This window comes from Eschrichtius robustus, chromosome 8 (assembly GCF_028021215.1).
Source record: "Eschrichtius robustus isolate mEscRob2 chromosome 8, mEscRob2.pri, whole genome shotgun sequence".
Classification (NCBI taxonomy): domain Eukaryota; kingdom Metazoa; phylum Chordata; class Mammalia; order Artiodactyla; family Eschrichtiidae; genus Eschrichtius; species Eschrichtius robustus.
This window is the reverse complement of record NC_090831.1, coordinates 79,857,351-80,001,529: the sequence shown is the minus strand read 5'-3', so window position 1 is coordinate 80,001,529 and position 144,179 is coordinate 79,857,351. Positions and strand designations below refer to the sequence as shown.

Here is a 144,179-nt window from a genome sequence, read left to right as displayed (position 1 = left end):
TGTAATACTCTATAGGTATAGTTCTATATTAGCAGTATATCCATAACATTTCTCAATTTCAATGTTCTTCATCGAAATTCTTTCAAGTGGTTCCATTAAAAGTCCATAATATATCTGTGTCATAATTTACCATTCCTCCGGTGTTTGACATTTTGCTCTTCATGTGCCATTTGAATTTAATTTTTATACCTCATTTAATAGTTTTATAGAAGTAGAAGTTCAATGTACAATTATTGAGTGAGCCGCCAACCCCCTGAAGACAAATGAGGGGAAGTACATAAGTGTTTTCTCTCTCCTTTGTCTCAGCAGACATGCTCAACCTAGCATAGTTTCATGGGTATAATGAAAATTTTTTGAAGATTATACAGGTGTTAATACTTCATTAATAAGGAATAAACACTATAGGAGCCATCTAATGAGGTACTATTCCTCCTTAAAGGATTATTCACTTGCTTGATTTTTTGTCCTAGGTTTATTTATTTTTTCCCATGCTGGTGTTCTGCTAGATTAGCAAAACTAACTTCATCCAGTTTTCTTAGAGTTCTCTCGGTGAAAGACAAGGAAGTCATCTATATTAGTTATCTATTGCTGCATAACTTAGCAGTGTAAAACAGCTATCATTTATTATCTCATACTAGTTTGTGAGAGTCAAGGATCTGGGAGTGGCTTAGCACAGTGGTTCTGAGAGTATCTCCAGAAGGTTGCAGTAAAGGTGTTGGCTGGAGCTGCGTTTACCTCCAGGCTCATCTGTCCAGTCAGAGAATCTGCTTCCAAGCTCACTCACGAGGCTGTTGGCAGCCCTCAGTTCCTCACTGGCTGTCGGCTAGAAGCTTCATCTCCTGGCCAGGAGGACCACTCCGTAGGAATGCTCACCACAGAGCAAGTGATCTGAGGTGGGGAGGGAGAGGGGTAATTTGAGAGCACCCAGACAGAAGCTGCAATCTTTTATAACCTAATCTTGGAGGTGGCATACCATCTTTGCTGTATGCTCTTGGTCACACAGACCAAGGCTGGTACCGTTTGGGAGAGAACTACCTAAGGGTGTGAATGCCAGGAGGCAGAGTCCTTGGGGGCCATCTTGGAGGCTGGCTACCACAGCACCTAACCAATGCTTCCTGTCTCTGCAATCTGCCTATGCCTCATGAAGATCAGTAGAAACAGGGGAATATAATTTCACTTTTAAACAATGAGCTTCCTACTCAGTCACCCTGGGAATTGTAAGCTTACCCATGGTTCACCAAGCCCTTTCTGGTTTGTAGAGGCATATGTTGCTGGGAGTGGAAATTTCCTTGCTCTCTTGGTGGTATTTAATTGGCATTTTGTGCTTATCTGACACCCGGACGTTGTATACAATGTACTGTTGGTATTCGTTATTTTATCGTAGGTCTCTATTTCCCTACTGAAGAAACTAGCTTTATATAACATTCTACCAGCTCTTTACTTATAAGATTACTGGTTTGTTTTTTTTTTAACATTAAATGCTTTTTTTTTTTTTTAATTTTATTTATTTATTTATTTATTTATGGCTGTGTTGGGTCTTCGTTTCTGTGCGAGGGCTTCCTCTAGTTGCGGCAAGTGGGGGACACTCTTCATCACGGTGCGTGGGCCTTTCACTGTCGTGGCCTCTCTTGTTGCGGATCACAGGCTCCAGACGCGCAGGCTCAGTAATTGTGGCTCACGGGCCTAGTTGCTCCGCGGCATGTGGGATCTTCCCAGACCAGGGTTCGAACCCGTGTCCCCTGCATTGGCAGGCAGATTCTCAACCACTGCGCCACCAGGGAAGCCCAAACATTAAATGCTTTTTCTCCCAGAAGTTTTCCACCTTTATTTTAATAATTATGACATGTTTTCATAGAGTCTTTGTTTTACTGTGAGCTCAAATTCACATATTCCAGCATGTTTTAGAAAAGAAACACACATACCATTGTGGACATTGTGGGCATGCAGCTATATAATTCACTCTTAAAGTTTCCTATACCTAAATAAAAGCTTCTATTAGTTAACCTACAATTTAACTTAAAAATCTGTGGATGAGGACTTCCCTGGTGGCGCAGTGGTTAAGAATCCGCCTGCCAATGCAGGGGACACAGGTTCGAGCCCTGGTCCGGGAAGATCCCACATGCCGCGGAGCAACTAAACCTGTGTGCCACAACTACTGAGCCTGCGCTCTAGAGCCTGCGAGCCACAACTACTGAGCCCACATGCCCCAACTACTGAAGCCTGCGCGCCTAGAGCCCGTGCTCCGCAACAAGAGAAGCCACTGCAATGAGAAGCCTGCGCACTGCAACAAAGAGTAGCCCCTGCTCACCGCAAGTAGAGAAAGCCCGCACGCAGCAACGAAGACCCAACGCAGCCATAAATAAATAAATTAATGTTTTAAAAAATCTGTGCATGAAAGGTATTTACAACTAATATTCTACAAAAAGGGATGAGAGATCATGGAAAAGATACTAATACTTTTGCTTTCTCCTTGTGTCATAGGGTAATAGGCATTCTGTTTCTCAATAAAGGATACAAATGCCCAGTAAAGTATATTAACTGTGATGGTAATGGTGTAATCTTAGGTAAGTGCTCTTTACAGTTAAAAAGGAATTATAGATAGAAATCCACATTTTATTTGTTTTATGGCTTAGTTTTCTTTTGCTTACTAGATTTTTGCACAATTCAAGTATTTCTGCACACTGTCCAAGGAAGTACACCCACTGTTGCAGGACTGAGGGGATTCCTTTCTGGGCCGTTACACAAATTGGAGAAATGACGACTTCTGACTTCTTTTCAAACAATAAGCTGTCCTCATTCCGGAGTTCTGTCTCACAGCTAGGAGTGTGCTGCTTTCTGCACTGGGGTGCCGAGTAAGATAGTCCACTCCTCAGAAGCAGCCACACTCATCACTGACTTCTGGCCTTTCTGCCACTCTCCCATTCCTACTTTCCGCAATAACATTACCAACTTCATCACCCCTCTGCTCCACCAAATCCTCCAGCTGGGGGTGCCTGCTTTGGTCTTTTGCCTTGGTCTCCTTCGTCCTCCACATCCAGTCTCAGCAGGCCCCACCATCCTAACCCACCTGAGTCTAACTCGGATCTTCATTCCCTCTTCCCAAAGCCTCCATTGAAATGCAACTGCCTGCAATAGTGTTCTCACCATATAACGTTCCTCTGACTCCAAACTCAGTCTGGCCCCTCATTATGGCACAGCTGACACGGTTTTTGTGTCTTCCTGCCACCACAGCGCTCATGTCCTCACTTACTATGATGGACACACAGCTTGGTGCTGTGTTTCTTGTATGTCCTCTCCTGTAAACTAAACCAGTCTCTTCAAAGCAGGAAACGTTAGGGAATAATGGTGGCCAGGGGCTGTGGCAGACACTTTATATAACACCAGTGATCCTCAACCAGGGGTTGTTTGCCCCCCCCCAGGGGAGAATTGACAACATCTTTGTCAATTCTATGACATTCTATGTCAATTCTATGTCAATTCTATGACATCTATGACATTTTTGACTGTCATAGCAGGAGGGGGTATTACTGGCATCTAGTGGGTAGAGGCAAGGGATGTTATTTAACATCCTACAATGCACGAACAGCACCCACAAGAAGAATTATCCAGCCCCAAATGTCAGTAGTGGCAAGGTTGAGAAACCGTGCTATACACTGTCTTGTTTAGTCCTCACAGAAGCCCCACAAGGATATTATCCTCTTCTTCCAGATAAGGAGGTTTTCCGTTCCTCAGTTTCCTTTTCCAAGAAACTGAGGCTGAGAAGTTTTTGCCCTAGTTTCACCCTGTGGTGGGAGGAGAATTTGCATTCACGTCTTAGAAAAGCTATGGTCTTTTTTCTACTACCTCCTGCCTGGAGCAGGGCTCTCCTGACTGCCAGTCAGGAACAGCTTGGCAGGACTGAGCATGATCTATGGCAATGTTGTTCAAACTGCATGTTCCCATCTATTAGTGGGTTGTACATGAAATTAGTGGTGGTCTGGGACCAGCAAAATAATAATTATCATAATAATAATAAAAATTAGAAAATGTAGTACTGTTTTGTGAAACTTTAATTTCAGGTATGTGTGTGGGTGGGTGTGTATACTTATGCTCATGTGAAATTTGTATCTTACTAAGATTTACCATCAAAATGTTTGAGAAACCTGCTTCATATAGTTGCTGAGTTGTGGGTGTAACCCATTAAGGAATCCTTAGCTGTGATCCCTGAGGATCATGAAGCCAATTTGATCTAATCCATGGAGGATAGGAAGGGAAAGGTAAAGTTGGGTTAATTACATACTGGAGACGCTATCTCCCCAGTAATCATTCGTTCATCAAATATTTACTAAGCACCTGCTCTATGTGGGTTTATTCTAGGTGGTAAAGGTACAGTGGGGAACAAAACAGTTATGCTCTAATAGAGCTTACCTTCTGGTGGGGGAAGGTAGGCAACAGTCAGGTAGACAAAAAGTAGAAATGACCCACCTAGTACAGACTGCAGTCACTTTCAGAGCTGCTATCTTCCTGGGAACTTCCCCCCCAACTCTCCAGTCAGCCATTCCATTCACAAGCTCTACCCTGGTTTCTAGTGATTCCAGTTCCTATCTCCCTTCAGAATCAATGTAGTGATCAGCCTCAGCACACACAGAATTTAGAGACAGGAAAAATTAAAGAAAGAAAAGGGCTGAAAATGAGTGAGAGATCAGATAGTGTAATCCCCAAACCTTATTATTTACTATAGCTTTTAAAATACTGTTAGGATGCTTCAGAATTGCCATCAGGAGATGACAATAAATTGTAGAGCTTTTAGCCCTCTAGTTAAAAATATTATAAATTCAAGCAATTTGTCCTCCCTCCCAATTTGTTTTTTGAAGAGTGGATTTCTTTACAGCTTTTTGGGCATCTATTTCATGCTTATAGATAATGAACAATGGATTCTGTCATAGGAGCAAATGAGCTATGAATTATTGATATGGAGTCAATAAATAATCAGACTAGTGCTTCCTTTGTTGCTGTGATACAGTAACACTGTGTGATATAGATGTACTGTTACAATATGTTAGACATATTTGGAATTTTACAAGATGTGTACATACATGAACTGCATCTGTCTAGGGCTGGAAGTGTCTGGTTTGTGAAGTGAGTTGAACTGTTTTGGTCAAAGGCCGGTAAGGACATTATGAAGAATAAACCTGTAAGTTTAGATGGAAATGGTCTTTAGACTCTGGGAACACGTGGATGTGTGTGGTGCTTGAACAGGTAACTGGTTGAGATTTTATTCACATCTTTGTCAAATGGTTAATAAGAACCAGTTGTGTGTGTGCTAGACAGAGGCTCTAACAGTGACCAGGACACAGTCCCTGTCGCCTAGGAGCTTGTCATAGAAAAACAGGCAAATGAACTAGCAATTACAATACCATGAGAGGTAAGAGGTGTGATGGGGTAGAGACAGGAAGCTCATGGCAAGAAGTCTAACTCATAAATTTCTTTTTAGGGGAAAAATGTAAATTAGTAGGTAGAGGGTAACTGAAGGCAGAAAGAATTTGGTAAGAAATGGAGGAGGTAAGTAAAAGAAGGGAGAGATCACAGAATGGCAGGGCATGTCTAAGTCTACATGAGCATTCGAAGGGGCACTTTGAGTCCTCTAGCCTACCAGTAATTCCAACTTTGTGTTTGGGTATCGTTTTTATGACACTGTTAAAGTGCACACATATTTAAAGGATGAGGAAGGACGGCCAAAGTATTTCCTTAGTTTGCCTAAATACTGTGGAAAAACAGTATTTTTGGAGGACGGGAGTGGGGAATATATAACTCTTTTTAACATAGTAATTAAATTCCACCACAGAAGACAGTGCAAGATTCTTTCCCTCTTTTCCATTTAACAAATACAATTGAATAAAAATACTTTCTTTTGCAAGGAGACTTCCTTTCTTCCTTCTACGGATTTCACGGAAGTCCCCTGCGGCCACTCTGATGTAGCTGCAACATCCACTGCTCCAGCTCCAGCTGTGTCCATATCCTCCCACACAAACCACCTTTCCCCTTTATGGAGAGGGCTGCATCTCATTTAACATGCCTGCAAATATTACTTAGATATGGTTCTGAAAGATAGGAAACAGGATCTGTGGGTTTGCAAAATGCTGCAGAAAAGAACTAAAACAGTAGTCTTGAACCAACTTTTGGTTGTAGAATTATTTGAGAATATGTTCCAATCATGGGCCATTTCCCCAGACACACACACGTGTGCACCCGCCCACCCACACACACACACACACACACACACACACACAGTTTTGCATTAAATTCATGGGGTCTCTGGCATCAGGTTAAAAAGGCCCAGCTTAAAGCACAGGTGTGGATAGTCCCCAGTGGAGGAGACCCGGGGCAGCTGTGGAGGAACCAGTGAAGGCAAGAGGGATCTTGAGAAGTGAGGAGGAGGGACTCAAATAGAAATCTCACGATTTTCCAGACATTGGCCCTGGAAGGTAATAGTGTACAATGATTAAAAAAAAGCTATGCCACGCTGATAATGTAGGGTAAAGATTCTTAACCATTCTTTTAGAGAGAAGGTTTATCCACACACTTAATGCTGTAGAACAGGCATTGGCAAACTACAGCCTTCAGGCCAAATCCGCCCGTTTTTCTGTGACCCAAAAGCAAAGAACGGGTTTTACATTTTTAAATGGTTGGGAAAAGATCAACAGAAGTATTTTATGACTTGTGAAAAATATATGAAATTCAAATTTCAGTGTCAATAAAGCGCTTTATTGGAACACAGCCACCCTCGTTCATCTATGGCTGCTTTCCTGCTACAGTGGCAGAGTTGGTAGTTACCACAGAAATCATATGGCCCACAAAAGCCTGAACTATGTACTATGTGGTCCTTGATAGGCAAAGTTTGCCATCCTCTGCTTTAAATAAAGCTAGTAGGCATCGGAAGACCTAAGCGATGATGTGAATTATTTGGGGCTAATATCAATGAAATAATTATTCTCATAAAAACAGATCATTGCATTTCTTATACACCAGTTGGACTAGAGAGATCTTTCTTACAAAGATCTTTCTCATGTACTCACATTCATATTAATCCTTAGGGAACATATCACTGAAGCTAAGACAATTTAAAATATGCAATAAATCTACATATGAACTATTAATCTAGGGTGATTCCTTATTTAAAATATAGGGGAAAATCAAGGGATATAAAATCAAAGTATAATTTTAGAGTTAACTCACTTCACCTTCTACCCCCGTACTGGAATTGTCTGTTCACTGATTGGTATGGATAGCCATTCTGCCAGACTTCAGTGCAGTCATATTTATTTTAGCATCTCTAGCATCTTTCTATGCTACAAATACAAGTACTATGACAATCACAACTTAAAAAAAAATTCTTCTAAAATTTAGTTGACCACTTTAGTACAAGAATCCTTTCAATGAGCATGAAATGTGACGCCTCTCAGGAAAATTTCAATCAAGGTCTAAGGACTCTTCTATGATTTGCAAATTTCTAGAGCCTTTATCCTAAAGATATTTATTTCTTGTGTTTGAGAATTAAACTCCTGGCTTATTGCTGCATAGGAAGAAATTGGTAATAATAGTTAACTTGACACATTAAGAGAAATTATTCCAAAAATTCACCAGCTTTTTTTAGTACTTTATTGTAGGGTTTTTCTTTGGGTTACTTTAGAAATTGCTTTGCATGTTGATTTTGAAATTTGGTTGGGGGGGGGTGTCAAGGAGAAATCAGTAAAAATCAATCAGTAAACAAACAGTAAAAAATGGGTTATTTTTTAACTTTCTGTTGAAAACCTGCCAAAGTTCAAGAATTGTCAAGCCTACCTCAGCCTTTTCTTTAAAAAAAAAAAAAACTATTGAGATATAATTTATATACCATAAGGTTCACCTGCTTAAATTGTACAATTCAATGGCTTTGAATATATCCAGCTGGAGGCGTGACTCTTAAATGTGGCATATTCTTTCTTTTGGCTGGCTGAACATGGTGTCACAATTGCATGTCTTTTATTCAGTGCTTTATTTTCAGGCCAACCTGATTGGGTATTCTCACCAGTGTTCATCTTAAAATGTAAATGCCAGCAGGAAGAGAAGTATGTCTGTCTGAAATAGACCTGGGTCCAACACCTAGGACAGTACCAAGCAAGAACAGAGCAAATGGACAACACTTATTTCATAATAATTATACCATTTTTAACTGGAACCTGTTTGTTGGAAGGGATGATAGTGATTTCTGTGGTGTGCTCCAAGGACAAAGAACAAGATAAACTCAAAGGGCCGAAACAAAGAGTTACAGGACTCCTATCGCTCTGTCACAATGAGACCACTGCAATGTCCCAGAGCCCTCCCAAGCAGCATGCCTTGCTCCTTTCCCATCCCATATAAAGAAAGGTATTCATCCCACTGGAAACATGCAGACCCTACCCAATCGGCAGGTGACTCACAAGTCCCTTTGTTCCCTGGCTATAAAAACAGACAAGCAACCCATGCTCATCATCGACTTTCCCTGGCTACCAGGAAGGTGGCCCACTGTTCTTGCAGCGACTGTTCTCTTTAATAAACTCTATCTTCCTTACATTCTGCCTTGTGTCTGGAAATTCTTTTCCAACCTGCGCTCAGACCATGACAGTTTCCACCATAGATTTAATTCATCCATGAAAATGAACATGTACTCACAATCTCTAAGTTCTTCTCACTTCTCCTCCTTCCTCTTACTTCTTTCAGGTCAAAATAGAAAAATAGGACGATTTGAGTCCACTTTTCTTGGAATATATATGCTGAATGGGGAATGCATATTACGCTTTAGTTAGACAAATGAGAAGTAATAGAAGGAGAAATTATCAACAGCTTAAAAACACTGATAAGCACAAGGGAGGCCATTACAAATTACGTGGGGGTAAATTAAAGTAGGCTTCATGATTCTGAAAAAAAAAGAGTGAACATTCCCAGATGTATTTTATTAATTCAGGCACTTGACTCACCCAAACTACAGCACTTTAAATTTTAAAATATATAATTTTGCCCTTTCCAGCCTTAATATGAGGTCCGTATACTGAGCTTGCTCTATTTTAGGGATTTACTTTTTTTTTGCCTTTTTAAAATGTATTTATTTTTGGCTGCATTGGGTCTTCGTTGCTGCGTGCGGGCTTTCTCTAGTTGCGGCGAGCGGGGGCTACTCTTCGTTGTGGTGCGCGGGCTTCTCGTTGCGGTGGCTTCTCCTGTTGAGGAGCACTGGCTCTAGGCACGCGGGCTTCAGTAGTTGTGGCGCATGGGCTTCAGCAGTTGTGGCTCGCGGGCTCTAGAGCGTGGGCTCAGAAGTTGTGGTGCACGGGCTTAGTTGCTCCGTGGTGTGTGGGATCTTCCCAGACCAGGGCTTGAACCCATGTCCCCTGCATTGGCAGGTGGATTCTTAACCACTGCGCCACCAGGGAAGTCCCTGCCTTTTTAAAATTAAATTAAATTAAATTTTTTTACTGAAGTATAGTTGATTCACAATGTTGTGCTAATTTCTGCTGTAAAGCAAAGTGACTCAGTTATACACATATATACATTCTTTTTTTATATTCTTTTCCATTATGGTTTATCCCAGGAGATTGGGTATAGTTCCCTATGCTATACAGTAGGACCTTGTGGTTTATCCATTCTAAATGTAATAGTTTGCATCTCCAGGGCTTCCCTGGTGGCGCAGTGGTTGAGGGTCTGCCTGCCAATGCAGGGGACACGGGTTCCAGCCCTGGTCTGGGAGGATCCCACATGCCGGGGAGCGGCTGGGCCCGTGAGCCACAATTACTGAGCCTGCGCGTCTGGAGCCTGTGCTCCGCAACGAGAGGCCACGATAATGGGGGGCCGCGCACCGCGATGAAGAGTGGCCCCCACTTGCCACACCTAGAGAAAGCCCTCGCACAGAAACGAAGACCCAACACAGCCATAAATAAATAAATAAATAAACTCAAAAGTTAAAAAAAGAGTGTGATCACTGGACTTCTTTAAAAAAAAAAAAAAAATAGTTTGCATCTCCTAGCCCAAACTCCCAGTCCATCCCTCTCCCTCCCCTGCCTCCCACTTGGCAACCACAAGTCTGTTCTCTACATCTCTGAGTCTGTTTCTGTTTCATAGATAGGTTCATTTGTGCCATATTTTAGGTTCCACATATAAGTGATATCATATGGTATTTGTCTTTCTCTTTCTGACTTACTTCACTTAGTATGGTAATCTCTAGTTGCATCCATGCATTATTTTTTATGGCTGAGTAGTATTCCATTGTATATATGTACTGCATCTTCTTTATCCATTCATCTGTCAAAGGACATTTAGGTTGCTTCCATGTCTTGGCTATTGTGATTAGTGCTGCTATGAACATAGGGGTGCATGTATCTTTTTGAATTATAATTTTGTCTGGGTATATGCCAGATTGCTGGATCATATGGTAGTTCTATTTTTAGTTTTCTGAGGAACCTCCATACTGTTTTCCATGCTGGCTGCACCAACTTACAGTCCCACCAACAGTGTAGGAGGGTTCCTTTTTCTCCACACCTAGTTTAGGGGTTTACTCTTTTGGCAGATCCACTTTGAGTTTTTGAATGGTAGAAACACTATATTACAAGCCCAAATTTAAATCCAGGGCCCTCTCTCTCTCCATCACTCCCTTCCTCAAATTTATGCCAGGCCCTCTTGTAGGTACTAGGCACACTACAGTGAAAAAAAAAAACAAGTACTTGCTCCCATAGCACTTACATTCTAGAAGGGAGAAAGTAAAAGTTCAGAGTCCTCCTCTGCCCTCAGTTGCATAACACCCACCTGTAGAGAGATCAATATTCTATTTATCTATGATAATATGAGAGAAGTGTAATTTAAGAATCCTCTCCTATTAGGTGTAACGTTCTGGTGCTAGAAGGTTGCTGAGAGTGGCTTTCTCTGGAGAACAACTGAGATTTCAGAGTAAAACTGAGTTTTTCATTGTGTTGCCACTCTGTATAGCAAACTGCAAGAAAGCTACAGCATTCTCTCTGTAAAATTTACAAACACTTAATCCCTTTCAGCACATCAGAGATAAGTTTCTAGTACTTCGAAAGTTTTCCTGGTGTAGAGGAATCAGATATCCATGAAAGCTAAATAAAGAGACCATAGGAGTGAGAAGGTATAATAGGAGCCTCATTGTGACACTGTTTGCTAGAAAGATGAATTCACTTTAAAGTGAGTCCACCTTGGGATCTATCCAAAGGTATTCAGTTTCTGAAATACCGAAAAAGCCTTGTTAAGTGTTAGCCTGGATCCTGAATGTAATATGAATCTTCTTTGGCTTACTAATCTCATTCTCAAATTTCTCCATGCCCATTCTCACCTAGATTTTTCCCCTGGATATCTGCCCCTCGTTTCTCTTCCCACTTGATTCTCTCCTACGGCTCATCAAAATGGCTAAGAGCTTTGAGATACTAGAAGTAACCTTGGAGCTCTAAAAATATAAGTTTAACTTATACAACAACCACTTCAGGACATTGTTTTAGGGTGTTATCAGTATCCAATAAAGGCATCAGGGGAAGAGGTAGGTAGGAGTTGGTGGATACCAATGAGCTTGATCTGTATAGTCACACTGAAATATCACGATAATGAAAAAGGTTGCTATGCAAGGTCACTTAATATTAGTTTCAGTGTCATTATTTTCTCCTTTAAGAAGGTAAAATGAAGGACTTCTGAATAAGGATAAAAGGTTGAATGTATGGTTTTATTTTTAAAAAGTGAGGAATGACGTCACCAAGATGGCAGAATAGGTCATTCCTGACTTTGGTCCCCTTCACGAGAAGAACGACTAACAACTATTCAAGACATCACTGAGAGAATCCTAGAACATAAAAGAGTGAGGCCCCTGCACCAGAGGGCCATGCTGAGAGGTCTCCCTTGAACCTCTAGTTCCTGCAGTGGAAAAAAAGAACCCAGGGAACTAGTGGAAGGAGCTAACCCCTCTAGCCTTGGGTTGCTTTGTGGGACCCCCAACTCTGATTTCACTCCACGAGGAGTGCTCAACCACTGTGAGGCTCAACCACTGGGAATCTGTGATGGAGAAGAGGGAAGGGCTTGCAATAACCAGTGCACAGATCTTGGCAGACCAAGTTCAAACCTGCAGTGCCCAAGTAGTAATCCCAACCAGCAGCTTTGCTCATATGCAGAACCAAGTCTAGGGTGCACTCTGACCAGGGAACTCAGCAGGGTGCAGCTCTGCCTGATTTGGATCCTCAAATGAGGAGTTTTGCTGGCCATAGAGCCTGGTTTGCCCATGCCCAGGCAAAGAGCCTCACGCACTGTGAAGAGAGTCTTTCAGCTGCATCTGACCAGAGGGGCTGGTGACAATTCCCGGAAACTGTGTCCCAGTGCTGTTGGAGCTGAGAGGTGGGGGAGCACAGTCAATTGCCTCCAGAGCAAAAGCCAGTACAGGGAGGGTTCCCATGCTATGAGTAGGCAGGGAGATTAATCTATAGCCAAGGCTAAGGGTAGCTCCTGGCCCCTCCCAACCAGAGAGCTGGTTTGGGAAATTGAGAATAGCCTGGAGCAACCCCTCCCCCTCACACCCAGGAAAGGAAGCTGAGACATAGTCCCACTCGCTGTGGAGAGTGTCTTCTGGCCCCCTGACCAGAAGGGCTGGTGACAACTCCTGGAAGCTGTGTGACCCAGCAGTGCTTGAGCCCAGAGAAGGGCAGGCAGAACAGATAGTTTGCAAAGTAAAGCCAGTGGCCTTGTTCCGCCAGGGAACTTGGGATTTGGGTTGGCTTGAGTTAAGACAACAGACAAAACTCTTCCTCAGCTTTAGAGCTACTTCTCCTGTTGCACTGGGCAGGGAATCTAATTCACAGTCCCACTCATTGCTGAATACAGCCTTCAGCCTGTTTGACCAGGGAACCTAACACAGTTAGCTGCATAGGCCATTCAGCAGCCCTGTGTACTGTGGCACTTGAACAGAAAGCACAGCCTATGGCTTCCCTTGTCTGCAGAACAAAACCAGTGGCCTCACCCAACCAGGGAATTCAGTGCACACTTTGGCCTGATTGAGGTCCCCAAACAATGAGCTGGACCCTATCCTGTTGCCCTGCAAGGGCAAGGAAGCTAATTCATAGCCCATCTACTACTGAATATAGTGCCCAGTCCCAACCATGTAGTAAGCCTGACCAGAGAATCCAGGCAGCCACAGAGCTCATGCTGCAGCATCTCTTGGGTATGGAACCAAGCCAGCAGTCCTATTCAACTGTTCTCACCAGAGACACCCTGCCCCCATCCTCAGAGCTTGAACAGTTGCCTTGCCCCATAACAGACCATAATGGCAGGTCCCACCTGCCGAAGGACATTACCAGCAGGCGTACCCAGAAACCCGTACTGAGCTGACTGGTGTAGAACAGTCTCTGCCAGAGCAAACCGGTAAAGTCTAAAAGAGGAGGCTGATCATGAAAAATTAGGTAAATAGGACACTTCCAAAGAAATCTAATGAAACTCCAATAACTGACCCTGAAGAAATGAAGATCTATGAACTGTAGGACAAATAATTCAGAATATTCCTCTTTTTTTTTTAAAAATTATTTTCTTTTTTTAAAATTTTACTTATTTATTTATTTAATTTATTTATTTATGGGTCTTCATTGCTGCGCGCTGGCTTTCTCTAGTTGCAGCAAGCAGGGGCTACTCTCGTTGCGGTGCACAGGCTTCTCATTGCAGTGGCTTCTCTTGTTGCGGAGCACGGGCTCTAGGTGCGCGGGCTTCAGTAGTTGCGGCACGCGGGCTCAGTAGTTGTGGCCCGCGGGCTCTAGAGCGCAGGCTCTGTAGTTGTGGCGCACAGGCTTAGTTGCTCCGCGGCATGTGGGATCTTCCCGGACCAGGGCTCGAACCCGTGTCCCCTGCATTGGCAGGCGGATTCTTAACCACTGCGCCACCAGGGAAGCCCCAGAATATTCCTCTTAAGAATGTTTAGTGGGGGCTTCCCTGGTGGCACAGTAGTTAAGAATCCGCCTGCCAATGCAGGGGACATGGGTTTGAGCCCTTGTCCGGGAAGATCCCATATGCCATGGAGCAATGCAGCCCGTGCACCACAGCTACTGAGCCTGAGCTCTAGAGCCCGTGGGCCACAACTACTGAGCCTGCATGCCACAACTTCTGAAGCCCGTTTGCCTAGGGCCCGTGCTCCTCAACAAGAGAAGCCACCACAATGAGAAGCCTGCGCACCGCAACGAAGACTAGCCCCTGCTCGCAGCAACTAGAGAAAGCCCACGCACAGCAACGAAGACCCAACGCAGCCAAAAATAAATAAATGAAATAAATTTAAAAAATAGTAAAAATAAAAATAAAAAACTTAAAAAAAAAAGAGTTTAGTGAACTACAAGAAAATACAGAAAACAACATTAGGAAAACAAGGCATGAACAAAACAAGAAGGTGAACCAAGAAATAGCAACCGTAAAACAAACAAACAAAAACAGAAAACAAAAAAACAGAAGTCCTAGAGTTAAAAAATACAGTTACTAAACTGAAGAATTCAATAGAGAGTTTCAAAAGCAGACTCAATCAGGCAGAAGAAAGAATCAGTGACCTTGAGGATAGGACATTAGAACTCACCGAGTCAGAGGAGCAGAAAGAAAAAAGAATGAAAAAGAGTGAAGAAAGGGCTATGGGGATTATGGAACACAATAAGAAGAAACAATATTCACATTATAGGAATTCCAGAAGGAGAAGAGAAAGAGAAGGGGACAGAAAGTATATTTGAAGCAATAATGGCTGAAAACTTCCCCAACCTAGGGAGAAATGGACATTCAGATCCATGAGGCCCAAAGAACCACAAGTAGGTTGAACCTGTATAGGGCTACACCAAGACAGATTGTAATTATCAATAAATTGCCCGAAGTCAGAGATAAAGAAGATGTCCTTCAGATACACAATATAAAAGACATGTGAATTGTAACAGCAATAACCTAAAATGTGAGGGGAAGGAGAAGTAAGAGTGCAAAGCTTATGAATTCTAGTGAAGTTAAGTTTTTATCAGTTTAAAATAGGATGCTATCAGTTTAAGATGTTTTATGTAAGCCTCATGGTAACCACAGGGAAAATCCTGTAGTAATTATCCAAAAGAACACAATAAACAAGTCAAAGCATACTTATACCAAAAGAAATCAAAACATACAAAGAAAGACAACTGGATAAGAAACAAAGAACAGTGGATCTACAAAATGACGATAAATCAATTAATAAAATGGCAATACAGGTTGTCCCTCAGTATCATGGGGGATTGGTTCCAGGACCTACTGCAGATATGAAAATCTGCAGATGCTTAAGTCCCTTTTAAAAATTGGCATGGTATTTGTATATAATGTACACGCATACTCCTGTATACTTTAAATCAGCTCTAGATTACTTAAGACAATGTAAATGCTATGTCAGTAGTTGCAGTCCACTGTCAAGTTTTGCTTTTTGGAAATTTATGGAAAATTTTTTTCCAAATATTTTTGATCCACATTGGTTGAATCTGTGGATGTGGAACCCGTGGATATAGAAGGCTGACTGCAGTAAGTCCTTACATATCAATAATTACTTTAAACATAAATGGATTAAGTTCTCCAATTAAAAGACAGAGAATGGCTGATGTATATTAAAAACAAGATCCAACAATATGCTGCCTATAAGAGACTCCCTTTAGCCTTGAAGACACATGTAGTCTGGGAGTGAAGGGATGCAAAAAGACATTTCAAGCAAATGATAACAAAACAAACAGACAAACAAAAAAACATATACTATACTATACTATACTTATATCAGAAAAAATAGACTTTAAACTAAAAACAGTAAAAAAGAAACAAAGAAGGTCATTATATAATGATAAAGGTGTCAATCCATCAAGAAGATATAACAGTAGTAAATATTTATGTGCCCAACGTTGGAACACATAAATATACGTGAAAACTAACAGAGCTAACAGGAGGAATAAACAGTAGTACAATAATAATTGGGGACTTTAATCCCCACTCTCAACAATGGATAGATCAGAGTATCAATAAGGAAACAGAGGATTCAAATAACATTATAGACCAAATGGACCTAACAGACATATACAGAATGTTTTATCGAACAACAGCAGACTACACATTCTTCTCAAGTGCGCATGAAACATTTTCTAGGATAGACCATACGTTAGGCCACAAAACAAGTCTTACGTAGCAAATTCAAGAAGATTGAAATCATACCAAGTATCTTCTCTGACCACAGTGGCATTAAAATAGAAATCAACTACAAGAGGTAAACTAGAAAATTCACAAATACATAGAAATTAAATAACACTCTTCTGAACAACCAAAGGATCAAAGAAGAAATTAAAGGGGAAATAAAAAGTTTGAGACAGAGAAATGGAAACAGCACATCAGAACAAAATGTGTTGAAGCAAAAGCAGTTCTAAGAGGGAATTTCATAGCAATAAATGCCTGCATTAAGCAGGAAGAAAGATCCCAAATAAACAACCCAACGCTACACCTTAAAGAACTAGAAAAAGAAGAACAAACTGAGTCCAAAGTTAGCAGAAGAAATGAAATTATAAAGATTAGAGCAGAAATAAATAAAATAGAGAACAGAAAAACAGTAAAAAAGATTAACTAAGCTAAGAGTTGTTTCTTTGAGAAGGTAAACATTATTGATAAACCCTTAGCTAGACTAGCCAAGGGAAAAAGAGAAAGAACCCAAGTCAACAAAAGTATAAATGAAAAAGGAGACATTACAAATGATAACACAAAAATTCAAAGGATCATAAGAGGCTACCATAAACAGCTATATGCCAAAAAACTGGAAGACTACCAAGACTGAATCAGGAAGAAATAGAAAATCTGAAAAGACCAATTACTAGTAAGGAGACTGAATCAGTAATCAAAAATGTCTCAACAAAGAAAAGCCCAGGACCAGATGACTTCACTGGTGAATTTTACCAACCATTCAAAGAAGAATTAACACCAATCCTTCTCAAACTCTTCCAAAAAATCTAAGGGGAGGGAGCACTCCCAAACTCATTTTATGAGACCAGCATTATCCTGATACCAAAATCAGAAAAGAACACTATAACACTATTAGAAAAGAAAACTAGAGGCCAATATGCCTGATGAACATTGATGTAAAAATTCTCAATAAAATACTAACAAACTGACTTCAGCAGTATATTAAAAGGATCATTCACCATGATCAAGTGGGATTTATCCCTGGGATGCAAGGATGGTTCAACATATGCAAATTAATTAGTGTGATCCATCACAGTAATGGAGTGAAAGAAAGGAATTATATGATCATCTCAACTGATGCGGAAAAAACATCTGACAAAAATCCAACATTCATTCATGATAAAAACTCTCAACAAATTAGGCATAGAAGGAACATATCTCAAAATAATAAAGGTCATATATGACAAGCCTATAGCTAACATCATACTCAATGGTGCAAGGTGGAAAGAGTTTCCTCTAAGATCAGGAACAACACAAGGGTGCTCACTCTCACCACTCCTATTCAACATAGTACTGGAAGTCCTAGTTAGAGCAATCAGGCAAGAAAAAGGAAATGAAAGGTATCAGAATTAGAGAGGAAGAAGTAAAATTGTCTCTATTTTTTTTAAAAATAAATTTATTTATTTTATTTATTTATTTTTGGCTGCACTGGGTCTTTGTTGCTACGCAAGGGCTTTCTCTAGTTGCGGCGAGCAGGGGCTACTCTTCATTGCGGTGCGTGGGAAGCCCAAAATTGTCTCTATTTGCAGATGACATGATTTCATGTATAGAAAATCTTAAAGACTCGACCAAAAAACTTTAATCAATGAATTCAGTAAAGTTGCAGGATATAAAATTAACATACAAAAATCAGTAGCATTTCTATACACTAACAATGAATTTTCTGAAAAAGAAAGAAATTGATCCCATTTACAAGAGCACCATAAACAATAAAATACCAGGAATAAATTCAACTAAGGAAGTGAGAGATCTCTACTCTGAAAACTACAGGACACTGATGAAAGAAATGGAAGAAGACACAAAGAAATGGAAAGGTATCCTGTGTTCATGAATGAGAGGGTTTAATATTTTTTTAAATTTATTGAAGTATAATTTATATGAAGTATAGTTGAGTTACAATGTTGCATTAATTTCTATTGTACAGCAAAGTGATTCAGTTATATATATTCTTTCTCATATTCTTTTCCATTATGGTTTATCACAGGATATTGAATATAGTTCACTGGGCTATACAGTAGGACCTTGTTGTTTATCCATTTTATGTATAATAGTGTGCATCTGCTGATCCCAAACTCCCAATCCATCCTGTAATACCTGAAACCATAAAACTCCTAGAAGAAGACATAGGAGTAAAGCTCCTTGACATGGTGTTTGTAGTGATTTTTTGGATATAACATCTAAAGCACAAGCAACAAAATAAAAAATAAGTGAGGTTACCTAAAACTAAAACCTTTCTGCACAGCAAAAGAAACCATCAACAAAGTGAAAAGACAACCTATGGAATGAATAAAAATATTTGCAAACTATATATCTGATAAGGGGTTAATATCCAAAATATATAAAGAACTCATAGAACTCAATAGCAAAACCCCACAAATAACCCAATTAAAAACTGGGCAAAGGACCTGAATAGACACTTTGCCAAAGAAGATAATATGAAAGACCAACAGGTACATGAAAAGATGTTTAACATCACTAGTCATTAGGGAAATGCAAATTAAAACCACAATGACCTAGCACCTCACACCTGTTAGAATGGCTATCATCAAAAAGACAAGAGATAACAAAAATACTGTTGTAGATGTGGAGAAAAGAGAACCCATGTGCACTGTTGGTGGGATTGTAAATAGGTGCAGCCACTATGGAAAACAATATGAAGGATACTCAAAAAATTAAAAATAGAACTACAATATGATCCAGCAATTCCATTTCTGGGAATATATCCAAAGGAAACAAAAACACTACACTAACTCAAAAAGTAATCTGGGGGACTTCCCTGGTGGCACAGTGGTTAAGAATCCACCTGCCAATGCAGGGGACATGGGTTCGAGCCCTGGTCTGGGAAGATCCCACATGCCGTGGAGCAACTAAGCCCATGTGCCACAACTACTGAAGCCCTCGCACCTAGAGCCCGTGCTCCGCAACAAGAGAAGCCACCACAATGAGAAGCCCGCGCACCGCAGTGAAGAGTAGCCCCCACTCACCGCAACTAGAGAAAGCCTGCACCCAGCAACGAAGACCCAACACAGCCAAAAAAATAAATAAATAAAATAAAATAAATTTTAAAAAAAAGTAATCTGCATCCCCATAGCAGCATTATTTATAATAGCCAAGATATGGAAACAACTTGTGTCCATTGATGGATGAATGGATAAAGAAGTGGTGATATATATGTGATATCTATATCTATATCTATCTACAGTACACACACACAGAGGAATATTATTTAGCCATTAAAAATGCGGAAGTCCTACCATTTGCAACAATATGGATAGACCTTGAAGGCATTATGCTAAGTGAAATGTCAGATAGAGAAAGACAAATACTGTATGATCTTACGTAAATGTGGAATCTTAAAACACAAAAACAAAAAACTCATAGAAAAAGAAATCAGACTTGTGGTTACCAGAGGTGGAGGGTGGGTGAGGGGGAATCGGAGGAAGGGGGTCAAAAGGTACAAACTTCCAGTTATAAGATAAATAAGTACTAGGGATGTAATGTACAACATGATGGCTATAGCTGACACTGCTGTAGGATATATAGGTTAGTTACTAAGAGAATAAATCTTAAAAATTTCTCATCACAAGGAGAAAAAATTTTTTTCTTCTTTCTTTTCTTTTTATTGTGTCTGTATGAGAAGATGGATTTTAGCTGAACCTATTGTGGTAATCATTTCACAATATATGTAAATCAAACCATCATGCTGCACGCCTTAAACAAGTAATGTATGTTAAGTACTTCTCAATAGAGCTGGAAAAAAAAAAGTGAAAATTCTCTATGCACTCATAGAGCTACAAGAGCAGTTTTAAATATCAGTGTCCTTGTCCTGCTCTCAGGTCAATTTTTCCCCCAATACTTAAATTTAAGTGAAAGGGCAGATTTCAACCTTCATTTGAAAAGTAGAGTTGGTAGGAAGTTCCAGGGTGTTCTAAGACACTGAAAATATTCACATTAGAAGTTTTCTAAAAGGCAAGGACAGAGGGTATTTTAAGAAGGTGTTTTCAAATTGGCTGAAATCCTTTGCATTAGTTATACATTTTGTTTATATAAAATATCCACCTTTTTGGGGCTTCCCTGGTGGCACAGTGGTTGAGAATCTGCCTGCCAATGCAGGGGACACGGGTTTGAGCCCTGGTCTGGGAAGATCCCACATGCCGCAGAGCAACTAGGCCCGTGAGCCACAATTACTGAGCCTGCGCGTTTGGAGCCTGTGCTCCGCAACAAGAGAGGCCGCGATAGTGAGAGGCCCGCGCACCACGATGAAGAGTGGCCCCCGCTTGCCGCAACTAGAGAAAGCCCTCGCACAGAAACGAAGACCCAACACAGCCATAAATAAATAAATAAATAATTTAAAAAAAAAATCCACCTTTTTTCTGGAAAGCACTCTTCCAGTGATTGATCCAATTATATTTCTCCACACATTTGGTTATAGCTGATAGTTCCAGGGAGGGCATCTGACCCAAGCCCAACAGATCTCTTAAAGGATTTTTGAATTGGACGTCAGAGAAAGAAAAACTCATCGTTTCTTTAGAGGCAGATTTGGAGATCTGGGAGGTGTCAGCACTTCTGTTTTTGATTTGCAGAGATCAGTTCCAGAGAAGAGAGCCAATAACCAGAGATGGCAAGTCTTGGGGTTGTGCCAGTCCAGGGTTGCAGTCATCCTGAGGTTTACAGTGGAGATTGGTAATAATATTTATCTGGTCCTTATTAAGTACTGGAGATTCAGCTCTGGGTGTTTTTTATTTAACCTTGAAAATCCCATTAGATAAATACCATCAAGATCATCCTCCTAGTTTTATAGATGCGAATATTGAGGCATAGGGAAGTTAAGTAACTACAATAAATAGCTGAGCTGGGATGCAAACCCATGGGGTCAAACCCCAGAGCCCATGCTCTGAACCACTGTTATTATTATTTTTAAAATAAATTTATTTATTTTTGGCTGCATTATGTCTTCATTGCTGTGCGCAGGCTTTCTCTAGTTGTGTCGAGCAGGGGCTACTCTTCGTTGCAGTGCGTGGGCTTCTCATTGCAGTGGCTTCTGTTGTTGTGGAGCACGGGCTCTAGGCATGCAGGCTTCAGTAGTTGTGGCGCACAGGCTTAGTTGCCCCGCGGCATGTGGGATCTTCCCGGACCAGGGCTCGAACCCATGTCCCCTGCATTGGCAGGTGGATTCTTAACCACTGTGCCACCAGGGAAGTCCTGAACCACTGTTATTTTGTCTCTAGGCCAGCAGTAATTTCCATACGTTGGGCCAAATTATGTAATGTGTTGTAAGCGTACTAAGTAATATACTAATCAAAGGAATACCTCAATATATGTCCAAAGCCACTTTAATATCCTCCCCTTCAAGGTTTCTCCTAGGTTCCCTTTCTCACTAAATGCCATTTTCATCCATCCCAGAAAAAATGAAAACTTGGGAGTCATTCTGGATCCCTTTCTTCCTGACCTCCACATCACCTCATTTTATATCCAAAACCACTTTATTCTACAAGCACATATTGGGGACTTACTATGGACAAAACCCTATCCTCAAACCAGTCCCCTTCTCTTTATTCCCATAGTTAATGCTCTTGTTCATACAACTGACCTTGACGTTCTTCAGCCTTTTTGTGCCCTAGTTTCCTCACCTGTAAAATGGGGTCAATCGTGCCTACTCCAGAAGGCTATTTTGAGGATTAAATGAGATAAAGTATAAATAAGTATTCATCAACTGTTGTTTATTCTAGGAATGAAACAATTCTTATGTATGATCATGGAGATTTTCATACTGTTTGCTTTTACAGTAAAAACATGGGCTGTAATGGGAAAATAAAGATTCCAAATGAACAGTTTCATATTTTTGTATTTTCCAGGTGACATGATTGCCTGCAGAAATCCTTTAACGTAATATAAATTCTTAAAACACACATAAAACCCCACCAAAAATCCCAACAGCCCTAAATCCCCCCTCCTTTTTCGCTATTAGCAGATATGCTGATGATTGTCATGTATCTGAATAGTGCAACACATTTAGAGGAGATAACTACATCCATAAGAAGAATCAAGCTATGAAGATTGGCATCTACTACAATTTCCTTGATTATACCAAATCACCTACTGGAGCTTTAAGTTGTTAAAATTGCTCTCCTTGATCAGTGAATACTCAAAGGTACAAATTCATTTTTTCAACAAAAGATGAAAGGGTATATGTATCATATAGGTTACATACAAATACACATACTATTCATATTCAGCTTCATGTTAGAGATTTTTATCTTTTGCTCGATGCCAATATTTGTCCAGGTATTTGAACACATTTCAGGCCTTTTATGAAAAAGAAAAACTTCAGTTTTATATGTTGGCCAAGTCTTTTTGTAGTGGCATAATGATTATCTTTGATCCATGAGATTAGGGAAACTGATACCTACACATCTACTTCTTCAGAGGCACCGATGTCCATCCTGGGAAACAAAAGTCAGAAACCTTCACAGAAATATTCAACAAAATCTCAGATTAAAGACCTGACTATAAAAATGAAATGAAATGAAGAAAATGAAAATAGAAGAAATTTTAAAAGCCTATCCATGTAACTTCAGAATGGGAGAGGTATTTTCAAACAAGACATGAAATCCAGAAGACATACTGACAAGGGTTGACCACATAAAATTTGGTACGACGAAATGGTTATCATAAATCGTGTCAAAAAACATTGGCAGAAAATATTTGCAACACAAAAAATATTATTACATAAGGAACTGCTACAAATTAAATAATTTGTAAAATTGGCAATTCATTTATAGATGAGGAAATGCAAATAGTAAGCATGAAAAGAATGTTCAACAAAAATATCACAGACAGGCAAATTAAAACAAGATGCCATTGAATTGGCCACAAAATCAGTGTTAGTATTATTAATCTGCAGTACCACTGAGGATATGGGGTAATGACTACTGATGGAAGAGTCGTACACCAGTACAAGATTGACTTCATTAATTTCTGGAAATCCATCTATATCTACTTAAGTTTCACTATACATTATGTAAAAGAATGTTCACCACCTTGCTTCCCTGGAGTCCAGTGGTTAAGAGTCTGTGCTTGCAACGCAAGGGGCACCAGTTCTATCCCTGATCTAAAATCCTTGGAATTAAGATCGCACATGCCCCGTGGCACGGCCAAAAAAATAAAATACCTAGTAATAAATCTAACCAAGGAGATGAAAGACCTGTACTCTGAAAACTATATGCCACTGGAGAAAGAAATTGAAAAGACACAAAGAAATGGATGTTCACCACATTAATCTAACAGCAAAAAACTACAAACAACCTAAGTGTTCATACCCAGCAACTGATTAAGTTGGGGAACCTCCATACAACAGCCTACGGTGTCCCCACTAAAAATAGGTAACACACATTTTTATTACCACATACAAGGCATTGTTTTAAGTGTCTCATATGCTTATATTTCATCTTGATTTACCTCTATTTTATAGATGAGGAAACTGAGGTACAGAGAGGTGAAGTAACTTGTTGAGAGACTGTGCTATACTGGTTTTGAAGATGGAAGGGGCCAGGAACCAAGGTATAGATGGCCTCTAGGAACCAGCCCTAATACCTTGACTTTTTTAATTTTTAGGCCACGCCGCATGGCATACGGGATCTTAGTTCCCCGACCAGGGACCAAACCTACGTTCCCCGCAGTGGAAGTGTGGAGTCAACCACTGGACTGCCAGGGAAGCCCCAATACCTTGACTTTGTATTTTGGACTCCAGAAATAATAAATTTGTTGTTTTAAGCCATTCAAGTTTGTGACAACTTTTTATAGCACCAGTAAGAAACAGATACAACATAAGGGATATTAAAATACATGGACAAGTTTGCAGAAATGCTCTCACTAAGCTAAAATTCAAGGTACAGTCATTAATTTCTGATCTGAACAAAAGGTTCTGTATCATTTACAAACCCACTGTTGAGAGCAGTGCTAGGTCTACAAAAAGACTGATAAACAGCTTAGTATAGATGATTTCCTTTTTTCTGTATAGATTTTGGAAATTAGTAGAAATATATCACAACAGGATCAGTCCTATCAGAATACCTGTTTTTTTTTAGATGGCAGCTTCAACAAACTAGAGTCTGAGTATCAAAATTTCACTTTAATGAAACAAGTTCCTCTTAGGCATCACCTGAAACTTATTTTTTTAAATAATGTATTTATTTTTGGCTGCGTTGGGTCTTCATTGCTGCACGTGGGCTTTCTCTAGTTGCAGTGAGCAGGGGCTACTCTTCGTAGCAGTGCGTGGGCTTCTCATTGCGGTGGCTTCTCTTGTTGAGGAGCACAGGCTCTAGGCACACGGGCTCAGTAGTTGTGGCTCCCCGTTCTACAGTGCAGGCTCAATAGTTGTGGCACACGGGCTTACTTGCTCCGCAGCATGTGGGATCTTCCTGGACCAGGGCCCAAACCCGTGTCCCCTGCGTTGGCAGGCGGATTCTTAACCACTGTGCCACCAGGGAAGTCCCCTGAAACTCATTTTAACAAGAAAACCTTTTTGTGTTAATACATATTCTACTTGAAATTCCTAAACTCAAAGGATCTAAAACAGGTACTCTAATGCCTTAGTGATATCACACTATTTACAAATATGAAGTTAATACAGTGAATGTGTTTCTACTCCCACTATAAAGGTCATCAGATTAAAAAAAAAAGTCTAATCACATAAAGGAATATAAAACTATTTATTGACCACTGTTCACCAGTATTTACAATAAAGTAACCAATATACAGTTGAATAACATTCTGATTACTACAAAGTTATTGTTTTTCCTGGCTTCTGCTGAACCAGTAACCCAAAATACTGAGAAGATTGAGCCTACATGTAAGGAATGGGTTGGGGTAAAGTTTGAAAAAACATGCAGGTCAAGTTTAGATTAGAAAACTTTGTTCACTCATTTATTCCTGCAGATCCTAAACTGCCAACATCTCTAACCATCTGATTAGGTTTCCATTAACAAGTCTGAGACATTCCATGTATCACAGTCTTTCAGTAAATACAGCACACGGATTTCAACTTCTTATAAAGAATGGTTTGCCAAAAGGAAGCTTTAAATGTCCACTTAACTAAGTCTTGCTTGGCTAATTAAAACATACCAGAATTTTTCTATTTTTTCATTTGGGTTGACAGAGATAAAATTTTCCTTTCAGGGGGTTTTACATATAAAACTGCATTTATATGATGGTAGATATGCATGCAGATTCTGATAGGGCTGCTTTAAAAAATTATCCAATTTAATTTGTCTCATTAATTACAAAATTGTTTAATTTGAAAGGTTAAGACTTAAATTTTCAATTTAAGTTGAAGTGATTTCTTATATTGCTCAAAATGATAGAATCCCAGAAACATGGGCTCATCCATGGTTGTGAAAGGCTGTTTTTGTTTTGGTAAATGTGTTTAAACAATAACCAAAAAACCCCCAAACCATTTACATATGTATTTTATGTATACACATACAGAAAACCCAGAATGGTCCTTAGGCATATATGAGTTAAATGCAAATTCTAAATTCTGATTGAGTAATGACTATGGAGATTTTCCCCAACATTTAGAAAAGCTGTTCTCTAATGCAGAGGAAATAATATACCATAGTATCAAATGTTCTTTTCTGCTAAAGGAAGCAACTACAGAAAGCTTTTATTTGTTCAAAGTAACCAGTGCTACAGATGCAAAAAAAAAAAAAACAGAAACAAAACCCCCCAAAAACCCCCCCAAACCCAACAACTTCCCCAATACTACTTCAAAACGAACATATCAAATGTGATTTTCATTAGAATGTAGTTATTTCTTCACACTAATAAATCAAAAGACCAAGACCCAGATTTTATATATATATATAAATATATATAAAAAGCAATGCAAACAATTATTGAGCTTCATCTTCTGGACAAGAATGCCAAGTTAGTCTCTCTTCATAAAAAGCAATTACAATTTGAGGACACTTGGTATTTGCCTCCTTTGCCAGCACCAAGTCCGCCTCATCTGAATCTTTCCTGTTGTGAGGAAAAAAAAAATTCAATTAAAAAGTCTAAACTGTTTTTTGTCAACTGATAACCATTCACTTTAAGGATCATAACTCAATCAAAAGGTATTCAAGTGCTTCAGGGTTATGTGGTTACTTGTGGCTGTGTTCCAATAAAACTTAATTTTCCAAAACAGGCCACAGTTTGCCACTCGTTGCTTTAGCAAAGTAACTAGAATCATCCTTTTAGCAGATAATTACTCTCTACCTAATGATGGTCAACTATTTGTAAAACCTAGGTAGATATGTTTTTTAAAACTTCACAAGTTTTTAAAAAACATTATCTATTCTTACTTTAAAATGTAACAGAAATTACCCACACACTTACCATTTCATGAGAAACATTAATTCTCCACTGCTGTCTGTGGCACCAATTATTCGCTCTGGGTCAAGACCTCTGGCAAAACCTCTTGGTTTATCAGCCTGTTTAAAAGAGGTTAAATGATTATTTACATAAATGTTCCCACACATTTTTTTCAGAGAGCAATCTAACAATATTAACTTCCAATTTGTTTTCATGATATGTAACTTTTAAATAAAAACCTTCTGATGGTGAAACAAATGACCAGAGCAAGAGCCCATATTTAGTACTAAAACACATATTAATTTCCATTAAACTTACAAGCAGAAAAAACAAATCTGGATGTCTAAAATATTCTGAATCATAAAATCAAGAAAGCAGACAAAACTTTCTTCATTCAAAGACACCAAAAGGCAGGAAAAAACCCCAATCTCTTTTTTTCTGGTAATTCTAATCAATTAGTAATTATAAATTCTTGAAAGTCAGTATTTCAAATTACTTCTAGGAATTGTCTAAATTACCCACGTATTTTTTAAAGCACACAGAAACTGTAAACAGCAAAATAATAAAAGCTTTAAAATGAGACTAATCAGTATTGTAATCAATCTGCATTACAGTAAACCTTATAAAATACTTAGTATAAACCAAAACTGTGGTCTGAGGGACTCCCGGGGATGCCTGAGACCTTCTGGAGTATCTGTTTATCTGCAAGATCTCCTCTTTTCATGTACCTGTGACTTTATATTGTCTTTGCAGATCTCCACCAAACAACATAGCACAGCAAATCGAATACAGGACTAATGCCTTATTAAGACAGACACTGACAAGATTTGCAAAAGTGTAAAATGTCACTCTTCTCATTTAAAGTTATTTTTCATGAAAACTTATGAATAACATGTAACAGTCTTCGTCATTCTTAACTGAATATACAAAACTGTATAAGTTTCTACTTTAATTTCTAATGCAGTTAGTACTGATCGTTATAATCCATATAAACAAGTTTTTTGGGATCCTCAATAATTTTCTAGAGTGTAAAGGGGACTTGAGACCAAAAAAGAGAAGTGCTTACATAACAAATCCTTTCTCCCCATGAGACTTTTTACATCATTATCTTGAGCTCTGGAGTCAGACTGCCTAGGTTATAATGATGACTCTAACCTTCACTCGCTGTGTGGCTTTGGGCAAGTTAACCTGTTTGTGATTCAGGTTCATTTTCTATAAAATACATACAATTAATACTATGTTTCATAGGAATTTTAAAGTATATGGAAAGCAAATTAAGTCATTTAGAACACTGCTTGGCACATTAGGAGGGCTCAATACAGGATAACTATTGTTATTAAACAGTGCTTCTGCTGAGCATGTGGTTGACTTCCAATTTACTTACAACTGATTCTTAAGATTGTTACCTTTTTGCCTTGGCTGCTAAAGTGTTCAGAACCAAATTTGTAGCCCACCTCTGTTTCCCTTCTGTAAAAAATGAGGGTAATACCTATGATCTTGACAGAATTGTCATTAAGAGTTAATGGACTGGGACTTCCCTGGTGGTGCAGTGGTTAAGAATCCGCCTGCCGATGCAGGGGAAACGGGTTTGAGCCCTGGGCCAGGAAGATCCCACATGCCTTGGAACAACTAAGCCCGTGCGCCACAACTACTGAGCCTGTGCTCTAGAGCCTATGTGCCACAACTACTGAAGCCCGCGCGCCTAGAGCCCGTGCTCCGCAACAAGAGAAGCCACCGCAATGAGAAGCCCACGCACTGCAATGAAGAGTAGTCCCCACTCGCCGCAACTAGAGAAAAGCCCACATGCAGCAATGAAGACCCAACACAGCCAAAAAAAAAAAAAAAAAGTTAATGGACTGTGAAGTACTTAGCATCTAGTTCAAATGATCAAATTTTAAATCCAAAGTCCTTATCAATAAATCTGTATTGTATGTTTAGTCCCCAAGCCTAGATATAATTCAGACCCAAGACCTTTTCCCAAATTGCCGTGTTAGGCCAAAAGGCAGGGCAAGTATGTTTTAAAGTTGGGGGTAGAAGCAAAGAGTTATGTAATTTGCTCAAAGCCACAAAGAAATCAATGAAGCGAAGATTGGCTCAAAATACACATGCAGTGAATGAACCAATTATCTCATTTTATGCCAATAAAAATTAATAAAAAAATTATTATCCAAGATTATATACTTCAAAATCAAAGTACTGTTTGGCAATACAAGGATCATGTGCCAACGTTTTGGTCACCACCACTCACTAATGATCTATAATCAAAATGTGCTATGTAGATTGTTTTCACTGTATTGTAAGGGATTTTCAATGATCAATTTTGTATTGTTTTTACTTAAGACAGCTGGTCTAGATGAGAGGAAATCGTCTGATCTGAAGTCAAATCCATCAATCTATCCAAAATAACACTAGCACAATTTTAAGTGGTGTAAGCACTTACTAGACATTTACACAATGTAGGGTAAACCATGCCTATCCTTTCTGTCCCAAATATTAAATATTAAGTATTTTAAAAAGGCCTTTTAATGATATTTTTAAAGTACTTGAGTTTTAAAAAGTATTTAAAAAATCAAGTCATCCTTTTACAAAAAGCCAGTTTGCTGGCCAATGTTTTATACGTACAGCATCTCTTTTCTTCTTTGATTTGCTATCATCAGATTCACTGTCAGATAAAGATTTTCTTTTTGTTCCATCTTTTTCTTTACCAGCTTTTTGAGAATTAAGAAATGCTTCAATTAACTCTGGACAATCTAAATTTTCTTCGGGTTCCCAAGTATTGTCTGCACTGTGTTCAGTTAAAAAAAAAAAAAATTCATTCAATTAAACATGGTTCATCACCATCATCCAGATCCATTTAATACATACCTGACAAAAAGCCCTCTGTACTGCAGATATTAATCATTTCCCCCCTCCCCTCACATTCTTTTGAGGGAATCTATACTTCCTTTTGTGTCTACTTTCACAGTCCGTACTAAGTGGGCAATGTTATTACCTCCAAGGTAACTGAACCTGACTCTAGCAGAACAACTGGAACCAATATTTTTCCAAGTTATGCGGACAACTCACTTTAGAATTCCTCTGGAAGAGCCTTTAAAAAAGGTGGATTCCTGGTTCCCACCTCAAATTACTTTATCAGATTGTGCCTAGGGTTGAGGCCTCCAACACTGTGTTTTAAAACACAGCAATTCAGAGGCGCTCTCAAATGTGAGACAGTATTTTCAATTTCTGCTGGGTACTCAAATTGGCAAGTGATATAAAACAGGGGTTGGCAACTCACAAGTCACAATCAGCCTTTTGTATGGCTGGCAAACTGTTTTTTACATTTTTAATCGGTTGGGAAAGAAATGTCACAATAAAAGTCATATGGAATTGAATTTTTGGGCCCATAAACAAAAGCATTATTAGAACACAGCCATGTTCATCTGTTTAATGTATTGCCTATTGCTGCTTTTGTACTACATTCTCAGAGTTGAATAGCTGTGACAGAAGCCCACAAAGCCTAGATTATCTACTATGTGACTCTTAAAGTCTGCCAATCCCTGATATACGGCAGGGATGACCATTTCCATGTGTTTTTCAGAAGGGCTGGAAAGAAAATGAATATCAATTACCAAATGTGAAAGTAAGATCACCCTACACCACTAGTTACAAGATTGCTAACTTTGTGTGCTCTGATCCAAAAAGCCTTTACAGAACTAGACAGAATGAAATTAATCATTTTAGAGATGCTAGGAAAGATGCTTTTAACCTCTAGTTACAACTTGGTCTGTTGATGCCCAGACTCTACTTCTTAGAGATTAGGATACAGTAAACCTAGTGTAGGACCTGAATTATGATGAGCACTTCTGTTTAAGACCCACTAGTATACCTTACATAGCTTCACTATTTTTTAATGTCCTCTGTAGGGAAACCATGTAGATTAGGTATTCAGGTAGTACAGTATCCAACTACATTAAAAAGCAAACTGTACTCTATATTATATAAATTTGACTCTCCAAGGTAATCAACTAGACTCAAATCTGCTAGGTTACCACTGTAGGCAAAAGACATGGCTCTTTTTAAACATACCTCAAACAAGATACCCTGGATTAAAGGTGCTTTTAAATTTAAAGAAACTTACAGAAAATGGATAAAAAGATCTTAGACTAGAAACAAATTTTAAATGTTATTTAAGTACAGTTAAACATATAATAAGGCACTGAGATTTCTTACTCTGTAAATCCCTTCCACTTCAGGAAATACTCCACCTTCCCATTCACTACACGTCGGTCCAGTACTTTTTCTACCACAAATTCTTCAGGTTCTGCCTCTTCGACTTTTTTACTCTTTCCATTCTGTTTCTTCCCCATTTTTTGCTAAAACAAAACAAAAGAGAGATTTAAGAAATGTCTTTTTTGACTTTTTCAGTACATTTTAAAGGCTAGACTACTTATATTATCGTTGCATTTGACACCTAAATTTCCACTTCTATATCCCAGAGCAGATACCTTCTGAAAAGGTAAAAGTTAACAGATAATAAAATAAAGGAATTATTGATTCTGTGGGTTTAGCTCAAAACTATCACCCACCACCCTTCACTGAAATAATACAATCAAAAACGTTCTTTGAAAACACTGTTTTATCTTTTCCTGGTCTTATTTCTATGTAGTCTACAAAACCAAATTTAGTAGAGTTTTCACTTATTTTAACCACAGGACAGCAACAAAGAACTATTAGAAACTATTAGAGGATTATACAAAGGAGAATAACTAGTAGTGACAGGTCTTATTAGTGAACCATAGACCCATTAAAACTACAGCCCCCAAACACTAAGACCCCCTTTCCCAATTGAAACACCGATGTTAAAAGCCTCAACAATTTAAGAGAAAAGATAACTGCAGAACAAAAACATGGTTCAGAACCCTGATATCAATTGCAGGGTCAACCAATGAGACCATAAATAGGTTAAAAAGGACAAGATCATTTCCCCATAATCTCTGTATATAATGTCACTCACCACTTGGAACAAACCTATAATGCTGTCACTTCAAGAGGCCAAAATGCTGGATCATTTTAATTATCTAATGTGAAAAAATCCTTTTTTCTTGGCTTCTCAAGAGAAAGACTCTAAACTGGTAGCCAATGAAACTAACTTACAAGTTCTTAGGTTAGATTTTTTTCTTTTTTTGGGTATAACACTCTTTGAGAGAAGCAGGAGACCAAGCTCAACAGACCAATAACTCAAAACAGATTTGTTATTGAAAATGGATAAACTTTCAAAAAAAAACCCGGAAATGGTTATTAAGAGACTAAGGGGGGAAATCCCACATGTTATGTTCATCTTGGAATCATTTCACCTTAAAACAGGTGCTATTAAAAAAAAAAAAATTAATTGCTCAGTCACTAAAGTCATCCCTCCTAAAGCACGTAAGCAGAAAAATTAACAGCAATGCCTCCAGACTGCAAAAGACATTTAAAAATACGTAATCATTTAGAGGTGTACACACACATATAAGAAATAAAAATCCTCTGACACTTAAATAATGCAGCAAACACCTGATTTTGTTGGATACCATTCACCATGTCAGGTCTTACAACTTTCATTAGTCAAGATACTTGGGTACTGCACCCAGTCAAATAGCCTTCTGCCTCCGTATAGTACAAGGAAGGTAATGATCGTGGTAGTGGAAAGAGTGAAGAAAAACTGGTATAGACCAAAGCTTATCAGACACTGATCCTAAATGAAAAACAAAAAAAGTATCTCCATGAAACTAAGAGGCTAACAGAGTAAACAGGAAAACAAAAATAAACACAGAAAATGAAAGACAAAAAAAATTTGGCAAAAGAAATGAAGTATTTACTACTATGGCACCCATAAACTAGTTTCAAATGCTCATCCTTTTCTTTTTAAAAGAAAATCCACCCACTTTCCCATTTAAATTACAGCACACATTATCTCACAACACTAACAAAATTATTTTAAAATGCAAAGTTAGGTAGGTATCAAACTGTATGCAAAGCGATTTAATTTTAATAGAAGCATCTATTTGCTTTCTGTATCTATACTCATCCTCACAGTCTCAGGGACAGCTATTTCGTTTCCCATCCAATACTTTTGATACTGGTGATTGTAAAGCCAATTTAATTATCTACATTTTGGTTTACTGATTATGAAATTTGAAGGGCAATTCAATCCTGAGGAAGCACAGATTATGCTTTGTGCTTTTTCCATTGATGGATTTGATGGGAATAAATTATGCCACCAGACAGGCTTTATATTTAAATGTTTCTCTGGATGTTTGACTTAAAAGTGCAATCTAATGATGAAACAAATGAAAAATCACCAACGTGCCCTTTATATTGCGAAAGCCAAGGGGAGAATACACAAACCAAAACCATTTTGCTTTATTTAGATGTTAACACTCACCTTTATATAATTCCAATTGTTATTAACGCAATGTGTTAGAATTAAATACTGTGGGAACCATAACTTTGAATTTCGTGATTTTTATGTGAATATTCCAATGGCTATGTTAAAACTCCAAAGTTGACATGGCTGAACACATACATGTCTACAGGTTTACAGAAGTTTTAATGAAGCCTAAGAATGCAAACTGTGGGTTTAAGAAACTGTTGGAGAGAAAAAACTTAATTGCTCAAAAGATCCAGAAAATCTAATTTCCTCTCTTTCCTGGACGTATGTGTGATGTTTTTTCATGTCATGTATTAAAAAAACCGCATTGCAATGACTTAAATTTAAACCCTTCTGTATTTTAGAATAAGCAAGTTTGAAATATGAGTGACCAAAACAATTCGAAATATTCAATGACTTTTGTCTCCATCTAAGTGTGCAAGGTAACCGTTCTTTAAACAGGGCAATGCTGAAAATACTTGCTTTCTCTAGAATTCAGTAGAGTGATTTAGAGAATAGTATGCCAATCAACAAGGGCTTTATTGCTTTGTCCGTGTATGCTTGTAACATTCTTCCAGGTCACATAAATTTTTGTATCTTTATTTCAAGATAAGAATACTTGGTAAAAATTTATTTCGTGCTACTCTCCCAAGATTAGGTTTCTCTAAACGAATCAAGACACTACTAAGCCAAGTCAATAAATATCTCAATGTAGTTATTTCCTTTTTGCTCCTAACTCTCCCCATAATAACAGTGGGGCGAGAAGGGACTGGAAACTATATATGGATGTAAATTTCTCAACCACAGAGATGCAAAGTTATAATTTTTGGAGAAAAAAAGTTTGCGTTAGATCCATAAATATTTTAGGTTGTTGTCATTAACTTACCAATGTAGTTTTATTGGACGCCATTTTTTATTGCAGACTTGAAGAGCTATTACTAGAAAAATACATAACAGTTAAAAAAGTTTGCAAGACACAAAAAAGTAGCTAAACATAAGTTTTGTTTGGATTCCAACCCCCACCTAGGTAACTCACGTTATTAAACATGTATACAAATCCACAGAGAAGCAGTCTTGAGATTCTGCACAAACTAGTGATACATACCTAAGAGTATATCAGTGTTGTAACCAAGTGTACCTAGATAACCTTACCGGGCACGTTAGTACCCGAGAAAGCTTTACAGAGTAAAAAATAGACAGTTTTTTTCTTCCCAATCCAAATCCCACTTATAACTATAGTCACAATTTTTTAAAAAATGGCCAAATAGTTTGGTTCAAAATCAAACGACTGCCCAAACGATCACAATAACCAATTACTGTGAATTTCTCCTCTACACTTAACAGTCCAAAGAGTCGCCTATGTAATGTAATCCCAACCTGGTTTCCTCTTAGCAACCCTCCCTTTCCAATCACTAGTTAAAAAACTAAAGGAAAAAAAAAACCTGAGATGTTCCAGTCCCATTTCGTGCCACTTTTGTAACCAAACCACCTCTTTCTGCACTTTCATCCGCTCCCCTTAAGCCCCTGCCCCACCCGGCTTAACAAGGCCTTAGCGCCCAGCCCCCGCCCCGCCCCCTCCCCCCCACGGGAGCGCGGGCCTCGTGGTCAGCGCATCCGCGGCGAGAAACAAAGGCCGCGGCGCGGGGGCTCAAGGGCACTGCGCCACGGGGCCCGCGCCTCCCCCGACCAGGCGACGGCCACGTAACGGAGCGCCCGCCGCAGCCTCCGGACATCGGGCCGCGCGGAAACGGGAGAATGCACCGCCCTCCCTGGAGGCCCAAGTCGCCGACCGAGGCCGGGAGGGGAAGGAGAGCCCCTCTTCTTGATGCGGGATGGGGGAGGGGAGAAAGAAATGCGCTTTGTCTAGAAATAAGGCAGCTGTCGCCACAGCTTTCAACCTTGGGGAAGAGAGTCTCGTCCCCTAAACCAACTACAGACGCCGGCCCAGCGCCAGGCCCGCCGCGGGGTCTCTTCGCCTCTCCTTTCCTTCCCACCAGCTCCTGATTCAGGGTCGGGCGGGGAAGGGATGGGAAGCGGGGAACTGGGGGGTCTCTGGGGCGCATGTGGTATCTTAAGCAACACCACCGAGTGAAAGCTAGAGAAAAAGAAAGACACCGACTTCACCGCCTCCGAGCTGCTCCGGGTCCCGGGTCTGCAGCGTCTCCGGCCCTGCGCGCCTCAAGCTCCAGCCACATCCGAAGGGGAGGGGGCTGGGGAGCTGCGCGCGGGGCCGCCGCCGGGGGGAGGGGAAGGTGGCACCGCCCACGCCCGGCGGCCGCGAGGGGTGGGGTGGGCGCGCGCCCCGCGGCGGGGAGGGGCCGTGCGCCGCGCAGTGCCCGCCGGGAGCCCGAGGCCGGGAGAGCTAGGGGGAGGGGGCGGTGACAGTGGCGTTTACCGTTCGTGGCGTGGCGCCTGGTGGTCCCCGGAGGGGAGGGAGAGGGAAGCGGGGGGGGGGGGGCGGGTGAGAGCCGTGACCGAAGTCTCCTCGGCGGAGGTTTTTCCTGCTTTGCAGCAGTAGTGGCTGGCGCCAAAACAGGACTCCGCCCACTTCCTTGCCCCTGGGGTTGGGTGTCTCCGAACGCTGGGGGTGGGGGGTGGAAATAAAAACGAGCGTCCCTCTCGACTACCCGCGAGGTCGACCCCAAAAGCGTTGGCCAGGGTTAGGTTGGTAGAGAGTGAAGTGTAATTTTTTGACTAGAAGTCGCTTCGGGTGTTTCCGGAAGGGGCCGAGTCGGTCCTCCGCGCAGGGGAGGAAGGGTGGGGGAGGGAAAACACAGTAGAGAAGGCTACTAAGTTTTAAGACGGAGGTAGGGGGAGATTATCAAAGCGTTGCTGTAAGGACTACCTCCGGGGTTGAGGGGGCTGGACCTCTGGGCTGAAGATTAAGCTCCTCCCAACAGCGTTAATTTCAAAATGCGCGACCGTTTCTCACCTGCCCTGCGCTAAGGGGGCTGGACCCAGTTCCGAGAGTCATATACGCAGAACTCGAGCCTTCCACAATTCACAGAGCCCTTTTACGCAACTGACGTCAAGCACCACTACTGGCCGCAGGGGGGAGGGGCACGTACTTGGCGCAAGGAGGTCGTAGAGCGTTCCCGCCATTGGCGGCGGTTAGGGCGTTTACGCAACGGCCTGACGTAGGGGAGGACGCGTTAGTCGGGGGGAAGGTTCTAGAAAAGCGGCGGCAGCGGCTCTAGCGGCAGTAGCAGCAGCGCCGGGTCCAGAGTGGAGGTTCTCCTAGCGGTGTTGTTTCTCGAGCAGCGGCAGTTCTCACTACAGCGCCAGGACGAGTCCGGTTCGTGTTCGTCCGCGGAGAGCTCTCTCATCTCGCTCGGCTGCGGGAAATCGGGCTGAAGCGACTGAGTCCGCGATGGAGGTAACGGGTTTGAAATCAATGAGTTGTTGGAAAGGGCATGGCGAGGCCGTTGGCGCCTCATTGGAAGTCGGCTATCCGCCTCCGTGGGAGAGCGGCAGCGAAATTGGGCCACTTCAGAAGCGGCTGGTCTCAGGATATTTTTGAAGAGGGGTCGTTAGTGGAGGCCTGATTGTACAGCGCTTTCCCCACCCTCAGTCTCCCGGCGCCATTTCCCTTTGCTGGGGGTGGGGGATGGGGAGCTTCCACATGGCGGACGTAGCCCCACTTTAGTGAAAATGGGGCGCGGAGGCAGGAATTCTTACTGCCTTTTTACAGCACGCTGGTTTGGGGGCCCCGGCGTCTCCGCGCTTGAGCGTTTCGGCGGGCTTCGGGTCCTCGCGAGCGGGACTGCGGAGCTTCCCCTCCCCCCTCCCGGGAACCGGATTTGGCGGCCGCCATTTTCATTTCTCTCCTTTCTCGTAGTGTTTTCCTTTTAACTCTCTAAGTTCAACTAGTTTGACTCTTTTAACAAAGAATAGAAGTGGTTATTTTTTTTTCTGGGGCTATTTTCATGCCGTTTCGAGGTGGACTCCGAGTGTCTTGTGAGCTTGGGTTTTTAAAGTCTTGCGCACCTCATTAGAGGCTCGCTCCCTTCCCCTCGATGAAATGGCGCCATTGCGTTCAGGAGCCGCACCGAAGGGCGGGGGAGGGGGCGGCGTTCTCCAGGGCGGGTTCGCACGGCTTAGGAGGAGGTAAAACCATCTAGGGAGTCGGGCCCGGTTTGAGGCGAGCGGTAGTATGAAGACCACATTTTGTTTTCCAGCCCTTGTTAATTTGAGTAACGGTTTTATCTGGGTCTGCGGTGATTAAAAAGGCAGTTGAATCGTAGGAAACTTTAGAAATGAAGAATCAGATTTAGAGCCATCAGCTTTCTACCGACCATGTGGGAGGCCGTGGGGGAAGGAGGTCTGTGGGGGGCGGTATTCCGGGTCAGAATCCTTTATTTAATTGAAGGATTCTCTTTGAAACGTAGTGTTTGTATTTTAAATATTATTTTTACTGGGAAATTTAATTCTTTACTGGGCAAGACCACAGGTATTTATTAGTGATAAGCTAGAAATTATGATGAAAATGAAATAAAAATGACTTTATAGTTGTACTCTGATAAAACATGGCTCAGTCTTTCAATGCGTGTATTGCTATATACAAAACTTCTAGGCTGGGCCGCTATGTTTTTGAACTTTGTCACTTGCTTTTCTCGTTTATGTTTGCAATCATGGTTGATGATTACATTGATAAACATAAGGTCTCAAGCGAAGGGGGTCTACCTGGGTATTTTCCTTGACCCTAAGCACGCTTATAAAATAACTTTGTTTGTAATCGATAGTGGACAGCGGGTAAGTTTGGAAAATGAGGTAAGTAATGAGTTTTTGCCTTTGTTAGTGATTCGTAAAAGTTGTTGTAGATGTATTTTCTTAATCTATTTAATTTATTTGGGTTTTAAAAGGCCTATTAACTGACAACATTTGGAGTAAGTAAAATTTGCTTCAGAGTCCAAATATCAGTATGCTAAGTAACCTCTATAATTTTTTTTTAAGTGTCTCAGGAGCTAGTTTGATAATTTGTTTTCAAAATTTTCAGAATCCTGAAAAGTTAACTATATAGGGAAAAAACTGAATTGCTTATTGCTGTATTTTCTGAGCTGTTGGGAGAATGTCATGCATGGAGAGAGGAACTTCATAGAACTATGGGTTGAGAGTTGTAATGCTGTTTGATAACAGTTGGTCATGGACATTGTGACTAACTGTCGTTTCTGAATATTCTTAGTTTTTTAACCTAGTCAACTGAAAACAATGACCCAGCCTTCCTTAACTGATAGCCCAAAATACAGAGCTGTTAATGCAACTTATTTGCTTGCTGGTTTCTAAGGATTGAGTTTTCAGCCCAGGCTCTTTTTCTTTTCACATGTGAAAGTTGTTTATGCTGTGTAATTTGCCAGAAGACCACTAAGTTCAACATGGTGAAGTGTAAATTGTAGTACTTTGTAGCTACGGGGTAGTCACAGTGGTCATTTAAATATTTTTATGGTTTTGAAAAGTGAGATGATTACAGTGTCTTACTATGTTTCTGCTTTTACGCTCAGTAACGGTTCAGATTGTTTCTGTGTTGTCTACATGTCAAAAACTAGCTATGTTAAAACTTTTTTAAGTTTTAGACACCGTTAATTATGAAAGTTATTCTGCCTTGGTCAGAAGAGAGGTAAATTTTAAGGATATTTTGGTACATATATTGAATGCTTAAAATTTCCGGTAATGGAGAGTTGATATGTGGGGAGAGAACAATACTGGGTTTTTGAAAATTGCGTTACATTAGAATCACCACCAGAGGGAGCAATGAAGGGAAACTCACTTTTCAAATAACTGAATCCTGAAATAAATGGCAATTCTTGGTTATAAAAAGGCAACAGTTTTTATAATTTGAAAATTTATATTTAAACGGAATATTTAAAAGTTCTCTGTTCTGGGTTATAGGATTGAATGCAGATTTTGATAAGAATCTTAACTTTTCAGTTACCAGGGAGTAGATTTGCTGCTTTTTCTTCAGAAAGTTTTTTTTAAACTAAGTTATGCTAGATTTGTTTAAAATAATTTAATGTGAAGTAAATATAGATCAAGCGTTAATGATTTTGAAATTTGTGTAGTTCAGCTGAGGCAATTTTTTTGGTGTAACACAACTAATGCAGTTTAACATATGGTTTAAATTTGATGTAAGTTTTTTTTTTCCCCCCCCAGAAAACTTTAGAAACTGTTCCTTTGGAGAGGAAAAAGGTACTCTGCCAGCAGGTCACCTCATATTTAAGAATTTAATTTCCTGCATACAAAGAGAAAATGTAAATAAAAATTGAAATGATGTTTTCCTTTGCAGAGAGAAAAGGAACAATTCCGTAAACTCTTTATTGGTGGCTTGAGCTTTGAAACTACAGAAGAAAGTTTGAGGAACTACTATGAGCAATGGGGAAAACTTACAGATTGTGTGGTACGTTAACTGTGGAAGTGCTTAGGGATAGTAGTCCTTCAAGTGTTGGGTTTCTTTGTTTAAAATGAGTGAATCGTGGAGAAAATCACTTTTAAATTCATGTTCATTATTTTAAAATACTGTAAGTGATGAGATTAAATGGTAACATCACTCCTTTGGATTTAAAGGTAATGAGGGATCCTGCAAGCAAAAGATCAAGAGGATTTGGTTTTGTAACTTTTTCATCCATGGCTGAGGTTGATGCTGCCATGGCTGCAAGACCTCATTCAATTGATGGGAGAGTGGTTGAGCCAAAACGTGCTGTTGCAAGAGAGGTGAGCAAATACATAACTTGTTCAAACGGTTTTGAGGAAAATTGCATTTTGCTCTTGCTCAAGATTAGAAAGTGACTTTTAAAAGAACAAAGTTATCTGTATTTAGCCCAAAGTGTTTTTGTTTCTTTAATAGAGCTTCGTTGGGTTTCTGTGCTTTTAATTTCCTAGACTAAGTTGTTTCAAAGACTAGGTTCTTATTCATAAGGTGCTTTAGTATTTGGTCATAGGATAGAAGCCATGTATGTTACTCAGATAGTGTGCATTCGTTCATGTTTGTGGTTTCTTCAGTCAGGATGATTTTTTCTGTTTCAGGAATCTGGAAAGCCAGGGGCTCATGTAACTGTGAAGAAGCTGTTTGTAGGTGGAATTAAAGAAGATACTGAGGAACATCATCTTAGAGATTACTTTGAGGAATATGGAAAAATTGATACCATTGAGATAATTACCGATAGGCAGTCTGGAAAGAAAAGAGGCTTTGGGTTTGTTACTTTTGATGACCATGATCCTGTGGATAAGATTGTGTGTAAGTGTCTATAAGTGCTAGGGGTGTGGCTCTTTCACATTACAAGTTTTGGGTATGTTAACACCTAAAACTTTGTTAAAAAGTAAAGTTTAACTTGTAACTTAGCTAATATTATAGGATGCTGACTTAATGGACTCTGAACTTTTCATTCCAGTGCAGAAATACCATACTATCAATGGTCATAATGCAGAAGTAAGGAAGGCTTTATCTAGACAAGAAATGCAGGAAGTCCAAAGTTCTAGAAGTGGAAGAGGAGGTAACTTCAATTCCATTTTTTTCTTAAGGTTTATTTGTGTAAGTGTTTGTTACTAACCAGGGTACTTATCGTAGGCAACTTTGGTTTTGGAGATTCTCGTGGAGGTGGTGGAAATTTTGGACCAGGACCAGGAAGTAACTTCAGAGGAGGATCTGGTAAGTCCGCCTTCTAAGTTTAGAAGGGTGAATGTGCTTGAAAACTATGAGTGAGTTTTAATTAGAATCTGGGAAATCCAACCTAATTTTTAAAAAGTTATTCTTAAGATCTAATGTAGGTTCTGTCCTGATGGGATATTCTGATTTGGCTAGGCAAGAGGTAACATTTTAAAAGTCCTATAGTTATAGTTAAGGATAAATAATTGCGTAGATCCTTTATGGTTTTCAGTTTCTGGAAAAGTTAAGATAGTGCAGCCATTTTAAATTTATGAGGTATTCCTGAATAGTCGGTGGAAATACTGTAGAGGCTTGTACGTGTAGGTTTGAAGAGGTTTGTGTCTTTGTTTTTTGCTTTGGGCTTTGTATGTAGGTTAATCTGAATAATGTAGTGTGGTGCCAACAGAAAAACTGCCACTGTCCATTGTCATTCCTTTTTATAAATGAATATCTTAAGTGGAGGCTTGCCAAGTCAAGCCCCAAATCAGGCAGTTATCCTGATGATGAAATTGAATCACATACCTTAGCGTATTTTTAACACTAAAATACAGCATAAAATACACAGTAACAGGAGTGTACAGCACAAGGGGAAAGGGTTCCTAATAACTCTTATTTATAGATACTAATAGATAACGTGGAGGAAGGGAGGGTAAGGAATTGAGTGGCATGAACCACAGGAAAATAATCTTTTTTTTTTTTTCTGCCCTTAACAGATGGATATGGAAGTGGTCGTGGATTTGGGGATGGCTATAATGGGTATGGAGGAGGACCTGGAGGTCAGTTTCTTCTACGTGTCTTAAGATTGAATCACACTGTGTGTTGTCCGTTTTTGAGTGTATACATGAAATTTTTCTTAATGTTTTACCTTTTGTAAAGGGATTAGGTGATGATGGTTCAGTTATTTGTATTTTTATTCTGATTTGCATTTTACCTGTTGTAAATTATAAAAGGAAAAATATAGTTGTAGGGGTTTGTGTACTTTTGCGAAATCAGTTGGGTAGATTTTAAATGAGAATTTAAAAATGCCATTTAAAGATGTCCTGTTGTTTTTCAAGCAAGAGAATTGGAGATAGATGTGATATTTTGTATACTGTTTTCCTGAAAAAGTATGGACAAGTGGTTATGAGCAAGATTAACATGTAAGGGGAATGTATATAAGAGCCCTGTGTTGTGTCTTAGCTCTTACCAAGATGAGTCTAGGAGGATAATGTTCCAAAAGTCCCCAAAGGAACTTTTCCAAAACATACACAAGTGTGCTCCTGTATCCAGCTAAGGTGGTGAGCCACTGTTAAATATGAAGTGATATGTTTTGTTGAAATACAGGAAAGAGTGATACTTGCTGACAAATGTCCTAATAGAAAGGAACAAGACATTTAAAACTGATCTAAATAATAGGCCTTATTTCTGGTTTTGCCCTCATTAGGCATGACTTAGGAGTCACATGAGTCTATTTCCAATATTGCTTTGAAATCCAAATATTGATTTGGTTTGAGAAAGATGAGTTTTTGTACTTACTGCAAGCAATCTGAGACTACCAATTTAAGTTTAATTACATGCAAGTTTGCTAATTTCTGGTCCTCCCCCCATTTCTACTCGGGAGAAGGGTGGTGGGCATTTTATTTAAGAGACATGGTAATTCACAAGGAAACATGAGTTGGGAACTTAATCTTTCGGACCAGCAGGAAGATGTGGCTCTTCTACTTTGTTCCATTAGTCTACACATCTTGGTCTGCCCCACCCCACCTACAACCTTGCACAAAATATAAATAGGATTTCAAGATATCTTCCAGAGAATCCATGATGTGTCTTTAGTTTTAGGGGAGACCTGTGGCATTACAGGTATTTCTAAAGGTTTTATCCAGTTGTTGGTGGGTAGGCATTCCCCACCCCCAACCGTTTACCAAGGATGGATATCAGAATCTGCCCTTGAGGATTTTAGAGATTTTGTAGAACGAATATCTTACTTAAAAAATACGTGTTTTGGAAAGCTGGAAGTGGGTGTTCAAATGGCATTGAAAATATTAAGTAATTACTTAAAGGCTTATTTTATAATAGGTGGCAATTTTGGAGGTAGCCCTGGTTATGGAGGAGGAAGAGGAGGATATGGTGGTGGAGGACCTGGATATGGCAACCAGGGTGGGGGCTACGGAGGTGGTTATGACAACTATGGAGGAGGTAATAAATTCACCTGCATCTTTATGTGGGAATTTGGATTGGAATTAATGATTTTCAACACGTGAGATTTTTCATTTCATTGTTGTTGATGGTTGTCTTTTAAAAAAAAATGTAGAATTGTAGGTAGGTGTTTTGCATTTGTTCTGATTTGTTTTTGTGGGAATTTTGTCTTAAGTACTTAGCATGTATTACTGGTTTAATACTTGGTTGTGTTATGGGGTTTATTGTACAGAAATTTCCAAATTTTTTACAGGAAATTATGGAAGTGGAAATTATAATGATTTTGGAAATTATAACCAGCAACCTTCTAACTACGGTCCAATGAAGAGTGGAAACTTTGGTGGTAGCAGAAACATGGGGGGACCATATGGTGGAGGTAATTTATTAGATTTTTCAAATTTGTGATGAAAATATCAGTCTTCTACGACTTTGAAGAAAGATAACTTTCAAGTTTATGCTTGGGTAACACTTCCCATCAAATACACAGTGTTACTGAGAGTAAAATTCTGGGAAAATAAAAATACCACTGGGGGGGATTGTTGTGGTGGAGGTGGGATGTTCAGTGATATGAAATATTTTGGGGTTAGTGAGATGGATTAGATGTTTTCAGTGGAGTTTTTCCCTTTGGCTGATTAAGAAAAAGCTAAATAAAATTGCTGAGCATATTGCAAGTGGTATAAATTTTGTATGACTCTTAGAAAGCTAATTTAGTAAATCTGAACTTTTCGTTCAAATCATTGTTGTTAGTGGGACAGAAACAGATTCCTTATGTTTCTTACGCTGAGTATACTTTCTTAAAACTTCTAAATGATCATGGAAGAGAGCCCTCTAAAGGAGTAACAATAGTAAAATGTTTTCAACTTTAGAGGAAAAAGTTGAAAAATCTGTGAATCTGGATAATTTAATCTTCTGAGTTAACGAGGCTAACTAGAAACAAGTAATGGTCTCTGATCTGCATGTTTTAAGGAGTGTATGGCTGTAAAATAAAATCAGTTGTAGAACTTGGGAAATCAAAATAAGTTTGCTTTCTCTTGTTCCAATAATTCTAGGAAACTATGGTCCAGGAGGCAGTGGAGGAAGTGGGGGTTATGGAGGGAGAAGCAGATATTGAGCTTCTTCCTATTTACCATGGGTAAGTAGCTTTTAAGTTTCACGTTATTAATGTCTTGGGAGACCTAGCTGCCAGGAGTTAAAAGCTTTTTAGGATCATGTTATCTTTCCTTAAAATCTGGTTAGATGGATAATTTCATAACCTATTTTTTTTTTACTCTTTACTTCTGTTGAAACAGGCTTCACTGTATAAATAGGAGAGGATGAGAGCCCAGAGGTAACAGAACAGCTTCAGGTTATCGAAATAACAATGTTAAGGAAACTCTTATCTCAGTCATGCATAAATATGCAGTGATATGGCAGAAGACACCAGAGCAGATGCAGAGAGCCATTTTGTGAATGGATTGGATTATTTAATAACATTACCTTACTGTGGAGGAAGGATTGTAAAAAAAAAAAAAAAAAATGCCTTTGAGACAGTTTCTTAGCTTTTTAATTGTTGTTTCTTTCTAGTGGTCTTTGTAAGAGTGTAGAAGCATTCCTTCTTTGATAATGTTAAATTTGTAAGTTTCAGGTGACATGTGAAACCTTTTTTAAGATTTTTCTCAAAGTTTTGAAAAGCTATTAGCCAGGATCATGGTGTAATAAGACATAACGTTTTTCCTTTAAAAAAAATTTAAGTGCGTGTGTAGAGTTAAGAAGCTGTTGTACATTTATGATTTAATAAAATAATTCTAAAGGAAATTGTGTAATTATAGACTTTTTATTTTAAATAAGTTAAGGAGTGGGTAGTATAATTAAGGTCCATTGCAAAGCTGTTGTTATATTTGTGTAAGATAAATGCTGGTCAGATATAAGTGTGTTGTCTGCAATTCATCAGGATTAAATTATGTAGATAACTTAAGGGATATCTCTGCAAGGAGAAACACCTTTTTAGATCTTTTAGATGCTGCTTCTTCAATGCAAGGAAAGGAAATAACCCCAGCGAGGTACTCTTCAGGGATACAGGTCTAGTACAAGAGAACTCTTGACGGCTACTAAGTTCAGCCAGTCTTAAGAAACTGTGCTGTTTCTACAAAGCTTTAACTACAGTAGTTTATAAGGATGCCAACGAAAGCTGAGGGTGTAGAGCAAAATAGTTCTAAGCTTCAGTTAAACTTCTTTAGGTAAGATCTCATTTACTTTTCCTTTCTTAATTTTCCTCCCCAAAAGATAAACTAATACTCTTCAATGGTCTTTCAGTATAGTGGTTCTCATGTAGTTTAACATAGCTATAAATTGAGTTTAACAATTTATAAACTCAAGAGAATAATTTTATAAACCCTGTTTTCCAATCTGTCATTTACTTAAATTATTTTGGTTGTTTTTTACCCCCTTTTTTTCCTTCTTTCCCATCCCCCTCCCCCTCTATGAAGATTCAGGTGCTTAACATATCATTTTTTTCCCTGCTGGAATTTTAGCATTGATATGAACCATGGACAAGTATATTCTGCTGCCACAAAGACTGTAAAGTGCTTCATTTCAACAGCTGAGGCAAGCCAAGTGATCATTAATAAAGCTTTTCTTGGTTCCTTCAGTGGTGTTGGTAGTGAAATGGTAGGTAAAAGTTAGGCTGCAAGTTGAATAAATCATGAAATTTCCCATCGTTACACCCTTGTGTATTCACATTTCTTGGATCAAGCATTTTGAGTGAACTAGGGATTTTTTTTTATTAAAAATAAAGACGTTTTGTTCTTCTGTTATTTTGATACGGTTCTAGCTTTACATGCTTATCAGGATCAGGCTAAGGAGACGGTAGGGCAAGATGGTTAAATCTACTTTCAGATAATTTATATTTATGAATAAAAGTGTCTACATTATAAATCTTGTATGTATCCAATTCTAAATACTTAGGTTTAAATGTGGTAATTCTTTTCCCAATCCCCTAACCTATAGGAGAGACGTAGGTTGGCTGCTGAAGTTTCATTTCTTAGATGTCATCAGAGATTGATTGCCTGGCTTTATTGCCTTTTCAGGAATGTGATAATCAGGGCATATTCTACTGTATGCACCTGTGAGTCTTCTTTGATCCTAAGACCACCACTGAAATTATTTAGGTTCTTTGGACAAACATGATAAACTTCTTCAGATACTTTTTTTTTCCTTTGGCAGGAAGGTGTCTTGCTGCAGGTAACTAATGAAGAAGTTGTCAACCACAGAATCTTCAAGAAATAAGAAATTCTGTACCATCTGAAAGTAGTTCTTGTTGGTGCCTTCATTTTAAAAAGCACTCTTTAAGATTAAAGGGAAATGTTTTCTGATAAAATAACAGACTTCATTTAGTACAGGTTCTTAATATAAAACAATTACAAATTGAGTATTGTTTGTAACGGAGTAACATCAAATCAGCTAGAGAGAGAAATGTATCGTGTTTTGAATTAGGTTTTGTGAGTAGACAGATTAAAATTCTATTTTAAATATAAAGTTTATTAAAATAAATACTTTTGTATTCAAATACTTGGTGTAATGTTTACACATAAAAATGTGAATCTTGTTCTATGAACATTAAGTTGTCTAAAGGATTGCCATCTGCTAGATTTCTAAAGCAGTTTCACAAAGCAATGCATATTGCCATTTTCCTTTCAATACGGATAGACAAACGAGAAAAGCACTGTGGACGTTATTGGCTGTCCCTAATAAAATGCCATTCTTTATACACTGTATATTCAGCGTTTGAATAATGCTACAGATTTCTGGCTTTGCCTTGTATGTTTAACATTGCTGGTGGTGTTTTTAAAGTCATTACAGATTCTAACCAGCTGAAGTGGTCCAACCAAGTTTAAGTGGCTATGCAAAGGCACTGAGACAAAATCTGTCATTAGTTTCTCAAATGTGAATTAGCTCTGTTTCGTTATACCGTTAGTATCAGGTGGTTGTCTTAAAGGGTTAAACATGGTGGATAAAATTTAATAGCAAGCAGTGAGTTTCTTACTTGGATGTTCACCTGAAATGAAAAACCAGAAAAATAGTAGGGGACAAAGAGTAAAGTTGACTTCTATTTATTTTGGTTTTGATACGAGGTATCTCACAGGTAAGTCAAACTAATGATGGCTAACGGAAGATGAGCTTTGCGTCCATTGTCAGCTATAAATTTGTTTACATTTGGCCGTGGATTTACTAGGAAAAAATAATTCTTAATGTCTTAAAAATGTCTAGCTCTACAAAGAAGTTAACTTTTGAAGAAGATAAATCAAGTTGGTATAATCCAACCCTAAAATACCCAGCGTTTAACACCAGCACAAATAGGGGAAGACATCTGTATTACGTATTAACAGGGCGAAAATGACCTAGCTTATTGAAACATGCAATAGGTAATGTTGAGTATTTTGTGTGTGTGTATGTTGTGTGTTGAGCTGCTAATTTTCTTTTAGAAACTGAGATTTAAGGACCTTTTATTTCTAAAAGGAAATATTTTAGAGTACTGTTATATTTTCACCTCACTGTGTTTGTAGGTCAGCAATTTGGAAGCAGCTTAGCTGTGCGATTTCTAGCTGAAGCTCAGGGTTGTATGTAAGTCAGGGAAAACATGACTGGGGCTGGAATATTTGAATCCAAAATGGCCTACTGACAGGACTGAAGGTTGGTACTGGCTATTTCCTTTACCCATAGTGAAGCAACAAAAGAATCCTCAATACAACCAGTGTTTTTGTAAGTTATCTTGTGATCACAATGTGGGAGGGGAGGGTTTTACTCACATGACCAAAAAGCAAGCGTTATTGGGAGCCTTCTTGGGAGATGGCTCCCATACCTGGAGTGTTTTCCTCTTTGGTAAAAGCTTTTGAAACTGGATCTTCTGTGTGGTTTTCAATATTCCGATTAAGTGCATGAGTACGTTAAAAGTTGGTCTGAAGTGATTCTTAATATTTAAAAGTACTGAGAGGCAATTAAGGGAGGCTTTAAAAGAATCGTGTCTTGGTTCCTTAGTAATGACAATTACTAGTTCAAACGTGTGTGCATATGTGGTGCCTTTGCAGAAGGTAGAAAACATCACTAATCTCAGTATACCCAAAGTGCGTGTGTTCATTGTGGCTTAGTTACATTTTAAATCAGTCTAAAGTTTGGAACAAATATTCTCAGGTGGTATACCCAATGATTTTAATGCTGCTCTGCTATTACTGCAACTAAAGTATTTAAGTGAAAAATATTTAAATTATTAAGCACTAATATGTACTCCATAGGATCACTTTGTTGTTCTGGCAGCTGGGCTGACTTCTGACTGCTCCTGTATTCTAAAGGTCAGTGCTGAACTGGAGCCAGCCTTGAAATGGAACCCATATATCCACATCTTATTGAGCACACGTTGCTTGAAGATTACATGCAATAGTTGTAATTTCCCTGTGAGGATTTCATCATGGCCTGTTGTTAGCTACCAAAAGGAAATAAGGTTTTAATAGGAAAAGGACAAATGAGATGCTGAGCGCCTGTCGGAACCAGATTTCACTATTAATTTTCAACTGATGTAATTCTATGACAAAGGGATGATTTCAGGAATAACAGTATTTTCTATAAGTAAGGAAGGTAAGACTACTTTTATGTTGGGAGCAGTTAAAAATGAAATGTAAGTTTGGGCCAGTCCACTGAAATCAGGAGGGAAAATGATGCCTAGCAAAAAACATGCTTCAGAGGCCGAAGGCCAATTATACAGACTACCAGATGTATGGGTGTAAACATTGCTGATCTTACCTAGTTCTGTGGGTCCTCTTGCAGCTTGAGTCTGTATTTAAACCCCCAAACAAATACTTGGAGACACTTGGGAACTTAAGTTTATCATCCCCCTAACCTTGATTGATGGAACTGTTTCTCAATTCAAGTAAGTCTTGACTGTTTATCCATGTCTTGTTCAGCTGAAGACTGATTACACTATTTAAGGAATGGGTCAGGTAGCTAACAGCTCTGTTCAACAGTCACAGTAAAATTAAAATGCATATGGCTTCCATTAGAACTTGACATTTTGATCTGTTTTCAAAAGCTTGAGAATCAAATTTTCTCAACACTCCACCTATTCCTTTCAGCTCGATAAAGACTACTGAGCAGAATAGTCAATCTTGGTGTATCTTAATCTGTAAGTAGGGAGCTTAGGCTAAAATAGTGGTGTGAAATTTTCACTGCTGAAGTATCAGTGATGGAGGAGAGGAAGCAGCTTCAGCTCTGTACTGAAGAGCAGTGTGGTATTTGTACAAAGTGACTGTCCAGAAACTAGCCCATGGCAAATGAGATGAAACTGGCTGGTGAAAGCTGCATTCACTGATATTTGGTCACAATGCACCAAATACCTTATGGATCTCAGAATTTCAGTTGCTGTGAATGTTTTGAATCCCAGCGCTCTCTGCTGTGTGCCTGTTTTTTGCCCATTTGATGTTCCTGATATTTTCAGGGATTGGGGAGAATGCTGAGCCTGACAAGAGCAAGCACTGAAATTGAGCAAATCGGGATACCTGCAGTTTCAAAACAATTGGTCTTGGCATTTTACATTGTATGTAGGCTTGAAAGAATGTGCCTTGAAGCTCTGTATTTAAGAAGCTAAGACATTTGAGGTGGGCTCCCTTGCAAAAAGCCAGCCTGTCACCATTGAAAAAGTGGTTATTGCACAAAACTGGTCAGAAGAGCGAAACTTGCATCTAGAAGCATTTTGCTACTATGTGGGGCTTGAAACAAATTCCTAGCTCCAATTTAAAGTATAAAGGTTTACTATAAAATCCACACCCTACATTTCTGTAACCCAAAAATAACTTTGACTTGTGACATTTATAGGCAATTACTCTAACTGCAGAAAACATCTGACAACCTTGATTCTTCTAATTTTGAAATTAGACTAACAGTATTCATGTTAATGTTCTAAAACCTTGACAGGGCAGTTGTCTACAGAAAATTCTTGAGGTTTCATTTCAAGTGCCATTATTTCTATTGTCCTTTTTATCAAATGGCTGTGTTTTTGCCTCTTTGAATATTTTTCATTTTGCTTCAGTATTTTCATTTCTTTGCTTGCAAAGTCTGTGCTTATTATCCCTTAGTGGTGGTCTGCGTTCTTGTATGGCCTCCTGTACATGCTTGCTTAAATCTTTCCATATTTAAGCAAGTTGGGTTTTTTTGGTGTGAGCTGTCAGTGTTCCAGATGTGGAGCTATCCCTACAGGCTGGCTTTACTGCCAGGGAATTAGTCCTATTTATGAGAGGGAGGGAGGCTCTTTGTCCTCAGGTGTTAAAGCCTAATGCAGTAATATTTTAAAGCTCCAGTTTGTTTTGTTTGGGCATCCTGGTGTAGAGCTTGGTCTATTTCATGTCATGTTTTATGTGTTAGGTCTGGGGGGGGGGGAATTTTGCTTGTCGGTTCAGTGTTCACTATATTCGGTTTGACTTGAGTGATCAATTTATGTAATTTTTAAAATTTAACGTGGGTAGTTTGGAAGAGAAGTTTGCTTAGGATTTCTGTATAAAAGGGGAAAGTTAGTTTATAAAATCAAATACAAAATTTATTTCCACAGAAAAAGCTACATAAGTTTTCATCAGAATTAAGCTAAAACAGTTCTTGAAAACTAAATGAAAATGTTAAGGTTACTTGTATTTTAAATCATAAAAACATGTTTTGAAATGATTAAATCCAGTGTTTGCTCTCTTTGAAGGGACCATCTTACTAAGAAATGGCTAGTGAAGGACAGCAAGTTTTCACGTCACCCTATTTCTACATACTATTAGGAGTTCATGAAACATTGTGGCTTAAGCCCCCAAGTCTGATACTGAAGTCCTAAACTGGTTCACATAAGCTTCAAAATGTAGCCTTAACTGAGTGAAGTAGCAGTAGATAACGAGCTAAACTTTGAAGCAGATTCAGTGGCTTTTGATCACTTTCTGAACATTACGGCTTTATGCATATGGATGGAATCCATCTTCAATTTCTTCTCTCACTTTTTCGTTTTCCTTTTTGGTTTTCCTTTTTTTGGCCTGGGGTCACCAATTCCTTGGGTACAATCAGAACACTTCCATCAAGGCTGCACTGAAGAGCATACTGGTTTGGATTGACTGGCCTACCTTCATCATCTCTTAACCTACTGAAAACATCATGATAGAGATCATGCAGTTTCTGTTTCATTAAGTTTATAGCTTTGTGACACTGGGATTGCTCTCTCTTAAGGGTTTCCTTCTTTGCTTGCAAGTTACATACATCATCTTCCAGATTCAAAATTACATCCAATTTGCGCCTTCGGCAGTTCTGAGCAGCAACTTTATTTTTCCCTCTTCGTCTAATATCACGGATGAGCGACACTTGAAAATCTGTGAGATAGTACCTGCTTAGCATGCTGTTGAAAGAATCTACAGGCATGTGGACAATTTCATCCACAGAAAAAGGGATGTGCAGAGCTTTAGCACGCCGTTCATCACGGCTTAAGTTTCTGTCTGTGTCATTGAGGTACCCACGCCTTATTTTCTGTGACTTCCCAGGCCATGAAAAAGTTTCGTAAGTGGATTCTAGTGCACTTGGCTTTAAGTGGTAAGTGTGGTTATGTAATATGGGTTGAAATGCAAGGTCCCCATGAAAATGAGAGTCACTCCTGTGATCCACATGACAAAGTTTAGTGGGGTCTGGGTAGCAGCCTCCTACAGCCCCTTCTAAGTCACGGTGGGAAAGAGATCCAAGGTCACTACTAGAAGGTGAAGCACCTTCACATACAGAGTGCAAGGAGTTAGACTTGGTGACAGAGGTGCTATTGTGGCTTGAGTTTAAGAAAAGCCCAGAATCAGAATCTGGTTCTTCAAAAAGCTGAGAAACTTCCATTGGATCAAAACCACCTTCTGTAGCCAAAGACATTAAATTTATCTCATCAAATATGTTTATATCAAGGTCATACAGAAGGTCTTGGTTTGTTAGATTCCTCATCTGATTGTCAAATGGAAGAAATCCTGTCAAATTAGTTCCAGAAAGGGTGTGTTCAGGATTGGTAAGAGGAGAATTTAACTGCAGAAATAGTTCCTGTGGCTGTGAAGTCCTTGCTACTGGATCCCTTCTAAATGTTGTGTCAGGACACAACAACATGGCCTCATGGAGATTTACATCGTGACTTATAGCCTGGCTAAAATTTGCATTATAATGTGTAGGAGAATTCATGCCATCGTTGATACTTACTGGGAGAGGACTGTCTCCCAGTGAGATGCCCTGAAAAAGGAAAGGAAAACACTATTAACAAAATTTTTAATAGTTCTAGTGCCTAATACAATACTTCTTATTCCTCTTGTGTTAATTCCTCTATGTAAGTAAGGGATATGCTGTTGGCTACGAATAACTCCCTTAGTTAAATAATGCAGGCAATAGAATACATGATGTGAGCCCAGGTGAGAACATGCTATGTCAGGGAAAGATTTGTTCTTTGAACATCGTGGGAAATTAGAAAAGTTATGTTAGTATGAAAGGTCTTGTTATTCAAAAATTGTAATATCTTTCTTACCCTAGCTGTTGGCAATCTAAGTCCACCTTGTGGACTGTCACGGATAATCACAGCAATAGTGAAAACAGTCTCACTGTGGGGGGAGATGTGTCTTAAAGCAAATTGGACCAGCATAAAGTGTAATGCTGCCTGGCAGTAAGGTGTGCCTTACTTAGTCAAGTTATGTACTGCCGTTTTGATTCAATATGGATTTTCTGAATTTGATTATATCTTTGTGATTATTTGGAAGGGGGAACTATACATATTTGGCTAATTCTCCAAAGAAGTGTTCCTATAAAAAGTAAATCCTTAAGTCTGTGCTTAAATAATGCACTAGAAACCGTTATCTAAGTATTCGTTTAAACTGCTGTGTATCCCAGGTAATAAGGTTGTGTTTATTCACAGAGAGGTCACTGCAGATATTTTTCCTGCAAGGATAAAAGCCAAGATTCCAGTTACCTCCAGTGGATTTTCAGGCTGTGATGAAAGCAACTGAAATAAGTCTTCCAGAGAGAAAGATGTGTCTGTTCCATTTCGATGTCTCTAGAAAAAGAAGGTGCATCATTCATTTAAATTAAAAGACTGAAGTGGTTGACTGGGGCTTTTAGGCTTAATCTGGAAAGGGTAAACCAGGTGTTGCATCCATGCTGGATTTTTATCTCTAGTTTGAAATTTTCACGTTCTATTCCTTTTTTAGTACTCAGTATTTTAACATCCTGCTTTAAACAACCTTTAACTCGACAACTCCTCCATTCATGCCCTAACCGTTCTTCTTCTTTTTTAGCTTATATTCTTAGTTCCACCTTATTTTGTTCCTCTCCAGCCAACTTTCCAAATTGATTACAAGATGTTGCAATTACATATTTAGAGTTACCAAAGTTCTATCAGCTTATTATTGCTTTGTCTCCTCCCTTGAGGGTTTAGTTTGTTGAAATAATTACTTTGATAGTTCTCTAGATCGGCTCCATGAACTCTTTAGTCTTTGTAACCTGGAATTATTTTGCCTTCATGCTTAAGTGATAGTTTATCAAGCTTAATGTTTTTCCTCAGCCCTGTTTTACGGCATTTATTACTACTAACATGTTTGCTATCAGTCTGTCATTTTATAACAGCTAATCTTTTTTTCCCTTGGGTAGTTTTAAAGGTTTTTTTCTTAGTCTTTGTTGCCCTGCCATTTCACTGTGATATGTCTGGGATTTAATTTATTTACTCTGCTTGGGACTCTTGTGTATTCCTTTAATCTGAGCCATAAGATCATTTTAATTTTTGGATATATTCTGCCATAAACTTTTTGAATACTGCTTCTCCTTCATACTTCCCAGCCTCTCCTGGGACTCCTATTAGAAATAATTTAGATTTTTCTTATTCTATCACTGTCTTTTCTTCTTATATGTAAAGGTGAGCTCGTCTTTGGTTGAGAACAGTTTCTATAGGAATGACACATACCAAGGGTTTATGAACTAGGTTTTATACTTTTCTCTGCCAGGACCAGTTTTTGTATCATTTTCTAGACCTTTTCTTGACTCAGGATTCCTGATGGTGATGGTAGTCTGAATCCACACCACTTAGTGTTCTGATTTCTAAAGGTTGGATGGACAGCTTCCTTGCTCTGTCTCCTCACTGGTGGCTAGAATTGTTCTATTCCTCATTTCCTGAACCAGAAGAGCCTTTAAACATTGAGCTTTAAAGCAGGGAACTCTTCAACTCCAGCCTCTGTCGTGGCATCTGGATACAGTTCTTCTTGGGGACTCCTCAGCCTTGGTGCCTGTCTTAAATTCTGGATTTTGAGTTCCCTCTTTGCTGCTTGTATCTGTAGAGTTCTGTGTCTTGCTTTTGAGTTCAGTTCTACATTTGAAGATATTATCCATTCTGTCTTATCCAGGATTTCTGTATCTGATGTGTCAAAGGGATGTCTTTACATGTTAGCAAGTTCACATTCCTGACTAATGTGCTGTGTATAACTCCCACCCCCAACTTTTTACTTTAGGGTTTTCTTTTTTGAAGATTCAGATCAGCTGGACTGATTTTGTATATGTGGGTATAAATACTTGGTTTCTTTTTCTAAAAAATACCTTGGGTTCTATGAAGCCATGTTTTCAAGGCTTTCTGTCTATTTCTGTGGATGCTATAGGACTTATTTAAGGTAAACTGGTGAATAAGATTTCTTGTTTTTCTTTAACTGGCAAACGACACATTCTTAGTGGGTAGCAGACTTCTTCACCAGTTGGATTATTTTAAATGATTCCTAGTTCAGAAATTTCAGAAACTTGATTCATCAGTCCTGGCCAACCACTGACCAAAATCTGATGGTCACAAGTGTGTGAGAATGAATAACATCAGCACAAATCTGCATTCCTGCAAAAAACAATCCTTAACTGTGGGTAAATAACACTTTGCAGAAAAGAAACCCTTAATATGTAGAACATAGAAATATTATGTTATTATGTATGAAGATCATTCTGCTTAAAATGAATTACGGACTGATCCTTCAGGCTAGTCAAAGATGTGTTTCATTAGATACCTGTTTCCTCTTCTTCAGTGCCCCTGGAGATAGAGGTCTGAGGAGCTAGCCCCCTGGGTGATTCCACAGGAGACAGAGGCAAGAGATGGGCGGGTGCAAGGTGTGACACCTCATCGAGCTGCATTTCTCCCCAGGTTCCTTTGCTCTGAGGGTGGTGTTGGCTTCAGGTAGCTGCTAGTCCATGGGGGCGCCTCCCTCTTCGTGTTTCCCTTAAACCTGCCTTCACCTCTTAAAAATTCACTTCTATTCAGAACCTCATGGGCTGATGCCTTCTACTTGAGGGCTTTAACTATGGACATCTGTTTGCAGTCATCCTCCTTCTTAAATCTTCACATAAAGTACAAACAGTTCTATTTTTCGTCAAGAATTCACTGCATTTTGAAAAAGTCACTAGGAGTATTCAAAAAATATGGTGGACACATTTAATTTTATACCTTTTAAAAGATGAAACAATGTATAAATTCAACTTGTCTTTAGTGAGAAGAAAGTATCTTCAGACCAGTATATATACACCTATATATACTGTGTATTTAGTCTTCATTAACAGCTAGCCAAGTCCAGGCTTGCAGTGGGGCTAGAAAGAACTTACTGTTAAAAGAGTAAATTATGTCAGTGATTCACTTTGGTCACAGACAACTCCCTACTAAGTAACATATCTCAGTAAAAGAGCAGATGCGTTGTTAGATGCTGCTACAAGAAATGTATAATTGTCATGTCATGCTCTAAATGATTAATGTGTTTCTAGAAGGTTTTGTTCAAATTGATGTGTGTCTCAAGTCAAATTTTAAATTCTCCGAGGAAAGCTCCCTACTTCATCTATTGCTTCATTATTATTTAACGAGTGCCTGTTATCTAGCAGTGATGGTAACTACCTTAGTTACTATAGGTAATTCAAAAAAGTAGAAAACACAGTTGCTACTTTTCTGGGAAGTCTAGTGAAGGGGTGTAATTGCAAAGACATACCCAGGAGAAAAATGAACCAAGAGCATAAATCTATACACAATGAAGTGGTAAAAACATCTTTTGCCTCAAAAAAGATGACTTGGGAGGCACTCAGGAAAGTGAGCTGAAATGTCTCCTTCAAAACAAATATGGTTCTTTCAGTGTTCACTGGCACTGATGTGTGTGTGTGTGTAAGCAGGTGGTAAAGCCACAGCAAGGTACGTGAATTACAAGGAAAACACAAGGCCTGGGTAGAACAACAGTGGGTAAGAGCAGAGGCAAGTGGAAACACCTGCATTTCACAGTGAAATGCCAGGCTGCGATGGGATCCTCAACTGTAGGTCATAAAAGTGTTGAACAGCCTGAGAGGTAAAGTGAAAATGGGAGGGTTCTTTGGGGTGAGCTCCCCACCGTGAGACTAGCAAAAAGGGACTTGGAAACCACATAGAAACATGGTGTGTTTAGGGAACACAGCAGATGTGCATCCAGAGCTTGCCTGAAAAATAAGGGCAAGAGGCCAAGCAAGGGCTGCAGTTAGAGAAGTGATTGGACTGACGAAGGAGGTGAGGTGCAGGTTTCCAGGACCAGCACGTGGTTGAGAGGCCACCTGGAGGTGGAGGTGCATGTGTCCTTGTGAAGAGGGGCAGGTGAAGGACTCCCAGCTGGGCGGTGGGGTCTCCAAAGAACCTGTGAAATGAAAGAGCCCATCCAACAGAGAAGCAGTTTTAAATAACAACATCCTACGGTCTAGGGAAAACAGTTGTAGGCTGGCACCAGTCAAGGAACACCTGTCCTGAGCTCTTACCACCCATCACACACCCTCAGCTCCAGAGAAGACGGCTGTCTGTACAAGCAAGGGAGGAAGAACTGGGGAAACCAAGAAGCTGGCCACACACACCCCTTTCCACTCAGCCAGGCTTTGAGGCTGCAGCAGGGATAGGAGGAGAAAAACTAAATTTCAGTTCAGTTTTTGAGAATTACACTGGCTATACTTATCAACTGCTGCACTGGGATGACCAGAGAGAAATTTTTGTCTGATTATCTAGAAGTCACAGGGTCTGTCCCAGATTTCACCCAGCGTATAGGGAAGAACTAGTTCCCTAGAACAGGCTAGAATAGGCTGGAGGGGGTGGGGGCATGGGGGGTGGGCAAAGGGAGCAGAGCTGTTTTCTGACTTCGCTCTGTTAATCATGTAATGTTCGGTTTGATGTTACATAGGTAAGGCTACAATGATGGTGGGCTGTCTGAGAAAGGACAAGGCATGGTACTCTCTCTACCCTCCCAGCTGTTCAAGGCACAGCTCCAAATGTCACCTGGGGCAATTCAGGGCTGAGAGACCCATCAGGGTAAGACCTGCAAGGGTGGCACCTTCCAGGGGAAGTGTCAAGTGGTTAAAGGTCTGTGGAACCTCCAGACCCGTCCGGAGCATTTGTTTGCCAGGCTTGTGGGCTAGGACCTCAGCAGGGCTGAGCAAAATTATGGTCCAGATTATGTTCCAAGTGAAAGAAGGGAGGAAGCACAGGCTACAGGAAGAATCCATCCCTTCAGCCTAGCTTTTGGAGTTCATCTTTCTACATACCCTTTTCACTGCTGATGAGTGTGGTTATACACAGAGGAGCCAAGGAGGTTATCCTACTCGGCCTAGTCAAAGATGCAAAGTGGGCTCCTGGATTGCCCCTTCAGCGTGGCGTACCAGGAGACCGAGTGAGGACTTGAGCCCAAGTCCCAGCTGGATTGAGGGTGATATGCCTGCAGGGTCCTCTGGCTTGCCCTGCCAGACCTAGCCAACTTGGCTGCTTCTGCAAGTGGCTGGTTGATTGAGGATTCCTGGGTTCAGGATGCCAGCCATCTCTGTATCCCTTGCAAACACAACAAAACCTGCTAGCAAGTTCCTGGATGGGTGTCTGTGAGTTTAACCAGATACAATGTTCCGTGGGCTGATTCCTTTGTAAACCAAACAACCACATCCACAATTTAAAAAAAACATGTATTTTCATATATCAGATTTACTTAACGGTAAGGCACACATATACAAAATTCATTCTCAGCACAAACCATCAAAAGCCATAAAATCTACAAATGGTACGGCCGGGATATTCTGACTTGCTTACCTCGTTTCTAGGTTCAGTGGTCTTTTCTGCCTCCCAGGCAGGTTTATCTGCTACTTTATTTTCATCTTCATTCTTCTGCTGTAGTGATTTCTCCCTCTGGGTTGATGCTCTTTGCTCATTTTCCTCATGCTGGGAACTGTGATCCACAGCTCCTAGTACCTCATTCTCCTATAAAAAGGACCCCAAGATGTGCTAAGTACAAATCCACATTTCATCAAATAAGTCAAATCTTTAAAACTGTTTTGTACTTACTGCTCAGTGATCAGGAAAACCCACAAGTCAAAAGCTAAGACTGGCATTTCATTATCAAACATTTAATTCTGAAACAAAGGTCAGTTTTGTGTCCTGTCCTTTTTAAGAACTCACTGTGAGACGGGCTGTTCTGATCTGGATAATTTAAATTATATGCATTTATAAAGCCCCTGGACTTCAGGGTGGGTTAGAAGAGCTGACTTCACTTTATACATTTCTGTACTGTTTGAATATTTTACAACAAACATGTATTTCTTTTACAATCAGGAAAAAGGTAAATATACTTTTATTTTGAAAAAATAAAGTTAACAATAAAGCTTAAACTAACATCTGATATTTTCAACTATGCTTATTTACGCAGATGAGTCCTTCCACCTTTAACTGAGGAGACAATTAAAAGGCAAGAGAATTTTTCTGAACATTCAAATAGTTATTTAGCATATACTGTATATTCTGATACTTTCAATTGTGATATTAAAAGTTCTCTGTATAATGTTTCCCCTGTAACATAACATCAAGGCCTCTTAAATCCTTTCAAAGGATCTATTTTTAATTTCTTCCAGCAACAAAACACACTGGACTAACTGAAGGACAGCACCACTGCCCCCCACTCTAAACCACAGAAATGTTCATCTTTAAAAAAAAAAAAAAAAAGTGAAGGTCAAAGAAATGGAAATCCACAGATGCCAGAAACAAGGAGAGAAATCAAAGCAAGAGCAGAAAAGGAAGCTGATGTGCTGGTGGCCCACTTGGTTTTACTTGCTTCTCTGTTCACTGTACCAAACTATACAACAAACGCAGCTTCCCTCTTCACACTGTGGATGCCAGTCTTCTTCCTACCTCAAATGATCTCTCCGTTCAAGTACTTGATCACAAGGAGCTCGTGTGCTCAAGCACATTGCTTCTGCTACCCTATCCTCTTTTCTGGGCCAACAATTGTTTCTTGTCTATCGGCTAATTCCCATCAGCCCACTAACAAAATAACACCTCCCATCTTGAAAAATCCCTCCCTTGGTCCCACATTACTCTTTAGATCCCATCCCATTTTTCTGCTCCTCTGGAGAGCAAAATCCTCTCGAGAGTCATCCGGACTCAGTGCATTCTCTCTTGAACCTATTTCAATGAGGGTTTGTCTCCACCCTTCCACTGAAGCAGCACATCAGGGTCCCCCAAGGCTACAGTTCTCCATCTTCAACCTATTTGACCCATCAGCAACATTTCACCGAGTTTACTCCCTTTTTCTGGAAACAGGTTTTTCACCTGGCATCCAAGTACCTTCTCTCTCTACTCTCCTGCCTCACCGACTACTTCTCCTTTGTTGATTCTTCATCTTCACCATATAAACATGGCAATGCCCCAACGCTCAGCCTCAGGCACAGCAAGCAGTCTCTCAACTTCCTCCCCCATTTCCCCGTTCCTGCTGCTTGTAAGGCGCTCCCTCTGCTCACCTACCCCCATCTCCACCCCTCCCAGCGCCCCCGCCCCCCTTCCTTCAGGTCCCTATTCAAATATCACCATCTCACTTTTCTTTCCTAAGTACTCTCTATAAAAAAGCACCCCCCTCCCATTAATATCAGTCTCTTTTATCTTGCTTTATTTTTTTTCCCCATAGCATTTAGCACCAGCTGATATATATAGTAGACCCTTAATAATAGTTGTTGAATAGATGAACTCCCAAACACAACACCCGAAGACTTTGGTAGGGATCCGATTTCTGATGGTTGAGATACCATCGTCTTGCTCTTTCCTGCAATTAAAACACTGATTCCTATCTAAATTCAGGGAAGAAAGGAAAAGGTAGACTGGCCATCACTCTTTTAACCTCAATCTTTTGCCAAGGGAAGGTTTCTTTTGTTAAACCTTAAGAGAATCTAATTCAAAATTCTAGATTCCTGAGGCAGCTAACTTTGTTTACAAATAAATTTGCTGTTGGTGGGCACTGGAGCTTCTTATCTCTAAATCACATGATCTATTTTAGAACCATGAAGCAGGGTCCCCTTAATCTGTAATATTTGAGTTAACACAACACATGTGGAGACATACATGAACGTGCAAACATAAGAATGTTATCTATAACAATACATAAACAATAACAGAGGGAACAGGTGGCTAATACACAACTAGATCTAGCCCATAAGGAAACCGATCAAACTTTTAGAGTGTATGAGAGTTTGGTAACAAAAGTATGTAAGATGGTCCTGCCTAAAACCTCGGGAAGAGGAGAACGGAAGGTAGAGAAATTCTGTACGACTACAAATCACATGGCAAGAAGCAGAAAATAGGGTAAAGGACTTGCCTGGTGGCACAGTGGTAAAGAATACGCCTGCCAACGCAGGGGATACGGGTTCGAGCCCTGGTCCAGGAAGATCCCACATGCCGCAGAACAACTAAGACTGTGCGCCACAACTACTGAGCCCGTGTGCCACAACTACTGAAGCCCGCACACCCTAGAGCCTGCACACCACAACTAGTGAGCCCATGCACCACAACTGCTGAAGCCAACATGCCTAGAGCCCATGCTCCACAACAAGAGAAGCCACCGCAAAATGAGAAGCCCATGCACCGCAATGAACAGTAGCAGCCCCCGCTCACCACAACTAGAGAGAAAAGCAGGCGTGCAGCAACGAACACCCAATGCAGCCAAAAAATAAATAAATTTAAAAAAAATCATAAATGAACGCTAAAACTAGGGAATCAAAGTTTGATGAAAATAAGATAAACAGTCTTAAAGCGTCACTCCACAGATTACTTTTTAAACACAAAGAGAAAAATAATAACACTTTAGGAGAAACCTGGCAAACACCATCTAAACCAAGTGGTCAAATCTATCATCACAACATGGCGATAAACCAAGATGCCTCCTGATACGATATGAAGGATACAATACCACGTCTGTGGTATTCATAATCTCAATGTAATGAGGAAACATCAAATATATATATATTTGATATATCAAAATTGGGGGCCACTTTACAAAATAACTGATTGATACTCTTCCACAACTTAAAGGTCAAGAACTGAAATACCTTTTCCAAATTAAAGATGACTTATGAGATTTGAGAACTAAGCGCAATGTGTGATCCTGGGTTAGATGCAGACCCAGGAGAAAAAGTAGTTACACAGGATGTTACTGGGACAATAGATAAAATCTGAATATGGACAACAGATTATAGTCTTAAACTTATGTTAAATTTTTCTGATTTTGATTAATTGGTTATAGGAAAAAAAATCATTTTGTAGGAAATACTATACACAATAGTTTCAATTCATCCTTAAATGTTTCAGAATGAAAGAATTATATGTTTATATAGATGTAATTATAAATAGGTAACTCAAACGGGGCAAAATGTAAACAATCTAAGTAAGGGATATATACTATTCTTGCAACTTTAAAGTTTAAAATTATATCTGATTAAAGCTATCCCCAAAATCCCTACATAGCAAAATCACTTTGGCTAGGGCAACAGCAAAAGGTAGACTCAGGAAAACTATTCTTCCATTATAATTTGTTAATCTGTATTTTTCCCCCAAAGTATATATAGTCATATCAACTGCTTTAGTAATTATTTTCACCTCTTCCTTCCCAACATTTAAATTTATTTCATTTTCTTGTCTAGTTGCTTTTTGATCATGCTTCCAGAATACTCTTCAATAACAACGGTGATACCTGACGTAAAAGAAAACACTCTGTTGCCCCTCTATTCTCAATAGTATACTACTTCACTACTTCACTTCTGACACCGGATGTGGGTTTTCCATACATCTAGCAATTCTGTGACACCAGCTGGGTGTCCTATAATTTAACTCAGTTCTGACACCATCTCATTGGAGACAGTATCAGATGCCACAGCTTAAGGGCTTGGTCTCAAAGACGCCGCCTCCCCCTTCAGAGGCCAATTCCAAGTCCAGGTTGTCACCTGTGCCTCCCACCAAGTGCCTATAAATAGAAGGTCCCCACAATCCCTCCTCCTCCAGTTTAATTTGCTAGAGTGGCCCACAGATCTCAGGAAAACAGTTTACTTACTAGATTACCATCTTATTACAAAAGGACAAAACTCAGAAACAAACAGATGCCTAAGAGCAAGGATTGTGGGAAGGGGCACAGAGCCTCCATGCCTTGCACCACTCTTCCAGCACCTCCACGTGTTCCCCAACCTGAAAGATCTCCAAACCCCGCCCTTCTGGTTTTTTATGGAGGCTTCATTACACAGGCATGGTTGATCAAATCACTGGCTATTAGTGACTTAACTCAATCTTCAGTTGCTCTCCCTTCCCCAGAGGTCTGGGAGGTGGGGTTTAAAATTCCAACCCTCTCATCACTTGGTTGGTTCCCCCTGGCAACCAGCCGGCTCTCCAAAAGTCACCTCATTAACATAAGACAGGTGTGGTTAGAAGGGGCATGTTATGAATTGGAAGACACTCCTTTCACTTTTATGGCTCTGGAGCTATTTCAGGAACTGAGGACTGAAAGACCAAATACTGTAACAAAAGATGCTCCCATTGCTCTTAATTCTTAGGAAATTCCAAGGTCTTTGGTAGCTCTGCCAAATGGGGACTGGGGGGGAGATGAGGACCAAATACACACTAAATCACATTACCACACCTGACATTATTTTTATTTTAATGTTTCACCAATAAGGATAACATGCAGTTTTATCTGAGATTCAACAGTCTTTTTAAAAGTCGTTCATTCAATCAATACATATTAAATGCTAAATATTGGGTTGGCCAAAAAGTTTGTTCGGGTTTTTCTGCAAGATGTTATGGAAAAATCCAAACAAACTTTTTGGCCAACCCAATCCTATGCTATTGATAGATGCTGGGGATACAATAGTGAAAAAGAATTCTAGACTGCCCCTTCAGAGCTTACATTCTAAAGGGAGAGGGAGCCCAAAATACAAGTGAACTAAGAAAATTACTGCAAGTTATGGAAAGTGAAAGAGAGAAGAGGGGGCCCTCCTTTAGAAAGACTGGTTAGGGAAGGCTTCTCAGGGGAGGTGATATTTTAGCTGAGATCTAAAAAAAGAGAAAGCTGTGTATGGAGGAGAGAAAAGAATACATTCCTGTTACCATAACGTATTTGATTAGTTTCTTAATGATGGATATTTAGATGTTTCCAATCATTTCTTTAAAAAAAAAGATATTAAAATCTCCTCACACATACTTCTTTGCACTCATGTGCAAGTAGAATAAATTCCTAGAATGTATGCTAGGTCAACAGATAACTTTTATGTTTCATTTGATGGATTCTACCCAATGGCCCTCCAAAAATGTTTGTGGTAATTTACAATAATCCTACCAACAAAAGTGCCAATGTGAGAGATGAAAACTGGCATCTCGTTGTGGTTTTAATTTCTATTTCTCTTATTATGAATGAGGTTGAACATCTTTCACAAGTTTGAAAGCATTTGTATTTCCTTTTCTGTAAACTGTTTGTGGTCTTTGTCCATTTTTCTATCCGGGTCTTAGTCTTGATCAGTAGTAGCATAAAATTTTTACTCACCTTCTCCCATTCAGTCTCCGATCGATGCACATATGAAACAAGTGGTGACTCTGAAGACAGCAGGGGAGAGAATGCCTGAGTACGCCTAAGGATGGAGGCATGAGGAGCAAAAGGGCCAAGGGAGGAAAGTCACGGTCAGAGCAGGAATCTGAGCTTCCTCTGCAGACACACAGCAAGGGGCAGAAGAGGTAGACGTGAGAGCTGGGGCAAGTCACCCCAGTGCTGAAAGCCTGGTTTCAGAAGAGGGCCCTTTCTGACACTCCAAGGGTCCATGAATAAGTGGCTATATGATATATTACCCAAACCAGTCCATTTCTGAGAAGGTAAGAGGGTGCTATTAACAATTAAGCTGGACAACAGGCATAAACCAAGACTGTCCTAATGGCCACCCTATCTACGAGGGCGCAGGGGAAGGAGACCGCATGACTGTCAAGAATCTTGATGGCAGAATAAAAAGCACTGACTGAATGCCAAAGTCCTGGGGAAGACAGATACTTTAACTTGCACAGCCTTAGTTATTCAGTGAGTATTTTTTTTAGCTAGTCCTTCACTTATTCATTCAACGATCATTTACTGAGAACCTACTATAAAGCTAACAGAAACAGGTGTAGTAAGAAGTGATGGATGAGAATTTCCCCAGGTCAGTGTAACGCACATGGTGCTGTGCAACCCAGACAGCCCTCGAGGATGGACTCTTGGTGGCTGCTGGGGACGTGCGGGCAGACAGCCTCCAGCTGGGCCTTTATGGAATGCCTCGCCTACCCACGGCCGCCTCACCTAGGGCCACCCACATCCCAGGACCGAGCAGGGAGGGCCCAAAGGCCTGGCCACCTCGGCCCATCATGGGATAACTGTGACATGCCACTTTGGCCCCAGAGCTCCTGGCTTTGTCAGCCTGCTCCACAGCTTCACTTCTGCTTCTGTCCAACGTGCTTTCTTATACTTCCTTCCACAGCTGTAAATCCCAAAGGTATTCCCTTAGAAACATCCTGCCCACTAAACTTGGGCTCAGAGTCCCCTTCCCAGAGAACCCAATTTGTGACAGTTAGCAATCTGCAGCGGGGAGAGGGGTGCAGACACCAGGATCTCAAGGCAGGGAGGGGTGGAGGGTCCAACATTATAATATTTCTATTTAGAAAGTGAAAACGGCCTATTGCACTTATGGTATAATTTGCACAGTCTGCAAGGCCCCACGAAAGCCTTGTGGCTAGGAAGGCTCAGGTCCAAAACAGGCTGAGTAAAAGAGGCCCATCCTTCTCCTACCAGCTATGTGACCTTGGGCCATTTTGACCCTCAGTTTCCTTGTCTGTGATGTGAAAGGGTAGTATTTCTAATTCACATTTTAAGGAATTAGTTGAGAAAAAGCACTTTATACATTTTAAGATGCTGTATAGACATTAATTACTACTCCTTTCTACTGCTTTTTGATTCTGAAGAGTTGCAATTAATGACTAACTGGTGACAACTCAATCAAAACCCCAAGAGAAAGTGAGTCCAGCCCCTAGTAGCCAGTAATTACTACCTCGTTGCTCTCTTCTTTTCCTGTCTTCCTCAACTCAACGACATGGAGCTGAAATAGACAGTACACGTGTTTTATAAGCACTGTTGTACATACTGGAGATTTATGGCCCATGCCCTTAAAGAATGGGTTAGCTAAACCCATTATTAAGTTACTTTTTATTTGTGTGTAGGTAGGTGATTTTTACTCTCGTGGGGCTGGGACTCAATTAAAAAAAAAAAGGAGAAGAAGAAAGTTTCCACGCTCACCGCAGGAAGCCATCGTAACCTTGTGAGCTGGGGTGCTTCATCACAACTAAACACCCAGGGACTTGTACTGAACTGGCAGCTGCTGGTAAGGCAGGCCCTGCCCACCACAGCCCTGGCTGATGGGAGCCGACCCACCCCATCATCTGCATGGATCCAGAACCTTCTCAGTTTGGGCCCCTTAGCTAAAACTGGGTTCTTCTGTCTCTAAAATCCCATGGCTTCTAGGGTTTCTCCTATGACATTTCTTCTACTCTATGTAAAATTACAATTATTTGGGTCTCTTCTTTCCTACTGGGCTGTAAACAGCTTTAACAAAATTTTTTTTTATTTTATTGGGTTGGCCAAAAAGTTCATTTGGTTTTAGGTAAAAATAAAACACATTTCATTTTCACCAATAACTTTATCGAATAACGTATTCATTAACCAAACGAACTTTTTGGCCAACCCAATATATTATAGTTGATTAACAATGTTGTGTTCGTTTCAGGTGTACAGTAGAGTGATTCAGTTATACATATACATGTATCTATTCTTTTTCAAATTCTTCTTCAAATTCTTTTCCCACTTAGGTTACTACAGAATATTAAGCAGAGTTCCTTGTGCTATACAGTAGGTCCTTGTTGGTCATCTATTTTAAATATAGCAGGGTGTACATATCAATCCCAAACTCCCTAACTATCCTTTCCCCCCACCCTTCCCCCCTGGTAACCAGGGCTGTAAACTTCTGACACCTGTCCTGCAGCTGTTAACTCACCTTTGCCACCAACATAGGGAGCAGAGCTGAGCCTGGCATGAAGGTTTTCTGAGACAATGAAGGTAGTGGGAAGGGGAAGAAAGAAGCAAAGCTGGGCTTTTCTGCTCTCTTTGCTAAGTCTCTGAAGCTCCTGATAACTGGCAACATGATTTCTGAGTCTGTACTTACTCTACTGTATTGGGACCTGAATAGTATGATGGAGAATTTGACCTTGAAAACACTCTTTGTGAACAGTCCCAGTTGGCTTAGCTGGGCCTTTCATTTAGTCATCTGGGGTAGGAAGGACTGAGACCTGCTGTGACCTTCAGGGCTGGATGAACCTTCAAAGACAAACAACAGTGCGGGGCCTATAAGAAGGATGACATCAGAGGGACAGGGGTGAAGGCCAAAGAATTCTCAGGCCCATCTCTAGGCTGGAGGCAAGCTGGAGTCATCAGGTCTAGAGAGAAACGAGGAGCCAGATAAAGAGAGACTGTGACCTGTTTGGCCTGGGTGGTTTTTAGCAGCAGTTTATAATAATTATAGCTCACATTTATTGAGCACTCACTGTGGGCCAGGCAACACATACATGATCTCACTTAAATTGCTTGGCATCCCTGTAAGGTAGGTACTGTTGTTATCTCCTCTTTCAAAGGAGGAAACTGAGGTACAGAGAGGTTAAGCAACTTGCTTTAAGTCACAGAGCTAGTAAGTGACAGGACCAGGGTTTGGCTGCAGGTGTTTTTACTTGATAGCCAGCTCTTGGACACTGCACTGATTCTTGTTTGCCCCTCCAGGTCCCCGCATGTACCCCAGAAACTGACCCCTGCAAACTCTGGGGCTCCCAGCAAGTTTCACCAGTGGGAGGCTGCAGCAGGACACTGGAGGGGGCTGGGGAGAGGGAGGAGAAGCCCGGGCATTTCTCCCCCTATGCCGGGCTCCGGTAGTCACTGGGTGTCCCAACATCCCGGTCCGCTCCTGTGAGAAGTCATTCACTGAAGACTCTTCATTTGAGCCACTGGGGTGAAGCGTGCCTTCGGCAGGGACGCTGACTGCACAATCACCCACGCTGGCTCCCACTTGCTTCACACAGCTGAGAACAGCAGAGGTGGGAAGAGCTCACGCCTCCCAAATAAAACAAGTTCCTCTCTGTCTGAATAGCACCTTATCAGGCAGAACAGCTAGCTACAGTGCAAGGCGCTGATCTTATTTGGATTGCGAGTCCAACAAACCAACTGAGAAAAAACTTATCATGAGATAATTGCGGTTGAATACCGACTGGATATTTGGTGATAACAAATTTTTGTTGTCTTTTTTAGATGTGGTAATGGCATTGTGGTGATGTTTAGAAGAGTCCTTATATTTTAGGGATATATACTAAAATATTTATAGAAGATTTTGGGAGTTGGTGAAGGTTGTGGGAAGAGTGAGAGAGGAACAAAACCAGGCTTTTCTCTTCTCTTGTCTAAATGCCTGCAAAGAGCTGGTACAAGAATCACAAGAAATGATGTCTGGGACATGTTTCAAAATAATGGGGGGAGGGGCAGGGGGTGTGACAGATGAGCTAAGACGGGCCCTGCACTGGTGACTGTTAAGCTGGTGACAGGGACGGGACTCCATTATCCAGTCTCCATTCTCTTCCCTTGTTATATGTGTTGGAAACTTTCCACCATAACATGTGATATAGACTGAACTCACTTCTGAAGGCCCCTGGAGAAGACAGGGAGGCAGCTAGAACACTGGCGGGCATCCTCCACGTGGCCGAGACAGCCATGCAATGCGACTGCCCATCAGGAGAAGCTGGGCATGAAAATAACCAGTGTTTCTAAACAGGAGCCTCAACACCTAGGATACAAGGGCATGAACGCCAACCTGCAGGCTTTGATTTTAAAAGGAGCTGCTTCTCCTGCAAGTCATGCCTGGTGCAGGCTGAGGGACCGGGAGAGGGTGGGGCAGGGGAGCAACAGACATTCATTTATGATTCATTTAATGCTAGGTTACTCCAGCACGGGGGACAGGCCAACTGGCTTTCAAAATGCATGATGTTTTTGTATTTTCTTTATAATGGAAAATTTCAAGCACATAAAGTAAACAGAAAGCCGAATACAGTAAGCCCTCCAGGTACCCATCACACCCAGTTGCAACAATTACTTGCCATTTTTATATCCCTAATACTGCCACCCCCTCCCCATCACTCAATTATTCTTTCAGTTTTTAGGTAGGATTTACACCAGCCAGAAATGCATAAACTTTAGCTGTACCATTCTGACAAATGCAGGCACCCATTTAACTCCCACCTCAACTGTGAGGTAGAACATTTCTACCTCCCCAGAAAGTTCTCTGCTGTTCTCATATTTTTACCTTAGCATTGCCTGTTCTAGAATTTAAGCACGAGTTAATTTTAAACTGCACTTATTTGCAAGTTAGTTCTGCATTCATTATTAGTTTTAGGGGCAAGCTAGTTCCCCACCCCCAGCAAGGAACTAGAGAGATCTGGCTTTAACTTTAAAACAACAGCTGGCGTCCCGCAGTGAGAGACTGAGCGAGGAGGCTGGAGCTGCTGCTGGACTGTGCGCATGAGGTATCTTGGTTCCCAGGCCGGAGGTCGGGCCCGAGCTCCTGTGGTGGGAGCTCCGAGTCCAAACTGCTGGACTAACAGACAACCTCAGACCTCAGGGAATATCAGTCGGAGTGAGGCCTCCCGGAGGTCCTCATCTCAGCACCAAGACCCAGATCTGTCCAACTGCCTACAAACTCCAGTGCTGGACGTCTCAGGCCAAACAAACAGTAAGACAGGAATACAGCACCACCATCAAAAAAACAAACAAAAAAGAAATGACAAAAAAATTTGTCACAGATGAAAAAGCAAGGTAAAAACCTATAAGACCAAATAAATGAAGACAAAATAGGCAACCTACCTAAAAAAGAATTCAGAGTAATGATAGTAAAGATGACCCAAAATCTCGGAAACAGAATGGAGAAAATACAAGAAACATTTAACAAGGATCTAGAAGAACTAAAGAGCAAACGAACAGTGATGAACAACAGAATTACTGAAATTAAAAATACTCTAGAAGGAATCAATAACAGAATAACTGAGGCAGAAGAACGGATAAGTGAGCTGGAAGATAAAATGGTGGAAATAACTGCCAGAGAGCAGAATAAAGAAAAAAGAATGGAAAGAATTGAGGACAGTCTCAGAGACATCTGGGACAACATTAAACACACCAACATTCGAATTATAGGGGTCCCAGAAGAAGAAGAGAAAAAGAAAGGGTCTGAGAAAATATTTGAAGAGATTATAGTTGAAAACTTCCCTAACATGGAAACAGAAATAGTCAATCAAGTCCACGAAGCACAGAGAGTCCCATACAGGATAAATCCAAGGAGAAACATGCCAACACACATAGTAATCAAACTATCAAAAATTAAATACAAAGAAAAAATATTGAAATCAGCAAGAGAAAAGCAACAAATAACATAAAAGGGAATCCCCATAAGGTTAACAGCTGATTTTTCAGCAGAATCTCTGTAAGCCAGAAGGGAGTGGCAGGACATATCTAAAGTGATGAAAGGGAAAAACCTACAACCAAGATTACTCTACCCAGCAAGGATCTCATTCAGATTCCACAGAGAAATTAAAACCTTTACAGACAAGCAAAAGTTAAGAGAATTCAGCACCAACAAATCAGCTTTACAACAAATGCTAAGGAACTTCTCTAGGCAGGAGACACAAGAGAAGGAAAAGACTTACAACAACAAACCCAAAACAATTAAGAAAATGGTCACAGGAACATACATATCGATAACTGCCTTAAATGTAAATGGATTACATGCTCCAACCAAAAAACACAGACTGGCTGAATGGATACAAAAACAAGACCCGTACATATGCTGTCTACAAGAGACCCACTTCAAACCAAGGGACACGTACAGACTGAAAGTGAGGGGATGGAAAAAGATATTCCATGCAAATGGAAATCACAAGATAGCTGGAGTAGCAATTCTCATATCAGACAAAATAGACTTTAAAATAAAGACTATTACAAGAGACAAAGAAGGACACTACATAATGATCAAGGGATCAATCCAAGAAGAAGATATGACAATTGTTAATATTTATGCACCCAACATAGGAGCACCTCAATACATAAGGCAAATGCTAACAGCCATAAAAGGGGAAATCGACAGTAACACAATTATAGCAGGGGACTTTAACACCCCACTTTCACCAATGGACAGATCATCCAAAATGAAAATAAATAAGGAAACACAAGCTTTAAATGATACATTAAACAAGATGGACTTAATTGATATTTATAGGACATTCCATCCAAAAACAACAGGATACACTTTCTTCTCAAGTGCTCATGGAACATTCTCCAGGATAGACCATATCTTGGGTCACAAATCAAGCCTTGGTAAATTTAAGAAAATTGAAATTGTATCAAGCATCTTTTCCTACCACAAAGCTATGAGACTAGATATCAATTACAGGAAAAAAACTGTAAAAAAATACAAACACATGGAGGCTAAACAATACGCTACTAAATAACCAAGAGATCACTAAAGAAATCAAAGAAGAAATCAAAACATACCTAGAAACAAATAACAATGAAAACATGACGACCCAAAACCTATGGGATGCAGCAATCGCAGTTCTAAGAGGGAAGTTTAAAGCAATACAATCCTACCTCAAGAAACAAGAAAAATCTCAAATAAGCAACGTAACCGTACACCTAAAGCAATTAGAGAAAGAACAAAAAAATCCCCAAAGTTAGCTGAAGGAAAGAAATCATAAAGATCAGATCAGAAATAAATGAAAAAGAAATGTAAGAAACAATAGCAAAGATCAATAAAACTAAAAGCTGTTCTTTGAGAAGATAAACAAAACTGATAAACCATTAGCCAGACTCATCAAGAAAAAAATGGAGAAGACTCAAATCAAGAGAATTAGAAATGAAAAAAAAGTAACAACTGACACTGCAGAAATACAAAGGATGATGAGAGATTACTACAAGCAACTATTGCCAATAAAATGGACAACCTGGAAGAAATGGACAAATTCTTAGAAAAGACAATCTTCTGTGACTGAACCAGGAAGAAATAGAAAATATAAACAGACCAATCACAAGCACTGAAATTGAAACTGTGATTAAAAATATTCCAACAAACAAAAGCTCAGGACCAGATGGCTTCACAGGCGAATACTATCAAACATTTAGAGAAGAGCTAACACCTGACCTTCTAAAACTCTTCCAAAATACAGCACAGGGAGGAACACTCCCAAACTCATTCTACGAGGCCACCATCACCCTGACACCAAAACCAGACAAAGATGTCACAAAAAAAGAAAACTACAGGCCAATATCTCTGATGAACATAGATGCAAAAATCCTCAACAAAATACTAGCAAACAAAATCCAACAGCACATGAAAAGGATCATACACCATGATCAAGTGGGATTTATCCTAGGAATGCAAGGATTCTTCAATATTTGCAAATCAATCAATGTGATACACCATATTAATAAACTAAAGGATAAAAGCCATATGATAATCTCAATAGACGCAGAAAAACCTTTTGACAAAATTCAACACCCATTTATGATAAAAACTCTCCAGAAAGTGGACATAGAGGGAACCTACCTCAACATAATAAAGGCCATATACCACAAACCCACAGCAAACATCATTCTCAGTGGTGAAAAACTGAAACCATTTCCTCTAAGATCAGGAACAAGACAAGGTTGCCCACTCTCACCACTATTATTCAACATAGTTTTGGAAGTTTTAGCCACAGAAATCAGAGAAGAAAAAGAAGTAAAAGGAATCCAAATCGGAAAAGAAGAAGTAAAACTGTCACTGTTTGCAGATGACATGATACTATACATACAGAATCCTAAAGATGCTACCAGAAAACTAAAAGAGCCAATCAATGAAATTGGTAGAGTAGTAGGATACAAAATTAATGCACAGAAATCTCTGGCATTCCTATACACTAATGATGAAAAATCTGAAAGTGAAATTAAGGAAACATTCCCATTTACCACTGCAACAAAAAGAATAAAATATCTAGGAATAAACCTACCTAAGGAGACAAAAGACCTGTATGCAGAAAATTATAAGACACTGATGAAAGAAATTAAAGATGATACAAATAGATGGAGAGATATACCATGTACTTGGATTGGAAGAATCAACATTGTGAAAATGACTCTACTACCCAAAGCAATCTACAGATTTAATGCAATCCCTATCAAACTACCACTGGCATTTTTCACAGAACTAGAACAAAAAGTTTCACAATTTGTATGGAAACACAAAAGACCCCGAATAGCCAAAGCAATCTTGAGAATGAAAAATGGAGCTGGAGGAATTAGGCTCCCTGACTTCAGACTATACTACAAAGCTACAGTAATCAAGACAGTATGGTACTGGCACAAAAAGAGAAATATAGATCAATGGAACAGGATAGAACACCCAGAGATAAACCCACGCACATATGGTCACCTTATCTTTTTTTTTCTCGTTTTTTTTTTGTATGTGTCTGCTTCTTTGTGTGATTCTGCCTGTATAGCTGCTTTTCTTTTACCATTTGTCCTAGGGTTCTGTCTGTCCGTTTTTTTTTCTTTTATTAAACTTTTTACTTTTTTTATTTTATTTATTTATTTTTAATCAGTCATCAATTTTATACACATCAGTGTATACATGTCAATCCCAATCGCCCAATTCAGCACACCACCATCCTCACTGCACCGCGGTTTTCCCTCCTTGCTGTCCATACGTTTGTTCTCTACATCTGTGTCTCAACTTCTGCCCTGCAAACCGGTTCATCTGTACCGTTTCTCTAGGTTCCACATACATGCGTTAATATACGATATTTGTTTTTCTCTTTCTGACTTACCTCACTCTGTATGACAGTCTCTAGATCCATCCACGACTCAACAAATGACTCAATTTCGTTTCTTTTTATGGCTGAGTAATAGTCCATTGTATATATGTACCACATCTTCTTTATCCATTCGTCTGTTGATGGGCATTTAGGTTGCTTCCATGACCTGGCTATTGTAAATAGTACTGCAATGAACATTGGGGTGCATGTGTCTTTTTGAATTACGGTTTTCTATGGGTATATGCCCAGTAGTGGGATTGCTGGATCATATGCTAATTCTATTTTTAGTTAAGGAACCTCCATACTGTTCTCCATAGTGGCTGTATCAATTTACATTCCCACCAACAGTGCAAGAGGGTTCCCTTTTCTCCACACCCTCTCCAGCATTTCTTGTTTGTAGATTTTCTGATGATGCCCATTCTAACTGGTGTGAGGTGATACCTCTTTGTAGTTTTGATTTGCATTTCTCTAATAATTAGTGATGTTGAGCATCTTTTCATGTGCTTCTTGGCCATCTGTATGTCTCCTTTGGAGAAATGTCTATTTAGATCTTCTGCCCATTTTTGGATTGGGTTGTTTGTTTCTTTAATATTGAGCTGAATGAGCTGTTTATATACTTTGGAGATTAATCCTTTGTCCGTTGATTCGTTTGCAAATATTTTCTCCCATTCTGAGGGCTGTCTTTTTGTCTTGTTTATGGTTTCCTTTGTTGTGCAAAAGCTTTGAAGTTTCATTAGGTCCCATTTGTTTATTTTTGGTTTTATTTCCATTACTCTAGGAGGTGGATCAAAAAAGATCTTGCTGTGATTTATGTCAAAGAGTGTTCTTCCTATGTTTTCCTCTAAGAGTTTTATAGCGTCCGGTCTTACATTTAGGTCTCTAATCCATTTTGAGTTTATTTTTGTGTATGGTGTTAGGGAGTATTCTAATTTCATACTTTTACATGTAGCTGTCCAGTTTTCCCAGCACCACTTATTGAAGAGACTGTCTTTTCTCCATTGTAAATCTTTGCCTCCTTTGTCATAGATTAGTTGACCATAGGTGCGTGGGTTTATCTCTGGGCTTTCTATCTTGTTCCATTGATCTATATTTCTGTTTTTGTGCCAGTACCATACTGTCTTGATTACTGTAGCTTTGTAGTATAGTCTGAAGTCAGGGAGTCTGATTCCTCCAGCCCCGTTTTCTTCCCTCAAGACTGCTTTGGTTATTTGGGGTCTTTTGTGTCTCCATACAAATTTTAAGATGATTTGTTCTAGTTCCTTAAAAAATGCCATTGGTAATTTGATAGGGATTGTATTGAATTTGTAGATTGCTTTGGGTAGTATAGTCATTTTCACAATATTGATTCTTCCAATCCAAGAACATGGTATATCTCTCCATCTGTTGGTAACATCTTTAATTTCTTTCATCAGTGTCTTATAATTTTCTGCATACAGGTCTTTTGTCTCCTTAGGTAGGTTTATTCCTAGATATTTTATTCTTTTTGTTGCAATGGTAAATGGGAGTGTTTCCTTAATTTCAGTTTCAGATTTTTCATCATTAGTGTATAGGAATGCCAGAGATTTCTGTGCATTAATTTTGCATCCTGCAACTTTACCAAATTCATTGATTAGCTCTAGTAGTTTTCTGGTAGCATCTTTAGGATTCTGTATGTATAGTATCATGTCATCTGCAAACAGTGACAGTTTTACTTCTTCTTTTCCAATTTGGATTCCTTTTACTTCTTTTTCTTCTCTGATTTCTGTGGCTAAAACTTCCAAAACTATGTTGAATAATAGTGGTGAGAGTGGGCAACCTTGTCTTGTTCCTGATCTTAGAGGAAATGGTTCCAGTTTTTCACCATTGAGAATGATGTTTGCTGTGGGTTTGTGGTATATGGCCTTTATTATGTTGAGGTAGGTTCCCTCTATGTCCACTTTCTGGAGAGTTTTTATCATAAATGGGTGTTGAATTTTGTCAAAAGCTTTTTCTGCATCTATTGAGATGATCATATGGTTTTTATTCTTCAATTTGTTAATATGGTGTATCACATTGATTGATTTGCATATATTGAAGAATCCTTGCATCCCTGGGATAAATCCCACTTGATCGTGGTGTATGATCCTTTTAATGTGTTGCTGGATTCTGTTTGCTAGTATTTTGTTGAGGATTTCTGCATCTATATTCATCAGTGATATTGGTCTGTAATTTTCTTTTTTTTATAGTATCTTTGTCTGGTTTTGGTATCAGGGTGATGGTGGCCTCATAGAATGAGTTTGGGAGTGTTCCTTCCTCTGCAATTTTTTGGAAGAGTTTGAGAAGGATGGTTGTTAGCTCTTCTCTAAATGTTTGATAGAATTCACCTGTGAAGCTATCTGGTCCTGGACTTTTGTTTGTTGGAAGATTTTTAATCACAGTTTCAATTTCATTACTTGTGATTAGTCTGTTCATATTTTCTGTTGCTTCCTGGTTCAGGCTTGGAAGGTTATACCTTTCTAAGAATTTGTCCATTTCTTCCAGGTTGTCCGTTTTATTGGCATAGAGTTGCTTGTAGTAGTCTTTCAGGATGCTTTGTATTTCTGCAGTGTCTGTTGTAACTTCTCCGTTTTTGTTTCTGATTTTATTGATTTGAGTCCTCTCCCTCTTTTGCTTGATGAGTCTGGCTAATGGCTTATCAATTTTGTTTATCTTCTCAAAGAACCAGCTTTTAGTTTTACTGATCTTTGCTATCGTTTTCTTTGTTTCTATTTCATTTATTTCCGCTCTGATCTTTATGATTTCTTTCCTTCTGCTAACTTTGGGTTTTGTTTGTTCTTCTTTCTCTAGTTTCTTTAGGTGTAAGGTTAGATTGTTTATTTGAGATTTTTCTTGTTCCTTTAGGTAGGCTTGTATAGCTATAAACTTCCCTCTTAGAACTGCTCTTGCTGCATCCCATAGGTTTTGGATCGTCGTGTTTTCATTGTCATTTGTCTCTAGGTATTTTTTTATTTCCTCTTTGATTTCTTCAATGATCTCTTGGTTATTTAGTAACATATTGTTTAGCCTCCATGTGTTTGTGGTTTTTACGTTTTTTCCCCTGTAATTCATTTCTAATCTCATAGCGTTGTGGTCAGAAAAGATGCTTGATATGATCTCAATTTTCTTAAATTTACTGAGGCTTGATGTGTGACCCAAGATGTGATCTATCCTGGAGAATGTTCCGTGCGCACTTGAGAAGAAAGTGTAATCTACTGTTTTTGGATGGAATGTCCTGTAAATATCAATTAAATCTATCTGGTCTATTGTGTCATTTAAAGCGTCTGTTTCCTTATTTATTTTCATTTTGGATGATCTGCCCATTCGTGTAAGTGAGGTGTTAAAGTTCCCCACTATTATTGTGTTACTGTCAATTTCCTCTTTTATAGCTGTTAGCAGTTGCCTTCTGTATTGAGGTACTCCTATGTTGGGTGCATATATATTTATAATTGTTGTATCATCTTCTTGGATTGATCCCTTGATCATTATGTAGTGCCCTTCCTTGTCTCTTGTAACATTCTTTATTTTAAAGTCTATTTTATCTGATATGAGTATAGCTACTCCAGCTTTCTTTTGATATACATTTGCATGGAATATCTTTTTCTATCCCCTCACTTTCAGTCTGTATGTGTCCCTAGGTCTAAAGTGGGTCTCTTGTAGACAGCATATATATGGGTCTTGTTTTTGTATCCATTCAGCAAGCCTGTGTCTTTTGGTTGGAGCATTTAATCCATTCACGTTTAAGGTAATTATCGATATGTATGTTCCTATGACCATTTTCTTAATTGTTTTGGGTTTGGTTTTGTAGGTCCTTTTCTTCTCTTGTGTTTCCCACTTAGAGAAGTTCCTTTAGCATTTGTTGTAGAGCTGGTTTGCTGGTGCTGAATTCTCTTAGCTTCTGTTTGTCTGTAAAGCTTTTGATTTCTCCATCAAATCTAAATGAGATCCTTGCTGGGTAGAGTAATCTTGGTTGTAGGTTCTTCCCTTTCATCACTTTAAGTATATCCTGCCACTCCCTTCTGGCTTGTAGAGTTTCAGCTGAGAAAACAGCTGTTAACCTTATGGGAGTTCCCTTGTATGTTATTTGTCGTTATTCCCTTGCTGCTTTCAATAATTTTTCTTTGTCTTTAATTTTTGCCAATTTGATTACTATGTGTCTCGGTGTGTTTCTCCTTGGGTTTATCCTGTATGGGACTCTCTGTGCTTCCTGGACTTGGGTGGCTATTTCCTTTCCCATGTTAGGGAAGTTTTCGACTATAATCTCTTCAAATATTTTCTCTGGTCCTTTCTCTCTCTCTTCTCCTTCTGGGACCCCTATAATGCGAATGTTGTTGCGTTTAATGTTGTCCCAGAGGTCTCTTAGGCTGTCTTCATTTCTTTTTATTCTTTTTTCTTTATTCTGTTCTGCAGCAGTGAATTCCACCCTTCTGTCTTCCAGGTCACTTATCCGTTCTTCTGCCTCAGTTATTCTGCTATTGATTCCTTCTAGTGGAGTTTTCTTTTCAGTTATTGTATTGGTCATCTCTGTTTGTTCTTTAATTCTTCTAGATCTTTGTTAAACATTTCTTGCATCTTCTCGATCTTTGCCTCCATTCTTATTCCGAGGTCCTGGATCATCTTCACTATCATTATTCTGAATTCTTCTTCTGGAAGCTTGCCTATCTCCACTTCATTTAGTTGTTTTTCTGGGGTTTTTTCTTGTTCCTTCATCTGGTATATAGCCCTCTGCCTTTTCATCTTGTCTCTCTTTCTGTGAATGTGGTTTTTGTTCCACAGGCGGCAGGATTGTAGTTTTTCTTGCTTCTGCTGTCTGCCCTTTGGTGGTTGAGGGTATCTAAGAGGCTTGATCTGGTCACCTTATCTTTGATAAAGGAGGTAAGAATATACAGTGGAGAAAAGACAGCCTCTTCAATAAGTGGTGCTGGGAAAACTGGACAGGTACATGTAAAAGTATGAAATTAGAACACTCCCTAACACCATGCACAAAAATAAACTCAAAATGGATTAAAGACCTAAATGTAAGGGCAGACACTATCAAACTCTTAGAGGAAAACATAGGCAGAACACTCTATGACATAAATCACATCAAGATCCCTTTTGACTCACCTCTGAGAGAAATTGAAATAAAAACAAAAATAAACAAATGGAACCTAATGAAACTTAAAAGCTTTTGCACAGCAAAGGAAAACATAAACAAGACCAAAAGACAACCCTCAGAATGGGAGAAAATATTTGCAAATGAAGCAACTGACAAAGGATTAATCTCCAAAATTTACAAGCAGCTCATGCAGCTCAATATCAAAAAAACAAACAACCCAATCCAAAAATGGGCGGAAGACCTAAACAGACATTTCTCCAAAGAAGATATACACATTGCCAACAAACACATGAAAGAATGCTCAACATCATTAATCATTAGAGAAATGCAAATCAAAACTACAATGAGATATCATCTCACACCGGTCAGAATGGCCATCATCAAAAAATCTAGAAACAATAAATGCTGGAGAGGGTGTGGAGAAAAGGGAACCCTCTTGCACTGTTGGTGGGAATGTAAACTGATACAGCCACTATGGAGAACAGTATGGAGGTTCCTTAAAAAACTAAAAATAGAACTACCATATGACCCAGAAATCCCAGATCTGGGCATATACCCTGAGAAAGCCATAATTCAAAAAGAGTCATGTACCACAATGTTCATTGCAGCACTATTTACAATAGCCAGGACATGGAAGCAACCTAAGTGTCCATCGACAGATGAATGGATAAAGAAGATGTGGCACATATATACAATGGAATATTACTCAGCCATAAAAAGAAACGAAATTGAGTTATTTGTAGTGAGGTGGATGGACCTAGAGTCTGTCATACAGAGTGAAATAAGTTAGAAAGAGAAAAACAAATACTGTATGCTAACACATATATATGGAATCTAAAAAAAAAGGTTCTGAAGAACCTAGGGGCAGGACAGGAATAAAGACGCAGATGCAGAGAATGGACTTGAGGACACAGGGATGGGGAAGGGTAAGATGGGACGAGGTGAGAGAGTGGCATGGACATATATACACTACCAAATGTAAAATAGATAGTTAGTGGGAAGCAGCTGCATGGCATAGGGAGATCAGCTCAGTGCTTTGCGACCACCTAGAGGGGTGGCATAGGGAGGGTGGGAGGGAGACGCAAGAGGGAGGGGATATGGGGATATATGTATACGTACAGCTGATTTACTTTGTTGTACAGCAGAAACTAACACAACACTGTACAGCAATTATACTCCAATAAAGATGTTAAGAAAACAATTAAAAAAAAAACAGCTGGCAAACCAGGGCACTAGCCCAGGTCCTGCTGCCCAAGCAGGTAACTCTGGCCCAGTCCATGAGCTCTTCTGGGCCTTCAATTCATAGAAAGGCAGTTTTCAGCCAGGCACCCCCTCCATTCACACGTTGCTGGGTAGTCAAAGGCCCTGGGGGAGGAACACCATGGCTGAGGTCAAGCTTGAATCACCTGGAGGTCTTCTAAACTGCAGAACCCATCCCAGGCCCCAGCTGAGAGGCTCTGATTCAGCCAGTCTGGGGTGGGCCCTGAAATCTACATTGTAACAAGCAACGAGGTAACTGATACAGTCACTGGGATGAGAAACTCAGCTCTAAAGAAAGGCTGAGAAGCTCTTCCTTCAGATGAGCCTTCAGGCTTCTGCCTCCCCAACACGCCCAAGGCCTACTTCATGACCTAGCAGTCTTCTGTTATGTCCTCTGGAAGACAGGACTTTCCTGGGGATTCAACCCCCAGCCCAGGGGCACTGAGAGCAAATCATCGGTTGAATATTTATTAACATGCCAGGAATGGTCCTAGTCCTTTAACATACAGCATTATTTAATCCTCAAACTCTCCCAGAAAGAGGTTAATATTCTCCTTTTACAATTTGGATACCACGGCTCATGGAGGTTGCCCAGGAAGAGACGGAGCTGGGATGGGGTGACGACTAGTTTTAGGTGTCAGCGTGGCCAGGCTATCGTACCTAGAAGTCAATCAAACATTAACCTAGGCGTTGCTGTGAAGGTATTTTGTAGATGTGGCTAACTGCTGTGGCTAACCCACCAGGTGACCTTCAGTAGAAGAGATTAACTTCGGTAATCTGAGTGGGCCTTATCTCATCCAATCAGTTGAAAGAAAGCCTTTAAGGGCAAAAGTGAGGTTTCCCTGAGGAAGAAATTCTGCCTCAAGCCTGCAGCATTAGCTCCTGCTGGTGGTTTCCAGCTGCCCTAGAGTCTGGATGTGCCCAGCCTCCACAAACATGCTAGCCAATTCCTTGAAATAAGTCTCTTAAAACACACACACACACACACCTCTCATACTGGCTGTGTTCTCTAGAGAATGCTGGCTGATGCCGATGGGAACCCGGGTGCACCCAATCTCAAAAGGCCGTGCCTTGCTTCTAGCCACTGCCCATACTCTGCCAACTCAACCAAAAACCACCCAGCTATGTACCTGAGCCTCAGCCTGCTCCAACTCTCCAGAAGTGTGTTTGAATATTAATGCAGATCCTTAACTAGATTTTGAGAATAAATTATTCATATCGAAAGGCTGCCACAAATGGGAGAAGCTTGTTTTTACGTTTTAAGTTTTGTAGTGGGTGGGAGGGAGGTATGGTTTACTCAGTGCTTAAGAACAGTGACCTGTGTATTCTGGGCAAGGTCACTAACAAGGTCACTATCACTTTAGGCAATCCTGAGTTTCACCACCTGATTAATTATGATGCCAACCTGCAAGTCTGCTTGCCACTGCCCCATCCGCTCAAATTGGCATTAAGTGGTCAGATGGCCCATCAGGATTTCAGATATGACTACTTACTGGTTGGGACTCTGGCCTTGAAGGTCCCAAGACATATTCAAGCTCACAGCATCTTGGAAGTTCTGCAGCGCCAACGTGGAGGATGGATGAGGAGCGCTGAACTGGCCTCTGCTCCCAACCCCGTCCCTGGGCGCCATTTGCAGGTTAAAAGCAAAGATCCAGTTTCCACACTCAAGACACTGCGGTTCAAAGTAGAGGATGCAAGTCCCACAGAAGAAATGTCACAAAGTGCAATAGGGTCAAAGGAAAGAACAGGAAATGCTTGTAGATGAGGTGATAGTGGAGAGAAGTCAGAATTTAACAGTAAAAGACTTGAGAGGAATGAAAGGAGGCATTCTGGGCAAAGGCAACAAAGTAAAAGGCAGGAAAGCACTGGGCTGTCTGGGGAAAAGGAAGGGAGAAGGTTATAGTGGGAAAGTAGGCTACAGGTGGAGGACCAGAGGGAGATGAGCTCAGCTAGGGGAGCCACACTGGCCAAACGGGGAGCCTTGAATGACAAAATATCAAATTGGTAGGTAATGAGGAGCTAGTGGAAGCTCCCCAGATGAAAATGGTAAGGACCAAGGCGTGCTTTGGAAACCTGCACGTGGCAACGGAACGCACAGGAATAAGTTGGGAAGGGGCATTAGAGAGGCCCCGCTGGATTAACAGCAGCTGCTAACGTTATCGAGGGCTTACCATGTACCAACCCTGCTGAACCTGCGTGATCTCTTTTAACCCTCACAACAGCTCCTGAAGGTACTCTTACCATCCCATTTTACAGATATGAGAGCCAAGGCACGGGGAGGTCAAGAACTGTGCTCTGGGTCATATAACGAGTCAGCGGTGAGCTGAGACCTACAGCTACCCAAGCTGGTCTAACTCCAGGCCCGGCACACTGACCACTAGAACAGCCTGCCTGGGTCTGCTCACCGGTGCAGATTCTGAGTTGAGCTGAGAAGTAGGGGGAACGAAGAGGAGACTCATACACCGCAGAGATGACCTCTCTGTAACCTACCACTTCAGGTGAAGGGGGCTGACTGGAAGAAGTCTGGAATAAGGTTCCTGTGGGCTGTGGCACATCAAGCCACCAAAAAACCCCAATTTGCTCATGAACTTATACCAAGTCCTTCTGCAAATGCCACTACGCATAGCCTAACTGTGTCCAGGACGGCTGACTTAGTTTTCAACAACTGGAGCATACTTGATAAGCAAGCTGAACACCCTAAGAGGTGCCAGGAAAGAGAGATGGTGACTGCATAACAGATTGGATTGAGTCCCTTGAAATTCATATGTTGAAGTCATAGCCCTCAGTACCCCAGAATGTGACCTTATTTGGAAACTGGGTCATTGCTGACGTGATTAGTTAGGATGAGTAGGGTGGGTCCCTAATCCTATATGACTGGTGTCCTATAAAGAGGGAAATCTGGCTACAGACATGCGTACAGGGACAATGCCACGTGCAGAAGGCAGAGACTGGGGTGATGCAGTAGAAACCAAGGGTTGCCAAAGATTGCCAGCAAACTACCAGAAGCTAGGAGCGAAGGAACCCTGCTGAGACCTTATCGCCAACTTTTTGCCCCCAGAACTGTGAGACAATATATTTCTGTTGTTTAAGCCACCTGGTTTGTGGTACTTTGTCACAGCAGCCCTAGGACACTAATGCAGTGATGCATGCCATCCTTTCCAATAAGAAGACCATAGGTGCATCTTCACTGCATATTTTAGTAAGTAAAATAAAGTCTACTGTGAAACCTTGTACTGCAATGGATGTAATTACATATAAGACTATCTCTGTATCATGGTTGTGAGCTGAAAACTGGCAAGTGTTTGATATTTCATCTATCTCCAATTGCCCGGGCATCAGGGACTCTCTTTGATTTTGAAACAAAAACCAACGTTTACTTTATCAATCAAGGACCTTCTTTCCCTTCCCTTTACTTTTAGAAGCAAATATTGACTGTATCAGATTCTTCCTGTGACCTGAAGAAACCAAGTCCAAAGGACAGTAAATCTGAGGTCCTGCTGTACCCCTCTCCCAGCAGAGGGTGCCCGTCTGTCCCAAGGCATGAAACCACATCAAGATGACCACAACCCCTCTCAGTTTTAAAGTGGCAACAGTTCTCTGAAATACGGATGCTGGCTTTTAGCAGTCACCCCATCTTCAAATATGCTCACACACACAGCTCTGCAACAACTGTTCATTTCATTGTTTAACCCATGCATGACTTTGAAGAACATGCGCTTCATGGGTTGGGAGTGAATGGCTGTGGTTACGAAGGGAAGTTTGTCGACCCTGGGGAATTCCACATACTGTTTGCAGCTAATGATTAGCCCCACTAAGAAGTGAAACCAAAGCAGTACTTCTTTTGATACTTGGAAAATCCCCTACTCCAAAATATTTTTGCACATGTACAAAAATCATGGAAAGTTACACTATAAAACTGGAATCTCCTACAACTCAAATGTAAGCCACCAGAATTATCTATTTTAAAACAAAACAAACCTATGATGTTCCTATGGGGCACAGCACTCACTCTCTTCGAAGTTAACATTTATTGAGCATTTAAGACGGGACAGGCACAGTTCTAAGCCTGTTGCATGGAATGAATTGTTTAATTCTCACAACAACCCCCTGTGGTAGGCACCATTGTGCAGGTGCGAATGAAGCACAGACTGGTTAAGAAATGGCCCGAGGTCACACAGCAATGCGTGGTAGAGCTGGGATCCCAAACCAGGCAGTCTGGCTCCAACACACCCCACCCCCTTAACAAACAAACAACCAAGCCAGACATATAGACAAACAAGACAAAAGGGAATAATGTGAGTGGGGACAGGTTAAGGAGGGTGGGTTGAGGATGGGAGCAAAAGAAGAGAACAACAATTACATCCCAGGCACTGGGCTGGCACTTCCCACGTGCTTTTCCTACTCAACTGGCACAACACCCTTGAGGGTAAGCATTACTTTCCCACTCAACAGATGGAGACACTGAGACTTGGGGAGATTAAAGTAACCTATATGAGGGCAGATTATTATGTGATGTTCCAACATGCAGCTTTGCTGACTGCAAACACCAGTGCTGTTTTTTCAGCTCATTTTCTCCAGAGTCATGGTTTCAAATCGTAACTTTGGCATTATGGATGGTACACTCTGCTTTTAAAAGTCAATCCAGCATTGGAGAGCAGTGGTGCTGGGGTCAGGAGTGGGGCGCATTGCCCCATTCCAGCTGCAAGCTTGCACAGAAAACCTGAGTACAGCGTAGATGCTTAATGTGCCAGCCTGGGAGCCAGGAAGCTCAGGGTCTAGACCCACTTCTGGCACTCATTAACTGTGCTGGTTTAGCCAAGCCCCCCAACCTCGCTGGGCCTCTATTTTCCTTAAATACGAATTGGATATAAGGATGCCTGGCCTGTGGACCTCACAAGGGCATGTAAAAGGTGTTACCCATAAAGGTGAATTGGCTGTGAAAACCGTAAGGTGCTCGACAGCTGATCATCGTCAGAATGAACAAAACCAGGTCATCCCAGCAGCTACCACGGTCCAGCAGGTCCACACATGCCAGCTGGGGAAGGCACCACCAGAAGAATGGGCCGGTGTGAACCTCACCCTCTCCCCTAGGAAATCTGGGCTCAAGGGTGTCCACGGTCTGGCTGGGCCTAGGTCCTCAGAGCTGCCCCCAAGGCAGGCTTGCCGCTCTAACTAGGTATCAACCAGGAGAGGCTGGGCCGAGGAGGGAAGTCCTTGAAGAGCGAACAGCCTCGTCTCCCTCCCTGCACATTTTGCAGGCCGGCTGGCATTCAGCTGTGATAAGGGCAGGGTGCCATCTGGGCCGGCAGCCCGCACTGGCTTCCATCCACGTATGTCGCAGGATCGGGAAAGGTAGCAGTGCAGCGCGTACCACTCCTGCAGGGGCAGGGGATTCAGGGGAGACCACCCCACAGGGTAGAGAGAGACTGGACGAGTGAGCTGAAAGAATCTTCCCCTCCTGGTGTTCTGAACAGACAGGAGCCCACCGAGACTCTCACCCACCCCCTCGCCATTAGTTCCGGCCCCAGGAAGAGGAAGGGATCAGATCTGCATAACACTGAATCACCCAGCACTTTGGCACAATGACCCCTCCAGGAGAGGGTGGAGAAGCTCGTCTGGCAACTGCCTACAAAAACAGGGCAATTCTGAAGAGCAGCAAACAAACCAGTCTGGCCCCAATTCCCATTTTGCATAAGATTGCAGTCCACAAAAAACAACGTCCAAGGAACTCTTGTTGATTACTACCGATTGTGAACACTAAGGTTTGGGCCAAGAGAGAATGAAAAGGTCCCTTTGAGGGAACTTTGGATAAGGCCATTTTGTGGAAATTGCTGCGCTGCGTCTTTAGACTCCAACTCGCCATTGGGAGCCCCAGATGCTTCAGTCAACAGATCTCGGTGAACTTTGTTTTAAAAGAAAGTTACACTGAAAGGTTTGAACCTACAAACCAAAGGGGACTTGTTAGTCACTAGGTGACTGTCAGGGTACCTGTTTTCTTTATGCTAAAAAGGGATTACACAAGTTCCGGGGGGAGGAGGATTGTTAGGCGTGGGGGATGGTTAAGTACGAGCACGTCCGTTTGTGCGCTAGCCTCGGAGCTGACACTGACCACAGCTGCTTAATCCAGGGACGCATCAAAAAACGAACTGCAATGGGTTAAAATCCAGAGGGGGCCACCGCGTTGGGCCGGGTGCGTGGTTCTTAAGAGAAACGTGCATCCTCCCGGAGGCCAAAGCCTCCTTCGGTTCCAGAAAAAGACATCTCAGCTTACACGAGGTACCGAACGAAGAGAGTGGGCCAGAAAATTTCCAGCATACCGTCTCCCCTCTCCACTCCCGAACTACCCTTGATCACCGTCAAACACAGGAAAGGTGTTCTCTAAAACCTAACGGATGATTTCACGCACTTCATTCCCAAAAGCGTTAAGAGCCACAGCGACAGCGCTAGGAGGCTTCGTTCGGATTCACAAAAAAGAGGCGCACAGTCGCCCGCAAACCCGCAACCCCCCGGGGGCGGAGGGTGGAAGAACGCAGGTGTGCCCCCCCAGGTCCCTCGCTACCCTCCAGGGCTCCCGGCCAGGTCCCCCAGCACCCCGCTCGCGTCCCGCTCTCCTGTTACCTCGCTTGCGTGTCCGCCGGCGTCCGACACTTGAGCCGTCGGTTCCGCGGGAGCCTTCTCCTCCTCCCCGGCGGCCAAGGGGCTACTCGGAGCCGCTCTGGGATTCCCGCCGCTACCCGGCGCAGCCTGGCTAACGCCGTTCACGCCGGCGCCCACTCCTCCGGCCGAAGAGGCGGCGGCGGCGCCGAGCAGCGCGTGGGCCCCGTCGGCGTCCCCGGCAGCCACGCTGTGCACCAGCCACGCGTCCACTCGGGTGCAGGGGATGAAGGGGACCCCCAGCGCGCGTACCTCCCGGAGCAGCTGGCCCTCCGGCGGCGCCACGGGGTCCCGCTCCCGGCCCTTGGGGTGCAGGAGCTCGGCGCGCCCCCACCCTCCCGAGGCCGGGAAGGGGCTGAGCGCGTAGCCAGGGCTCGTCGGGCCGCTCGGGAGCAGAAGCTCATCTCCGAGCAGGGTCCGCGGCGGGAGCAGCAGGTAGAGGTCCAGGTCCAAGTCCAGGCGAAGCCCCGCCAAGCTCAGCAGGATGGTGAGGTGCAGGAGGCTGCCGCCGTCCGACCACCACGGCTTCAGGTACTTCATCCCCCGCCGCGCGCCCGGGGACGCCCCTGCCGGCGCCAGCGGGTCCCTGAGCGCCGGCCGCCGCTTGGGCACGTGCGGCCGCTGAGCGCCGCCGGCACCTGCCCGGAAGAGACAGAAACAATGGACCCGGGCGTGCAGCGGCCGTCTCGGACCCCCGGAGCCGGGCACAAAAACAGTCCCACCGCAGCCTCCCAGGTGCCTGCGGCTCCGGAGAGGCGGAGGAGGAGCCACCTGCGCGCAGAAATCACCAGCTTAGCCGCCCCGCTGCCCCGCAGCGCCGCGCTGCAGCCAGGCCCCGCCCCGGGCCGCGGGCGCCGCCGCCGGGGACGCGCCCACTGCCGCCCCAGGCCCGCGCGGGGCGGGGCTCCCGGGCTCAAAGGCTCTTTATTCGGGGGGAACGCAAAGCTTTCTGGGAGCAGAAGTTGTTCTGGGCGCCAAGTGGCTCCCAACCCTGTGGCCGTGGGCTGGGCGGTTGTGGCTGAATGCGCGGGTTGGGAGTAGGGGGTCCGGGGTAAAGGTGGGTGGGAATGGACAGGATGTGTAGACTTGGGGCGGGGAGGGGGGGGAGTCGAGGCACTGGGCAGCACGCAAAGGGCTTCCACCCACACGAGAACACTGAGCTGGCACAGTGGGTTCACATCTCAGCGCCACTACCAGTCGTGTGACCTTGAATAAGTTACTTCTCTGTGCCTCAGTTCTCTTATCTGTAAAATGGGGATAGTAGTACCTGTCCAATAGATGTGGTGAAGTCAGAGGAAATATTATATGTGAAGCCCAGAGTTCAACATATAGATTCCACTGCTACCATAAGGATCAAACAGCACTGCTCTCTGTTCCCTCCCGCCTCCCCCCACTCCCACCTTGTGCTCCAGCCTCACAGACTCTTCCCTGTGTCCTGGGCTACCCCTTCACGAGGCTATGCCTTCCCTCATGGTCTCCTTTGCTCCTGAAGTGAGGGTTAAGAGCACCAGCGCTAAGAGTTATCATGCATGACTTCAAATCCCCTTCCATTTCTTACTAGCCTGGAACCTTGGACAAATTGGTCACTCTCTGTGCCTCAGTTTCCTCACTGTGAAATGGGACTAATAAGAGCACCCCCTCAGCACACCTGTTGTGAGCCCCAAATGAGCCGTGTGTATACCACCAACCACAGTACCTGGTAGGTAGGAAGCAGTCTCTGAGTGTTACCCATTATTTGTATTACCTATCCTCCAAGGCTTAACCCAAAGATACATCCTCTGAATTTTCACCATTTGTGATCCTCTTCCCCCATCTGTTCTCCCACAGTGATTTCTCCATATGCCAACATTGCAACACTTGGCACTTTTCACTTTGCATTGTAGTTGAAATTGTTCTGATTTGCCCATTATGATTTCTTGAGGGCAAAAAAGCTGTGTGGCTCACCTTTGTGCCCACGTGGTACCCAGCACTGGGCCTTGCCATTGTAGGTTTTACTAACTCTCATTTCCTTCCGGGGCGGGGTGGAGAGGGCAGAGAGGGAGAAGGTGGTGATGCCTACCTGAGGGCTGGCAGTTGTGTAAGAAGTTGAGCAAGACTTGTTTTTAAAGGCCCCTTCCTCCACCTGGTTTTCTCCTCTGTCTTGGGCCTACTGTAATGAGAACTTCACACCAGATGTCAGTTTGCCCCGTGAGAACCAGGGGAGCAGAAGCAGACTTCTTAAAAGTCGCTTCTGCTTTAAGCCTTGGGGGTGGGTTTATGGGGTGGTGAAGAGGCTGGAAGGGAGACACTCGCAGGGTTAGTGAGATTTGGAACAGTAGCCCTGTTCACAGCATTTAGTCCCTGGACAGGGATTCAGGTTCTGGGCTCGGTTAACGTCTGCTGAATTCAGATATTTACCTCAGTTTTTACTGAGGACCCACTGAACTGCCTGACACTGTGAAGGATAGGAAATGATTTCATTAGGGATGGAAAGAATGTTCTCAAATGCCTAAATATTTTGGAGATATAAATGACTATACAGGAAGTGCCGTAAACCAGGTGAGAACAGAGATGGTACCTTCTTTAACGTGGTATCTCCTAGAACCTCGCACGCAGTCGGAGCTCAAGACATATTTTTTTGAGTTGAATTGAGGCATTTACACTTGAGATGCGTTTTGAGGGATCCGAATAGACTAGGAACAGGAAGGACCTTCAAACTTCCTTCCTAATGTAGTTGGCGAAGAGGCTGACCCTCCACCTTTAAAATGTGAGCTGATAATCATAGTATCTGTCAGACTGCTCACTTCAAATGCGTGGATTATGGACCGGTGAGAAGGGGGCACAGAAAGGACCTTGAGGCCAAATATGAAACAGGAGACTCATAATCAGTCCTACACACCTTTGACCTTCAACATAACAAAAGGTCCCATTTTTAGGAAGGCAGAGAGAGTGGAGTGAGAATGGGTTTTTTTGTTTGGGGTTTCTTTTTTGTTTTCCTTTTCTAGAATACCTCCACCACTGCCTTGTAAAAGTCTTGAAAAGTCATCTATGTTTATTAAAATCCTTAAATCAGTGCTACTCAAAGGATAGTCCAAAACTGGGATCAGTCCACAAACTGTTTCTGGTCCAGATGAGGAGAGTAATAGAATTGAGAGTGTTTAGAAATGTTTATAGTAATTTGACATTGTTGCAACAACCAAGCCATGATCAGTGGGTTTGCTTTTGTGTACTTTCGTTACTTAATTTGTCTAGAAATGAATTTTTTTAAAAAATTGTACGGAAGTACTGACCTATAACAAATGGGGGAAAAAAAGCTGGTCCTTCAGCAGGATTAGTTTGAGAAGCACTGCCTTAAATGCATTCTTGTGAGGTGGGCAGGTTCCAAGATGACTTCTGGTCCTCCCCTTTCCTCGAGTGTGGGCTGAACCTGGTGACTTGCTTCTAACAAACAGAATATGGCAAAAGCGATGGGATGTCATTTCCAAGATTAGGTTACAAAAAGACTCAGTGTCTTCTGTCTTGCTTACTATCCTAGTCGGGCTGCTATAACAAAATACCATAGAAATGGGTGGCTTATAAACAGCAGAAATGTATTGCTTATAGTTCTGAAGGCTGGAAGTCCAAGGTCAGGGTGCCAGCACGGTTAGGTTCTGGTGAGAGCCCTTGTCTGGGTTGTAGACTGCTGGCTTCTGATTGTATCCTCACAGAGCGGAAGGGGCAAGGGAGCTTTCTCAGCTGCTTTCTTAAGGGCACTTATCCCATTCATGATGGCTCTGTACTCATCACCTAATCACCTTCCAAAGGCCCCACCTTGTAATACCATCACCTTGGAGGTTAGGTGTCAACACATGAATTTTGGGGGGGTACCAGCATTCAGACCATAGCACTACCTTCTCTCTCCATCTCTTGCTCTCTCCCTCTTGGAGGGGGCTGCCATGTTGTGAGGATCCCTACATAGAAGCTCATGTGGCAAGGCACTGGTGTCTTCAGCCAACAGCCAGTGAGAACCTGAGGCCTGCCACAGCCATTTGAGCGAGCTTAAAGCAGATCCTTCCCTGCTTGAGGTTTGAGATGATGGTAGCCCTAGCCAACTCCTTGATTGCAGCCTTGTGAAAGACCCAAGCCAAAGGATGTATCTAAGCTGCACATGGATTCCTGACCCAGAAATGACTCTAAGGTAATAAATGTTGTTTCAAGCCACTAAGTTGTGGAGTTAATTTGTTACACGGCTTAGTTAACTAACACAACCTGTGTCAGAAGTGGACATCAGACAAGTGGAAGGAAAAACTAAAAATGCAACTGCAGTTGTGCAGTATGGTTAGTGATATTCTCCATGAATAATTTATAACTGTGAAGTAACATTACAGCAGTACATTCTGGGCCCTTCATGCAATAATCTGGCTTACCCCTATAAATATAAGATTGTAACTCGGCATGAAAGATATCACTAAAACATTGGCACTGTCAGCTGGTGTGAGGCGAGCACAAGTATCAATATCTTCTCCCATGGCAATTCCTTTTATCTATCCAAAATAAGCAAGAAAGAAAACAGGTCCGAATATTGGCATCCTTCTTTTAGAAAGGTTCTGCTAATATTAGCTACAAGAAATTTAAATTCGTGGTAGAAATTCCAGGGTTAAGCAAAAAAAAAAATTCCAGGATTAATAGCGTATTAAAAATCGAAGACATAAATTAAGATATAAGTCATATTATCTAGGAGGAAGAATTAAGCATAGCTAGTTTCAAAACAGGCATAGTCACTAGAATTTAAATGACTGTGCAACTGTTGAGACATTTTGCCAAAGGCTTCTGCAAAATAGGTTCATGAATGGCCTAATTTGCGATCTAATATCTACCAGTCTTGGTGATGATGAATCAACTGATACTTCATGAAGAGGAAGAGTTTATCCTCATTCTCTTATTAGTCTATAATCTTCTGAATGTTGCTCTGGACTTTGGGATGGTGATGATCACCATCTGTATGTTCACACATGGCATTCACTGGAGGAGCTGCGATGTACTGAACCCTGCTCTGTGCTGGGACCTTTCCAGGCACAATCTCACTTACTACTCACAGCAACTCTATGAAGTAGAAATTACCTCCATTTTGTATTGTCTAGATAAGGACTCTGAGGTTCAGGGTCATGATACCCTGTGCCCACAGACATGTCGGTGGTAAATGGCAGAGTCAGAATTCAAATGCACAATCTCTCCACTTTCCACTGCAGTTCACACCTCCTCTGTGCTGTCTGGCTTGTTTATTCATGACTCAACCTCCTGCTCCTGCAGGAGAGAATGCCCTTCCTCGATCACTGCATTCTTCCCAGAGCTTTTTTTTTTTTTTTTTTTTTTTTTAATGAGAGCCTCTGGGAACTACAGTTTTGTCTTTTTTTTTTTTTTTTTTATGGCTGTGTTGGGTCTTCGTTTCTGTGCGAGGGCTTCCTCTAGTTGCGGCAAGTGGGGGCCACCCTTCATCGCGGTGCGTGGGCCTCTCATTATCGCGGCCTCTCTTGTTGCAGAGCACAGGCTCCAGACGCGCAGGCTCAGTAATTGTGGCTCACGGGCCTAGTTGCTCCGCGGCACGTGGGATCTTCCCAGACCAGGGCTCGAACCCGTGTCCCCTGCATTGGCAGGCAGATTCCCAACCACTGCGCCACCAGGGAAGCCCTTCCCACAGCTTTTGAAGGTGTAAAATCTGCTCACGGTTTATCTTCTCTGCAGAGTTTCAGGGGAAATGAAGTATTGGTTTTGTCTCTCTGTACGATGCTCCACCTTCTTGATCTTTTACACAAAAATAACCATCTCTGTTTTTAGAGCACCCTGTGTGGTTTGGCTCTTTGGTGATCCCTGCACAGTTTTGACTCCTATTGATCCATGTCAGCCTCAATTACCATCAGTGACAAAGCAGGTACCCATTTGGTGACAGTCATTGGGATACAAAGACATGTAAGACAAGAGCTTACAGTCTTATTAGGGAAGCAGGATATGCACAGGGTGAAATGCATGCCACTGATCTGGGGGCATAAGACTCCTCATGTGAGAAGTATGTGTAAGGCCAGGCCTGTGCCAGGGAACTCACAGGCTAAATAGCCTTGCTGCCCCCCACCTAGTCTCTGTGGTGTGAATTCTTACATTCAGGTCAAGGTTCCAAAGTTTGCAGTTGCTGTGTGTGTGCGTGTGCGTGTGTGTGTGTGTGTGTGTGTAAGGGGATTGCAGGGACAGAAAGGAAATTAGGAAGAGAGGTCTAGGGGACATTGGAGTGAGGCCGGTCGGCAGGGAATGAGAAATCCACAAGTCTGCAGTAGAGACATTTGGGAGCAAAGGGGAACTGCCATTGCCAACCCTTATCCTGTCTATCACATCCAGAATGCTGGACCCCTAAGCTATCGTGGGCCTGTTCCGTTTAACCACAAACCTAGTCAGGGTGGCGAACCACTATAATAAACAACTCCCACACTCAGTGGCTTAACCCAGTGAAAGTTTACTTTCTTATTTCACAGTCCAGAAGAGGGTTTAGGATAAGGGGAGTCTGTGCTCTCTGGGGTCACTTGAGGACACAGGCCCTTTTCTTATGCGACTCTGTCCTCCTCTGGGTCCTCAGCGTCCTCTCCATTCAGCTGGCATATGGAGAAAGAGAGAAAGGAGCAAACACAGGAGGACTGTATGGGCCAAACCCAGAAGTGCCCCCACGACTTCTGCTCACATGCCATTGGCCAGGACTTGGCTGTGTGGCCTCACCTAAGTGCAGCGGAGGCTTGGAAGGTGGGCCTAACTGTCCTCCCAAGACCAAAGGGAAAGGGTGGATACCTGTCTTTGGCACATCTGTCCCTTGGTCTTATTTTGCATTCTATTCATTCAGAAACCATTTATTCAGCACTACTGGGTATCTAGCTCTTTTTGACTAAAAATATTATTTTAGTCACTCATAGGCAATTAGCACACAGATGCAAAACTAGAATGGCTTGTTCAAGGTAGAGCAGCACTTCACACTGACAGTCTGAGTGTTTAAGAAATGCTGACTGAAACAACATGGAGGGACCTAGAGATTATCATACTAAGTGAAGTAAGTCAGACAGAGAAAGACAAATATTATATGATATTGCTTATATGTGGAACCTAAAATATGACACAAATGAACTTTTCTATGAAACAGAAACAGACTCACAGACATACAGAACAAACTTTTGGTTGCCAAGGGGAGGGGGTTTGGGGTTAGCAGATGCAAACTATCAATATTATATATAGAATGGATAAACAACAAGGTCCTACTGTATAGCACAGGGAACTACATTCAATATCCTGTGACAAACCATCATGGAAAAGAATATGAAAAAGAATGTATATATATGTACGGATCACTTTGCTGTACAGCAGAAATTAACACAACATTGTAGATCAACTATACTTCAATAAAATTAAATTAAAAAGAAAACAGAAATGCTGCCTGATGAGAATGGTCAAAGCTGATGGTACATACGTGGCGAGAGCTTGGGATTCCACAGTCTAATCCCCGCTTGGCCCAAGCAAGTCATTTTGGGAAGGGCACCTACATCTCTGGACGCTGCGCCTCTCACCTGCACAGTCAGAACTTGAACTGGACAGGTTTCTAAGTTCCCTTCTCACCTTGAGTGTCCCTGAAAGTCTTGGTGACCACTGAGGACTTATGTTAGATTACTACCAAATTCGGGCACTCGGCGGTGACCACTGCGCAGACCAGACGTTCGCTCGCTCGCAACTCACTCTGCTTCCTCTGCAACCGTGTCTGACAAACCCGATATTGGTGAGATTGATAAATTCAATAAGTCAAAGTTGAAGAAAACAGAAACGCAAGAGAAAAATCCACTGCCTTCAAAAGAAACGATTGAACAGGAGAAGCAAGCAGGTGAGTCATAAATGAGGCGTGCACTGCCAATACGCACTGTACATTCCACAAGCATTGCCTCCTTATTTTACTTCTTTTAGCTGTTTAACTTTGTAAGATGCAAAGAGGTTGGATCAAGTTTAAATGACTGTGCTGCCCCTTTTCACATCAAAGAATGGAGAACTACTAACAACAAAGGCCGCGCCTGCCTCTCCCATCTGCCCGCCTGTCTGGCTGGCAGGGAAGGAAAAGAACTTGCATGTTGGTGAAGGAGGAGGCTGGGACGACAGTGAAATCTAGGGTAAAGAGCAAGCTGGTCCACGGTGTCCTGCGGGCTGTAACATGCAGTTTAATCAGAGTGCCATTTGTTGTTGTTGTTCAAATGATTTTAATTATTGGAATGCACAATTTTTTAAAATAGGCAAATAAAAAGTTTTAAAACCTGAAAAATAAAAATTACTACCAGGTCTGTGTTCTCACTTAACTATGAGGCTATCAGACCTAAAGCACCACCACACAACTTTAGAAAAGAAAGCAAAAGACAATACACTCCACTCTTAACCATCTCCAACTAGAAGAAGAATCTGAAAGGCATCTCTCTCTGACAAGTTTGCATCTTTGTGATGCATCTTCCTCACTTTTTTTGCACATGCCCCTGTCTGATGACATTTTGAAAGTCTAACACTCCCATTGATCTTCACTCTCCAACTTTACACTATTTGATGATAGGGAAGCAGCACATAAGTTGGGTTGTGGGGAAAGTCACTGATCATTCACAAAGCAGAAAACCCAAGCAACCACCATTGAGAATTAATATAAGTGCAGTTTACAGAGGACTGATGTATTGCTCCTTTGCTATAAGAAACTCGTTTTGAGGCCAGTGACCCTGATCATTATTTAATAAGGTTGACGGTTTTTTAAAATTATCTAACAGAGGTTTAGTTTAGCACCTGAACTCTCTGATTCGCTTAATCATCTCCCTTAAGCATATTTGTATTTTTGATAGCAGCTATAATGTTCTCTTTACTAATTCACATCATTAACCAATTCCTGCCTAACTGTTTCTTTGTCCCTGCTGGTTTTCTCTAATTCCTAGTTTTATCTTCCTGAATTCTGGAATCTCTATCTGAACTTAACTCAGCAGCAGCTTTCTGATTGCCAAACTATTGATACAAGAACAGAAGGCAGGGCTTCCTGGGCCATCTAGATCTGCTTCTGAGCCCCTGCCAACCTCTGCCTGCCTTCACCCACCTTTTGAAAAGGTATATACTAGTCATAGTTTCTGCTTGCTGACCAAATGTTGTCTATGATACTGTAGTGAGTTGGATAGACCCCCCCCTGATTTCACGTCACCACACCAAACCTCAGACTGTGACCTTTTTTGGAAATAGGGTCTTTGCAGATGTAACTAAGGTAAGGATTGAGGTGACATCATACTGAATTAGGATGAGCCCTGAATCCAATGCAAGTGTCCTTTTAAGAGAAAGACAAGGACACACACACCTACAGAGAAGGAGGTGATGTGAAGACAGAGGCAGAGATTGGAATTAATGCTGAACAAGCCACCAGAAGCTGGAAGAAGCCAGGAAGGATTCTCCCCTTGAGCTTTCAGAGGGAGCACAGCCCTGCCTGCAGTTTGATTTCAGACTTTCTGGTCCCTGGAACTGTGAGAGAACACATTTCTGTTGTTTTAAGCCACCAAGTTTTTGTGTGGTAATTTGTTATGGAATTTCTAGGAATGTAATACACATATTTTACAATCTTCCTTCTCTTTTTGTTTTGTTCTTGTTAGTCTAGAAGAACGATTTTTGTCCCTGCGTAAAGACTGGGATACTCTGGGTACTGCCATGTTCATGGCAACCTCAGAGGCAGGATAGAGGAAGGAGCGTCGCTGAAACAGGAGTTACGACATTAGCACTCAGGAGGCCTGTTCAGGGAAGGGCAGATGGGTGGGTGGCTCGTCTTGGAAACCACCTGAACCCTGGGCCTCGTCCTTGTGTCTTACCTTCAAGGCTCCATCTGCACTGACTCTTGTCCTGTCCCCCACCTCTCACCTGCTGGGAGACCCCAGCAAAACACTTCGTCGGGCTTTTGTAAGAGAAGTTGATAAAAACTTATCTGTGACTTCCTTCCTACAAACTTGAAATAATTTTCAGTTTTCCTCCTGATGATAGAAGTAATATGTGCTCCTTGTAAAACAACACCAACAGATGAGAGAGAAAGGAAATAGGAACTTGAAATCACCTAGAATTTCCCCACTCAAGATAACTACTTTTCTAACGTAGTATACACACCTGTATTTATACTATTTTTATAAAAATAATTTTTATAATTTATATAATACCATATGTAAGTTATGTAACAATTTTTATAAAAATAATTTGTCTTTGTAACAAATTGTTTTTGTAACTGCTTTTTAAAAACCACTATAAGCAAATATAGTTCCACATTGTCATCTTTATAAGCTGCAAAATATCCCAGAACACAGATGTGCCTTGATTTAGTTAAAGAGTTTACTACTGATAAATGTTTAGGTCGTTTTCATATATTTTCACTATTATAAACAACTTTACAATAAACTTCTTTTAGACATAATTTTGGGCACATATCTGATTATTTATATAGCATAAATTCCCCAAAATTTTTGAGTGAAAGAATATAAACTTTTGGAGTAGTTAGATATAGTCTGCCAGTTACTCTCCAGAAAGGACCATGTATGATGACTTTCAGTCCTTTTCATCAGTATATCCTAATTTTGAGTTACAGTAAATATTCCCTAATTTTCTGAATATAACTATCATAACCTTGCTGTTACTAACATCTAGATTAGAAAGGATCTTAAAAAAAAGAGTTTCATACAGTAATTGGAATTTTTTTGGAGCGCATTTTCCTTCAGTTGCCTCCTTTCTCCCTTTCTGTCTTATTTCTGTTTGAAAGTGCTTTGTGATCACAGTGTGTTATTTACTACTTTGTGACTCTTACAAGCATCAATTAACCATGAACATGACTCATCCTGATGTATGTCTTTCTTAATTCAGTGGTAAGTGCACTTTCCCAATTCCGTTGCAATACCTATCTCCAAACCTTCAGGACTGCCAGAATGAGTTAGGAAGAAACAGTATCTGGATCTGTTTCCTACATTAGTGTCAATATTTGCTAAAACAAAGAGCTGGGACTACCCCCAATGGAATGCCATCTGTCCTTGTCTTTGAGAGGCTGCAGGAAAATCCTTTCACAGCCAAGAGATGGTTATTTGGCATAACTGATACTGAAATTCAGCAAGGTGGCTTTCAGAGGTGAAACAGGCTGATGTAAAGAGAGACTTTGCTGTGTGAAAATGGGAAGTTTAGAAATGTGTTTCATTTTTGAATCTATAAACTAAGGATTATTTACTTTACCAAAATATTTCCCATAGGAATCTTTTAATCAGCAGGATCACCTAGCTGATTTAAACATTCCCATCATGAACATGTTATTTTCTTGTACAGCTTTTCAGGAAGTAAGCAGCTGGTAAGATGAGACACAGCTTCCTTCTCAGAGTTTCATTATTTCAACTGTGCTGTTTCTTAAGCAGATAAGCTCCCTACTTTCTTCTACAACATATGGAAGCTCAGTTCTGTTGCAGTTTTAGGGTGGAGGCATAAGACACAGAGTCCAGCTTCTGACGTATGGTTAGTTGCCTGACTTGGGTTCCAAAGGAAACCTGGTCACCTGGCTTCCTTTGGAGAAAACCCAGATTCCTTTGAACAGCAACCTGAAGAATAATTGAAGAGATCATCTCAGGTCGGAGTGAAATTCTTCAAAATACATTCGACGGCTTTCAGGGCCCAGCCCTCCTCCTCCAGAGTACGGCTCAGTGGGATGTTTGCCACTTAGAATTTCAGTCCATCTGTTTACTGTCAGCTCTCCCCTGAGAACACATTCATTTGGGAACCTCGAACATTCCATAACATTCTTATGATTCCCCACTTTATCCAGCTATGTCACTTCTTCCAAGTTTATTTCCAGCAGATGCCGCCAGCCCTCAGTGGGACCTTCACCTAATCTCATTCTTCTCAGGAAAAGAGCAGTCATCCCAGCCTCAAGAGGGCTGTAGGCCACCTCCTCTAGCTGTCCCTGCTGTAGGCTGGAATGAACCAGGAAGGCAGATCTTCCCACACTGCTCTGCATCCTGGACATCTTGGCCCAGGTTAACTAGATCCAGCTAAACCGGAGGGTCTTGGCCACTATGGAAACATATATTTCAGCCCCCAAAGATACATGGGTACGTTTCTCTAACGGCTTTTTATATGGACTAAATTTATGCATTCATTCATTAAATACTCAGTGAATATTATTATGCGTCAGGCATTGTTCTGAGAACATGTTTCTGTGAATAAAACAAAGCCCCAGGTTTAATGGAGTCTGTAATCCACTGGGGGCAGACAGACAATAAATAATTTATCAGAGGGTGATACATGCTAAGAAAAATAAATAAATAAAGCAGGGAAAAAGGGTTGAAGGGGAGGAGACTGATGGTGGGTGTATGGTGCACACACCCGTGTTACATAAGGAGGGAGACATGGAAAGTCTGACCTGCATGGGGTGAGGGAGAGCACCACGCAGTTCAGTGGGGAAAAGCATAACCCAGCGAGTGAGAATAGCAAGTTCAAAGGCCCTGGGGCAGAAGAGCACCAACTGTGTTCAAGGAATAAGGGGAGGCCATGCAGTAGAAGGGAGAGCAGTATCCGGTGCCAGCTCACGCTGGACATCATAGCATGGTGAAGATTCTGTATTTTACTCTGAGTGGGATGGGAAGCCAGCAGAAGATTGTGAACAAGAAATTAAAACATGTAAGACACTTCAAACACTGTGCACAGTAAGTACTGAAAATTCTAGCTTTTGTTTTTACTTTTCTTGACTCTAAAGGTAACTAACCTCCACTCTGCGTTATGAGAATGATCATTTTTAGTCTAAAATATGGCACAAAGGATAAAAGTCCTGATCTGACAGATCAGATTTGCGGTTACCAGTGGCCAGGGGTGAGGGGAGGAGGAATTGGAGGAAGATGGTCAAAAGGTACAAACTTCCAGTTATAAGATAAATAAGCACCAGGGATGTAATATACCACATGATCAATATAATGAGCACTGCTGTGTGTTATAGATGAAAGTTGTTAAGAGAGTAAAGCCTAAGAGTTCTCATCACAAGGAAAAAAATTTTTTCTATTTCTTTAACTTTGTATCCATATGAGATGTTTACTAAACATATTGTGATAATCACTTCACCATGTAAGTAAATCAAATCATTATGCTATGTATCTTAAGCTTATCTGTATAAGTGCTGTATGTCACTTATATCTCAATAAAACTGGAAGAAAAAACCTCATTAATATAGAAAAATCTTGATCTTACAAACTTTAGGTCCAGTTTTAACATCCTACATTTACAAAGAGGATTGATGATAAGAAAATTTCCTCATGTCCAAGACTAGGTTCTTTTCATTTGCTGCTTGGCAATTTATCTTCTTTTTTTCTATTTTAAAATTAATTAATTAATTAATTTATTTTTGGCTGCGTTGGGTCTTTGTTGCTGCGCATGGGCTTTCTCTAGTTGCGGTGAGTCGGGGCCACTCTTCGTGGCAGTGCGTGGGCTTCTCATTGCAGTGGCTTCTCTTCTTGCGGAGCATGGGCTCTAGGGGTGTGGGCTACAGTAGTTGTGGCATGTGGGCTCAGTGGTTGTGGCTTGTGGGCTCTAGAGCACAGGCTCAGTAGTTGTGGCCCACGGGCTTAGTTGCTCCGCGGCATGTGGGATCTTCCCGGACCAGGGATTGAACCCGTGTCCCCTGCATTAGCAGGCAGATTCTTTTTTTTTTTCAAAAAGAAAAATAATTCTTATTTTTTATGCAAATGCAGCATATTATAACTCTCCATTCTACACCTTATTTTTCTCACTTATTGATGTGTCTTAGAGTCCTTCCCTATTAGTACCTTTTTTTTTTTTAATACAGCAGGTTGTTATTAGTCATCCATTTTATACACATCAGTGTATACATGTCAATCCCAGTCACCCAATTCATCACATCACCACCCCCACCCCTGCCGCTTTCCCCCCTTGGTGTCCATATGTTTGTTCTCTACATCTGTGTCTCAATTTCTGCCCTGCAAACTGGTTCATCTATGTACCATTTTTCTAGGTTCCACATATATGCAATAATATACAATATTTGTTTTTCTCTTTCTGACTTACTTCTCTCTGTATGACAGTCTCTAGATCCATCCACATCTCAAAAAATGACCCAATTTCGTTCCTTTTTATGGCTGAGTAATAGTCCATTGTATATATGTACCACTTCTTTATCCATTCGTCTATTGATGGGCATTTAGGTTGCTTCCATGTCCTGGCTATTGTAAATAGAGCTGCAGTGAACATTGGGGTGCATGTGTCTTTTTCAATTATGATTTTCTCTGGATAAATGCCCAGAAGTGGGATTGCTGGATCATATGGTAATTCTATTTTTAGTTTTTTAAGGAACCTCCATACTGTTCTCCATAATGGCTGTATTAATTTACATTCCCACCAACAGTGCAAGAGGGTTCCCTTTTCTCCACACCCTCTCCAGCATTTGTTGTTTGTAGATTTTCTGATGAAGCCCATTCTAACTGGTGTGAAGTGATACCTCACTGTAGTTTTGATTTGCATTTCTCTAATAATTAGTGATGTTGAGCATCTTTTCATGTGCTTCCTGGGCATCTGTATGTCTACTTGGAAGAAATGTCTATTTAGATCTTCTGCCCATTTTTGGATTGGGTTGTTTGTTTTTTTAATATTGAGCTGCATGAGCTGTTTATATACTTTGGAGATTAATCCTTTGTCCGTTGATTCGTTTGCAAATATTTTCTCCCATTCTGAGGGCTGTCTTTTTGTCTTGTTTATGGTTTCCTTTGCTGTGCAAAAGCTTTGAAGTTTCATTAGGTCCCATTTGTTTATTTTTGGTTTTATTTCCATTACTCTAGGAGGTGGATCAAAAAAGATCTTGCTGTGATTTATGTCACAGAGTGTTCTTCCTATGTTTTCCTCTAAGAGTTTTATAGTGTCCAGTCTTACATTTAGGTCTCTAATCCATTTTGAGTTTATTTTTGTGTATGGTGTTAGGGAGTGTTCTAATTTCATTCTTTTACATGCAGCTGTCCAGTTTTCCTAGCACCACTTATTGAAGAGACTGTCTTTTCTCCATTGTATACCCTTGCCTCCTTTGTCATAGATTAGTTGACCATAGGTGCGTGGGTTTATCTCTGGGCTTTCTATCTTGTTCCATTGATCTATATTTCTGTTTTTGTGCCAGTACCATATTGTCTTGATTACTGTAGCTTTGTAGTATAGTCTGAAGTCAGGGAGTCTGATTCCTCCAGCTCCGTTTTCTTCCCTCAAGACTGCTTTGGCTATTCCGGGTCTTTTGGGTCTCCATACAAATTTTAACATCTTTTGATCTAGTTCTGTAAAAAATGCCATTGGTAATTTGATAGGGATTGCATTGAATCTGTAGATTGCTTTGGGTAGTATAGTCATTTTCACAATATTGATTCTTCCAATCCAAGAACATGGTATATCTTCCAATCCAAGAACATGGTATATCTCTCCATCTGTTAGTATCATCTTTAATTTCTTTCATCAGTGTCTTATAGTTTTCTGCATACAGGTCTTTTGTCTCCCTAGGTAGGTTTATTCCTAGATATTTTATTCTTTTTGTTGCAATGGTAAATGGGAGTGTTTCCATAATTTCTCTTTCAGATTTTTCATCATTAGTGTATAGGAATGCAAGAGATTTCTGTGCATTCATTTTGTATCCTACAACTTTACCAGATTCATTGATTAGCTCTAGTAGTTTTCTGGTGGCATCTTTAGGATTCTCTATGTATAGTATCATGTCGTCTGCAAACAGTGACAGTTTTACTTCTTCTTTTCCAATTTGTATTCCTTTTATTTCTTTTTCTTCTCTGATTGCCGTGGCTAAGACTTCCAAAACTATGTTGAATAATAGTGGTGAGAGTGGACATCCTTGTCTTTTTCCTAATCTTAGAGGAAATGGTTTCAGTTTTTCACCATTGAGAATGATGTTTGCTGTGGGTTTGTCGTATATGGCCTTTATTATGTTGAGGTAGGTTCCCTCTATGCCCACTTTCTGGAGAGTTTTTATCAGAAATGGGTGTTGAATTTTGTCAAAAGCTTTTTCTGCATCAATTGAGATGATCATATGGTTTTTATTCTTCAATTTGTTAATATGGTGTATCACATTGATTGATTTGCATATACTGAAGAATCCTTGCATCCCTGGGATAAATCCCACTTGATCATCCTGTATGATCCTTGTAATGTGTTGTTGGATTCTGTTTGCTAGTATTTTGTTGAGGATTTTTGCATTTGTATTCATCAGTGATATTGGTTGGTAATTTTCTTTTTTCGTAGTATCTTTGTCTGGTTTTGGTATCAGGGTGATGGTGGCCTCATAGGATGAGTTTGGGAGTGTTCCTTCCTCCGCAATTTTTTGGAAGAGTTTGAGAAGGATGGGTGTTAGCTCTTCTCTAAATGTTTGAGAGAATTCACCCGTGAAGCCATCTGGTCCTGGACTTTTGTTTGTTGAAAGATTTTTGATCACGGTTTCAATTTCATAACTTGTGATTGGTCTGTTCATATTTTCTATTTCTTCCTGATTCAGTCCTGGAAGGTTACACCTAAGAATTTGTCCATTTCTTCCAGGTTGTCCATTTTATTGGCATAAAGTTGCTTGTAGTAGTCTCTTAGGATGCTTTGTATTTCTGTGGTGTCTGTTGTAACTTCTCCTTTTTCATTTCTAATTTTATTGATTTGAGTCGTCTCCCTCTTTTTCTTGATGAGTCTGGCTAATGGTTTATTAATTTTGTTTATCTTCTCAAAGAACCAGCTTTTAGTTTTATTGATCTTTGCTATTGTTTTCTTGGTTTCTATTTCATTTATTTCTGCTCTGATCTTTATGATTTCTTTCCTTCTGCTAACTTTGGGTTTTGTTTGTTCTTCTTTCTGTAGTTCCTTCAGGTGTAAGGTTAGATTGTTTATTTAGATTTTTCTTGTTTCCTGAGGTAGGCTTGTATAGCTATAAACTTCCCTCTTAGAACTGCTTTTGCTGCATCCCACAGGTTTTGGATTGTTGTGTTTTCATTGTCATTTGTCTCTAGTTTTTTTTTTATTGACTCTTTGATTTCTTCAGTGATCTCTTGGTTATTTAGTAACATATTGTTTAGCCTCCATGTGTTTGTGTTTTTTATGTTTTCTTCCCTGTAATTCATTTCTGATCTCATAGCGTTGTAGTCAGAAAAGATGCTTGATATGATTTCAGTTTTCTTAAATTTACTGAGGCTTGATTTGTGACCCAAGATGTGATCTATCCTGGAGAATGTTCCGTGCGCACTTGAGAAGAAAGTGTAATCTGCTGTTTTTGGATGGAATGTCCTATAAATATCAATTAAATCTATCTGGTCTATTGTGTCATTTAAAGCTTCTGTTTCCTTATTTATTTTCATTTTGGATGATCTTTCCATTGGTGTAAGTGAGGTGTTAAAGTCCCCCACTATTATTGTGTTACTGTCGATTTCCTCTTGTACAGCTGTTAGCAGTTGCCTTATGTACTGAGGTGCTCCTACGTTGGGTGCATATATATTTATAATTGTTATATCTTCTTCTTGGATTGATCCCTTGATCATTATGTAGTGTCCTTCCTTGTCTCTTGTAACATTCTTTATTTTAAAGTCTATTTTATCTGATATGAGTATTGCTACTCCAGCTTTCTTTTGATTTCCATTTGCATGGAATATCTTTTTCCATCCCCTCACTTTCAGTCTGTATGTGTCTCTAGGTCTGAAGTGGGTCTCTTGTAGACAGCATATATATGGGTTTTGTTTTTGTATCCATTCAGCAAGCCTGTGTCTTTTGGTTGGAGCATTTAATCCATCCACGTTTAAGGTAATTATCGATATGTATGTTCCTATGACCATTTTCTTAATTATTTTGGGTTTGGTTTTGTAGGTCCTTTTCTTCTCTTCTGTTTCCCACTTAGAGAAATTCCTTTAGCATTTGTTGTAGAGCGGTTTGCTGGTGCTGAATTCTCTTAGCTTTTGCTTGTCTGTAAAGCTTTTGATTTCTCCATCGAATCTGAATGAGATCCTTGCTGGGTACAATAATCTTGGTTGTAGGTTCTTCCCTTTCATCACTTTAAGTATATCATGCCACTCCCTCCTGGCTTGTAGAGTCTCTGCTGAGAAATGAGCTGTTAACCTTATGGGAGTTCCCTTGTATGTTATTTGTCGTTTTTCCCTTGCTGCTTTCAATAATTTTTCTTTGTCTTTAATTTTTGCCAATTTGATTTCTACGTGTCTCGGCGTGTTTCTCCTTGGGTTTATCCTGTATGGGACTCTCTGTGCTTCCTGGACTTGGGTGGCTATTTCCTGTCCCATTAACATGGAAGTTTTCGACTATAATCTCTTCAAATATTTTCTTGCGTCCTTTCTCTCTCTCTTCTCCTTCTGGGACCTGTATAATGCAAATGTTGTTGCATTTAATGTTGTCCTAGAGGTCTCTTAGGCTGCTTTCATTTCTTTTCATTCTTTTTTCTTTATTCTGTTCTGCAGCAGTGAATTCCACCGTTCTGTCTTCCAGGTCACTTATCCGTTCTTCTGCCTCAGTTATTCTGCTATTGATTCCTTCTAGTGGAGTTTTCATTTCAGTTATTTTATTGCTCATCTCTGTTTGTTTGTTCTTTAATTCTTCTAGATCTTTGTTAAACATTTCTTGCATCTTCTCGATCTTTGCCTCCATTCTTTTTCCAAGGTCCTGGATCATCTTCACTATCATTATTCTGAATTCTTTTTCTGGAAGGTTGCCTATCTCCACTTCATTTAGTTGTTTTTCTGGGGTTTTATCTTGTTCCTTCATCCGGTACATAGCCCTCTGCCTTTTCGTCTTGTCTATCTTTCTGTGAATGTGGTTTTTTGTTCCACAGGCTGCAGGATTGTAGTTCTTCTTGCTTCTGCTGTCTGCCCTCTGGTGGATGAGGCTATCTAAGAGGTTGTGCAGGTTTCCTGATGGGAGGGACTGGTGGTGGGTAGAGCTGGCTGTTGCTCTGGTGGGCAGAGCTCAGTACAACTGTAATCCACTTGACTACTGATGGGTGGGGCTGGGTTACCACCCTGTTGGTTGTTTGGCCTGTGGCAACCCAACACTGGAGCCTACCTGGGCTCTTTGGTGGAGCTAATGGCAGACTCTGGGAGGGCTCACGCCAAGGAGTACTTCCCAGAACTTCTGCTGCCAGTGACCTTGTCCCCATGGTGAGCCACAGCCACCCCCTGCCTCTGCAGGAGACCCTCCAGCACTAGCAGGCAGGTCTGGTTCAGTCTCCCCTGGGTCCCAATGAGTACACTACTTTGTGTGGGCAGGCAGATTCTTAACCACTGCGCCACCAGGGAAGTCCCCTCGGCAATTTATTTTCTAAAAAACTTCTTACTATGGACATTTTCAAACTTAATACAAAATTAGATAGAATACCCAGTTTCAAGCAATTATCAATTAATGGCTAATGTTGTTTCTTCTGTATTAGTATTTTCCTCCCCCATCTCACACTGAATTACTTTACAGCAAATCCCAGACATATCTTTTCATCTGTGAATGCCTCAGTATATAGCTCTGAAAATAAAATCTTTCTGTTTTGCTTTACCATAAGACCCTTATCACACCTACAAATTTAACGGTAATTCCTTAAGATCATAAAAAATCCAGTCAGTCATGAGATTTTCCTGGTTGTCTCATTAATGCTTTTTAAAAATAGTTGATTTGTTTAAATTGGGATCCAAACGTGCATGTTGCATTTGGGTGTTAGTTCTTGTAAATCTTTCAAAATCTGACTATTCGTCCTTCCTGTTTGTTTTCCTGTCATTTATTTGTGAAGAAACTTGGTCTTTTGTTCCTTAGATGTCCCTCATTTTGGATTTTGCTGAATGCCTCCCCATGGAGTTGTGACTATGTTCCTCTTTCCCCTTGTTTTTCCTGTAAACTGGTAGTTGGCTCTAGATGCATAACCAAGTTGGACTTTTTGGCAAGACTACCTCATGGTAGGTGCTGTGAACTTCCTGTTACACCCCATCAGGAGGTATGCCCTGCCTCGCTTTCTCCTTCTCTTATATTTGGTAAAATATACATAACGTCAAATTTACCCTTTTAGCCACATTAAAGTGTACAATTCAGTCGTATTTAGTACATTCACCATGTTGTGCAACTACCACCACTATCTAATTCCAGAACTTTTCTGTCACCTCAAAAAGAAACTCTGTACCCATTAAGTAGTCACTCCCTATCTCCCTCTCCCCAGCCCCTGACAGCCATGAATCTGCTTTTTGTCTCTCTGAATTTTTCATATAAGTGGAATCATGTAATACGTGGCCTTTTGTAACTGGCTTCTTTCACTTAGTATAATGTTTTCAAGGTTCATGCATGCTTCTAGCATGTGTCAGTACTACATTCCTTTTTTTAAAAAATTAATTAATTAATTTATTTATTTTTGGCTGCATTGGGTCTTTGTTGCTGCACGCGGGCTTTCTCTAGTTGTGGCGAGCACGGGCTCCTCTTTGTTATGGTGCGCGGGCTTCTCATTGTGGTGGCTTCTCTTGTTGCAGAGCATGGGCTCTAGGTGCGTGGGCTTCAGTAGCTGTGGCACACGGGTTCAGTAGTTGTGGCTCGCAGGCTCTAGAGTGCAGGCTCAGTAGTTGTGGCACACGGGCCTAGTTGCTCCACGGCATGTGGGATCTTCCCGGACCAGGGCTTGAACCCATGTCCCCTGCATTGGCAGGCAGATTCCTAACCACTGCACCACCAGGGGAGTCCCCTACATTCCTTTTTATGGCTAAATAATATTTCATTGTGTGGAATTTTATTTATCTATTCCTCAGTTGATAGACATTTGGGTTGTTTCCACCTTTTGACTTCTGTGAATAGTGATGCTATGAACATTCATGTACCGTTTTGCTGGAACACCTGTTTTAATCCCTAGGAGTGTCTCTCTTTTTGTGGTGTTAGGACTCATCGGTGGGTTCAGTTGGCCTCAGCCTGATCCATATATGATAATGTTCCCTGTGGGCCTTTCATCTATTGATTTTAGCCACTATTGATGACCACTGCCTATTCCAATAGGGTTCCAACAGCACACTTCTCATAGAGGTCGAGGTGGTCTAACCATTTTACTTTCAGTTAACATTAAAGCAGCACTGTTCTGGGCAACCAAGTTCATGCATTCCTATGAGGGGAAGAAAACAGGGGGCAGGGGGGCTGGTGACCAAAAAGTGTGAGAAAAGCTGCATATGATGGATTCCCTTGCTGCAGACTGCAGTGCTCACTCACATGCTAAGGCCCCTGGGAAGCTGTGTAGTCAAAAATCCTATTTAGCTTTAACTCTGTATTTCCCAAGTTTATTTGACTATGAATATTTTTTTCTTTATACTTATTCTAATTATCCATTGGAACATGCTTTGGAGAATATTGTTTTAGTGTGTAGGTTACTTAAAATACTACTAATTAGGGACTTCCCTGGTGGTCCAGTGGTTAAGACTTCGCCTTCCAATGCAGGGGGTGCGGGTTCGATCCCTGGTGGGGAGCTATGATCCCACATGCCTCGCGGCCAAAAAACCAAAACATAAAACAGAAGCAATATTCTAACAAATTCAATAAAGCCTTTAAAAAAAAAAAGAAATAAAAAAAATACTACTAATTAATTTATACCTATGTGTTTCTTAGCTGTTTGGAACTGACCTGACAGTCCCCAGAAGCTTCTATTATCACTTAGTGGCCATAAGTTAACTGTATTCTTGCAAAATCCCTGGACAGCAGAGTTGGCAGTATTTCTGGCAAAGCTTCACCTGGAAACTCTGAATTGAGATTATGTCCTTGAGAATGAATGCTTGAGTCAAAGAAGCAAATATCAATTTCACCCATCACCTCAATCTTAAGTGTCTGATGGACACCTGTGATAAACCTTAGAGAAGCACCACACTGATGTGTAAGCCAGAGCTGCTTATCATTCCTCTCTGCTCCTCATTGCTTTACTCCGCACGGCCCCCAAACCATGCCGAGGTCCCCCTTCATGTTTCCCTGGGTCACACTGCTGGGGGCTCTGTCCCACCACCCACACGTCAGCGTGGTTAGATAATGCTAAACACAGAGGTCACGTGGAGAGAGGGTCTAGCAGACTCCTTGGTTGACTTTCTAAGGTCAGGGATTTGACAGAACTCCTTTCCCGTGGCCACTTTAATGCATTTCACTTACTAGTTTGCTTTTTAAAAGTTTTTAACCAGTCAACCAGCCATGCAAAATGCTGTGTGATCTGCACCTTTGAGGCCAGAAGCATGACACAAAGGTGGTGCCTGCCCTCATCATTTAGGTGGGCTCAGCAGGGTAGCAGGGGCTTGTGGGGAGTGGGAGGAGGCTGGTAGGAGGAAGAGTAGTGAGCAATCCAGTGTGGGGAAAGTGGAAACCCTGGGCCATTTCACTGTTAAAGAGAGGACCCAGCTCTGTGAAGTGTGTGCTGTAACTGGGGCTTCTAGGCAGAAGCGGTAATGAAGGTCAGCCGGAGTGTAGAGTGGTTCAAGGTCAGAGATTTGCTGGGGATACCGGGGAAGGGGCCTGGCCAGAGTTGGGCAGGGTGCCAGGACCCTGGAAGTCATCTGCCTTGGTCCTGATGGGCTCAGGAGTTAAGCAGGGCCGAGTATGCTTGCGGGAGGCCTCACTGGCCTAACCTAAAAATTAACTTAGGGACTTCCCTGGTGGCGCAGTGGTTAAGACTCTGCCTGCCAATGCAGGGAACATGGGTTCGAGCCCTGGTCCGGGAAGACCCCACATGCCGCGGAGCAACTAAGCCCGTGTGCCACAACCACTGAGCCTGCGCTCTAGAGCCGCGAGCCACAACTGCTGAGCCCACGTGCCACAAATACTGAAGCCCATGGGCCTAGAGCCCGTGCTCCACAACAAGATAAGCCACCGCAATGAGAAGCCCGCGCACCACAACAAAGAGTAGCCCCCGCGCGCCGCAACTAGAGAAAGCCCATGTGAAGCAACGATGATCCAACGCAGCCAAAAATTAAATTAATTAATTAATTAAAAAAAATTAACTTATACAACCTAACATCCACCATCCTAGGACAGGCTGGCATTGAGAGTCAGGATAATGGAGCGGTTGAGAGCACAGATGTTGGTGCCAGACTTCCAGCGTTCAAATGCTAGCTCTGCTGCTCACTAGCTGTGTGACCTTGGGCAAGTCACTCCACCTCTCTGTGCCCCTGTCTTCCCAGGGAGGGATAAAAGTAATACCTACCTTATAGGGTTGTTTATGAAGATTAAAGGAGTTAAGATATGCAAAAGCACTTAGAACCGTGCCTGGCACCTAGTAAAGTGTTGAGATTTACCTGTTATGATTAAATGGTGGGCTTAGAGGACAGATCAGTGAGCTGCTGGGCACTGAGAGCTGCTGGGGTGCTGGGTAAGCAGTGGGGAGGAGGGGGGCTCCAGGGCAGGTGGGCAGGAGCAAAGGAGAGAGGGAAGGGACTCTGCCTGTGGGCAAGCCAGGGAGGGGAGAGCTGGATCTTGAACTCAACAGACACCCCACCGTTTTTGGAATAGGGAAGGTTGCAGAGCCCCGTTCCATGCCAGTAGGCCCAGATCACAGTTTGCTCCTGTCTCCCTAGGAAAAAGTGGGTCATGGCCATGTTCACATCCCTGTCCCTAGGTTACCTGAGTCCCCCTCCTGGCCTCCTTCTCCAGCGGTTCCCATGTGTCTCTCATCTGTTCTCTTTAGAACAGTCACAAAAGTTTCAACTAAACCTAGTATCAGGTTATAACTGTTTTTCCTGATGATTCAGCTTGTTTTTCCTTTTTATTTTCTGCATGAGAAAAGGGAAAACCTTCCCTAGGATCACTGAACACAGCCTTCCTTTCTCTTGATAATAGCCTGGTGAAGGTGGGGAGGGGGTAGTGCCCGGAAACTGCCAGGCAAGTAGAGCTGACTGTCCACACGTCACAGTGTCCAGAGGCTTCCGTGTCCCCGTGTCCCCTGCTACCTGGCCTGTCGGCACCAGCTCCAGGGGGCTCTGCGTGCTCACTGGCCCAGCTTTCAGAACCAGCCCCCACCAGCCAGCCCGGTGGGGGGCTTCAGCTCCATCCCCCCATGGTGACGTGGCATCTGTTTCATCTCAGTATATAATTAGCTAAAACTAGACCAAGTCACTGCTTTTAACAGCCCTTTTGCCTCCTGATCCTACCCACTCCCATTTTTGTTCTGGAAGGATCTTCCTTTCCACTTCAGGGTCCAGAAATATATATTTGGTTTTGTTTAAAAATTGTTTTTTAAGAATGTCAACGCGACCGCCTTACTCTCTAACTCTGCCAGCGCCCTCCTGCCTCTTTTTCTTACCTGTGCCATTTCCTCTCTAGGTCGTGTCCTCAGCCCTGTGCTCGGGTATGAAAGCATCCTGGACGTTGGGCATCTAGGTCTTCCCACCTCTCACCTCCACTTGCGTCCCTCTGTCTTCTCTCAGCACCACCTCTGGACCAGTTCGGTGGACCCCAGCCCTTGGTTCAGACCTTTCTGTTTTGGGGTCACACGGCAGCTTGGTGTGTTAAGGGCAAACGTCACTGGCATCTAGGTTCCCCACACACTGCTTTGATGTTCCCTCATCAGCAGCAGCCTCAGTCCCTGTGTCACACTGAGAGCCAGCCCCTATTTCATAATCACTATTAACTTTAAAAAGTGGGTCCATATTTGGCACTGCCCACTCAGCACGAGGTGCTAAAGTCTGCACTCTTGACTGCTAAGTTCTTTGTGAGTCTGAGTCAGCTCCTTACTTTCCCTACTCTGTCTCTAAAGGTGGCCTCTGCTTCTTTTCCTGGCTTCACACGCTGGGTGAGGAGAAAGGTAGTGAGATGCTCCTAAGACCAAAGTCATGATTGCTCCCCTTTCCTGAGGGTCTCCAGACACAGGTTCAGGGGCACGTGTAGGTAGTGCATGTTTGTATGTTCTGAGGGGAGAAGTGATTCCACAACAGAAAGAAGTGGCCTCACAAGAATGAAAGGACAACTTCAAACATGCTGTCAGGAACGCATCAAATGACAGCGATGAAGTAACCCTTCAGGTCATGCCTGGCAGCCAACTGATCCTGGGCAGGGGAAACCAATGGCCAAAGAAAGGAGGAAGCACACCTGAGCCAACTTGCTCACGAGCTGCAATATGCAAATGTGGGTACAAAGCGGTTACTTAATTCCTGCACCTGTTCTGACTCAGCACATGCTTGAAGTATTTTTTTTTATCTTTATTTATTTATTTATTTTAACATCTTTATTGGAGTATTATTGGTTTACAATGTTGTGTTAGTTTCTGCTGTATAGCAAAGTGAATCAGCTATACGTATACACACTTGAAGTATTGGGCCAGGATTTGACAGGATGCCAGTGCTGGCAGCACACGCAGAAAATTTCACGGTGACACCACCCAGATGGTGCCAGGGAAGGGACACAGAGCCCAGTGGGCTCTGCCTGCAGCTCTGGAGGAGAAGCCTTCCTCCTGCCTGCAGGGAAGACTTGGGCTGATGCCTGGCTTCCCTGGAGTAGCCTGCAAAATAAACTAGCGTGGACCTGACATTGAAAAATTTGCCAGTTGTAGATTTTCAAAGTGTATCAATGGGGTTTGGGTTTCATGATTGCTGCTAAAAAAAATGTGAGCAACTCGCATGACTATATTCAATTTTCACTGATTTAATTACTGCTAAGAAAAGAAACTGCCAGATGGAAAAGACACCAGCATCACGTTTCTCACGGTGTTCAAGTTGGCATCAGCATCGATCAAAACCTTGCAGTGGCCTCTCGTTTCCATCCGTGGTTTTAAAGTGACTGTACTTAGTTGACTTATTTGTGATCTCCTCTTCATTAATGTGTCTTGGACAGTATCAAAAAAGACCTGCCTGTGGCTGTTTATATAAATCTTCAAGTTCAGTATCTTGTGAGCTTCCAGAACTTTTGTTGGCAGAATATGGTAGTGCTTTAAAAATGCATGTGGGAGAAAACCTTGAAAAGATGGTAGACTCATTTATAGAAGAGGTAGCAAACTATGACCTTTCTGGAACATAGAAAAAAAAATGTATGCATCTGCTTTAAGCAGCTTTTTATTAGTGAAACGCATGGCTTGCTTTATCAATAGTAAAACCTAAGCCTTGGCAGCAGTTTTAATTCTCCAGGGAGCACAGAAAAAATAAGTTCAAAGGGCTAAGATGGTTCATGGTAAGATCAGAATGGCTTACGGAACAATTAGAGAGAAAACTCAACTCAAAATAAATGTCGACTGAGTGGTTCTAGGACTGAGCGCTGTTACTGGCGGGTGTGGTGTCTAACATTTGGATGCATCTGAATTACCGTCACAGAGTGAGAAAGGACCTTAGCCGTCATCTTCTCTCTTTTCCCCAGCCTCTCCAGTCCTGGAACCTCTGACAGCCTATATGGTTGACCTTGCCCAGGACCTCACAGGCAGCCTACCTCGTGGATGCTTGCCCAGATCTAAGCTTACACGGTTTCCCCGTGGCCTCTAAATACCCAGCCTCCTCTCTGAATGGCCCAGAGTGAATGCATGTCTATAAGACAGGTTTTCTAATACCTGAAGTTAGGTCTCTTGTGTCTTCCAACTTGGCTTTTCCTTTTTCAGGCTGATTCTGTGGATCTGGATCCTTCTGAGGTGGCTCACTTAATCAAAGAGAATGAACTTCCTGGAGAGAAGAGAACAGTGCTTCAGCCAAGCAAAGAGTAGTAGCTGTGCTTCTAAACTAGACTGTCCAAAAAGCCCATGAGCATTTTCTAGACCAGCATCCCATCTCATTCAGCCTTTCCTCCCTTTCAGAGTTTCCAGAACTTTCACCATCCTGGAGGTCCAGCACTAGCTGGCATCAATTAACCAATGGTCTTAAAAGGGATAATAATATTCCATTGTATCTATACATATATACACACAGCATTTTGTCCATCTGTTCGTCCACTGATGCATGCTTGGATTGCTTCCACCTTTGACTCTTGTGAATAATGCTGCTATGAACATGGCTGTACAAATATTTGCTCAAGTTCCTGCTTTCATTTCCATGGGGTATATACCCAGACGTGGAATTGCTGGATCATATGGTAATCCCATGTTTTGAGGAACTGTTATGCTGTTTTCCACAGGAACTGCACATGATCATTTTTTTTTTTTTACTGCATATGCTATAGTATAACTATAACAATTTATTAGATATTACCAAACTTTTTTCTAAAATTATACACACACACCCCTACCAGCAGTGATCCAAATCTTTGCCAACACTATTACAAGATTTCTTAATTTTGGCAAATTTAGTGGTTTTAAAATGATTATTTTATCACGGTCTTAATTTTTATTTCCCTAATTACCACTGCAATTACTCATTTTATATGTCTGTAAGTTTTGTTTTTCATATGGAAGTCTTTAATCCATTAAGAATTAATTTCTGTATATGGTATATGATAGAAATCTAATTTTACTCTTTTTTAAAAAATTGATTTATTTTATTTTTGGCTGTATTGGGTCTTTATTGCTGTGCACAGGCTTTCTCTAGTTGCGGCGAGCAGGGGCTACTCTTCATTGCGGTGTGCAGGCTTCTCATTGCAGTGGTTTCTCTTGTTGCAGAGCACGGGCTCTAGGCGTGCGGGCTTCAGTAGTTGTGGCTCGCGGGCTCAGCAGTTGTGACGCACAGGCTCAGTTGCTCCGCGGCATGATCTTCCCGGACCAGGGCTCGAATCCGCGTCCCCTGCATTGGTAGGCGGATTCTTAACCACTGCGCCACCAGGGAAGCCCTTCACTCCTTTTTATGTGGATAACCAAGTGTCCTGGCTCCATCCTTTTCCCACAGCCACTATCTCATATGTCAAGTTTCCATATATGGTTGGTCTGCCTCTGAGCTATTTGTTCATTTGGTTACTTTGTCAACCTACGTTAATGGCATCTGTTCTCTTTATCAGGAGGGGACAATGAGGTATTGAGAGAGACTGATCCTGGGTTAATTGGGCACTTATTGTTCGGCATTGTAATTGCACCTGGGTATGGATGAGGTGGTTGGAATTGGCCTGCTGGTTGAATAAACTCCATGCACTCATGGAGCTCAAAGATACACATATATAAATCCTGATGATGTAACGTGGTAAGTGTGGTAATAGAGGAATAGCTGACATGATATGAGAAAAAAACAGCAAAGAAACAACTAACTAGTATTTGGGTGTCCAAGAAGGTAACAGGGGGGTGACCATTTCAAATGAGCTGAGGTCTAGAGGTACACAAATTTATTATCAAATCCCAGTGCTCCTACTTATTAGCTGTGTGACCCTGACAAATTCTCAAGACATCGTTGAGCCTCAACTTCCTATCTATTCAACAGAGGTAATAATAATACTTACCTCAGAAGGTTGCTGGGAAGATTAAAACAAACCATATATCAGGAGCACTTAGCCCAGGGCCTGACACAGTGGAAGTACTCAATAAATGTACACCTATCAATTCATTCATCCAGTAATATTAACTGAGTACCTACTATGTGCCAGACATGGTAATAGGCTATAAGTACAAGTGTGAGAAGGCAAATGGTCTTTGCTCTCATGTAGCTTTTGGTCAACCAGGATACACATATGCTTATAAAATATTCACACAAATATATCATTACAGATTTGATGAGTGCTATAAAGGGAAATTATAGCATGCTAGGATAGAACAGAAGAGGGAAACCTGATTTATGATGATTGTTTTTATTATCGCTACACATTTCTGAGCTGGGACTTGAAGGATGGATAGGAGTTTATGGGCACGGCAGGCGGGGATGGCCATTCCAGGCAGACTGAACTTCAGAGGAAAAGGCATGAGATGCGAAAGCTTTTCTCTAGGTCAGGGGCAAGTGCCTGGGTCCCCCTCACTGCCCAAAGACTTAGAGGGATTCCTCATGTCCACCTTTCCCAGGGAACAGGCAGGAGAAGAAGTTGAGTGCCTGTAGCCCCCAAACATGTCTGGTGGCTCAGTGAACCCTGATCTTTTGTCAGTGTGATAAACTGTTCTCAATCCACTGACCAGCTCCTTGGTAATACTGGGCTGAAGATAAATGGTGAAAATGGCTTAGACAAGCTGGATTACAGTGAAGTCCTTTTGATGTTAGTGTTGGTCAAAAAAGTATTTAGGACTGACCTCAGTTTGGCACTCCAAAGCTCAAAGATAAAAAGAAGTGCTCAGAGAAAAGAAAGTAAAGTGATTAAAAGATTTTCCAAGATGTATGTGAAGTATTTTTACAAGCTAATGGTGAATACTGTTTGCCATTTAGAGCAGATGGGACAAAGAGTTATATTTGCAAGAAGGGAAATACAGATGCTTGCGAGGAGTTTTTCTGGAACAAGTACAATTCAATAGTTCTCAAACTGCAGTGTATATCAGAGTCCCCCCAGGAGCCTGTTAAAAATTTAGACTCCCTCTGCAGTGATGGCCATTGTCAGTGTGCTCAGGAGTCTGCATGGGTTCTCTCCCAGCCAGAGAGCCCTGGCTCCGCCCACTCCATACCGCAGCTTAGTGCTAGGTCTGGGGCAGGCGCGTCCTGGGAGAAGTTTGCCACAGAGGCAGCCCAGATCCCAGGGGGCAGCATAGCCACCTCAGTTCCTGCAGCCACTACACCCCGACCCCCAGCCCCAGGCTACTCCACACCACAGCCTTGCACTAGATCTGGGACAAACACAACAGAGAAAGGGTTGTGACCCTGGGCAGCTTCTGAGCGGAACTGCAGCTGCCTGTGTAGGCAGTGCATAGGTCCTCACTTGCTCCAGCATCACCTCCTTTGGGGCAGGGCTCACACTCAAGGGCAATGGAGCCTGACCGAACCCAACCCTCAGGGCTTCTAATCCAACAACTGGGGGGGGCAGACCCCACCCCTGCCAGGGTGGCAAGAGAGGAAGCCCCATCTCATATCCTGCACAGGCTCTAGATACTACAACACCTACCACACCCCCTGTCCAGGGGATAACAGCCAGCACACCCTGAGGAAAGACGTGACTGGTGTCCATACCAAAACCACCCCTTGCATGAAAAACGTGGGACGTACATAGTCTACACAGGGATGTTCTCACATAAAAACACCCCTTCAAGACCACAGTAGATAGCTGTTTCTCTTAAATTCATAGAGACAGAGAAAGTTAAGTAAAATGAAAAGGCAGAGGAACTACACCCAATCAAAAGAACAAGAGAAATCCTCTGAAAGAACAAATTATGAAACAGAGCTCACCTGTCTACTAGACCCCAAGTTCAAAAAGGTGGTAATAAAAATGCTAACTGAATTAAGAAAGATTATCAATAGAAACACAGATCACTGTAACAAGGAACTAGAAACTATAAACCTGAACCAATAAAAAATAGACAATTCAATTGCTGAGATAAAAACCAATCTAGAAGCAATGAATAGCAGACTAAATGACACAGAAGAATGAATAAGTGATCTGGAAGACAGGACAATGCAAATCACCCAATCAGAAGAGCAGACAGAAAGACAAATGAAAAAAAAAAAAAAAAGAAAGAAAGCAACATATAAGATCTATGGGATAATATAAAACATGCTAACCTATGCATAATAGGGGTTCCAGAAGAAGAAGAGAGAGAGAAGGGGATCAAAAAATGTATTTGAAGAAATTATGGCTGAAAACTCCTCAAACCTAAAGAAGGAAACAGATATCCAGGTACAGGAAGCACAGAGGGTCCCAAACAAGATGAACCCAAAAAGACTACGACATATTATACTTAAAATGGCAAACGTTAAAGAGAGGATTCTAAAGACAGCAAGAGAAAAACAAAGAGTCAGTTACAAGGGAACCCCCATAAGGCTATCAGTTGATTTCTCTGCAGAAACTTTGCAGGCCAGAGGGAGCGGCATGATATATTCAAAAAACCTGCAACCTAGGATATTCTACCCATCAAGATTAGCATTTAGAATAGAAGGAGAGGTAAAGAATTTCTCAGACAAGCAAAAACTAAAAGAATTCAGCAATACCAAATCTACACTGAAAGAAATATTGAAGGGTCTTCTCTAAATAGGAAAGAAGGGTGTCCGGCTGCAAGATTGGCCCGTCAATCCTCAACAGTGACCTGGCCAGTTTAGGGGCTGAGTGCCTCCGGACGCTGGACTCTGGGGCCTATTATCTGCACCTGGATGCATTTTGTTCCCAACATCACCTTTGGTCACCCTGTGGTAGAAAGCCTCCAAAAGCAGCTAGGCCAGGACCCTTTCTTTGACATGCACATGATGGTGTCCAGGCCAGAACAGTGGGTAAAAGCAATGGCTGTAGCAGGAGCCAATCAATATACTTTTCATCTTGAAGCTACTGAGAACCCGGGGGCTTTGATCAAAGACATTCGGGAGAATGGAATGAAGGTTGGCCTTGCTATCAAACCAGGAACTACAGTTGAGTATTTGGCACCATGGGCTCATCAGATATGGCCTTGGTTATGACAGTGGAACCTGAGTTTGGAGGGCAGAAATTCATGGAAGATATGATGCCAAAGGTTCACTGGTTGAGGACCCAGTTCCCGTCTTTGGACATCGAGGTTGATGGTGGAGTAGGTCCTGACACCATCCATAAATGCGCAGAGGCAGGAGCTAACATGATTGTATCTGGCAGTGCCATTATGAGGAGTGAGGACCCCAGATCTGTGATCAACCTGTTAAGAAATGTTTGCTCAGAAGCTGCTCAGAAACGTTCTCTCGATCGATGAAACCACAAGGAGTCCAGTGTTTCTGCTTATGAGATCTCCTTTTTACTGGAAAACAAGAATATTGCCTACCAAATCGTACCACAGTTGAGGCAGTGCTGCTTTTCTGAGCAATTATTCATTCCAGTGACTAAAATCCATTTTGTAGAATGTTCCAAGAGGTTAGAAATTGGTGTGTATTACATTTTCAGTGATGGAATTTAAAGATTAGTGTGGTAAAATACCATTTTTACTGGAAGACTTGATTTTTATAAAGAGTAAAAATATGGCTATATCAAGGTTATGAACAGAAATGTGTCTTATGCCTAAGGAAGGCATATTAGCTAGTATGAAAAAAATTTTTTTTCTGAATTTCTAAAAAGAATTTTCTTTGCTTCTTGGCTTTTCTGAAAGCAAAGGAAGTCGGTTTTTCCTGTTTCATGTCATTTTTGATTTGTGTATGTGCATGATAACTAAGTTTGGATCTGGCTGGGATGGCTCGTCTAGCTTTGAAAACATCTATTTTTTAGTTTGCACCTTATATTTGATACATAAAAAAACCCAATGTATTATGAAGTCCAGGGATTTTCAGGTGGTCTGTCATAAAACGCAAGTTTTATCCGGGTGTTTTCTTTGTTAGCTTTGCTCTAGGGGCAGGTTATTCAGTGGTTCTTCCCCCACCCCCACCCACCCTCCACCAACCCCATTTCCCCTTTTTCTTAATCACACCCACTATTCTTAAGGACATAAGATGTTTTCCTAGCTCTATGCTAAAAGGAAAGGAAGGCCTCTATTTGGAAGTAATATTAAGTTGAATCCTGACTCTCTTCCCCTTTCTATTTGTTTGACCTTAGCAAACCAATCCAACCGACCTCTCTGAGCTGATTATTAACTGATTTATATATTGAATATAATCATAACAACAGTGGGGGGTGTGTTGAGGATTAAGAGATACTATTAATTATATACGTAAAGCTTCCACTACTATTCCTAGAATTGGAGGGTAGTAGAATTTGAGGATGCTCAATACAAAGTAGCTATCATTATATAAATTTATGCTTTGTAGATTATAAAGTATGTTGATATAATCTCATTAAACCTACAAATCAGTACTAAAAAAAAAAAAAGGAAAGAAGCAAGACTCTATAAGAAAGGGAAAATTACAATAGAAAAGGCAATATATGAAAGGATTGAAGATCACTTAAATAAGCCAGTACCTAGATTAAAAAATAATTAAAATTATAAAAGAGGTTATAACCACAATAAACAGTAAAAGGATAAGCATGAAGCTGTAAAACAGGATGTCAAAATTACAAAATGTAGGAGAAGGGAGTATAAAATGTAGATCTTTTAGAATGTGTCTGAACTTAAATGACTATCCGTTTAAAGCAAGTAGATATAGTTATGGGTCAACATACTTGAAATCTATGGTAAACACAAATGAAAAACATACAACATATTCACAAAAACCAAAAAAGAAAGGAACTCAAGTATACAAAAGAAAATCATCAAATCACAAAAAGAAAAACAAAAAGAAGAAGAAATGAACAAAGAAGAACTACAAAAACAACTGGAAAACAAGGATTAAAATGGCAGTAAGTATATACCTGTCAATAATTACTTAAAATGTCAATGGACTAAATGCTCCAATCAAAAGACACAGAGTGGCAGACTGGATAAAAAAACAAGAATCTACAATATGCTGCCTATAAGAGACTCACTTCAGGGCAAAAGATACACACAGACTGAAAGGGCATAGAAAAATATATTTCATGCAAATGGAAATGACAAGAAAGTGGGAGTAGCAAAACTCACATCAGACAAAATAGACTTTAAAACAAAGGCCATAAAGAAAGACAAAGAAGGCATTATATAATGATAAAGTGATCAATACTAGAAGAGGATATTACACTCGTTAACATATATGCACCCAATATAGGAGCACCTAAATATATAAAACGAATACTAACAGACATAAAGGGAGAAATTGACAATGATACAATAACAATAGGAGACTTTAACACCCCACTAACATCAATGGACAGATCATCCATACAGAAAATCAACAAGGCAACAGAGGTACTAAATGACACAATAAACCAGTTGGAATTAATTGATATCTACAAGACACTACATTCAAAAAACACAGAATACACATTCTTTTCAATTGCTCATGGAACATTCTCTAGGATAGACCACATACTAGGTCACAAAATAAGCCTCAACAAATTTAAGAGGGCAGAAATTATTTCAAGCATCTTTTCTGACCACAGTGGAAAGAAACTGGAAATCAAGCACAGAAAGAAAAACGGGAAAAGAACGAACATGTGGAGACTAAACAACATGCTACTAAAAGAAACCAATAGGTCAGCTGTGAAATCAAAGAAATCAGAAAATACCTTGAGACAAATGAAAATCAAAACACCACCTTACAAAATCTATGGTTTGCAGCAAAAGCAGTTCTAAGAGGGAAGTTCATAGCGATACAGACCTTCCTCAAGAAACAAGAAAAATCACAAAGACCACAAAAGACCCAGAATTGCCAAAGCAATCCTGAGGAAAAAGAACAAAGCTGGAGGTATAACTCTTCCAGACTTCGGACTATACTACAAAGATACAGTAATCAAAACAGTGTGATATCGGCACAAAAACAGACATATGGATCAACGGAATAGAATAGAGAGCCCCAAATAAACCCACACATCTAGGATCAATTAATCTATGACAAAGGAGGCAAGAATATACAATGGGAAAGACAGTCTCTTCAGCAAGTGATGTTGGGAAAGCTGGACAGCCACATGTAAATCAATGAAATTAGAACATTCCCTCACACCACATTCAAGAATAAACTAAAAATGGCTTAAAGACCTAAATATAACACATGACACTATAAAACTCCTAGAAGAGAACACAGGCAAAACATTCTCTGACATAAATTGTAGCAATATTTTCTTAGAACAGTCACCCAAGGCAAAAGAAATAAAAGCAAAAATAAACAAATGGAATCTAATCAAAGTTAAAAGCTTTTGCATAGCAAAGGAAACCATCCAAAAACAAAAAGACAACCTACAGAATAGGAGACAATATTTGCAAACAATGTGACTGACAAGGGGTTAATATCCAAAATATGCAAACAGCTCATACAACTCAATATCAAAAAAACCAAACAACCCAATCGAAAAATGGGCAGAAGACCTAAATAGACATTTTTCCAAAGACATACAGAAGGCCAATAGGCACATGAAAAGACGCTCAACATTGCTAATCATCAGAGAAATGCAAATCAAAACCACAATGAGGTATCACCCACACCAGTCAGAAAGGCTTTCATCAAAAAGTCTACAGATAATAAATGCTGGAGAGGATGTGGAGAAAAGGGAACCCTCATATACCATTGGTGAGAATGTAAATTGACGCAGCCACTATGAAAAACAGCATGGAGGTTCTTTAAAAAACCAAAAATAGACCTACCATATGATCCAGCAATCCTACTCCTGGGTATATATCTGGAAAAAACAAAAACTCTAATTTGAAAAGATACATGCACCCCAGTGTTCATAGTAGCACTATTTACAATAGCCATTACATGGAAACAACCCAGTGTCTATCAACAGATGGTTGCTTTGGTAAGATGTGGTATATATATGTATATATGGACTATTACTCAGCCATAAAAAGAATGAAATATTGCCATTTGCAGCAACATGGATGGACCTAGAGAATATCATACAAAGTAGGTCAGACAGAGAAAGACAAATAATATATCACTTACATGTGGAATCTAAAAAATAATACAAATGAATTTATATACAAAACAGAAACAGACTCATAGACATAGAAAACAAACTTATGGCTACCAAAGGGGAGAGGGAAGGTGGGGGAGGGATAAATAAGGAGTATGGGATTAACAGATACACACTATTATATATAAAACAGACGAGCAACAAGGATTTACTGTATAGCACAGGGAAGTACTCAATATCTTTTAATAACCTATAATGGAATATAATCAGAAAAAATAACGGAATCACTTTTCTGTACACCTGAAACTAACACAATATTATAAATCTACTATAATTCAATTTAAAAAAAAGGGGAGAGGATCAGCAGGTGGTAGGTCCATTTGTGACACAATCTATAAGCACTTAATAACTGAATAAAAACACTTCTAATAAACTTCTCGGGGTGTAAAAAATAATTTAGACTCCCTGGCCATTCCCAAGGCTCAGTAGGTGTTCCCTGGGCTCCGTATTTTTAACAAGCTCCACAGAAGATTCTGATGCTTGAGGACACCCTTTGAAAAACCTTGTAGATTTAGCATCTTAAACTTCTCCCCCTTTTTTGTCTTTGATTGCAAATTCTTCTTTAGAAGAGTCTCAAGAATTGCTCTTTCTTTTCCATTCCCCCTTCCCCTGCCTCATCGTCAGCTGCGGGTCCCGAGCACAATTCACCAGGCAGATCAGCTGTCATGTCCGTGTCACTGCCCCTCTGTGGCTCCACTCCGAGATAGAGCCTGCTCAGAGACCCTTCTCTTTCCACCCCAAAAGAGAAGGACACTCTTTTCAAGCAACAGTGCTCTCAGCCAGCAGTGGCAGTCTGCACTGAACGTGATCACTGTTCCAAGGGGCTGGGCTGGGGGCAGTGGCAGGTAACACCCCATGCAGGTGTCTTTCTCTTTCTCTTTTGTCTTGAAATAAAGCACACAGATTTCAAATTTCTTGTATCTTAGTTTTCTCTCTTCTGGAGACACTCTCTCCAAAAGAGTGGCTTTCAGGGGCTGAACCTCGGGTCTGGGGGCTTGATCTTTGATCCCCAACACCCTTCCCTTTCCTCCCGGGAAGCCCAAGGTCTTTAATGCACTGCGCCCTCTAGAGGCCGGCTGTGGCATGCCAGTTAAATCCCGCGGAGGTTCTCACTACATCTTGACGCCAAATGAAAAACCCAGTGTAAGGAGCCCGTGGTGAAATGGGTCAGGGAAATGGGGAAAACGTTTTAAAGTCACTGTTTCTCTTAGAAGAAAAATCTTGGCCTTAACTCTGACAACCAGTTTCTCTGGACAGCTCCCAGTTTCTTTAGTACATTTTCGCGTGAAGTTGGTCAGCCCTGTCCCGTAACTTTCTGAGACCCCCAAACGCCTAATTTTCAGTCTAGATTCCTTGTTTGTATGAATCTCTCCATAAGTTTGTCAAATCCAGGTTTTCTACGCTGACTTGATTTTATCCTTTACAAAAAATCTTAATTTAGGATGGGAGAGAAAAAAAAAAACCATGAAAAACATCCACACTGCATGGATGAGTTTTCATAAACTCACCTACTGTCTGCAGATTTTGTTGTGGTCTTGATGAGTTGATGAAAGAGAAGAACCTGAGGTTTTGCAAGGTTTTCTGCAGGAGGAAATTGAGAAGGACCTGAACTCCGTCCTGCCTGCACCCGAGATACACAGACGTGGCCTTTTCTGGAGAGCCGGACGTTTCACAGGACCAAGACTCAGCAAAAGAGACTCACAGAACTGCGCATGGGAGCCAGAGCCGGAAGACCACATGAAGTGGCCTACCCCGGGGAGAAAACGTGCCCTGGTATTTTTAGTTAAGAGGTTGCTAATACTCACCTTGAGGGAGAAATTCACATCAGTTTAACCAACCTTGTATGCTTCCAATTCAATTCAAAAAACCTGATGTTGCCAAATAGGAACGTAGGCCCTTATTCATTTCTCAAGTAGAATGAAATAAAATTGATTGTCTATAAAATATTTATCAGATCTAGGCTACTGTTTGAATTATAATGTCTCCTGCAGGCTTTAAAATGTCCTCTCTCTGCTTATTTCATTATTGATTAGGCAGACAAAATTTTTACTTAATGCAGTGACTGTAATGTGTTTACTGGGATTAATTTACTCACTCTTGAAGATTAATTTAATACTTTTATGATGGCAATTTTTCCTGGGACTTTTTTTTCACCCAAAGGGTCACATCCAAATTTATTAGACTGTTACACGGTTCACAATAATCTGGGTGTAACTGAATAATTTATGCCTGTGTTTGCCAAGCCTGGCTGCCCATCAGAATTATCTTGAGGAATATCTTTTTTTTTTTTAATATTTATTTTTATGTATTTATTTGGCTGTGCCGGGTCTTAGTTGCGGCACGTGGGATCTTTGTTGCTGTATGTGGGATCTTTACTTGTGGCAGGCGAATTCTTAGTTGCAGCATATGGCATCTAGTTCCCTGACCAGGGATGGAATCTGGGCCCCCTGCATTGGGAGTGTGGATTCTTAGTCACTGGACTACCAGGGAAGTCCCTCTTGCGGAGTATCTTATAACTTTTTTTTTTTTTTTTTGGCTGCGTTGGGTCTTTCTTGCTGCGCGTGGGTTTTCTCTAGTTGCGGTGAGCGGGGGCTACTCTTCGTTGTGGTGTGCAGGCTTCTCACTGCAGTGGCTTCTCTTGTTGCAGAGCATGGGCTTTAGGTGTGCGGGCTTCAGTAGTTGTGGCTCACAGGCTCAGTAGTTGTGGCTCGCAGGCTCTAGAGCGCAGGCTCAGTAGTTGTGGTGCACAGGCTTAGTTGCTCCGCGGCATGTGGGATCTTCCTGGACCAGGGATCGAACCTGTGTCCCCTGCGTTAGCAGGCGGATTCTTAACCACTGTGCCACCAGGGAAGTCCCTTGGGGAATATCTTAAAAATAGAGATTCCCAGGTCTCACCCCAGAGCCAGTGAATCAGAATTTCTGGGGGTGCAGCTGGGACATTCTTCCATTTAAAGATGCTCCCCAGTGATTCAGGGGCAGTAGCCGGGCCCCTCTTGATGGACTAGGGTTTGCGAATTGTTCAATACAGTTTAGTCTTGGGTAATGTTAAGGTTAAAATGTTACTGACTTTAAATGTAGAATTTTCTGCTGGTAGCACACATGTCCTTATTTCTTTGCATTTTCCCGTTCACTGGAATTACTCAAGCACCCCTCAGTATATTAGAAGTGAACGTCAGAGGAGGAGGATAAAGGAGGTGAATGAGGTTCAGAGTGGAACCGTGTCGTCACTGGCAGTAGTCAGTGTGGGTGAGGAGGCAGACCAAACAAGTGGAACAGCCACCTCATGGGCTCTCTCTCTCTCCCTCCTGCTGGACTCAGCTCTTTGGGTCAGTGTCACTCCATTAGACTGGATCCCTAAAGATCCTCGGGAAAGCTAGGTGGGTCCCAGGTTATGTGCCAGGGGAATTCACCATGTTCAGTGATGTGAATTGGTACCTGGACACAGGACTTGAAAAATACTGACCTGTAAAGTTACTTGATGAGTAGAGACACAGTCAGACCATTTCAAAGCTCTCAAGACTAAAACACTCAATTATATCTCAATTAAAAAAAAAAGGGCTTCCCTGGTGGCGCATTGGTTAAGAATCCACCTGCCAATGCAGGGGACACAGGTTCGATCCCTGGTCCGGTAAGATCCCACATGCCGCGGAGCAACTAAACCTGTGAGCCACAACTACTGAGCCTGCGCTCTAGAGTCTGTGAGCCACAACTACTGAGGCCGTGTGCCACAACTACTGAAGCCTGCACACCTAGAGCCTGTGCTCCACAGCAAGAGAAGCTACCGCAATGAGAAGCCCGCACACTGCAACAAAGAGTAGCCCCCACTTGCCGCAACTAGAGAAAGCCTGTGCGCAGCAATGAACACCCAACACAGCCAAAAAAAAAAAAAAAAACCATTGAAACACAAGAAGAGGAGATTGGTTCAAGATGGCAGAGTAGAAGGATGTGCTCTCACTCCCTCTTGCGAGAACACCAGAATCAAAACCAACTGCTGAACAATCATAGACAGGAAGACACTGGAACTCACCAAAGAAGATACCCCATATCCAAAGACAAAGGAGAAGCCACAATGAGATGGTAGGAGGAGCACAATCACAATAAAATCAAATACCATAACTGCTGGGTAGGTGACTCACAAACTGGAGAACACTTATACCACAGAAGTCCACCCACTGGAGTGAAGGTGCTGAGCCCCACATAAGGTTTCCGAACCTGGGCATCCAGCAATGGGAGGAGGAATTCCTAGAGAATCAGAATTTGAAGGCTAGTGGGATTTGATTGCAGGACTTCAACAGAACAGGGGGAAACAGAGACTCCACTCTTGGAGGGCACACACAAAGTAGTGTGCGCATCGGGACCCAGGGAAAGGAGCACTTACCCCATAGGAGACTGAACCAGACCTACCTGCTGGTGTTGGAGGGTCTCCTGCAGAGGCAGGGGGTGGCTCTGTCTCACCGTGAGGACAAGGACACCGGCAGCAGAAGTTCTGGGAAGTACTCCCTGTTGTGAGCCCTCCCAGAGTCCACCAATAGCCCCACCAAAGAGCCCGGGTAGGCTCCAGTGTTGGGTCGCCTCAGGCCAAACAACCAACAGGGAGGGAACCCAGCCCCACCCATCAGCAGACAAGTGGATTAAAGTTTTACTGAGCTCTGCCCACCAGAGCAACAGCCAGCTCTACCCACCACCAGTCCCTCCCATCAGGAAACCTGCACAAACCTCTTAGATAGCCTCATCCACCAGAGGGCAGACAGCAGAAGCAAGAAGAACTATAATCCTGCAGCCTGTGGAACAAAAACCACATTCACAGAAAGATAGACAAGATGAAAAGGCAGAGGGCTATGTACCGGATGAAGGAACAAGATAAAACCCCAGAAAAACAACTAAACGAAGTGGAGATAGGCAAGCTTCCAGAAAAAGAATTCAGAATAATGAAAGTGAAGATGATCCAGGACTTGGAAAAAGAATGGAGGCAAAGATTGAGAAGATGCAAGAAATGTTTAACAAAGATCTAGAAGAATTAAAGAACAAACAAACAGAGATGAGCAATAAAATAACTGAAATGAAAAATACACTAGAAGGAATCAATAGCAGAATAACTGAGGCAGAAGAACAGATAAGTGACCTGGAAGACAGAATGGTGGAATTCACTGCTGCAGAACAGAATAAAGAAAAAAGAATGAAAAGAAATGAAGACAGCCTAAGAGACCTCTAGGACAACATTAAATGCAACAACATTTGCATTATTCGGGTCCCAGAAGGAGAAGAGAGAGAGAAAGGACGCAAGAAAATATTTGAAGAGATTATAGTCGAAAACTTCCACGTTAATGGGACAGGAAATAGCCACCCAAGTCCAGGAAGCGCAGAGAGTCCCATACAGGATAAACCCAAGGAGAAACACTCTGAGACACATAGTAATCAAATTGGCAAAACTTAAAGACAAAGAAAAATTATTGAAAGCAGCAAGGGAAAAACGACAAATAACATACAAGGGAACTCCCATAAGGTTAACAGCTGATTTCTCAGCAGAAACTCTACAAGCCAGAAGGGAGTGGCATGATATACTTAAAGTGATGAAAGGGAAGAACCTACAACCAAGATTATTGTACCCAGCAAGGATCTCATTCAGATTCGATGGAGAAATCAAAAGCTTTACAGACAAGCAAAAGCTAAGAGAATTCAGCACCAACAAACCAGCTCTACAACAAATGCTAAAGGAATTTCTCTAAGTGGGAAACAGAAGAGAAAAAAGGGCCTACAAAACCAAACCCAAAACAATTAAGAAAATGGTCATAGGAAAATACATATCGATAATTACCTTAAACGTGAATGGATTAAATGCTCCAACCAAAAGACACAGGCTTGCTGAATGGATACAAAAACAAGACCCATATATATGCTGTCTACAAGAGACCCACTTCAGACCTAGGGACACATACAGACTGAAAGTGAGGGGATGGAAAAAGATATTCCATGCAAATGGAAATCAAAAGAAAGCTGGAGTAGCAATACTCATATCAGACAAAATAGACTTCAAAATAAAGAATGTTACAAGAGACAAGGAAGGACCCTACATAATGATCAAGGGATCAATCCAAGAAGAAGATATAACAATTATAAACATATATGCACCCAACATAGGAGCACCTCAATACATAAGGCAACTGCTAACAGCTATAAAAGAGGAAATCAACCGTGACACAATAATAGTGGGGGACTTTAACACCTCACTTACACCAATGGAAAGATCATCCAAAATGAAAATAAGTAAGGAAACAGAAGCTTTAAATGACACAATAGACCAGATAGATTTAATTGATATTTATAGGACATTCCATCCAAAAACAGCAGATTACACTTTCTTCTCAAGTGTGCATGGAACATTCTCCAGGATAGATCACAACTTGGGTCACAAATCAAGCCTCAGTAAATTTAAGAAAACTGAAATCATAACAAGCATCTTTTCTGACCACAACGCTATCAGATTAGAAATGAATTACTGTGGAAAAAACGTAAAAAACACAAACACATGGAGGCTAAACAATACGTTACTAAATAATCAAGAGATCACTGAAGAAATCAAAGAGGAAATTAAAAAATACCTAGAGACAAATGACAATGAAAACACAATGATCCGAAACCTACGGGATGCAGCAAAAGCAGTTCTAAGAGGGAAGTTTATAGCAATACAAGCCTACCTCAGGAAACAAGAAAAATCTCAAATAAACAATCTAACCTTACACCTGAAGGAACTACAGAAAGAAGAACAAACAAAATCCAAAGTTAGCAGAAGGAAAGAAATCATAAAAATCAGAGCAGAAATAAATGAAATAGAAACAAAGAAAACAATGGCAAAGATCAATAAAACTAAAAGCTGGTTCTTTGAGAAGATAAACAAAATTAATAAACCATTAGCCAGACTCATCAAGAAAAAGAGGGAGACGACTCAAATCAATAAAATTAGAAATGAAAAAGGAGAAGTTACAACAGACACCACAGAAATACAAAGCATCCTAAGAGACTACTACAAGCAACTTTATGCCAATAAAATGGACAACCTGGAAGAAATGGACAAATTCTTAGAGAGGTGTAACCTTCCAGGACTGAATCAGGAAGAAATAGAAAATATGAACAGACCAATCACAAGTTATGAAATTGAAACCGTGATCAAAAATCTTTCAACAAACAAAAGTCCAGGACCAGATGGCTTCATGGGTGAATTCTCTCAAACATTTAGAGAAGAGCTAACACCCATCCTTCTCAAACTCTTCCAAAAAATTGCGGAGGAAGGAACACTCCCAAACTCATCCTATGAGGCCACCATCACCCTGATACCAAAACCAGACAAAGATACTATGAAAAAAGAAAATTACCAACCAATATCACTGATGAATACAAATGCAAAAATCCTCAACAAAATACTAGCAAACAGAATCCAACAACACATTACAAGGCTCATACAGGATGATCAAGTGGGATTTATCCCAGGGATGCAAGGATTCTTCAGTATATGCAAATCAATCAATGTGATACACCATATTAACAAATTGAAGAATAAAAATCATATGATCATCTCAATTGATGCAGAAAAAGCTTTTGACAAAATTCAACACCCATTTCTGATAAAAACTCTCCAGAAAGTGGGCATAGAGGGAACCTACCTCAACATAATAAAGGCCATATACGACAAACCCACAGCAAACATCATTCTCAATGGTGAAAAACTGAAACCATTTCCTCTAAGATTAGGAAAAAGACAAGGATGTCCACTCTCACCACTATTATTCAACATAGTTTTGGAAGTCTTAGCCACGGCAATCAGAGAAGAAAAAGAAATAAAAGGAATACAAATTGGAAAAGAAGAAGTAAAACTGTCACTGTTTGCAGACGACATGATACTATACATAGAGAATCCTAAAGATGCCACCAGAAAACTACTAGAGCTAATCAATGAATCTGGTAAAGTTGTAGGATACAAAATGAATGCACAGAAATCTCTTGCATTCCTATACACTAATGATGAAAAATTTGAAAGAGAAATTAAGGAAACACTCCCATTTACCATTGCCACAAAAAGAACAAAATACCTAGGAATAAACCTACCTAGGGAGACAAAAGACCTGTATGCAGAAAACTATAAGACACTGATGAAAGAAATTAAAGATGATACCAACAGATGGAGAGATATACCATGTTCTTGGATTGGAAGAATCAATATTGTGAAAATGACTATACTACCCAAAGCAATCTACAGATTCAATGCAATCCCTATCAAATTACCAATGGCATTTTTTATAGAACTAGATCAAAAGATGTTAAAATTTGTATGGAGACCCAAAAGACCCGGAATAGCCAAAGCAGTCTTGAGGGAAGAAAACGGAGCTGGAGGAATCAGACTCCCTGACTTCAGACTATACTACAAAGCTACAGTAATCAAGACAATATGGTACTGGCACAAAAACAGAAATATAGATCAATGGAACAAGATAGAAAGCCCAGAGATAAACCCACGCACCTATGGTCAACTAATCTATGACAAAGGAGGCAAGGGTATACAATGGAGAAAAGACAGTCTCTTCAATAAGTGGTGCTAGGAAAACTGGACAGCTGCATGTAAAAGAATGAAATTAGAACACTCCCTAACACCATACACAAAAATAAACTCAAAATGGATTAGAGACCTAAATGTAAGACTGGACACTATAAAACTCTTAGAGGAAAACATAGGAAGAACACTCTGTGACATAAATCACAGCAAGATCTTTTTTGATCCACCTCCTAGAGTAATGGAAATAAAACCAAAAATAAACAAATGGGACCTAATGAAACTTCAAAGCTTTTGCACAGCAAAGGAAACCATAAACAAGACAAAAAGACAACCCTCAGAATGGGAGAAAATATTTGCAAACGAATCAATCAACAAAGGATTAATCTCCAAAGTATATAAACAGCTCATGCAGCTCAATATTAAAAAAACAAACAACCCAATCCAAAAATGGGCAGAAGACCTAAATAGACTTTTCTCCAAAGAAGACAAACAGATGGCCAAGAAGCACATGAAAAGCTGCTCAACATCACTAATTATTAGAGAAATGCAAATCAAAACTACAAAGAGGTATCACCTCACACCAGTTAGAATGGGCATCATCAGAAAATCTACAAACAAGAAATGCTGGAGAGGGTGTGGAGAAAAGGGAACCCTCTTGCACTGTTGGTGGGAATGTAAGTTGATACAGCCACTATGGAGAACAGTATGGAGGTTGCTTAAAAAACTAAAAATAGAATTATCATATGACCCAGCAATCCCACTACTGGGCATATACCCAGAGAAAACCATAATGCAAAAAGACACATGCACCCCAATGTTCACTGCAGCTCTATTTACAATGGCCAGCACATGGAAGCAACCTAAATGCCCATCAACAGACGAATGGATAAAGAAGATGTGGTACATATATACAATGGAATATTACTCAGCCATAAAAAGGAACGAAATTGGGTCATTTGTTGAGACGTGGATGGATCTAGAGACTGTCATACGAGTGAAGTAAGTCAGAAAGAGAAAAACAAATATTGTATATTAACGCATATATGTGGAACCTAGAAAAATGGTACAGATGAACCGGTTTGCAGGGCAGAAATAGAGACACACATGTAGAGAACAAACGTATGGACACCAAGGGGGGAAAGCGGCGGGGGGTGGGGGTGGTGGTGTGATGAACTGGGAGATTGGGATTGACATGTATACACTAATGTATATAAAATGGATGACTAATAAGAACATGCTGTATAAAAAAAAAAAAAGAAATATGCTGGAATTAGATAGTGGTGTTGTCTGCACAACCTTGTGAATAAAAACTCCTGAATTATACACTTAAAAAAAAAAACACACACACAAGAAGAGGAAGCACAACAGTGACAACAAAAACACTAAAAAAACTACAGTGTTGTTTCTTTACCCCTCCTGTCGATCAATAGGCTTTTCCTTACTGAACAAAGACCATCCATCTATTTGATCAAGGATTTCATGAAAATAAATGTATCTACTAGAAATGGTCCAAACTGCCGCCCCTTCACCTCCAGGGGTTGTGCCAGTTTACCAGTCACTGAGAGCATATGAGAGTCACCTTACTGAATGCTCTTTTTGTCTGCAATAGTTTTTCCGTTGATTTTCTGTTTCTGTGTTTTTCCAGTTATATAGGTCATCATCCCAGATAAGGATAATTTTACCTCCTTATTTCCAGTTTTAATACCTCTATTTCTTTCTTTTGCAGTGACTACTAATTCTAGAGCAATCCTAAACCATAATGGGGAGAGTGGGTGTCTTTCTTTTTCCTGACTCTAATGGGAAAACTTCTATTATTTCCTTATTAAATATGAAAATTTTAAAACTTTATTTTCTTTATTGAGAATTTTAAAAATTGGAAATAAAATGTTAGGTTTTATCAAATCCCTTTTGGGAATCTATATAAATTATTTATTAAAAATAATTTTTTATATTAAATTAAGGTTGCCCAGGAAATCTAAGACTTCTGATTGCCCTGAATCTATCAAAAAAATTTTATGGTGACAACATTACTTGTCATACAACACAAGAACAAAAATCTAGAAACTGTGAAAATGTCTCTCAATGGGGAAATGGTTAAATATATTATAACACTTTCATATAGTGGAAGATGATTGACCTCTTAAAAAAATAATGAAGTAGATTATATATGCCAAGATGGATCAATCTGCCATCTGAAATCAAGTAAAAACAGCAAGCACAATATAGTGTGTGTCCTCATTCGTATAAACAAGAAAAAGGGACATGCACATATCAATATGCATGTACATACAAAGGAAAATTCTGGAAGGACGTGGAAGGAACTATTAGAAATGTCTGCTTTTGATGAAGGATACATGTCTGGGGATCTGAGCTAATACGCTCTGTGTTTTAATTTTTTAAAAAAAACCACAAGCATTATTCCTTTTTCAATGAAAAAAAAATAACAAAAAAGTAATGATTAAAGTTATTTTAAAAGAAAAAAAGGGAGTTCCCAGGAAGTCCAGTGGTTAGGACTTTCACTGCCACAGGCCTGGGTTCAATCCCTGGTTGGGGAACTAAGATCCCACAAGCCATGCAGTGTGGCCAAAAAAAAGAAAGAAAAAAATTTTTGTTCATTTGAAAGGTTTAAATGCTAGTAACTAAGAGGTGAAGGATAAATATTAAACATAACTCATTATGGGTCAAATTTGTCATGTAGAGGTTTTTGTTTTTGTGCTTTTTGGTTGTTGTTTTTGCACATGAGGTGGGTACCTCTCTCCTCTTACCTTAGTCCCAGTTCTAGGATGGAGCTCCAGCTTCTGGAATTTTCCACAAGCCCCTAAGCCCTCTGCAGTGGGTGCTTATTCCAGCTGAGTTGGCCTCACTCTCGGGGAGTCATGTAGAGCTTTTATAGTAAATGTCCTCCAAATAGAATTCCCAATTCCATTCTTAATAGCAAATGGAAGCTTCTTTGGCTTTGTGCTAACAGGGACTCTTTCAACCTGAATTAACAAAAGGAAAATGAATTACTAAGTTAGGGCCAACAATATGATGACATACACTTTTGCAAAAATTATGATTATGAAACTTGAAACGGGAAAATGCCTGCCATAATGATAAGTGAAGAGAGCAGACAAACAGATCACATATACAATATGATTTTAACTTTGCAAAAATAAAAGGAGGAATAATTTGATAAAGTAGCTTTGGTAGAGCAATTTGGTAAAGTGATGGGTTTTCCTCAAACATCTTTTTAATATTCATATTACATCAGTATATTTTATTTAAAAATTAAAAAGAGGTGGCAAAATAAATTGTTTTTGAAATCCTGATATGAAAAGAAGAAATATAATTTCTTGTTTCCTTTTAATGCTCAATACGGAGAAGGGCAGTGCCCAGGCTCAAGGTCACACATAGCTAAGACATTTAAGACAGCAAGTCAGGGAGGACTTCTTATTGGCATTTCCAAGCAAACGAATTGAGTTTCTGGCACAGCAAGGCTGGGCACAACTCTGAGCATGAAATCCCATTAAGGAAGGATTCCCCTCTTTGGAGCTTCCAAGGCTGCCACCATGGTTATAGTTTATACCAGCATGACTGGTCCTGCTGCTCATTTATCACTTGCAGGTGATCCGTCTCACCACCAGACTCGCTTTTGGGGGGATCTACCCTCCTCCACTGTCCACTGTCAATCAAGGGTGGTAGGGAGGCAGAATCTGAGACCCAAGTGGGCCAGTCAGACTCTTCTGGGAGTTTGGATCATGAGTGAAATGACATCAGGTCAGGAAATCAATTCAAGTCCAGTGAGGCGCCATTAATTCCCACTACTTAAAGTAGCATATGGAGGAAGCAGTGTAGCCTTCAGAGCATGGTTTGTGGAGCTAGGTTGAGTGAGAAACCCAGCTCTGCCACTTTCTAAGCTAATGAACCTCCTTATGCCTCAGTTTCCTCAGGTTGTAAGCAGGGGATAATAGTACTTTCCTCACAGGGTTGTTACATGAATCAATGCAAGGGTATCAGGCAGAGCTCTTGTCAGGAAACAAGAACCACTCTGCATATTTGAAGCAGAAAAGGAATTTGATGCATGGAATTAGGAACATAAAAATCAATGAAAGGCTAGAGCAGCAGGCTCCAGGCTGCAGGAATGGCTTCTGGAACACACTTCCAAACTGGCCTGCCAGGGAGCTGCCTTTTGTGCCACCATCAGGAAGGCGGACCACTGGACCATCACAAGGACTGCTGACTTCAAGAACTCAGTCCCACAGCTGTGACCCAGAGACCAGGACGGCACTTGGCTGTTACTGTGCCCACCTCTCGTCACTCAGGAAGTTGGGGACTGGACAGTGAATAGGACTCCACCCAAGTGCATGAAGATCACCAAGGTTTCAGTTTGAAACGACGGCTGCTAGTAAAAGTGCTTGCATTTGTAAACAAGTGTGTAACTTGTAACTGAATGATCTAACTTTGAGGACACTTTCATCTCTGTAATTTCATAATTCCCAGGGCACATGCAAAAATCAGTTTCATTAACTTGTAATTATGCTTCATATCTTCTGTATTGCAAAGAGGGAGGATGGTAATTCATGGGCCCTTCGGCAGAACAGAAGCATTTATCGCTTGCCTCTTCCTGACTCCCTTAAAAGGCAGTTCTAATAGCGTAATTCACTTTTGTAAGAGTGGCCTGGTGAACTGGAGACTTCGGGGGTGCAATAGCAGATGCGGTTGAGGCTTCGACTGAGCCAGAGGAGAAGCACCTGGACTGCAGCATTGTGAATGTGGCAGGAAGGAGAGAAGGAGGGTGAGGAAACTGATCCTGCTAGACAACCCACAGTCAGGGGTCAGCCATGGGGGACAGCGGGGGGACTCACCGGCACTGCAGAATTGGTTGGGACAGGGCTGGGCTGAGCAACACATTGGGTTCAAAGACTGCCAAGTCAGCTGTGACTCCAGCTTCCATCTACACCAGGAGATCTGACCTAAGAGCAGAATCCTGCACAGGAGTCGAGGCACTGGGAATGTTCGGGACCTTGGTGAAGTAGAGGAGTTCAGGGATCTGTGCACAGCAGGACCTCCCTGGGGAGGACTGGGGGCCGGAGTGTGAGGAGAGGGACATGTGGGGAACAGGGGAACTTGCAGAGCTAAGCTGGGTATCAGAGCCCCTTCCTCATGCAAAGTCACCACTGAGATTTAGGCTGGGTGCCAGTTACCCTGAGCACAAACCACTAGACCAGGATTTCTTTCACTTGGATAGACTACAGACCTTTTTTTTTTGGCCAATCAAGAAAGAAATTCTATGTTAACTAGACTTATTGTGGTGATCATTTTGCAATATATACAAATAACGAATCATTACGTTGTACACCTGAAAGTGATATAATGTTATATGTCAATTATTCCTCAATAAAAAAAGAAATTCTCAGAAGTTGAGTATTGGATTAAATGGTTTTTATTGTAACTACTAAGTATGTAAAAATACGAAGCTATGCAAACTTTTGCACATAGTGTTTACATAATTCCATATTTCTATTTATGTATGTAATATATATGGGTGATCCTTGAACAACATGGGTTTGAACTGTGCTGGCCCACTATGCAATATTTTTCAATAAATACCCACTTCAGTATTTATTATTATTCAGTACATGATCAGAGGTTGGTTGAATCTACAGAGGGCTGACTATAAAGTTATAAGTGGATTTTCGACTCTGCAGGGGGTTGGCGCCCCTAACCCCAACATTGTTCAAGGGTCAACTGTATGTTCCATGCCGTGCTACTCCCTCTATGATATAATTATAAAACAGTACACTGCTGTGGTTAAGAGCACAGGCTCTGGAGCCAGATCCACTTGGATTCAAATCCGAGAGCCACCATTTCCTTGGTGGTAACCTTAGGCAAGTCAATCTCTCTGTGCCTCAGTTAACTTATTGGTTAAAATGTGGGTAATAGGACCCATCTCAGAGTTGTTGTGAGGCTTAAATGAGCTAATCCATGTAAAGTGCTCAGCACAGTGCCTGGCCTGCAGTAAGCTCTCCATAAGTACTAGCTATTATATTATCACAAAAAAAGAGCCCACGTATGAGTGAAGCACAAACACATCTGCAAAACCAATATTATTCAAATAAGCCATGGTCACTTCATATAACAGATGCTGCTATTGTTCTGAAACTAACTGGTTGTGCTGGGTTTAACAGTAGGAACATGTGGTCTGAGGTCCAGTTCTGTATTTATTTTGGCCTTTGGGTTCAATGCTAAAGCAGAGAATGCCAGTTAGCCAGGCCTTATTTGCTAGTGCAGAATAATTAGACCTCATGGTTAATTAAAATTTTACCCTTGAGCATTCCTGAAATGCCAATTTTAATGAAATGCCACTTGATAACTCTGTGGAATCATCTCGTTCATTCATAAGTAAGGTTAGCACTGCCACATCCTGGAAATCTGCATTAAGTGAATGTCTAATTGCATTATTGCCACAGTGAGGAACAGAAAAGTTCTTCATTGTTCATTTACTGCTACATTCACAATAAATGAACTTTTACAAGCTGGTAGGTGCAAAATAGACTCTATGAACAGAATGAGAATGTGGTTCTCACTACTACAAGCTTTCTTTCAGTTTGGACACCAAAACACTTGGCATTCTAACTACTTAGATTATTCAAATTATTTTGGATCCTTCATTGTTCACCATAACATGGTATCATTTGGCATTCACTTGATGAGAATATATTTATGAATATAAACTCTATATGGCAGAATATCAATTAAAAAAAGATTATCAAAATGAAAACAGAAAATTGAAAAAAACAACCACAACCAATTCTCATTTGGAGAACTGAAGACTCTTGGGAGTCCAAGGACTTTCTCACTTTGGTTACTCAGTGCCTGGTATACAGTGAGTACTCAATAAATATTTGTGTCTGATTGAGGAAAAGAGACTAGCAAGGGAAATGAAGGCAATAGCCATTTCTGTGGTCTGGGTCGATATGGCGAGGTGGGTAAGATGCTGGGACTTAGAGATCGGTGGACCCACAGGGCTCACTTCTGGCACTCTGGCTCGGGGCATCTTCAGGGAACAAGTAGGAGCTGGGCTGGCTGGGCCCAGGATGTCAGGTCTGGAAAGGACGACCTAATTATCAGCCACCATGGGTAGAAGGTGGGGCTGAGATCCTGCCGTTGGGATTACGGCAGAAACTGGGACTGCTAGCCCTGCAGCTGGGGCCCATGTGTAAGACAGAGTCTGGGAAAACCCATCCAGGGTGCAGGCAGGGAGCGAGAGAACCTCCACCCATGGACCACATCTCACTGAACAGCAGACAAACCACACCAGATACCTTTATATGAAGACTGTCAGTGCCTCTATTTTGTTCAACTGGAGAAGAATTCATTTTAACCTGACGTTCCCTGCAAACAGGATCCAGGATGCAACAGTTTCTGAAGTAGATCAAGATGGCCCACATCCACAGCAGTGCAGCCCAAAGGGTGACTCCTGGGCCCAACCCTAGAGCTCAGGATTCCTTCTGGCTCTTCTGGAGCCTGGTATCTGCATTTTAAACAGGCTCCCACGTGATTCTGATGTGGGAGGGCCATTTCCTTGGAGGCACAGGCAGACCTGGTTTAGCTAAATAAGCTCCTGAGTTAATTAAACAGCCAGCCAATCTTTATTGATTGGCTACCCCGCGCAGGGCTCTGGGGCTGTGTCTCTGCAAGAGGCGATTGTTCAACCGTGTCCCCAGTCCTCCCCTCACTGTACGCCCCACACTGGGCTACTGCTGTTTTTTTCCTGTAATTAAGCCTCCCTCTTGTGCCCTGGTTTTATTCACTGGCTACCTGTATTGTTCCCCTGTGCCAGAATCTGTGCTGCTATTTGTTTCTTTGTTCCTCTGGGATCGAATTTCCTGAAGCAGCAGGAGTCACTCAGGTTTGGGGAACTGGCCTGTCCTGAGCCCCGCTGGCTAAGGAGCCACGCCAGTCCCACCGGTTCCGTTCCCTCTTCAGCCACGGCCCATTGGATAAGTGACTCAAGGACACCATTCTGCTTGGGCTGGAGGTGTGCGTTGCTGGGAGAGACGAGCTGGTTCTTTTCTTGGGAATTTGGAGTCTAGTGTCATCACAGACCATGAGGAACTTAGGTGCCAGTTTTGTATATTTGTTGGATTAATTTTGAAGTTGTTTAATTTATGCCTAGATTTGAGGAACATAATCAAAAGGACGGACAGTTAGAAAGAAGAGTGGCCAGTTCTCAGCTGTGGCAATTCCAAACGTCCTGAGATCTGGCTGCCTTTCCTGGGACCCTGGGCATGTGTGTCCTGTCCATATGCCTTGTTGTGGACAGGACCACAAGTCCTGACTAGCTTAGCCCACCTGCCTGCCACCCTGAGCCAGTGCATCTCACCTGTGTCTATACTGCGGGTCCCTCCCTACCTGCATGGACGACCCCCAACCTCGGTCAGCACACTCCGTATTACTTTATTGCTCTTACTCAGATGGACTGCCCTCACCTGTGTGGGGCGTGGCCCCAGGGTCTCAGGTGCCTCATTTGAGGAGCCTATCCCATGGCCAGCTGTGCTCCTGATGTAGCCTATGTTTAGACTTCAGAGTAAAATATTAAGTTTTAATTTCTGATCCATTCTTGCTTTTTAGAAAAGAAACATCACTTCCTAATTTTTTTTTAACTTATTTATTTATTTTTGGCTGTGTTGGGTCTTCGTTTCTGTGCGAGGGCTTTCTCTAGTTGTGGCAAGCGGGGACCACTCTTCATCGCGGTGCGCGGGCCTCTCACTGTCGCGGCCTCTCTTGTTGCGGAGCACAAGCTCCAGACGCGCAGGCTCAGTAGTTGTGGCTCATGGGCCCAGTTGCTCTGCGGCATGTGGGATCTTCCCAGACCAGGGCTCGAATCCGTGTCCCCTGCATTGGCAGGCGGATTCTCAACCACTGCGCCACCAGGGAAGCCCCCCTAATTTTTTAAAGACTGGACCTTCTCTATTTCCATCTTTTCAACTAACATCAGAATTACCTGAGGAAAGAAATGTGATTTAAAAGGAAATGACATTTTTCTTTCAGGAGGCCGAAATTTTTACTTGAAGCCCTAATTATGTAAAAATTCTGGCACAGCTTTTTTTTTTTTTTTTTTTTTGCAGGGGGGACTAGAAAACAAAATGGTTCCCTAATTGTGATTTCTGATGTAAAAATTGCTAACTTTCATGCTTTCTATATCCTGCTATTGCAAAGTGACAATCCATAAAATTATACTTGTTCTTTTCCTTAGCAGTTTGCAGGTACCTGTCACGTTTCATGCTCCTAGAAGTGATTGCTGATGTGTAGTTAGTGCGTACCTGTTTTTGATTCTAGAATGTATCTGTTCCCTTTTTTCCCCTCCTCCTCTTTCCCCTGGCTAGCGTGCTCATCCCTCCAGAAATTGAACCAGATTGTTCCCGAAACCAGGACTGTATCTCAGTGTCAAAGTCTGCATCTGCAGAGGCTGCTGCCAGCATGGTTGTGGCATTTATGGAGCTCTCTGAATTCTCTCAAGCTGAAAGGCAATGATATTCAAGAGGCTATTTTCCTGCTGGTTGGTACACTCACCCAGCTCTGGGACTTCCGCTTCTGTTGGAGATGAAAGATAGCACCAAAGTTCATGTCGGAGTGTGTTCTTGTTGAGTGTGCTGGAACATAAGAAACATTTATTGGGAATGAACTAACTGTAAGGCCCTGTGCTGGGTGCTACGAAGAGGGCAACAATAACTTTTATTCTAGGATCTTTTACAATAATAAAAGAGAAAAACCACTTACAAAAATGACTTCTGGGGCTTCCCTGGTGGCGCAGTGGTTAAGGATCCGCCTGCCAATGCAGGGGACATGGGTTCAAGCCCTGGTCCAGGAAGATTCCACATGCCGCAGAGCAACTAAGCCCACGAGCCACAACTACTGAGCCCCTGTGCCACAACTACTGAAGCCTGCATACCTAGAGCCCGTGCTCCGCAACAAGAGAAGCTGCCGCAATGAGAAGCCCATGCACCGCAACAAAGAGTAGCCCCCACTCTCCGCAACTAGAGAAAGCCCACGAGCAGCAACGAAGACCCAACGCAGCCAAAAATAAAAATAAATAAATAAATAAAAATTTTTTAAAAAGTAGATTGTAAAATAATATTTAAAAAATGACTTGTGGGCTTCCCTGGTGGCACAGTGGTTGAGAATCTGCCTGCCAATGCAGGGGACACGGGTTCGAGCCCTGGTCTGGGAAGATCCCACATGCCGTGGAGCAACTGGACCCGTGAGCCACAATTACTAAGCCTGTGCGTCTGGAGCCTGTGCTCTGCAACAAGAGAGGCCGTGATAGTGTGAGGCCCGCACACCGCGATGAAGAGTGGCCCCCGCTTGCCACAACTAGAAGAAAGCCCTCGCACAGAAACGAAGACCCACCACAGCCATAAATAAATAAATAAATAAATAAATAAAAATTAAAAAAAATGACTTGTGGAAAAAAAAAGAAAATGAGATCCAATAAAATATGTATACACATTAAAAAAAAAATGACTTCTGTAGGACTGCAAAATTCTAGAGCCAGCAGGAAAGTTGGAGATGATCTAATCCGTTGGCTTTAAATGTTTGCCTGCAACCCACATCAAGCAGTAAATTCGACATTGAGACCTGGTAGACATGGACATATATAATTGAAACGTGCTTTACAAACAACACTTCCTTGCCATGTGCAATGTCCTCTAGTAGTTTCTATTGGGTTGGCCAAAAAGTTTGTTCGTGTTTTTCTGTAACATCTTACGGAAAAACCCGAATGAACTTTTTGGCCAACCCAATACTTGTTTTGTTCTGTTTTATCAAAAAAAATTAAAAGTGCTGGTCGTACCATAAAACTCCTAGAAGAGATCACAGGCAAAACATTCTCTGACATAAATCGTACTGATGTTTTCTTAGGTCAGTCTCCCAAGGCAACAGAAATAAAAACAAAAATAAACAAATGGGACCTAATCAAACTTACAAGCTTTTGCAAAGCAATGGAAGCCATAAACCATAAAATGAAAAGACAACCTACAGAATGGGAGAAAATATCTGCAAATGATGTGATGGACAAGGGCTTAATTTCCAAAATATACAAACAGTTTATACAACTCAACAATAAAAAAACAAACAACCCAATCAAAAAATGGGCAGAAGACCTAAATTGACATTTCTCCAAAGAAGACATACAGATGGCCAATAGGCACATGAAAAGATGTTCAACATCGTTAATTATTAGAGAAATGCAAATCAAAACTACAATGAGGTACCACCTCACACCAGTCAGAATGGCCATCATTAAAAAGTCTACAAGTAAATGCTGGAGAAGGTGTGGAGAAAAGGGAACCCTCTTACACTGCTGGTGGGAATGTAAATTGGTGCAGCCACTATGGAAAACAGTATGGATGTTCCTCAAAAAACTAACAATAGAGTTGCCGTATGATCCAGCAATCCCACTCCTGGGCATATACCCAGACAAAAGTATAATTCAAAAAGATACATGCACCCCTAGGTTTATAGCAGCACTATTTATAATAGCCAAGACCCGGAAACAATCTGTCCATTGACAGATGAATGGATAAAGAAGATGTAGTACGTATATACAAGGGAATATTACGCAGCCATCAAAAAGAATGAAATAATGCCATTTGCAGCAACATGGATGGACCTAGAGATTATCATACTAAGTTAATAAGTCAGAAAGAGAAAGACAAATACCATATGATATCACTTATATGTGGAATCTAAAATACGATACAAATCAACATATCTATGAAACAAAAACAGACTCACAGACATAGAGAACAGACTTGTGGTTGCCAAGGGGGAGTGGGGTGGGGGAGGGAAGGAATGGGAGTTTGGGATTACTAGAGGCAAACTATTACATATAGGATGGATAAACAACAAGGTCCTATGGTATAGCACAGGGAACTATATTCAATATCCTGTGACAAGCCATAATGGAAAAGAATATGAAAAAGAATATATATATGTATAACTGAGTCACTTTGCTGCACAAAAGAAATTAACACAACATTGTAAATCAACTATACTTCAATAAAGTTCAAAAAATAATAATAGTTCCAGAAAAGAAAAAAAATGCTGTCTGCAATCCAATAAATTGATTCATGACCCATGAAAATCAAATTATCGTCTGGTGTTTGAAAACTATGATGTGTAAGTTCCTTAGTTACACTTGATGGCTCTGAGGCCCAGGGTGGCACTGCGGTATGGCCCAGGCATCACGGTGAAGTTGGGGCCTAGAACTTGCCTTCGTTTTCTTCTCTTAACCTGCTAGGTCACAAGCTTGGGAAGATTAGTTTTTGGAGGTGAGCACCAGCCAAATAGACAAGATGACCTGACAGATGATGTCAGGAGAACTGTCTTCCATTCCTCGTGGGCAGCTGTAATATATCTTATGGCCTCAGATGGGGACCTCTTTTCTGTGATCAATGATTTGCTCTAATTTGCCTGGAATTGAGGGATTTCTTGGGGTGTGAGACTTCCAGTGCTAAAACCAGAACAGTTTCGGGCAAACGGGGACAGTTAGCCACAGTAGGAGACATTTATGTCCTATCACTCATGGAAAAGGAATGGGTGCCATTTAAATTCCACATGCAAACGGCTATATGCACGAAGAGAGCTATTATTTTGATCTTTGGTATGTATTTTGACAACCACTGGGGAATGACTTGTCTCTGCAAGGTAATACTAACCCAGTGCCATAGACTTTCCCACGTGCACCACTCTACCTGGTGCCACCAGAAAACACTACTTAAATCCTCACCTCCAATAGTTTCCAAAATTGTCCTCGGGGAGTGTTGGTGGCCTAGAATTTCTTCTGGTTGCTCACAGGTATCTTGTAGGTTGTAGATATTTGATGCCACAATTATGCCTGGGTGAAAAGGATGGGAGGTAAGAAATGTTAAGAAATGATGACTCGGGACTTCCCTGGTGGTCCAGTGGTTAAGACTCCAAGCTCCCAATGCAGGGGGCCCGGGTTCGATCCATGGTCAGGGAACTAGATCCCGCATGCCGCAACTGAAATATCCCGCATGCCGCAGCTAAGACCTGGTGCAGCCAAATAAATAAATAAATAAATATTTTTTAAAAAAGAAATGATGACTCTGATGATAGTAACAAAGATAATTTGGAATTAGGGTTTTACATTTCTTGTGGTATTTTAACTTCCTGTTTTCCCCTTTTGTTCTGTTGGCTTAGCATTTGTGTGGGATAAGGAGGTTTCACTCACGCCTAAATAACATGGTTGAAAGATCACATCCCTGTTCCTGATACTGAGTTGCCACCTTTACCTCTAAATTGCATACTTTACCTTGAGGCTCTTGTGGATTTGGGGGAACTTACCAAAATTGAGGACTATTGATACATTTTCATTGTTAAGTATTTAAAAATATACTTTACTAATTGTAGAACGTTACAAAAAATGGTATCAATATTATATTTCCTAGATGCTTTTCGAGGCTGTACACATCATGGACCTGTACTGAGACCTGGGACAGGGGGAGTTAAGAAGGGTGAAGGAGGGTCTGTTATGCTGAAGCTCATGGTAAATGATAAATCCTAACACATGGGTATTCGGTGTAATGACACTTCTGATGTGTTTTGTTCTGGCCCCTCTCTGGAAGTCAGTAGACTGACCAAATCAACCCTCAAAAACCATTTCTGGACTTGCTCCTTGTGATTTGCTTTTAGGTCCAGTTTATCAGCTACGTTAGAAAATTGTCTCGTTACATGGTAATCACATCCCCCTTTTGGCTTTAAACCTAGAATACTCAATCACCCATTTGTTCCTAATGCCTTTTACCTGTCTAAAAGAATCAAATTTACCCTCCAAATATGAAGATTTGTCACAGTAACAGATATTAAAAAGACTAGGCCTCAGGATCCATATAAAGTTTCTAAAGAGGAACTTTTTTTTTTTTTTTTTTTTAAGATTTCCTTGAACCTGGACATTTGGGACCCATGGAATGGGTACCACGCAGTATTACTTTATTTTTTAAATTTTTAAAATTTTTTTAAACATCTTTATTGGAGTATAATTGCTTTACAATGGTGTGTTAGTTTCTGCTTTATAACAAAGTGAATCAGTTATACATATATAAAGAGGAACCTTTAAATGCTTTGAGCAGTGGTGTTGTTGTTGGAAGAAGAGGGTAGGCTCCTCAGGTTTGC

At 41.2% G+C, this 144,179-nt stretch overlaps 3 protein-coding genes and 1 pseudogene across 9 annotated transcripts; 2 read left to right on the top strand and 2 right to left on the bottom strand.

Moving 5' to 3' along the window:
* Window positions 1-24,915: 24,915 nt before the first annotated feature.
* CBX3 (chromobox 3) lies at window positions 24,916-35,189 on the bottom strand. The gene is made up of 6 exons (XM_068549176.1): window positions 35,082-35,189; window positions 33,849-33,900; window positions 30,784-30,926; window positions 29,194-29,356; window positions 26,596-26,690; window positions 24,916-26,238 (listed from the first exon to the last, which is right to left on the bottom strand). Exons 2-6 carry the CDS (start codon window positions 33,870-33,872, stop codon window positions 26,112-26,114), a joined length of 552 nt encoding a protein of 183 aa, XP_068405277.1. The 5' UTR covers window positions 33,873-33,900; window positions 35,082-35,189; the 3' UTR covers window positions 24,916-26,111.
* Window positions 35,190-36,082: 893 nt separating this feature from the next.
* On the top strand, window positions 36,083-46,525 carry HNRNPA2B1 (heterogeneous nuclear ribonucleoprotein A2/B1). 7 transcript variants are annotated; one of them, XR_011074687.1, is made up of 14 exons: window positions 36,119-36,338; window positions 39,110-39,145; window positions 39,243-39,353; window positions 39,521-39,667; window positions 39,980-40,190; window positions 40,345-40,446; window positions 40,521-40,601; window positions 41,312-41,374; window positions 42,654-42,773; window positions 43,027-43,149; window positions 43,823-43,905; window positions 44,063-44,989; window positions 45,284-45,356; window positions 45,975-46,525. XR_011074687.1 is itself a non-coding variant. In XM_068549175.1 (12 exons), the coding sequence occupies exons 1-11, from the start codon at window positions 36,333-36,335 to the stop codon at window positions 43,882-43,884; spliced, it is 1,062 nt and encodes a 353-aa protein (XP_068405276.1). In that variant the 5' UTR covers window positions 36,119-36,332; the 3' UTR covers window positions 43,885-43,905; window positions 45,975-46,525. The 7 variants fall into 7 exon arrangements, 1 of the variants encoding a protein (XP_068405276.1); XR_011074686.1 differs by having other exon boundaries at window positions 45,284-45,419; XR_011074690.1 differs by lacking the exon at window positions 39,110-39,145 and having other exon boundaries at window positions 36,083-36,338; window positions 45,284-45,419.
* Window positions 46,526-50,747: 4,222 nt separating this feature from the next.
* On the bottom strand, window positions 50,748-86,548 carry NFE2L3 (NFE2 like bZIP transcription factor 3). Its single transcript, XM_068550014.1, has 4 exons — window positions 85,973-86,548; window positions 57,853-58,020; window positions 52,738-52,821; window positions 50,748-52,010 (listed from the first exon to the last, which is right to left on the bottom strand). Exons 1-4 carry the CDS (start codon window positions 86,546-86,548, stop codon window positions 50,748-50,750), a joined length of 2,091 nt encoding a protein of 696 aa, XP_068406115.1.
* A 30,571-nt stretch (window positions 86,549-117,119) lies between these two features.
* On the top strand, window positions 117,120-117,727 carry LOC137768482 (ribulose-phosphate 3-epimerase pseudogene; annotated as a pseudogene).
* Window positions 117,728-144,179: the final 26,452 nt, after the last annotated feature.

Bases quoted from the DNA above. Each gene is read 5' to 3' on its own strand.
- CBX3 (XM_068549176.1), bottom strand. From the start codon at position 33,872: ATGGCGTCCAATAAAACTACATTG. The intron at 30,927-33,848 runs GTAAGTTAATGA...GTTTTGTTTTAG, and splicing joins CGTCCAATAAAACTACATTG to CAAAAAATGGGGAAGAAACA. The intron at 26,239-26,595 runs GTAAGTGTGTGG...TCCTCACAACAG, and splicing joins TTAATGTTTCTCATGAAATG to GAAAGATTCAGATGAGGCGG.
- HNRNPA2B1 (XM_068549175.1), top strand. The intron at 39,668-39,979 runs GTGAGCAAATAC...TTTCTGTTTCAG, and splicing joins AACGTGCTGTTGCAAGAGAG to GAATCTGGAAAGCCAGGGGC. The intron at 40,602-41,311 runs GTAAGTCCGCCT...TGCCCTTAACAG, and splicing joins TAACTTCAGAGGAGGATCTG to ATGGATATGGAAGTGGTCGT.
- NFE2L3 (XM_068550014.1), bottom strand. From the start codon at position 86,548: ATGAAGTACCTGAAGCCGTGGTGGTCGGACGGCGGCAGCCTCCTGCAC. The intron at 52,822-57,852 runs GTAAGCAAGTCA...TTCTTTTTCTAG, and splicing joins CCACTGAACCTAGAAACGAG to AGACATCGAAATGGAACAGA. The intron at 52,011-52,737 runs GTAACTGGAATC...TTCCTTTTTCAG, and splicing joins AGCCTGAAAATCCACTGGAG to GGCATCTCACTGGGAGACAG.